The 118,341-nt window shown below is 37.7% G+C and overlaps 6 protein-coding genes, 1 long non-coding RNA gene, 1 other non-coding gene and 2 pseudogenes across 14 annotated transcripts; 6 read left to right on the top strand and 4 right to left on the bottom strand.

Annotated features, from left to right (window-relative positions):
- The first annotated feature begins 14,008 nt into the window (after nt 1-14,008).
- On the top strand, nt 14,009-19,948 carry LOC140873513 (DUF21 domain-containing protein At4g14240-like). The gene is made up of 13 exons (XM_073276676.1): nt 14,009-14,427; nt 14,910-14,986; nt 16,415-16,498; nt 16,629-16,742; nt 16,962-17,045; nt 17,203-17,274; nt 17,557-17,624; nt 18,187-18,274; nt 18,355-18,428; nt 18,773-19,124; nt 19,198-19,244; nt 19,338-19,419; nt 19,581-19,948. The coding sequence occupies exons 1-13, from the start codon at nt 14,178-14,180 to the stop codon at nt 19,653-19,655; spliced, it is 1,467 nt and encodes a 488-aa protein (XP_073132777.1). The 5' UTR covers nt 14,009-14,177; the 3' UTR covers nt 19,656-19,948.
- Nucleotides 19,949-20,577: 629 nt separating this feature from the next.
- On the top strand, nt 20,578-20,970 carry LOC140873517 (uncharacterized). The gene is made up of 2 exons (XR_012148066.1): nt 20,578-20,636; nt 20,740-20,970. It is a non-coding gene; the product is annotated as an uncharacterized lncRNA (long non-coding RNA).
- A 17,249-nt stretch (nt 20,971-38,219) lies between these two features.
- On the bottom strand, nt 38,220-43,558 carry LOC140873537 (uncharacterized; annotated as a pseudogene).
- Nucleotides 43,559-43,616: 58 nt separating this feature from the next.
- Nucleotides 43,617-43,727, top strand: LOC140873553 (small nucleolar RNA R71). Its single transcript, XR_012148072.1, has one exon. It is a non-coding gene; the product is annotated as a small nucleolar RNA R71 (small nucleolar RNA).
- A 20,246-nt stretch (nt 43,728-63,973) lies between these two features.
- LOC140873536 (uncharacterized) lies at nt 63,974-64,942 on the bottom strand. The gene has a single exon (XM_073276704.1). The coding sequence runs from the start codon at nt 64,940-64,942 to the stop codon at nt 63,974-63,976; it is 969 nt and encodes a 322-aa protein (XP_073132805.1).
- Nucleotides 64,943-70,019: 5,077 nt separating this feature from the next.
- LOC140873535 (uncharacterized) lies at nt 70,020-70,597 on the top strand. The gene is made up of 2 exons (XM_073276703.1): nt 70,020-70,366; nt 70,492-70,597. The coding sequence occupies exons 1-2, from the start codon at nt 70,020-70,022 to the stop codon at nt 70,595-70,597; spliced, it is 453 nt and encodes a 150-aa protein (XP_073132804.1).
- A 622-nt stretch (nt 70,598-71,219) lies between these two features.
- LOC140873523 (uncharacterized) lies at nt 71,220-73,987 on the top strand. Its single transcript, XM_073276691.1, has 6 exons — nt 71,220-71,444; nt 71,959-72,195; nt 72,357-72,468; nt 72,549-72,723; nt 72,871-73,111; nt 73,450-73,987. Exons 1-6 carry the CDS (start codon nt 71,270-71,272, stop codon nt 73,752-73,754), a joined length of 1,245 nt encoding a protein of 414 aa, XP_073132792.1. The 5' UTR covers nt 71,220-71,269; the 3' UTR covers nt 73,755-73,987.
- Nucleotides 73,988-74,858: 871 nt separating this feature from the next.
- Nucleotides 74,859-78,686, top strand: LOC140873514 (glutamine synthetase leaf isozyme, chloroplastic). Of its 2 annotated transcripts, none has more exons than XM_073276677.1 (14): nt 74,859-74,949; nt 75,427-75,703; nt 75,827-75,866; nt 75,947-76,050; nt 76,129-76,177; nt 76,302-76,408; nt 76,560-76,647; nt 76,864-76,992; nt 77,091-77,165; nt 77,381-77,434; nt 77,505-77,542; nt 77,639-77,798; nt 78,097-78,157; nt 78,337-78,686. In XM_073276677.1, the coding sequence occupies exons 2-14, from the start codon at nt 75,447-75,449 to the stop codon at nt 78,474-78,476; spliced, it is 1,302 nt and encodes a 433-aa protein (XP_073132778.1). In that variant the 5' UTR covers nt 74,859-74,949; nt 75,427-75,446; the 3' UTR covers nt 78,477-78,686. The 2 variants fall into 2 exon arrangements, with proteins under 2 accessions (XP_073132778.1, XP_073132779.1); XM_073276678.1 differs by lacking the exon at nt 74,859-74,949 and adding an exon at nt 75,023-75,167.
- LOC140873511 (protein FAR1-RELATED SEQUENCE 12-like) lies at nt 77,146-83,443 on the bottom strand. Of its 6 annotated transcripts, none has more exons than XR_012148064.1 (4): nt 83,182-83,443; nt 82,185-82,287; nt 79,206-81,813; nt 77,146-77,228 (listed from the first exon to the last, which is right to left on the bottom strand). XR_012148064.1 is itself a non-coding variant. In XM_073276670.1 (4 exons), exon 4 carries the CDS (start codon nt 81,803-81,805, stop codon nt 79,511-79,513), a length of 2,295 nt encoding a protein of 764 aa, XP_073132771.1. In that variant the 5' UTR covers nt 81,806-81,813; nt 82,185-82,287; nt 82,531-82,844; nt 83,182-83,443; the 3' UTR covers nt 78,809-79,510. The 6 variants fall into 6 exon arrangements, 5 of the variants coding, with proteins under 5 accessions (XP_073132771.1, XP_073132773.1, XP_073132774.1 ...); XM_073276670.1 differs by lacking the exon at nt 77,146-77,228 and adding an exon at nt 82,531-82,844 and having other exon boundaries at nt 78,809-81,813; XM_073276672.1 differs by lacking the exon at nt 77,146-77,228 and adding an exon at nt 82,710-82,844 and having other exon boundaries at nt 78,809-81,813.
- On the bottom strand, nt 82,771-105,782 carry LOC140873534 (uncharacterized; annotated as a pseudogene).
- Between the last annotated feature and the right edge of the window lie 12,559 nt (nt 105,783-118,341).

Genomic DNA, 118,341 nt, shown 5'->3' with positions numbered 1-118,341 from the left:
CCCCTCATCCAATAAAATGTTATTTTCGCCTCGTTAATTGAATTTCCCTTCTCTATCCATGTGGACAAACGTATATGCTTATAAATAAAACATTATCTATGACATTTTTTAAAATGAAACAAAAAACTTTTACGTGCTATCCAAAATACTGCAGTACACTATACATATCTTTTTTTAAAAAAAAAAACCTATCTTTTATTTTCCTTAATTTTTTCCCTTCAACCCCCTCCTTTCTCTAATAATTAATTTGAATACATAAATTAGTACAAGCGACAATCCGCGCGTGCAACATACTATAAAAATATTGTGTGTTATGTGCATATAATATATTATTTATTTTTAAAAGTATTTCATTTTAATATGATTTTGTTTTTCAATTTCATAGTTTTGCGGGTTTGTTTTGCGAGTTTTCAACCACTCAAGACACTAAGAAGATCTACACGACTGCCCAAGTACAAATAGCTCAATGGACCGTTCACATTTTGAAGACAATTTGAAAATGGTCTAGTGAAGATTTCTTCTGATTCAAGATACACAAATTACAAATTATACCACATACTTTATCAGAAAAAGTTAATTGAAAATTAATGCACAACCAACAAAGAATCAAAAAATCAAAAATTTTCCCGAAATACACATTGCTGAAACTGTGCATAGGAGTTATCTGTGACTGTTTCTTTCTACATTTGGAAACATCCAAATCTCACATTTATCAAAGTGTACTCATTATCAAGAAAGAACGACGTCAACGATGCTTTGGAATTTATGAGCTCACAGTAAGAACGTTGAAAGGACCCATGCAAAAGTTACTATAAATAGAGAATGCTTCAAGAGAGATACAAGCATCTGAATCAATCAAGAACTCCTAACTAAAGCTATCTTTATCTTCCCTCTCCCTAAAAAGCTTGCATTCTCATATACTTTGAGCACTCAAGAAAGTCATATTATCTTCTTCTCAAATCAACCCTTGTGTACCAAAAATATATCAGATCCTTAAGGATCAACTAAGGGTTCATCAAGCCTCTCAAACTCTTATGACAGAAAGCTGTTAGAACCTAATGAGAGGGGGGGGGGGGGGAGGGGGAATTTAGGTTCTATTGGCAACTTTAGCAATTTAAAGCGATTATGCAAATACGCAAGCGAAAGACTTGAAACAATCAAAATAAATGCGGTAAATAAATGCGTAAAGTAAATAAAGCGATAAAAAAATAAAATATGTTTATGAAAGTTCGACAATAAACCGTCTACGTCTCCCCTTCTTGGTTAAGGTCAATTAACCAAGGATCCACTAGCACTTCAAATGTCTTGGCCTTGATGGCTTCAAGGAAAGCCGTACAACAACAACATGATCATCGCGCTGATACAACTCAATACACTTGGCCTTAAAGGCTCCAAGTATAGCCTCAACAATCACACAACACACATGGCTTCACACTTAAGTGTTTACAATGATCGCACAACCAACTCACAAATGATTTTTACAAACAACTCTCGATTTTTTAATATATCGTACAAATCTTGATTGAACACTTTGATAGAGAGAAGATTGCTTGCAAAGGAGAGGAGAGTGAATTGGGATGCTTCAAATGGCTTGGAATGACTTATATTTATAGTTGCAAACTCGGGCAAGTTCGTTGCATCTGTACTGGCCTTCGTTGCGTCCGTTCGGCGCACATTCAATTCTTCCGAAACCAGTGCAGAACGTTGTACTATGGTTCGTTGCATCCGTTCGGCGCATTGCAGCTTTGGTCGGACGAAATTTTTCCTTAAATTTTGGATCATGTTTTTGACGAAGAACGTTGCATCTGTTCATGAGATCGTTGCGTCCGTTCTGGATAGTGCAAACTGCGCGACAATCTTCAAAAATTCATATCTCACAATCTAATTTTTGGATCGACCTGAAATTTGGACAGAAACTTTAAAACATCCTAAATTCATTGTGAACGGTGGAGATCGGATTTGGATGACTCGAAAATTCCCATTAATTTTCGCAAGTTTATGATCCATAATTTTGCTTGCTACTTTTACTCAAATCCATTGTTAGAATATTCCGCACATGAATTTAATTTGTTAATAAGGATCTAATCTGCAAGATCTCACTTTAAACGATTATTAATAAAAACCTAGTTTTGTAATTATCAAAACAAGATAAGTTATCGCATTAAAAACATTAATCTCATTTATGAGATTTGTATGCGTTTAAGACGTAACAATCTTCCCCTTTTTGATAATCACAAAACTTGGTTAAATAAGAAAGATAAAGTGCAATAATTTAAGCCAAATTGAAATACATATAAAAAGCTCTCCTTTAATGTAACAATATTTTAAACAACAAATTGTTTATCATAATCAAGTTTTATTCTCCCCCTTTCTATTTGAATAAAATTATTAAATTTAAAGCTAATAAATAAACAACACAATGCAATAATAATTTCATTAACAGAGGAATTTCAAATAAAATTTAATTACAACAAGGATATAAAACTAAGAAGCGTCATCTGAAGGGACTTGATTATAGTAGTTTTCTAGCATAGTGAGTCTATCGTTGACAGCATCAAAGGAGTTTCGCATCTCTGAAGACAAGTTTGCGATAGATGTCTGAATAGACTGAATGACAGAGAAATTGCGATCCAAATTGAGTTCTAGCCGCTGAAGATACTCAAAAAGACGATCGGAAGATGGAGCTGGTGTAGGCGGAGGCTGAGGCATCATAGGTGGAGAAAAAGGTAGATCACAATAATCAAACATAGGTGAAGAAGATGAAGGTGTTGGAAAACGATGTTCAGATCAATTAGAATTGATACCCGGTGCAGCGGAAGTTTAAAATTTTATTTTTATTAATATGGAACGATTCCATATCTGGGTATCAAAACTTTTACGATTAAATTCATACAAGTAAAACAAATAATCACAATTAATTTTTTACCTTAAATCTCAAAACGAGATTATGGACTCCAACAGAATTTAATCTGCTCTTCTTGTAAATCCCGGGAACTGATGGCGTCACGATCAATCACCGGAATAAGGTCCACGAACAGAAAACAGAAACCCTCTGATTGACTGCACTAGAAATCAATCAGAAGTTTATCGTAGAGAATAAACAGATATGATCTGTTAATTCAGAATTTTAATTTTTCACAAAAATCACAATCCGAATTTTCTCAAAAAGGGACAGAGGAATTTTCGAAAATCCTCTTGAAATAATTATGCAGTGTTCGAAAATTTGAAGACTGAATCACTACAATTTTTGAACCCACTACATATATTTATAGATAATTTCTAGACTAGGTTAAGTTATAATTGTGTTAGGACTCTAACTCTTTAAAGCCCACAATCCATAACTTAAGCCCAACAAGCCAAGCCCGTTGTTCTAAAAATTAATATAAAATTCATCGTGACTCCGATTGATAAACTGATTTTACCAATGTGCACAGAAACCATTTCTGCATCTTTTAGAGTCAAGATAATTTTTCTGAATCCGAATTCAGTGATTTCCAAAAATGCCCATCCCTATGTCATTTTAAGAAATCCCAATCCCTTTAGTTAAGAAGTCCAACTTCCCTTTCATTAAATTTAACTCTTTAAATTTAACTATCTCTACGGGGTTTTAGTAATCCATTACTTGCGTAACCCTCAATGGTTCAGGAATACAGCTAGCCGTGGGATCACAACTCCTTGTGACTCGGAACAACAATTTCCGACTTACCCATCGAATCATGTTAAGAGCGCCTAGCAACATCGCCCCATGATTCCCTAGGTATTACTTATAGTGCCTGCAAGAACCAGTAGATTTTGGTTAGCGTACAGTACGGTCCCTTCATCCATATATCCCGATCGAATCAACAACCATTGATATATCGAGAGTCGTTCGAGATTCGATAACTATGCATTACATCTTGGAGATCAAATAGTGACATCGCATGTGTTACTAGGATAACCCATTAACCTAAAACACATCATGTACTCTGGCCAGAGATTCGTCACACTAATATCTCCTCAGATCGCATAGGATATCCACACTCGCAAGTATGTGGTGAATCCTTGACAACAAAGCATCGACTCCTATATGTGTCGTAACTGTACCCAATCCCAACACCTGATGACCCCAATAGAGTTGGTAAACGAGTCAAAGTACAGTACTAGCATATAGAGTCTCAATGATGTTTCAAGTAATAAAGACTAATGGTGTACAACCAAAACCGCGGACTTTATCCACTCGATAAGTGATAACCACTTGAAAAGTTCGAATAGGATAGTTCGATCATTCATCATATGAATATCCATTTGCATGCTTTGAACATCTCTATGTTCCATACCAATGAAACGTGGTACTCGGCATCGCAAATGCTAGTCTCAATCTCGAGCGATCCTTATCCCCTTTTTGCGGACGGCTCAATTGACTAGGAACAGTTTAGAATATACAGTGACTATAAGATGTGTTTCATGATAGCCATCCCCATGTGCTACCACATCGTACATACACTATAGTATATTCAAAGTCTTTATCAAAACAACAATATTATATCATAATATAACAATAGGAAGAAAGATAAAGTCAATACCATTATAAAAGTGTAAATTATATTAAACAAAAGATTGTTTTACATAGAGTCATAAAAGCCCTTAGCCACAAGTTGGCTAACCGGGCACCCACTCTTTCAGAAGGAACCGCGAAAGAGGAAGGAATATCGGTGTCAGTCGTGTGTGTGTGATTCACCAATATTTCTTATCCTCCTTGCTTTCGATACACAAATGCAACAAGTTTGTTTCATAGAATCATCAACTCAGCTCTATAGTTTCAAAACATTCTCCACCAAGTTCAACTTCTACTCACTAAGATCAAAATGACTTTTCAAGTTATATAAAAAAAATTTCATAACATCGCTGAATTTTGCACCCAGTTATATTTTAGCCCCATAAATTACCCGCAAACTTATCTATAACTAAAGATAGAATTTGGATTTCAATCCCCTCGTCTATAACCCGGATGGAGCATCAACCACATTATTTTTTTCCCGCAAACTTAGCCATGGATCGGTGATTAGAATTTCAATCCCTTTCCAAGCCCAGATGGAGTTGTAAAAAAAAATTATGTTCCTTTGGAAACTTTTTAGCTTTCAATAAATGTTTTTATTGCCTAAATCATTTCTAAGCTTGTAGAAGTCTACCTCGGTTTCAAGTATAAATCACCAAAGTTAAGAATTGAATCATCCAATTCACTCACAATATCACAAAGTTTCTCTAATCACTAGGTTCTAGACAATCAAGGCATATTACATATGAATGAGAACTCAAGAGTATAAGTTTCAGTGATAGGTGTCTTCTCAAAATCATCGAAAACTATGTCAAAATGAGTCAAAATTCGGTTAATAAATCGAGCAAAAGAAAGACTGACTTTTTTTGAATTTTTAGCAGTATGGTGCATAACCAGAATGATAAAACGAGGAAGGTTAAAAGGTCGCTGAGCAACAATATGAAAAAGGACATAAAGGTCCAAATATTTGCACTTGGAGTGGTCTCCAGCGCGAGGAATGATTGAGGAAGTGATAAGTTTTTGAATAATTTGAAAATCTGGACAAAGCATTTTGAGAGTTGGTCGATCATCACCAACATGAGGTGGTTGACCGAGAATGACAGAAAGAGCTTCTTCACGACTAAACTCAGGACTATCTTCAGGCCATTTAAACGCAAAGAACTCGCTGGGTCCATTTCTAGAAAGAGAGAACCACGCAGAGAGATCGCCTGAAGAAAAAAAAATATACCGATTTTGAACAATTGTAACAGCATAAATGTCATCGCTTCATAATTCAAGTTCAAAATTGGCGTAGAACTCATGAATGAGGGAGGTATAAATGAAATCTGGATAAGAAGGTTGGAAAAATGATCCCCATTGTTGGAAATCAATAAAGTCCAACACACGAAGATGAGATTTCACTAAATAAGAGCGATCAAGGATACAACCCGGAAGAATCTGCCTATCACGGTAGTCGGCAAGTATAGGTCGAGATATAGCGGGTAGGTTAAGATTGTGGACAAAAGGTTGGGTACGAGCACAAGTGCGTCGCCTCGGATTGACGGGATCGCCTTCACGTCTTGGAGGCATTTTGGAAGAAAATTTCGAACAAAAGAGAGAAAGAAGGTGAATTTTGGTGTGAAAAAAAACTGAATGCGTTCGGCCTCTATATATAGGCACGGGGACGAATGGACGCAATGTTGCACTAACGGACGCAACGTTCAGTCTGGTGGGAATTAAGTGCGGGAATTTTAAACCGAAAATTTTAAAAGTAGGCAGGAAGGGGTGCGAACGGAAGAATCCAACGGACGCAACGTTGGACCTGTTGGCGGTAAAAATTCGCGGTAAATTTTGATGAAAAATTTAAAACTGAGGCGGGAATTGCTCGGAACGGAAGCAACGTTCTATGAACGTACGCAACGTTCGGGCAGAGAACGGATGCAACGTTCTTAGAAACGGATGCACCGTTCGGACAGAATATACAAATTTTGGATTTTTCTTCTTAGTTTTATGAATATTAAGACTACTTAACAAGTAATACACATAAAATGTGAGCTTATAATTTTGAATAAATACAATTAATTTTTATTATCCAACATTAAATTGCTCGAATTTAATATTAAGTTCCCCCTTAATATGACATTAAATTTAATTTATGTCTAAATGCGATTACAATTCAATCATGCCAAGTTCACCACGCAAACAAATAAAAGTGTTTTCATCTAGTGGTTTTGTAAAAATGTTGGCAATTTGATTTTTAGTGTCAGCATATTGAAGTTCAACTTCATTTCGTTCGATGTGGTCACGAATAAAATGATGACGAATGTCAATATGTTTGGTGCACAAATGTTGAATCGGGTTCTTTATAAGACATATGGCGCTATCACAAAAAATAGAGAGTTTTGAAAAAGAGACGCCATAGTCGAGCAACTGATGCTTCATCCAAAGAATTTGCGCACAACAACTACCGGCAGCCATATATTCGGCTTCGGTCGTTGACAATGCAACACAATTTTGCTTCTTTGAAAACCAAGAAACACATATTTTATGACATGACTGTATGCTGCATGCTTATTACATTTCGAGCTATATCTTGGGATATTATAGGGTTTGACTCTGTCATGTTAGTGGATGGACTTCCATCGATTTGGGTCCGGATTATCCAGTGGTATTTCGGTACGGGAGCCACCTCCTGAAGCGATGGAACAGCGTGCTACATACCAGGGCCCGGTCTGTCTTTGTTATCTGTTTCTTGGCCTCTAGTTTCAGTAGGCGGTACACTTGCATTCATGAATTTATATGATACAGTATGCTCATACTCTCGTGCTGAGCATTTTATGCTCACGTCTCATACTTTATGTATCTGGACACCCTATTCCATGGTGCAGGTTTGCGTTTGGATGAGGCGGGTGGATCCAGGAGGGACTAGGCAGTGGATGGTCGGCTGAGTGTTTTGCCTAGGGTTTATTTATTGATGTATTGGGATTATACACTGTTTGATTTGGTTGTATAACTATTTGGGTATTTACAGATTCCTTTCCTTCGGATTGTATAATGTTTATTGCTTCCGCAGTTTATTCTAGTTTACTGTTTTAATTAAGTTAATTGCATGCTTAAGTCTCTGTTTAGTAGGTGATCTCGGTAAGGGTCACTACAAGGACAGTGTGAGAAGTGTGAAGGACACCATCCTACAGATATATGTCGTGTAGCCAGTGGTGCTTGTTTCTGATGTGGCCAGATGGGTCATTTGAAGAAGGATTCCCCGCAGAATGTTGGGGGATCATCATCTGTATTTGGTTCACAAGCATCAGTTCCATAGAGGACAGCAGGACAATCGGTTGGGAGCACCAACAAGGGGCCATGTGTTCCAGGTCAAGTATTTTCCCTAAGCAAAGATCAGGTTCAGAAAGAGAATGAGGAAGTCATTGCAGGTACACTTAATTTGTGCGGAATTCCTGCTTTTGTTCTCATAGATACTGGTGCATCACATTCGTTTGTTTTAGCATGATTTGCTAAGCGTTATAGATTGTATCAGTTGACCCGAGTAAGACTGAAGTTATTTTGAATTGGTCGCGTCCGGCTAGAACTTCGGAGATTCGTAGATTTCTGGGTTTAGCAGGCTACTACCATCGATTCATCAAGAATTTCTCTCAGATCTCTAGACCATTGACACATATAACAAGGAAATATGATTCTTTTGTCTGGTCAAGCGAGTGTGAACAAATTTTTGATGAGTTGAGGAATCGATTGTCTACTACACCTGTTTTTACGTTACCATCTAGATCAGGAGGTTATGTTGTTTATACAGATGCATCTCTTCAAGGGTTAGGCTGTGTTTTGACACAAAATGAGCATGTTATTGCCTATGCTTCTAGACAGCTGAAGACCCAAGAAGGGAACTACCCAGTGCATGATATAGAGCTTGCAGCGATAGTGTTTGCGCTGAAGATCTGGCGTCATTACCTGTATGGCGAGCGATTTGAGATCTTTTTGGATCGCAAGAGTTTGAAATACTCATTCACTCAGGCAGAGTTGAACATGCGACATCGTTGTTGGATAGATTTTCTCAAGGATTATGATTGTGGGATCAAGTACCATCCTGGTACTGCAAATCTAGTGGCAGATGCACTTAGCCGCAAGGTGAGTATTAGTGCTCTCCACACTCATGCTAGAGGTAGTTCGATTCAAGAGTGTTGTTCTTCAGAATTTATGTTTAGACATAATAAAGGACAACAAGGGATCCAAGTGTTTTCAGTGTTAGCTGAGCCATCTCTGTTTGCACGTATTCGAGAATTGCAGTTTTCTGATCCGAAGACGCAGAAGTTAGCAAGACTTTCTCAGGGAGACAACACATATGGTTTTCACTTTAATATAGACGGATTTTTGTGTTTGTCTGGTAGAGTTGTGTTACCTGATGATTCAGCCCTACGAAATGAAGTTCTGTCTTAGGCCCATTGTAGTTGATTCGCCGTGCACCCAGGCAGCGCCAAGATGTATAAGGATCTACATATGAGATTCTGGTGAAAAAATATGAAGCGTAGTGTTTATCAATTTGTCTCTTAATGCCTTGTTTTTCATCAGGTTAAGGAGGAGCATCGACGACCAAGTGGTCTGATGCAGAGCTTGGAGATTCCGGAATGGAATTGGGAGCATGTGACGATTGATTTTGTCACCCACTTGCCAATGACCTCCAGGTAGTGTGATGTGATTTGGGTTGTTATGGATATATTGTCCAAGTCCGATCACTTTATTCTGTATAACCGCGAGTTCACTTTTGATTGCATGACGAGGTTATACATTCAGGAGATTGTGCAATTACATGGCATTCCTTTGAGCATAGTCAGTGATAGAGATCCGAGATTCACCTCACATTTTTGGGGTAGCTTTTAGAGAGCTTTGTGTACTACTCTGAGTTTGAGTACGACTTATAACCCAGAGATAGACGACCAGTCTGAGAGGACTATTCGGACATTGGAGGATATGTTGAGGGCATCAGTGATGGATTTTGGGTTATCCTGGCAGGATCACTTATCTTTGATTGAGTTTTCCTACAACAACAGCTATCATTGTAGCATTGACATGGCACCATTCGAAGCTTTGTATGGTTGTCGTTGTCAAACACCCTTGTTTTGGGATGAAGTAGGGGAAAGACATGTTGAAGGACCCGAGATGATCAAATATATTTTAGATATGGTTGAGTTGATCAGGAAGAGGATCAAGACAGTGCAAGCCAGGCAGGTCAGTTACGCCAACACCAATCGCATACCACTACATTTTGAGACAGGAGAGTATGTTTTCCTACGAGTATCGCCTTTTCGAAAGGTGATGAGGTTCGGTCTGAAGGGCAAGTTAGCGCCTAGATTCATTGGTCCATTCGATATATTGGAGAAAGTTGGAGATTTGGCTTACCATTTGGCATTACCACTATATCTCTCAAGAATTTGCAATGTGTTCCACGTATCGTTACTCCGTTAGTATGTTGCAGATGAGTCGCACATTCTGCATCCAATAGTGGTTCAGCTAGAGCATGACTTATCATACGTGGAGAGACCACTCAGAATTCTCGATAGGAAGGACAAGGTACTTCGGAATAAACACATTCCTCTAGTCATGGTTCAGTGACAGCGTCGACGCGGCTTGGGAATTAGAGAGTCGTATGTGTTCCGAACATCCATAGTTTTTTTGATGTATTGTTTTCATTTGAGCAGTTGAGTTGTATATTGAACTGCGATGTTATTATAATATTAACGATGTTCCATGTTATTGGGGAGAATGTAGTAGCCCGACTACTAATTTAACTAATTCATTGCCTAAAACATGATAAAAAGTTCTTAAATGAGTTAAAGGAGTGGAAAATTGGATTCAGGACATTCGAAAATCATCCGGGAATAGGGGTGGGCGTTTATTCTTGGGTATCGGGAACCCGATCCGACTCGATCAGGTCGGGTAATTTTTAAATTTTTCGGATTCAGGTAGAACCTGAACCCGACAATTTGATTTTCGGGTTGGTTTTGAGTTTCATATTTATTACCCGATTGGGTCGGGTACCCGACAAAATACAAGACCAACACTAATATACAGTATGCCAACACAAGCCTAGATCTCATGTTTCTCATTTAGTTGCTGGAATTTTTAATTTTTCTCCCAAATCTCATCTTCCTCGCTTTGAAATTTCTCGGCTATGGAGTTTAGCACCTATTGTTCCATCTCATGCCATCTTATCTTCCTCCTAACTTGGCTATGAAATTTCTGGGCTTTTGAGTCTGCACCCATTGCTCTATCTCTCACTGCCTCTCCCTTCGTTCTCGCATTCTCCAAACTTCTGCAAATTTAGCAACCCATTTCCAAACCAAAAACTTAATACGAAGAAGGAATAAGATTGAGAGAATTTCAAGAAGCGGTGCTGCAAATGGGCGAGGCTTGTGATGCTATAGACCCACGAAAATTTCCATTTATTTTCTCTTTAGATCTACAATGTTGAATCTTGAAGCTTTATGTTTTTCAATAGATTTTATACAGTGAGGTGCATAAAAGATGGAATTGTGATTCGTGAAGGTTGTAATGGTTTCTTTCCAAATCCAAAGAAACAAAGATTTTGGGTGCCCGAAGTATAATAACCAAATTTTTCGTATACCCGATTGTCGGGTACCCGAAAATTTTGGGTCGGGTTCGAGTAGTCTAAATGACTACCCGAATAGTTGGGTACTCGACCCGACAATACCCGACCCGACGCCTACCCCTCTCCGAGGAAGTTCCAAGTGTTCAGGACTTCAGACAATCCAAACCAAGCCAAGGGATCGGACCATCCGAACAGTTCAGAATCTATGTTAAAGTTCGGAATCTCTGAGTAGATCAGATGATCCTAAGTCAGGATCGGATGATCCGATCATATTCAGATAAGATTCCGGATATGGTTGGACGCATGTTCGGATGAGATTGAATGGAGGAGATCGGATCATCTGATCCGTGTCTATAAATAGAGGCCGAAAGTGCCATTTCCAATTTCCAATTTCCTAACTTACCTCTCTCGTTCTAGCTCGATTTTAGGGCCTTTTAGGCATTCTTCTCGAAGGACAAGGAGCGACGGAGTGCTGCCGGAGTTGCAGCAGAGTTGTGCCCAAGTTTTGGGGCTATCGCCATCAATAGGATATCGACGAACGTAGGTATTATACTAGACTCAGATTAGTTTAAGTGAGTATTTATAGTCTAGTTAAGGCTTTTAGAGGATGAATAATGATACAATGATTGTCTACTTATAGGTTTGGACTGAAGTACTTGTATCACTAGGTTTCTTGCTTTGAGGTATGGACATACTATCCGAGATACTCTGGTTGAGTATGCATGTTCTATGTTTGCATGTTTTATGTGACATTGATTATATGTGCATTTATTATGTCACGGATATTATGCTGCATGCATTGTCACATTGAACCTGTATTTCATTGATACTACCTGTAAAGGGGTCGCTCAGCTCTGTTATATTTTGTGGATGGATACAATAATTTTGGATCCGGATATGTCCACGGTTTATGGTATGGGAGTACCTCCTGATGCGACAGCTCAGTGTACTACATACCATGACGCCTTTAACTGAGCAGTGTTCTGGATAGGTTTTTTGGTACCCTTCACTTGCATTTGCATTCATAGAACATGTATATTCTTACATTCGTACTGGGCATTATTTGCTCACGTCCATGGTTATTTGTCCTGGACATCCCATTCTACGGGACAAGACTTAGGTTGGACGAACCGGGTGGTACCGGTCACTGATTCTGTAGGATGGATTGTGGATATGTTACAAGATGTTGTAATAACCAAAGTCTTCTAGGAAATTTTTTTCTGTGTGGAAGAAGGGGAGACGTAAAAGGATTCACCCTTCGAACTTTCATATATCTTGTGTTCTTTACCTTTCTGTTTATTATTCTATCTTGTTGAATCTGCATATTTTTTCTTAGCCAACAAAATCAAGAAAATAACTTTTTTCCTCTAAATTTATTATAGTAATGTAATCTGACCCAATATGAAAGTCTATTCTCTGATTCATAAGGGTTGATATGATATTAATAGAAATGAATTATTTCGAAATTAACTTTCTTGAATTGCTCATTACCTTCTCAATTGGAAAGAATGGAGATATAGACCTTATTTTATTTTTAATTCAATGGATAAACCTTAACTTTAGAAAGACTATATTACCCTTACTAAAAAGACGACATGTAATTAAAAAAAATAGAGATTTTTGGTTGAGATTTATATGAGTTTTTTCTTTTCATTCGTATTTTCATCAATTTTCCTTCTCAAATAGGTTTTCTAAATTTTCATATCTTTTCCTCACCTTCCTGCATGTTTTCCCATTTCCAACATTCATTATTCTTCCGGTGTTTCAATCTTTGTCCAGAGTTCTTCCATACCAAAGTCTTTCAATTTAGATTGCTAAGATAACAAAGGAAAAGAAAAGAGCATCGATAAGTTTTCAATTTCTAGAGTTCTTCAATTCCGGAGTTCTTCAGTATCGACTGATTTTTTGTTCATATCGACTGAGATTCAGTTCATGTAGACTGTTATTGTCAATTAGTAGATTTTCTATTGATTCAGTAGATATTTTAAACATGTTTACTGATGGTCGGCAGACATGTCTACTGCCTTCAGCAGACATGTCTACTGATATATTTTGAAGCAGTCAACATGTCTACTGGAGGAGATACTGATGTCTACTGCTTTGGTAGACAATTTTTACTGATATCTACTGAAGGAGGTAGATATGTCTATTGGCTTCGGTATACAATTTAAAATATCTACAGAGTTAGTTGACAATTTAAAATTAGTTCCACATAAGTTAGTTTTTCTTGAAAATCAGTCTCAATCTTAAGGGCTTGTTTGGTACAAGTACAAATAATACTTGTATAACTTGTCTTATCTAATCCTTCGTTCTTCTCGTCATACTATTTATTCATCTATTAATTATTTATTTATTTTACATCAATCAAATCATTAATCATTTATTTTATATCAATCAAATCATTGAATTTAAATTACTATATTACCCTTATAAATAATATTATTCATATTTTATTTATTTTTAAAAAGGACAAAATGATAATTTATCATTTTTATATAAAATTCAATCAATCAAATCACACAAACTATAATCTATCAATCAAATACTATATTAACTATCATTTTTTATTTATTTTATATTATATTATATTACTTATCCAAATATTATTTATCATATTTTCGAACCAAACGTTACCTAAAAGTCTATACTACCCATAAGTTGAGATCCTTTTGGCTTAAATAAAATGAAGGGAAGTCCCTTTGGCTGAACTAAAAACAAGACGAGACGTATGTTAGATTGTCCCTTCTCAATTGATGTAATGGAAGTTCAAAAATCTTTTTTGACCACCCTACTTTATTTATTATCATAAAAAAATTCAAATCCAAATATTATAATATAGGCGGTATTATCATTATCATTATATATATAAGTGCCACGACCACCTGTACTGTAGGTGATTTGTTTGTTTAGCTGGAAAAAGGTAATCAGGTCAGGAATGTGGTGGTGGATCTGCTGATTAAGTCAAAAGTAATAATCACATTTCATATACGGCAGTGCACGGCGGAAGGGAAGAGAGGGATTTAGAAGGCGATTGATTGATTGATTATGCACCTGGTGAATGCGGTGGTGTTGGCATCTGTGGCTATCAGGCATGGGGGACTCCAAGATAGCGTCTTTTTGGACGCAGAGATTGAATTCGGAACCGTCTGGTGGTTCGTGTACGCGGGGATCTCATGCGTGCTTGTGCTGTTTGCCGGTATCATGTCCGGATTGACATTGGGTCTCATGTCATTGGGCCTCGTCGACCTCGAGATCCTTCAGAGGAGCGGTACCTCCTCTGAGAAGAAACAGGCTGGTATTTATTTCTTTTCTTTTCTTTTTCTTTTGATGGGCGGAGGCGGATTTGATTGGAATTTGTCGAAAGATTACTTTTTTTTTTTTTTATTCCTATTCCCGTCTCCATATTACCTTTTAGCAATAGTTTGTATTGCAAGCTAATCTTGAACTTGATTTCCATGTGTAATTTTCTAAAAAGTGTGACCTATTCTATTCAGTTGCCCCCGTAGGCTTAAATTGTGGCTCGGGCTGCTCATGTCCATGTGGGTTGGTTGTTTTAGTTGTGGTTTTTTTTTTTCTGGCTCGGCTGAAAAATGAGGATAATTGTCGATCCTGAATCTGGCAGTTCTTTAGAATCTGCTTGAATATGCTTTATATGCATGTATTACAGTTATATGTTGAAATATATCACTTGACTACTGGTCTGTCTTGAAATTTTTGTGCTAGTAGTGGTCTTCTTATTTGTTCCTCTGATTTTGATGATTGGTCTGTAATTTTCAGCTGCAATACTTCCAGTGGTTCAGAAGCAGCACCAGCTTCTTGTGACACTACTTTTATGTAATGCTGCTGCTATGGAGGTACTGATTATGACTTTGTAATTTTTTTTTAATGATGTTTCTTGAATGTGGAATGTTGATTTTGTGCTACGGGCCATACCTATTTTCTTTTCAGCTTTTGAAAAGCAATGGTTCTGCAGGAATTACTGAGTGAAGTGACGTGTTCTACTTCTAACCGAAATTAAGCAGTTTAAGTGGTGCAGTTGTATTGAACGAAAATCTATAGGTTTTCATGTGTTTTTGACCCAATGTTCAAATTCGAACAGATACAGAATATCAAGTAACTTAACAAATCAAGTTGTCAGTTGCCCTAGGAATCCCCAGTGTAATAGAGACCAACTGAGAATGGAATTTTGGAACTAGAATAGCATAAGACAAGCATAATCTTCATAAAATGATACATGGGAACTGAGTGCGAAATTCAGCAAATTATTTGGGCAGCTTGCTGGATTTAATTAATTTTGATATACATGGCTGCAACCCACGCAAGATTGTTTCGATAAGTAAAGCGCTAAACTGAAGTACCTGCTTTGCCTCACAAATGAGTTGTGTGGGCTTCGAACTCTGAGAGGTGTCTTTGCTTTATCTTTGCTTTATTTTTCCCATAGCAGTCCTATCAACTGAGGGATTATACAATCCATTTACTTGTAGAGCACAGTCACCAGAGCAGATGGTATGCATTTGACAGTGAGATTTATATGTTACAAATAGTATTTTAGGCCCCTGATTATAATTTCAAAGCTAGCGGTTTAGTTTCCGAAGGAAGGTGACGGCCTTAACTAGAGCTTGGGCATGTGTTGGTTTCAAATCTTAATGTTCTAGTTTGATTCGGTAATCGCTCGAACTAATTTGCCTCAAAGTTATTCTTTTCAACTTTTAAAAAAATAATGGCACTGCTTGTGGGTTCATCAACTGTGAAACTAATTAAATATGATTATTCAATAGTTAACACAAATATTATAGATTGTATCAGGAAAATAAATAAAAGGAGGGTTTAAATATAATAGATGGAAATCAAGTAATTCGAAATATATAAATTAAGTTATTGATGTAGGCTCGTGATTTTAATGCTGAAGATGAATTGTTGTTCAGGTTACTTCCAGTTTCCTATTTTTCCAGGAATTGGAATAAAACCAAAAGTTTTGATTTTATTTCAATTTTTCAGTGATGGTTCAGATTTCTGTTCACAATTTGAAAAGAACCGGCTTGGGGTTTAATTATACTATGTGGTACAGTTGATAGGGAAAATTTGCATGTAATTTTAAAAAGAATACTGTTATATTGTAACTTTTGTTTGCTTACAATTTTCTTGAGATAGTCCTAGTTCCTAGTTCTGGGGAATTATATTATTTTTTTCTTTTATATATTCATTTCAAGACTTTTGTATGGCTTATCTTACTGAATTATATTGATAAAGTTCTGCTTTCGTACCATTCTTGAATCTTGCAGGCCCTTCCTATATACCTGGATAAGCTTTTCAATCAGTATGTTGCCATTATATTGTCGGTGACTTTTGTTCTATTTTTTGGAGAGGTACATGCATCTACTATATTATTTATTTGGTGTACATTTCAATGGTGCATTCTCTTATGAGCTGAGATCAGCTAATGAATAGTTTCCGGCTTGTATGATGGTGAATTCTCTTGTTATTTGATGTTGCCAGGTTATACCTCAAGCAATTTGCTCTAGGTATGGACTTGCGGTAGGTGCGAATTTTATATATCTTGTGCGTGTTTTGATGATCATTTGCTACCCGATTTCTTACCCAATTGGAAAGGTAAATTTTATTTTACCTAAGCAAAATGTCATTAAGTTTACTCTGGATTTAATTGTTTGGCAATTTTATTTCCATGAATTAAAATAATTGGTGCTACAAAAATGCACGCTAATATATGGATATTCAGATCGCCTCTTGTAATAATCATGCTTGAGCCCTACTCATAAAAGATACCTTATGCTGTCATTTTTATTCATTATATATATATTTTTATCATAGATACTAGATTGTGTACTGGGACATAATGAGGCGTTGTTTAGACGAGCTCAACTGAAGGCTCTTGTTTCTATTCACAGCCGTGAGGTAATAAAATTTCCAAGATATCTTCCATGCCTTTATTTTTCCAAGTGTTAGTACCCATTGAATTAGATATTGGGTTAACTGTTTTTATTCTGATGAAAATCTTCTATGCGCTAAATGTTTTACCTGTTTAGGATAATGTTTGTTCTGTATCTTTTAGGCCGGTAAAGGAGGGGATCTCACACATGACGAGACAACAATTATTAGTGGAGCACTAGATTTAACGGAGAAGGTATGTCTCATGCTGGATATAGTGTGCACTATCGGGACTCATCAAACATTTTCGATCTCTGCTATTAGAATCTTCAATAGCTTCCGCATTTGGTTAACATCAAAAAATTTTATTAACGGTATTTCACCAATGGTATTTTAGTTTCCATCAGTTGTAAATTTTGACCTCATGAGTCAAGATAGCATCTAGTTCATCGTTACTAAACGTTTTGGTTTTCTATAGTTCCTTGAAAGTAATGTTCTTTCCTTTTCTCTCTTTCTTCTTTTAATCATCTTCAAACAGACCGCTGAGGAGGCAATGACACCAATCGAGTCCACATTTTCTTTGGATGTCAACTCGAAGTTGGACTGGTAACATATTAAAGTTCTATAATGTTTGAGTGAGAGTGGCAATTTCTCATTAAGATCTATTTCTCTATAAGCACGAAGGCAATGTATTAAGTGTGTGCTGAGATGGCGAAAATGCTTTAAAAAAGGGCTCTTTATTAAAAATGTGATGAAAGCCCGATGTTAAGAAGCTGGAAAATATGATTTTGACGGTTTTTTTTTTATAAATACACTCAAGTAGACATTATCTTTTACTGATATTTTAGACATAAAAGTTAATTTTGTAAAAAAAAAAAAAAAAGCTCTTAAGAAAGCTTTATTTAATAAATAGTTTATAAGCGAAGTGTTTCTGCATCCTAACTCATCATAAGTGAAACAACTCATCGACTATTTGTCATTGTTTATGATCTTTAGAACAAATACAAAACTCTCTCTTATTTTGTGGCACCTATGTCCATCTCATATACCAGAACACAATTTGAAACATGTTGGTTCCAGCCAGTATGGCAGCGGGCTTATATTTCACTTAAGTTTTATAATTCTTCTTTTATTCTGTATATCATACAAATCATACGTGTTACCTCAGGGAAGCAATGGGTAAGATTCTGGCTCGTGGGCACAGTCGAGTTCCTGTCTACTCTGGGAACCCAAAAAATATAATTGGACTCTTACTGGTAAAACATCTGAAAATTGTACGTGTTCTTATAATTTGTATACATGTACTTGTGACGCTCAGAAGCCTCTTTGTTAACAGGTTAAGAGTCTTCTTACTGTGAGAGCAGAAACAGAGACCCCAGTGAGTGCTGTTTCGATACGGAGAATCCCACGGTACAGTAGAGAACTTTACGGCATGATTGTTATAGGGAAACATATTATATCAAAAGATTCATTGTAATCTTGATATTATTACGTCTTATTCCATGATATATTCTTCATTCCCAAAGTTCCTGCACAAGTTGAATGTAGAAGTTTGAACTGTGATGTTCAACATAAAACACAATAATGCCTTGAATAAATTCTTGCACCATCTTGTATTCAATGCCAGAGACAGAGTTGGCAAGCAAAGATCTATTGGCTGCAACAAGAATACACGTTTCATTTTATTCCTAGCTCGTTTATCTAACTGTTTGTTTACGATGGTTGAAGTATTTATTCACAGTGATTCTTCACAGTGTTCCAGCAGATATGCCGTTATATGACATACTCAATGAGTTCCAAAAAGGTAGCAGTCATATGGCGGCTGTTGTCAAGAGCAAAAACAAAAAACCTCCTTCAATTGTGGAGAAGTCTGAAGAGAATGAACCCACGTATGGGAATTCACATTTAACGACCCCATTACTATCCAATAAAGAAGAGAAGGCGGAAAGTGTAGTGGTTGATATTGAGAAGGTTCCAAGGCCTAGCTCTAAAAGTAACCTTACATATGACATGATTGTTGGTAAATTGCCTCCATCAGACGACTCGGAAGATGGTGAAGTTATTGGTATTATCACCTTGGAAGACGTATTCGAAGAACTCTTGCAGGTAAAGTAATAGCCTGGATACGCTATCCCCCTCTATTTTGTACTTGCACTCATGATTCTATTTGTTGATACAGGAGGAAATTGTTGATGAGACGGATGAATTTGTTGATGTGCACAAAAGGTACTTGAAACTTGGAGGTTCTTGTTGCTATTAATATTATTATTGTGACGATTATGGGTGAAAAATTGATATAATGCCTGCTTCATTTGGCAGGATACGAGTGGCTGCCGCGGCCGCAGCTTCATCAGTTGCACGTGCGCCATCTTTCCGACGGGTATCCGTCCAAAAGGGGCCTGTAAGTAAATAACTGCATAACTCACTGTTTCCTAGTTTTCTCGATATGATTGAAAAAATGGCACTCTTATACACACATTTATTAGCGCGCACACACACACACACTCGATATTTTAAAACTTCTCCATACTCATTCTTTTATCCTTTATTGCACACTCGCAGGGAAGTCAAAATAAGCTAGGACACCCTCTCAAGAAACCAGGGGAAGACGACGAAGTTCCAACAAACAAGAGATGAAACCGGCTACCGCCATCGAAACCGAGACTTTTGTGTAGGTAACATACATTATTAAGAAGCTCAGGCGATGCGACGATGAAAACAAATGTCGAGCGTATGTAGTAGTTCTTACATATGAACCCTAAATTTTGCAATGCAATAAAATAGAACTTGAGGTTGCTAAACATGCGGCGCTGAGTGGTTCTTTATAACTTTTGATATAACGATAAATAAAAATTAATATGATTGGTTTTTATGTATAATTATAACTTTTGATAGAACGATAAATAAAAATTAATATGATTGGTGAGATATATCACTTGCATGATTGTCTTGAGTTTAGGAATAATTGTCAGAGATGTTTGTGAGAGATATGTAAGCTTATTATTGGAAATTATAAATTTTATATTATCGAATTTCAATTTCAAATAATTATTTTTTAATTTTAGTTTTTGTATTTAAGTGGTGTTTTTTTGGGGACTGAAAACTTATAATTTTATTAATTATAATCGTCCATAATATTAATGTGGTGTTAATATGATACTGATATATCTAACTTATATGAAATAAAGGACAGGACAAAGATATAGCTCTAAAAACGAAAGATATGGATATGGATTAAACTCAATAATGATAAAATAACCCATTAAACTCGCAAAACGTCAAATATATTTAAAAAAAATTCTCCTTATTATAATTTACACGGAACACATAATTTGGAAGATATGAGCCGTAAAGTTAGTAACGTTATTATGTTATAATGAGCAACACATAATGGGCACTCATGTGCACCAATTTCATGTGGCAGCCATGTCACGTTTTACTTCAATTCTTGTATTTTTTTTTTAAAAAAAATAAAAATTTAATACACTCCTCGTCAAGACTCCAACACGACACAACCGCTCTGCCTTCAAATTCCTCTCCCTTCAAATTCTTCTCCTCAAATTCTCCTTGAACGTGGCCGCTTGCCCTTGATCGCCGCCCGCCGCTACCGTGGTTCAGGTAATATTTTATATTTAAACAAATTGTATATACTCTCCTCAAAATTTTCCCGTAACTTTAGTTTGGCCAATTCCTGAATTTTTCTCCTTAAACGCCGTGGCAGCCGCTCACCTCTGATCGCCGTCCGCCGCTTTCCTGGTTCAGGCAATAGCCCATGTTATATACAACCGGTCATCCTATTGAAACCATCAATTCTGGTACACTATGGATTTTGGTTAATTTCTTGGAAAATAATAACTTTTCAAATTTAATTAATCTGACAATAATTTGGATTTGTCCTAATATGATCAATTCCAGTTGGTTTATAAAAATATATTGTCTTTGAAACAGAAAAGTGATTTAATGTGTTTGGATGACGGGAATTTGACGGGATTTGGTGAGATTTGGAATTGAAAATACCGATTTAGTGTTTGGCAATTTTGGATTTCAAAACGAGATTGGTATTTGGTGGGATTTCATAAGATTTCAATTAGTTAAGTGAAATCTTGATAAAATTGGTCGGATTTTACGGGATTTGAGTTTATAAAGCAATAAAATTATTTTTAAATAATAAATTCATATACTTTACTTATAAATTTTAAGTTTTTTTTTTATAATTTTTTATAAAATATCATTTATCCAAAATTTATACTATCAAATTCCAAAATATATTTTAAATTTCTGCCAAACACAAAATGGAATTTCAATGTCATGGATTTTAAAATCCAAATCCAATTCCAAATCCAAATCCAATTCCAAATTCCATTTTTTAGACATCCAAATACACTAAGGCATGGAATTGGAAAATGGATAATGTGTGTGCAAATTTATATATAATTTCTTTCATGAGCAAATTTTAATTTTCTCATTGAAATTGTTCAAGTTAAGTATCAAATTTTAGAGTAAATGGTTGTTGGTTATTGATTCGTCGGCAATTATTTGTGTTTATCGAGGTAATTAGATTTTTAGAAAAAGGAAATTAATTCGATACACACTAGCACAAATATTGTTAAAGAAGTTATTAAAAACAACTTATAAGTTTGTTTTATCTTTTATAAGCGTATAAGTTGTTAGATATTGTTTTAAAAATAAACTCTTAAAACTATTCTAAACAATTTAAAATGATAATGCTTTATGAGCTTATAATTGTTAGTTCTTATTTTAAAAGTAAACTTAAAGTTGAACGCAAGCAGATCGCAAATCCAAACAATAATTCCCTGACATTAACTCCATATTAAAATACTGAAAAATTAATATAATGTGTTTGATTAATTAAATTAATTTTAATAATCTCTAATTGGATGAGCTTGTTCGGGAAAATAAACGTACGTCGCTAATTAAAAATATATCATGTAAAAAATAATGTCGTCGTAATAAATTTTATTTGAAATCTTTATTAGTATGTCTTGCTTTCTCGTCAGAGCTATGTTCATATATATTTCGTTCAAATTATCGATGTAAATAACATAAACACAAACAATTAAAACAAATTTTCAACTACGAAAACCAATAATTTTATGGATGGTTCAACTACGAAAAAAAATTATTTTAAAGGGAGATTCAATTAGATTCGTACATATATATAATTAATTAAAACTTATATATATTTGATGATACCACAATTATGTAGCTAACTTGATGCGAAGAATAACACTTCGTATCTATTAATTAAATTAATTATGTATATGCAAAGCCCTTAATAAACTTGAAATCATGAAGTAGGTTACGCTGCGTTTCATTGATGAATTTTAAATGTATTTTTGTTGTTTAGATAAATAGGTCTATAAATTTCAAATCCGTATTAATACCTCATATTAATTGGGATAAATTTCAAATACACTCATTAATATTAATATTGGTGTCATTTGAAATTCAATCTAATATGTATTCCTAATGCATAAAAAAATTAAGACGTTAGTTTAAGATTTGATCTATTGTTTCATTGTAAACAATGAAACTAATTATAGAAGGCCATGAATTTCAAATTCATCAATCCAAGCGCAAAATAAAAATATTTTAACTACATGAGCTAATTACATGAAATATTGTTTCAACTACAAAAAAAAATTATTTTAGAGGGAGATTAATCAATTAGATTCATACATACATAATTAATTAAAACGTATATGTGATGATAGCATAATTGTGTAGCTAGCTTGGTGCGAAGAATATCACAATTGGTATATATTAATTAATTAATTAATTAATTAATTAATTATGGATATGCAATGCAAACCTCAATAATGATGATAATTTTAAATTCATTCTATTTTATATTTCTAATGCATAAAAAAATAAGATGTGGATATGAATTCATTCTATTTTATATTTCTAATGCATAAAAAAAAAATATGTGGATATGGATTCGATCTATTTGTTCATTGTAAACAATGAAACGAATCAAAGATCATGGATTACAAACCCATCGATCCAAGCGCAACTAAATATATTTCAATTACATGAGCTAATTAATTAACATGAAATATAGGTCAACGCACAACAATAAATATATCATCAGTTTGTTATAACATATATATCACGTGTTTGCAAGATATAGCGCACACCTCTATCTACCAAAAGATCATATAACATATATTATACCCATAACGCGCGTGCACATATATAAAAGTATATATCACTAGAGTTTTTGCATAATCATTTATAATATCTCAGATACTACACATGATCATTTTCAAACTTCCAACATAACACGATCTTCATTAACCTAAAGGTTAATATTAATCTCCACATATATTAATTATAGACACAAAATAAAACCTTAGCTTTGAGCTTCAAACCTGTCAGTAGAGGGATCGAACTGATCGATTGCTGCTCGATCAGTTTTAATTCCCTCCATATATATATATGTATGTATATATATAACTCAACGACAATCAAAATGGACTATCGATTTTTCGAAACCCTCGATGTTCAATCAATCATCGAAGTTTACACGTTCAAATTTCAGTTGCACGAGCGTCACCGAGCACCTCCATACGATGTACAGGCGGGTCCTTTGTTCTTGTATGTATCGGAAGCAGTACTTGGGCCATAACCGGAACTTCCGCACTCGAATCGAACTCATGATCATGTGCCAAACGTTCTCTATTTTTTAGATGGAGAACAATAGTGATATATAATATCAAGAAGTTGATATTCAACAGAAGAAATTAGTGTTATTGAACAATAGTTTTTGGTAGCTGAGATATATATATATATGATCAATCTGACAAGTGGTGGTAGGAATATAAAGAGAGGTTATACTAGGGCTAGATTAGATTTTGTGGTGTGTGACAGGTGTCGGGTTCTGATTGGATGACCGTGATGCCAAAATTGTGTGTGGGTGGGGGGGTGGGGCACTCTTAGCAAAAACATGTGAATATGCAGAGTCATCAGTTTGTCTGCCTCCAAAAACTCCGTGGAGAAAGACTAAAGTACACTAACCCTAATTTGCCATGCACACCCCTATACATTTATGTCTTTGTTCGTTTCTCTCTATTTTCATATTGTTTACAATTCCCTGATATTATTTTGATTTTTCTTTCACATGAGAGTGAAATATATATATATATATATATATATATATATATATATATATATATATATGTCGTACGTACAGCCATTCGGGATTAAATATATAGTTATAATTTCGGAATATAATTTGTATTAATTCTTGAGAGATTATTGGTTCTTACATATGAGAAAAATAAATTAAAATAGTTGCGATATTAGAGTGATATCGATAATTAATATGATCTAGGACATCCAACGTATCATTATTCTTCCATGTTTCGAAATCGACACACCTTAGCTGGCCATTTGCTCGATCGAGTCAATGATTAGGTAATGTACGTTTGCAACTTCTAAATATAAGTGATTATGAATTTTTTTCCACAAATTTGTTAAGAAAAAATCCATAATCACTTATCTTTAAAGGTTGCAAATACTACCTTAATACAATTGATCAATTACCAATGAGCCTAACATGAAGGGGATCGATAACGCGCCCTTTAATCCGACCCGATCGATCTCCAAAATCCCTAGTTATGTACGTCGAAAGCGAGACACTTGGAATGTATTTTTAACACATCTCGTGAACATTTTCTACACAATCTTCCATAATAAAAAGTCCTCTAGCTGGAGGCATTTTGCTAGGAATATTAGCATTCATCTCATCTGTTTGCTTCTAATTGTTTTTCAGGCCTACATATATAAGTATTAATTCATTTATATTTATCGAGAAAAATTCCATATAGTTAATGTTAACTAACATCCTACATATGGATTAATGATATCCTATTCTTTTTACTAAGACACCGTTTGGTTTGAGGTATGGTATAAGTAATATATAGATAAGTAGTATAATGTAATAAAAAATAAATAAGAAATGATAGTTAAAATTGTATTGGATTTGATTGATAAATTATGGTTTATTTTATTTGATTGATTAAATTTTATATAAAAATGTTAAATGAATATTTTGTCCTTTTAACAATAAATAAAATAAAAAATATATTATTTATAAGGGGTAATATAGTAATTTGAATTCAATGATTTGATTGATGTGAGATAAATAATTAATGATTTGATTGATGTAAAATAAATAGTTAATATATAGATAAATAATATGATGAGAAGAACGTGGGATGAGATGTGATGAACTATACATATATTAGTAATACCGTGAATAGAACGGTGCCTAAAAGTCAAGAAGTATACACTATTCAAAATAAAAAATAAAAATAAAAAAAATGAAGTGGCCATTAATAATCGATCGAATCCTCCATTTTTCAACCGACCATAATAATTAATAAAAAAAAATGTTTATATATATATATATATATTATTTCTGATGACAACACGTTAATTGGTATGGATGTAAAAGATTGAGGGTTTGGTGTAGGGACAATGTGCACCCTCACACAACACAAACATCACATGCAAAAACCATATCTTCAAATCTTGCATTCATTAAACATCATTGCCAACCGTGTAATCCATCTTATTTGAATCCTTGCTTTACTTTAATATCTAGATTTTTTTTTTCCTCTCCAACATATATAAATAAATAAAGAAGTGGGGGTTCGATCGGGATGCTATATATACATATATATCGAGATATATATACACACATGCACACTTAATAAAAATGTGTACGTGTGACTTATCTATAGAAATGCACTAAATTATTCGTGTACTAACTCGTCAATGTTCATCCTCGAAAAGAACTAGGGATTTAATTAGATATATCGATCGGATACTTCCGTCATGAAAACGATCACTCCTCCGATCCGATCCCCTTAGATATATAATTTGAATGAAAATCAATTAATTATATGCTATATCATGTTTTTATCTTATGAGGTTTTATTAACTCGGTAATTTGAATCAAATAAATGTTTGGTCAATTGGTATTTTTATACATAATAAATCAACTGGGCTCACAATTAATAAATAAATAAAACTCAAAGATATTTTCAAGAAGCCGACGTACCCCGTACGTGCAGTTTTCCTTCTCTCCTTGTTTTAACCTTTGTTTCATTTTTTATTGAAATTAATTTATATAATAAAAACAATATAAAAGAGAGAGAGAGAGAGATCAGCAATGTCGGGAGGTGGAACATGATAGGTAGATACACTCTCTCTATATCTATCTGCATGTGTACTACACTGATAAAGAAATAGCGGGACATTATTTTGTGTTTCATATGGAGGGAAATTTGGTGCAGCCATTTGAAGTAGCTAGTTTTACAACATTTTCTTCATCAATTTAATACTTTTCATCAATCATATACAACTTGCATCACACATGCACATATATATATGGATCATGAAGCTGGGAAGCGATAATTCGCAATTTCAATCGACCTCGAGCCTATTACATCCCTAACCCAAAATTGTTTTCTCAAGGGTCGTACAATGGACTACGGCTGACTGGTTATGATACATGTACAATGAAGATTATACATTATGTTACATATTACATTTGAAATTACAAAATTATCCTAAATTCATATTTGAAATATTTTTTTGAAATAAAATAATAATTCTGAAATTTCAAATCATGTATAACCCCACTCCGTAACCTGTTGGGTTAAGTGTGATGAGTGAGAGTAGTACTGTGATGGGTGACCTCTTGAGAAGCTTTAGTGCGTCAAGTTGCTGAAGTTGCGCTATTTGATCTCGTTGGCTAGGTGAGCTGTAAAAAAAAAGACACAAGATCTTATTAACAGATAATACCGCCTCTGGTAGGGACAGGATCGACAGTCGAGAAATGATAAGACTGATTTCGAAGAAATATGAGACAATACCAACAGTTAGGCACGCCCTCCCCACTCTCATGGGCTCAACAAATCGACACATATGTGTTGTCACAAGTAGAAAAAAAAAATTGCGTCTTAACTAACATCTATAGTTTTTGGCCCAGCTATAGTTTTTGGCCGAGTGATAAAAAAAAATCCTTAGTGAACTGAATAATTAAGTTGAAATAATTAAGTGCATATATATAAATATTATACTAAAGAAATGGAGACTATTTAATTTTGTGCTAATAATTATGTTGAAGCAACGTATAGCAAATTCAAATGATGTCCACGAGGAGCATGCAAAAAGGAGTGGCAGAGAAGGGTTTTCAGAGCATGACATGATCGATGCCTTATCTCTCTAAATCAAAGCAAGAGAATCAAAGATAAGATCTCTAACTACATATTTTCATCAATCTGGCCCTACCTTTTTTTTTCTTTCCGATCCTTTCTACATATATACAATATCTCAAGTGTAATTTCTAGGGGCTTCTAGCTAAGGTGAATATTGAATTGTATAAATAAAAATTATCCTGATACATAATTATATACATCATTTGAGTCATATATATACATCATTTATCTGTTATGTCACTTTAATTTATTTTTTTACGTTATTATGTATCATTCATTATCCCATCTAACCAAGTCTAAGTCCACCTATTTGAATGATTTCCTTCTGATGTACAATTATAGTAAAAACTATAATGATGTAAAAACAAGAACACATGTTGTGATTGACATGACTGGGACAAGAGTAGTATCTACCATTGGAATGTTGTGTGGATTCAAACGAAAAAGATTTGAGGGGCAAAATCCAAAAAAGGTAGGGATCTTAGTTTTATAATATTATATATTATACATATATAAATATATTTGGAAGTACAATAGTGTGTAGAAATTAAAAGAAAATTAGTATTATCTACAACTGGAGATGTGACCAACTGAAACACCTCCATCACAATATTCTCCTTTTTATGCAACAATAATATATATAGGCCCAAAAGGAGAACTTTATATGTATGTTTTAAAATATTAATTAATTAAATTCACTCCATTACAATACAATATTTTCCCTCACAAATTAAATCAATGGTGGTCGTCGGAAATTGTTTTGCATTAATTTCTTTATTTTACAATGTCTAGCTTATATTACATTCTCCCTAATTAACAAGATCTTGCCTTGTTTTCTTTTTCTTTTGTATAAATTTGATATTGCAACAATCACTACACTTGTAAGGACCTTGAAAACCAAAGTTCCAAGAAAATGTCACGCTTTAGTGTAACAAGATCTTGCTTTTTTTATTTGCTTTAATTTTATAATATTAAATGGGACACTCGAGTGCAGGGGATTTATGGCAGGCATATCTGGTGTGGTTTGGTAGATGAGAGACGTGCGAATTAAATATTATTAATGAATGATGAATTAATGCACAAAATTATATTCTAATATTGAATCCGTTAATATATAGTCTAAAATTGATTTAAATATATGAGATTCATAAAAATATATAAACAATACATAACCAAATTAAAATTAGACCATTTGCTATAGTGTGGATACTGTTCTTATACTGATATCTCATCGAGTCATCAACCATTCGGATGATCCCATTATCTTATTGTTTCGAAATTAATAAAATCTTATAAAATAATTCATCGGCATTTAATTAAACATTCGTTCTTATGCATGAATGGTTCCACGAGCTCATGATGCAAGAAATATATAATTTCATAGAGATAAATTAGCTCATGTTACATGTGGAGTAACAACTATAAAATTACTGTTATACCCTCACCAAAGTAACAACTATAATATAACCTTTTTTTATAATATTAATCAAACTAATTACAAAATTGTTGATTATAATCCAAATAATATTTTTTTAATAAATAAATGACTGCATGAACTGTAGAATGTTTTTCTAGTTTTATTGTTATATTGATTAGATTTAGACATGGTTGGTTAGTTTATATCTAATATGGGTATGCCCAAAGCATTTGTGGATAATAAAAAAAATTATTTGTTATCAAAGCATACTGGGTCGGTTAGATCCACTAATACACTATGGGCTTAACCTGATTGGGTTAGACAACACTTTCTGATTCCAGCCCACGACTTTGGCCGTCCCAAAATGCTATTAATTCATCTTTAATTCAAAACAAAATAAAGTTGCATATGCCATTAAATCGGGATGGAAAAATTTTACAGTGGAATCGGATGTTCTAAATCATATGACTAATGAATTAGCACGAAGAAGTTTTCTTTCGGTTAGGCTCGGATTTTTGCGTGCGGGTGTGCCGGGCATATATGGTGTCAAAGTGTAATGAAAAGTGTGAAAAGTCTAACTTCTAATCGGAAATTATGAGTATCGGTTTGACCGTCCGTTATAACGTCCTCGGATTTGGATGTACCTAATCGAAATTTAACAAATGTAATTAAAGAACATGGAAAATAAATTCTTTAAATAATATGATACATGATTATATTATTGGAATATATTGTATATTTATTGTATATTATGTTTCCTATTATCTTGTAATATTTTATTATTTGTAATCTTTATCTTTGTTTAGTCTTTATTGTTGTATATAAACATCCTATGTAATCAATCTTGAGATATATGAAAATATTATTCTCTCATTAGTTTCTACATGGTATCAAGAGTCCACGACCTATGCCAATAAACGCTAACCCTAGCCTCCAGCCGCCGCTATCCTCTCACCGGAAAATCTTTTTTTTTTTTTGATCGACTCTATGGCTGCCACCGACACTGTTTCTTCTCCAATCTCCTTCAATGTTGCTGCCCACGCGCCCTTGAAGCTCACCTCTTCGAACTACCTCTCTTGGTGACTGTAGTTCACGACCCTCCTCACAGGTCATGATCTCTTTGGTTTTATTGATGGTTCTCATCCTTGTCCGGCCAAGACCATCGCCACGGCCGCCACGGCCACCGCCGCCACCACTCACTCTCTCAATCCTGAGTATACCTCCTGGATCCGCCAAGACCAGTTGATCCTGAATATCATCATTGGATCGCTGTCTCATTCATTGATTCCGTTTATTGCAACTTCCACCACCTCTGCTGCCGCCTGGAACACTCTTGCCCTCACCTATGGCAAGCCCTCTCGTGGTCACATCACTCAACTCAAGACGCAACTTTGAAATCCGGTAAAGGGCTCTCATTCCATTACTGAATTTATGCAGTTCATCAAATCCAAAGCTGATGAACTCGCTCTCATGCATGCACCTCTTGATATTGAGGACCTTACCATCAAGGTTCTCCATGGTCTGGATGATGACTACAAGGAACTCGCCAATGTCATCCAGGCACGGGGCACTGAAATCTCGTTTGAGGAGTTACATGAAAAACTCCTCAATCATGAAGCTCATCTTACTGCTCACCGGGATGCTACCATCCCCATTGCAGCCACGGCACTATCCTCCGCCCGCTCTAACGACTCCTACAGCCGTCTGCCGTCTGTCGCCGTCCCGCAACCCACTGCCGTCAGCCGCCATCCTGGCTCCTGGCCCTCTCGGCCGCCGCTGAATCCCAACCAGTCGGCGCCTGGTCAGCATGCGCCGCGCCCGTATCTCGGGCGCTGCCAGCTCTGTAGTCATCAGGGCCACTCTGCCCGACGCTGTATGGATTTTCAGTATCTGCCAGCTTCTGCACCTATGCATGCGCCTCACCCTAGCCCGCCTGCCTCCCATGCTGCTGCCTACACGCTTACCCCATCCTCTCCATCTGACTGGATCCTTGATTCTGGTGCCACTTCACCATGTGACGTCTGATCTTGCCAATCTCTCCATGCATGCTCCCTATGTTGGATCTGATGGTGTTGTTGTTGGTGATGGTGTTGGCCTTCCCATCACTCACACAGGTTGTCTCTTACTGCCCTCTACTTCGTGCTCCCTGAAGTTCGCACATGCCCTTTGTGTTCCCTCCATTAATAAGAAACTTTTATCTGTCTCTCAAATTTGCAAATCTAATGATGTTGTTGTTTTCTCTTCTACTGCCTTTCAGGTGAAGGATCCTCAAACCGGGGTCATTCTTCATCAGGGTCAACTTAAGGGTGGTGTTTACTCCTGGTCTGCATCCACGCCTTCTCCACCACTGGCATTCTCGTCCTCTGTCGTGTCCTTGCCTGTCTGGAATAGTCGTCTTGGTCACCCGTCTGATCGAGTCTTACGTCAGTTAGTTGTGTCTAAGTCATTATCATCTTTTAGTTCTCCGTTGCGTCAATTTAATTGTAATTACTGCCAGTGCAATAAAAGTCATAAATTACCCTTTCATGACTCATCTTGTAACACCCGGTATTTTTAAATACGTAAATCTGCATGCATAATTAGGAAATTTAATTATTTAAATTTTAGATTTATGGGTTAAATAATTATGTGAATTATTTGTGCATGATTTAATTTATTCTTAAGAATTTAACCCATAATTAGTGATTTTTATGATTTTTAGTATTTAATTGTTTTTGATCGCGTAGACGGGACCGTGGACGGACGAGATGACAACTTTCTATCCAAATTATTTTATGAGTTTTTTTAGAGCCCAAAAATATTATTTTGAGTTTTATTTCCTCAATATTTTTAGTATTTAATTTTATATAATTTTAGGAGTCTGTTTTTATTCAAAATAAGCCAAAATAGTGACTTTTAATTATTTTTAAAATTTTCTTAATTATGTATTTCGGGATTTTTAAATTTATTATCAGATTTTAGTTGTTAGTTAGAGTTTTTAAGTTATATATTTTAAATTTAATATCCTTTTTAATATTTTCAATTATCCTAAAACCTATTTTAATTAAAAACTTAAACCTAAATCTATCCCTACCCCCACGTTATTTTCCATCAGCCGCCACCCCACCCCATATTCATCATCTTCTTCGGCTAGCAGCCTCCACGAAGAAAACCATAGCTCGATTTTGAAGCTTTCAAGTCGGTTGTCATCGCCCCGTCGTCCCGAAATCGTTCTACGCACTCCTTTCTCTTCAAACTATGGTGCAAGGCATGATTTTTTCTCTATTTTTTGTGTCATATCAGTTATTATGCGTGTGTGTGTATAGGCATCAAACTTTTCATTGAAATTTTCAGTAAAACAAATCGAATTTCTGGAGGTATGCACATGGTTCTTTGATTTCATTAACATACTCACGTTTTTATGGTTATGGGCGTGCATGGCTGCTGGTCCATGGTTCAGAGGGGGTCTTAGGGTCCCTAGGCTGGGTTTGGTTGGATGGTTAAGGCTGGAACAGGGCTGGAGTCGAGCTACATTAGTTCTGGGTCCAAGGGTGCGCAGGTTCAGGGTTCTGAGGAAGAAGACTTCGTTCTCCTTCTCCAGGCCCCTATTTTGGGTGCGGCCTGAAGGGTTTGAACCATCTAGATGTTGGTTAGGATTGAGAAGTGGTTTCACGGAAAAATATGGCCGAAGTAGGAAGAACGATCGAAAGTCCCGGCGCTGCTCAGGTCTGCGCGCAAGTCTAGGATAGGCCGACTTGCAGAGGTCCGTTCTCCTTCGTTATGCCATCATTTTGGCTGGTTTTTAGCTTTTTGGAAACGTCTTTGAGTGCACTACGTTTGTGAGGTGGTTTCACGGCCAAATGTTTCTGGAGCAGATGGCACGAACGAATCTCGTGGAACTGCTCAAACCGTTGGCCGAGAAAGGGGTAGGGAGAGGAGGTTTTGGGCTAGTTTCGGGTCTGGGCCGGGTCTGAGTGGTCCGGGTCGGGTCAGTAGGGTAGTGGGTCGGGTTAAGTTGGTCCGGGTCCGGGTTGGTGGGCCGGGCTCGAGTCTTTTTAATTTTAAAGTATTTATTGATTTAATTGGTTTTTGGGCCATTTAATTTGAAATAAAATGTTTTGGGTTCCATTTAATTACTTTGGGTTAAATTTAAGTATTTGGGCTTAATTAATTTAATTAAGTGAGCCCACTAATTTTTATGGGCTTTAGGGCCCATGGAAGTTATTGGGCCAATCTTTGGGTTTTAGGGCCCATTGGGCCAAAATAGGTTGTTATTGGGCCAGGAAGGTTTTAATGGGCTTTAATTAATTAATTGGGCTTAGAATAATTTTTATTGGGCTTAAGTATGTTATTGGGCCAGTCTCAGTGTTAATGGGCCAGATTTAAGTAAATGGGCTTGAGTGTTAGGGCCAGCAGTCCAGTACAATCCATGAGAAATTGCATATGTCCTGAATATATATTTAATTATTTTTATGCATTGAAGATTATTTTTATATTTATATGTTAGTATGAAATTAAATTAAATATATATGAAGGACACACATTTTATTTAAGTACATGCATTCATGAAATAATTTTTATGCATGATTTAATGTTTAAGGTTGAGCAAAAGAAAATATTTTATGTTGGAAGTTGAAGTAGTGTGACAATTTAAGGGGGACTCGTCCCCATATGTGAACTATTGAAGGGCAGTTTACTGCCAATTTAAGAGGTGATTCGTCACCGCCACGTACGTTGGTTTTCACGCTGATCAGTATTTGATGTATGATTTAAGGTTACACTATGGATACAACCATGCGATGTTAGAAAATAATTTGCTCAACAATGTTTATGTATTATGTATGATTATGATATTTAAGTTAATTTAAGTTATGTTATGTCGTGATGTTATTTTAAGCATGCTCATTCATGTATATGTTATGTATTAGTATTAAAGTGATTTAAATTATTTTAAATCCTTGTTATGTTAGCATGTTGGGCTTCTAGGCTCACTACACTGGTATGGTGCAGGTGAGTACGTAGAGGACGTTGTACCGAGGACGTATGAGCAGACTGGCAGTGATCCCTGTGACCGTGATAGATGTCTGAGTCACATTGCATGTTTTGAATACTTCAGCATGTTATACATTTTAATTATTTTTCAGTGGTTGTGGTTTGGAATATTTTATTTAAATTTTTTTCAGTGCATGCAAACTTTAATCAATTTATTTAAGCAGTATTTTAATTCAATATTTGACTCAGATATTTATTTTATTAAAGAATGCATTTCATTTGAGTTATTTATTTATTTATTTATTTATTAAATCTTTTTATTCTGTGCATATATGTATGGGCATATATGTACATATTTTATTTAGTAAGTAATAAAAAAAAAATTTCCGCATATTTATTTATTATTTAGAGAGTTAGGGTCGTTTCAGTTGGTATCAGAGCACGGTCCTTGGAGGGGTCATTACTGCTATGCGAGCTCAGAAATCCACGCTACCGGTTTGTAAGTTTTAAGTGTTTATAGTATGATTTATTTTTTTTAGGATTTAAGGTAGCATTACTTTTAAACCACTTAGTTATGCATGACGATTTACGTAAAGAAATATGTGGTGGTGCAGAATGCCTCCCAGACTGATGAACAGACGTGGGGGATCTCTGCTACAACTTAAATTGTAATTCACCCAAGTGTAGGTTGTCTGCAAGTAATATACTCGTGAGTACGAGATCGATCCACGGAGAGGATGTTGTAAGTTTAATTTTAGCAATAAAACTTCAAATACACAAATTATAAAATTGTCAAGGTTTCAAAGGTTCATTGTTGGTTTATTTAAGATTGCTTAATAAAAATAAATAAAAGAAACTATCATAAAAGAACAATGAAATATTTAAACAAGTATATCATATAATATAGTTCCCACTATATTAATATCAACCGATATTTAATACATGGTACCCATAATATATATATAAATGCATAAATATAAATTGACATAAAAGTAAATGTTAGATCAAATCACAATATTTTATTTAGAACATCCGGCAGAGCCACGCTATCGTCTAAATAAAATATATGACTTTATGTTAGATGCGATAAAGTAAATGTTAGTTGCGGAAAAGTAAAAGTTAGATGCGAGAAAGTAAATGTTAGTTGCGGAAAAGTAAATGTTAGTTGCGATAAAGTAAAAGTTAGATGCGAGAAAGTAAATGTTAGTTCAAATCACAATATATTATTTAGAACAACCGACAGTGTCGCGCTATCGTCTAAATAATATATATGACTTTATTATAAATAGATACATATATTTATAGTATATAATTATTGTAGTATTTATTGTATCATATTTGACAACAAATCAAGGTAACCACATTCAAGGTACCAAGCATTTGATGTAAATAGATAACAACAAATCATCCAAAATTATACCTACAAATAAAGATCAATTAGTAAAAATAAAAATAGAAAAGAAAAGAATATACAAAATATAGACAATCTTACTTGACCAACAATGAAACCTTTTCACCTTGACATAAAAAGATTTAGCTTTCCATGAACATGAAACTCAAGAATAAAGATAAAAGAAATTTCATACTTGAACTTGAGAAACTTGCACACTCAAACTTTTATTCTCACACACACAATATTTATTTTACAAATAAAGAATTCTCTACACTCTTACCCACTACAAAGCTTATACAACACATCTATTTATAGGCCAAATGAGAGCAAGAGTCCAAGGCTCATTAAATGTGAAATAGTAAAGTTGGTGGGTGCTTGTCTCCTTGAATGTCAATACCATGACCCAACTTTAATTGGCATGTTTGATGCCTTAGACCACCGATTCAGCCTTTCTTTTCAACATAGAACACGTAGGATATTTTGTGTAGATGTGTTTGGACAACTCATTCACCCCTTTTGGATAACATATGAAATACTTATGATATTTTTACTCCAAGCTGGTCATAGTAAAAGTAAATCTATCTCCATTTTGATGTTTGATTATTTTGATCATCTTAATGAAGTTTTTGGAATTTCTTGTCTTCTACAAAGTTGAAGATGCCTCTTTTGTGATTCTACAGGTTTTGAGATTACTCCATTATGACCTCTGTAGCTTGAGTAATTTTATTTTTACCAAACCTGCGTAAACCGTAAAATACAACATTTTAGTAAAACATTTAAATATAAACACATAACACTAAAATAATACAACTTCATAATTTTAATTAAACTTAAATTTTAAAACACACTTTTTAACATATAAATAATTACAAATTTTAAGTTTCATCACACCCCCAAACCGGCTAATTACTAGTCCCTTAGTAATAAAATATCATAAAATATCATAAAATCACAAGTTAGATTTTTATTCCTTAATATATATATTTAAATTTGCAAACTTTGAAATTTTAAAAACACACTTGTGAGGAGATCATATGTTTATTTATAAATCTCATTATCAACCAATATATCAATATGTAATTGGATGGGCTATACATATATATTTCACACAATATCAAAATATTAAATATATATAATTTCTTTTTTTTACATAAATATTTTCTACAAACTTTGAGAATAATATAATTAAAAGGATAATAGAAATCATTTTCATAACATGTATATCATCAAGAATATTAATGTAAAAGTCTCAACTCCATATTCTCTCGGGTTAAAGTATTTCATATATAGCTGTTTTTCACTCATGGAGTTGGAAGAAATTATACACTCTTTGAAAATGGCTAGTAAAGCAGACAATCAAATAACCTAATATTGAAAATAAGATAGGATGATTTACAAAGAATAAACCCATTTTTTTTTTTTGTTTTTTGTTTTTTTTTTTTTTTTTTTGCTTGGCTGCAAAATTGTTTTTACATAATCAAATACCTCCAATAAACTTTGAAAATGTAACATTTTTTTTTTTTCAAAGTTTATTTATTTTTTTATTTTTTATGAGGTAAATCTATTACATTAATAATTATAGTAGAGATATTAATACTCTACATCTTTACAATCAAACTTCAAACAACTTTGCAGCCAATTTTCATTTTTCTTTTTTTTTTTCTTTTTTTTTTTTTTCAAAATGGGTTTAATCTAGTAATCAACCATTTCTTAATAATCAATAAAAGCTTATAAGTTGTTTTCTCAATTCTTACCCCTCACTCACAAAATTTATGTGAGTAACTATTGCACTTTTACAAATTAATTCCCTCAATTATACATGTTATTATTTATTCAATCAATATCACTTTAATTATATACTCATAAAAGTTTTAGAAAATATGTATTTGAAAACACACAATTATATATTATTTATAACTTATATCCCATCAATTATATATTTTCTATTAAATTGATAAAAAGAAGAATAAATAAACATCTATACAAAAAAACTTCATTTTCTTAGTAGTTTGCAATTTAAATATATACGAAATATTAAAATCTAATCTATTGTGATAAGATGATAAATAAAAACTAATGCGTGTCAGGAGTTTTTGACTCCTTACTCTGCCATTGAAAAAGAAAAATAAATATTATTATAGAAATATATTTTTTTTTAAATTTTAAATTTTTTTTTTTTTTTTTTTTTTTTTTAGAGATAAACCCTCCCCCAAACTTGAATATGACATTGTTTTTAAATTTTTTTTTTTTTTTTAATAAAGAGTACATGATGAAAGAGATATCACCTGGAATTATTGAAGATGAGGAACAAACACAAACCATTTCATGACATGTTGAATCAATGATCCAGTTTTCTTTTCTTACTAGTTGGTTGAGACCAATTGATCTTTGTTATAGCTGAATCAGGTTGATGAACAAAAGCTTGGAGATCATCAATTAATTGGTCTTCATTCGAAGCAGAGATGAGCATCCTTCGTGAATTTTCTGAAATAAAATTTTGTTCCACGGCTACATCGAGAAAAGTCAACAAACCATCATAATAGTTATTAATATTCAACAAGCCAACAGGTTTATTATGGATATTAAGTTGTGCCCAAGAAACAACATGAAAAATTTCTTCTAAAGTACCAAAACCACCAGGTAAGGCAATAAAAGCATCAGAATTTTCTATCATTTTAGTTATTCTCTCGTACATTGATGAAACTTTCAACTCTTCCCCAACCGTAACACCTGTAATATTTCCTTCAGCTAAAGCTGTAGGAATAATACCCAAAACCTGACTACCTCCAAGATGAGCTGCTGTTGAAATAGATCCCATTAACCCAATATTGCCTCCTCCGTAAACCAAGTGAATTTTTCTCTCTGCTAACTTTTTTCCAAGATTAATTGCTGCATCAACAAATATTTCATTCTTTCCAGTATTAGAACCACAAAAGACACAAATATTTTTCAATTTTTGTGAAGAAGATCCTGTCATGTTTTTTTTCTTTTTTTTTAAAAAAAATATAGAGAGGTTGAGTGATTTTATAAGGAAAACAAGGAATAAGACAGAAATAGGAATACAGATGTGAACAAAATGATGAAAATAGTAAAAAAATAATATATAATAATAACATGCATGCGTATAAACAGTGATGTGATTGTGGCTCACAGTGTTCCTTCAATATTTATGAGTCGAGGGTTGGCTTACCATCCAATTTTCTTATAAATTGGCAAATAGGGTCTTTTTTAGTCAGATTCCCAAGACCATCACCATGACGCTGCGCTTGGAATAGTTTCCATAAATGGAGAAGTTGACCTTGTACATCTCCACTAGAATGCGTCTCAAGAGTCAATGAGATATCATCCAATGACTCTTTACTCAGCCCATTCTTAATGAAATCAATTTTATCTTCTCTATTTGTGGAAACATATCCCAAAGATCTGCATTGTCTATTACAAGTCCATCTGGCACAATTATGACAAACATCTAACCTTTTAGCCCTTCTTTTCTTCGCATAGGTACTTTTTCATAGTCCAGACATATTTCGAACAAGTAAGAATTTTGGAACTTCACCACCTAATCGAACCTTGGCTTCAATTATAAGACGAATATCCTCCGGGATTCCTTTTTGCATAAGCATTCTCAATCTTTCACATCTGCCTTCATAAATCATTCTCAGAACTTTTTTAGAAATAGATGGAAAATATTTACCAAGTTTTTTGATAGCTTCATCCATAATATATATTTATATATATATATATATTCAATTATTTTGGGAAATTGAAATAAAACCGACTGAAAGTAGTCACGGAGTACCGTTATCCGCCACTTAACCGGGAAGTGAACTCAATTCTGCAAAAATAAAATAAAAATATAAGTAACAATTAAGTTGGATCATATAAAGGCATAAACTCTTCATTAAGAACTTCATTTTCTATAAACGGTTTAAGTCTTTGCCCATTAACTTTAAATACATTATTATTTTTAGGATTTTCAACATCAACAGCACCATGAGGATAGACAAATTTAACAATAAATGGTCCAGACCATCGCGATCTAAGTTTTCCTGGAAACAAATGCAAGCGAGAATTATAAAGTAAAACTTTTTGTCCGATTTCAAAAGATTTTCTCATAATATTTTTATCATGAAATGCTTTTGTTTTATCTTTATAAATCTTTGCATTTTCATATGCATCATTTCTTAATTCTTCTAGTTCATTTAATTGCAATTTTCTTGATTTAGATGCATCATCTAAATTAGTATTAAACGCTTTAATTGCCCAATAAGCTTTATGTTCAATTTCAACAGGTAAATGACAATGCTTTCCAAAAACTAATCTATATGGTGACATCCCCAATGATGTTTTAAATGCAGTTCTATATGCCCATAATGCATCACTTAATCTTAAAGACCAATCTTTTCGATTTGGATTGACTGTTTTTTCCAAAATTTGTTTTATTTCTTTATTTGCAAGTTCAACCTGACCATTCGTTTGAGGGTGATATGGAGTAGAAACTTTATGTGTAATACCATATTTTCTTAACAACGAAGAAAATGATTTATTTATAAAATGACTTCCCCTATCACTTATTATAGCTCTAGGTATTCCAAATCGATTAAAAATATTTTCTTTCAAAAATTTTATCACAACTTTATGATCATTAGTTCTACATGCAATTGCTTCAATCCATTTTGAAACATAATCGACAGCTACTAAAATATAAGTGAATCCAAAAGATAATGGAAATGGACCCATAAAATCTATTCCCCAACTGTCAAATATTTCAATAATCATGATTGGATTTAAAGGCATCATGTTTCGTTTTGAAATTGAACCCATTTTCTGACAATTTTCACAAGATTTGCAAAATGAATGTGTATCTTTGAATAAAGAAGGCCAATAAAATCCACATTGAAAGATTTTTGCAGCTGTTTTCTTTGACGAAAAATGACCTCCACATGCCTCAGAATGACAAAATTTAATGACACTACTTACCTCATTGTCGGGTATGCATCGTCGAAAAATTTGATCAGGACAATACTTAAACAAATAAGGATCATCCCAATAAAATTTTTTGACCTCTTTCAAGAATTTATTTTTATCTTGTGAACTCCAATGAGAAGGCATTTTATTTGTCACAAGAAAATTTACAATATTAGCAAACCAAGGCATAGTAGTAGCATAAAATAGTTGATCATCCGGAAAATTTTCATTTATTGGTATTTCATTTTGAGATGATTCAGAAATTATTCTTGATAAATGATCGGCTACTACATTTTCTTTTCCTTTTTTATCTTTTATTACAAGATCAAATTCTTGTAACAACAAAATTCATCTTATTAATCTCGGCTTAGCATCTTGTTTATTTGATAAATATTTTATGGCAGAATGATCAGTGTAAACAATAGTAGTAGAACCAATTAAATAGGATCGAAATTTATCTAATGCAAACACTACTGAAAGTAATTCTTTTTCAGTTGTTGAATAATTGATTTGAGCACTATTTAAGGTTCTACTTGCATAATAGATCACATAAGGTTTACCTTCTTTTCTTTGTCCTAACACGGCTCCTACAGCATAATCACTTGCATCACACATTAATTCAAATGGTAAAGACCAATCAGGAGGTTGTAAAATAGGTGATGTAGTTAAAAGATTAATTATCTTTTTAAAAGCAGTTTCACATTCTTGAGTCCATTCAAATTGTGCATCTTTTGTTAAAAGATTTGAAATTGGTTTCGATATTATGCTAAAATTTTTTATAAATCTTCTATAAAATCCCGCATGACCCAAAAATGATCGAATTTCTTTGATCGTGTTTGGTGATGGTAGATTAGCAATAACATCAACCTTAGCTTTATCAACTTCAATTCCTTTTTCAGATATGACATGCCCTAACACAATTCCGGATTTAACCATGTAGTGACATTTTTCCCAATTTAAAACAAGATTTTTTTCTTCACATCTTTTTAAAACTTCTTCCAAATTTTTAAGACAGTTTTCAAATGAGTTTCCAAAAACAGTTATATCATCCATAAAAACTTCCACAAATTCTTCAATCATGTCACTAAAAATACTTAGCATGCATCTTTGAAAAGTAGCCGGGGCATTACATAAACCAAATGGCATTCTTTTAAAAGCAAAAGTTCCGAACGGACAAGTGAAAGTAGTTTTTTCTTGATCTTCTAATGATATTGGTATTTGATAATACCCCGAATACCCATCAAGAAAACAATAATAAGGATTACCTGCCACTTTCTCTAAAATTTGATCTAAAAATGGTAACGGAAAGTGATCTTTTCTAGTTGCATCATTTAATTTTCTATAATCAATGCACATACGCCAACTAGATGGAATCCTAGCTTGTAATAATTTTCCCTTTTCATTTTTTATAACAGTGATGCCTGATTTTTTTGGTACTACTTGTGTTGGACTTACCCATTTACTATCCGAGATTGGATAAATAATTCCGGCATCTAATAGTTTTAAAACTTCATTTTTAACAACTTCTTTCATGTGTGGATTTAATCTTCTTTGTGGTTGTTGATATGTTTTAGCATTTTCTTCCAAGTGAATTCTATGTGTGCAGATTAAAGGATTTATACCTTTTATATCTTGCAAAGTCCATCCAATTGCATTTTTGTGTTTTTTAAGTAGTGTTATTACATCTTCTTCTTGTTTTGGTAAGAGGGTAGAAGATATTACAATAGGATATGTTTGATTTTCACCAAGAAAAGCATATTTTAGTTCTATTGGCAAGAGTTTTAATTCAAGTTTTGGATGATCATTTTCTTTTACTTCTTCAAGTTCATTAATTTCTTCAAATAACTTTGATTTAAAAACATTTTTTGAATCAAAACTTTCCACTAAACAAACTTCAGATTGTTGATTTAAGTTTTCTTGGTGTATATTTTCTTCCACAATTGTTTCTATTGCATTATCATCTTCATCTTCATTAATACTTGGTTGTTTACATAAATTGAACACATTAAGTTCTAAAGTCATATTTCCAAAAGACAATTTCATTATTCCATTTCGACAATTAATTAAAGCATTTGAAGTTGCTAGAAATGGACGTCCCAATATTACTGGAATTTCGTTATGTACTTCTATTGGTTGTGTATCCAAGACAATAAAATCCACAGGATATATGAATTTATCGACTTGAACTAACACATCTTCTACGATACCTCTAGGTATTTTGATTGACCTATCGGCTAGTAAAAGAGTGACAGATGTAGGTTTTAAATCTCCCAACTTAAGCTTTTCATAAACTGAATAAGGAATTAAATTCACACTTGCTCCCAAATCTAACAAAGCTTTTTTAATTTTATTTTTTCCAATAATACATGAAATTGTTGGACAACCGGGATCTTTATATTTCAAGGTAGAATTATTTTGAATAATAGAGCTTACTTGCTCCGTTAAGAATGCTTTCTTCTTTACATGCAATTGTCTTTTCACAGTACATAAATCTTTTAAAAACTTTGCATAAGAAGGCACTTGTTTAATAGCATCTAATAATGGAATATTTATTTTTACTTGTTTAAAAACTTCATAAATATCAGAATCATTTTTTTGTTTTTTATTATTTACTAATGCATGAGGAAAAGGAACATGTTTATTTATTTTATCATCAATTTTCTTATTTTTAGGACTCAAAGCATCATCTTTCTCAAAAGTATCAGGATTTGAATCCTTACTCTTTGAGTTTAATTGATCTTTGTTTTTCATCACTATATGGATCATTAACTATTTTACCACTTCTAAGAGTAATAACAGATTTTACTTGATCAAATTTTTCTTGATTTTGATTTTTAGGATTAGGTTGTGGTTGAGATGGAAATTTTCCTTTTTCATGAATATTAAGTGCAGATGCAAATTTTGCAAGAGTTTCTTTCAAATCATTCATAGATTGAATGTTTTGAATATTGATAGACTCTTGCTTTTGAATGTATGCATGAATTTCATCTTCAAATTTTTTTCTTGGAGGTGGGATATAAGGAGCATAACCTTGATGATTTTGGTTATTTTGAAAAGGTTGTTGTGAAGGTTGTACATTATTATCGTTCCTCCAACTAAAATTGGGATGATTTCTCCAACCAGGATTGTATGTTTGTGAAAAAGGATCTAATGTTGGTTTTTTAAAATTGTTAACATAATTGGCTTGTTCATGGAGACATTCTTTAAATGAAGGCAAAGTAGGACAATTTTTTGTAAGATGATCATGTGTGTCACATATATGACAAACAATTTCTTGAACACTTTTTAATTGATCACTCTTTTTCATTTCTAATGAATCGATTTTTCTTGCTAAAGATGCAAGTTTAGCTTGAACATCTACATCATCTCTAAGATGATAAATACCACCTCCATTTGTTGAATTATTGGTTTTACTTGGTGGTTCAATTGAGCCTATATTATCCCAATTTTGAGCATTTTCTGCTAATGACTCCAAATATTCCATAGCTTCATTTGGGTTTTTATCTTCAAAAGTTCCATTACACATGAATTCTATCATTTGCCTATCTTTAGGTATTAAACCTTCATAAAAGTGAGAAACTATTCTCCATATTTCAAAACCATGATGTGGGCATGTATTAAGTAACTCTTTATATCTATCCCAACATTGATAAAATGTTTCCCCTTGTTTTTGAGAAAAAGTTGTAATTTGTCTTTTAAAAGAGTTTGTTCTATGAGAAGGAAAAAACTTTTTTAGAAATTGTTGTTGCATTTCTTCCCATGATCTTATTGAACTTGATCTCAAATTTTGCAACCATGTTTTAGCTTTATCTTTTAAGGAAAAAGGGAAAAGCTTTAATCGAACAGTATCCATGCTACAATTTTGATCATTATAAGTGTTGCAAACCTCCTCAAATTCTCTTAAATGCAAATATGGATTTTCAGAATCTAAGCCATGAAAATTTGGTAAAAGTTGAATGACTTGTGGCTTAAAATTGAAATTAGATGCATCAGGAGGAAAAACTAAACAAGATGGTGTACTAGTTCTTATTGGATTCATATGGTGCCTAAGTGTTCTTGGTTGTTCATGTTCTTGATGATGATGATTATTATTATTATCATCTTGATTATTAGAATTATCGTCCATGTTTAAAATATTTTCAGTTACTCGAACAAGTCTACCACTTTGTTTACGACTCCAAACAATCATACAATAAAAAACAACATACTATTTACATAATAACAAAATTAAACTTAATTTATACCTCCCCGGCAACGGCGCCAAAAACTTGCTACAACTTAAATTGTAATTCACCCAAGTGTAGGTTGTCTGCAAGTAATATACTCGTGAGTACGAGATCGATCCACGGAGAGGATGTTGTAAGTTTAATTTTAGCAATAAAACTTCAAATACACAAATTATAAAATTGTCAAGGTTTCAAAGGTTCATTGTTGGTTTATTTAAGATTGCTTAATAAAAATAAATAAAAGAAACTATCATAAAAGAACAATGAAATATTTAAACAAGTATATCATATAATATAGTTCCCACTATATTAATATCAACCGATATTTAATACATGGTACCCATAATATATATATAAATGCATAAATATAAATTGACATAAAAGTAAATGTTAGATCAAATCACAATATTTTATTTAGAACATCCGGCAGAACCACGCTATCGTCTAAATAAAATATATGACTTTATGTTAGATGCGATAAAGTAAATGTTAGTTGCGGAAAAGTAAAAGTTAGATGCGAGAAAGTAAATGTTAGTTGCGGAAAAGTAAATGTTAGTTGCGATAAAGTAAAAGTTAGATGCGAGAAAGTAAATGTTAGTTCAAATCACAATATATTATTTAGAACAACCGACAGTGTCGCGCTATCGTCTAAATAATATATATGACTTTATTATAAATAGATACATATATTTATAGTATATAATTATTGTAGTATTTATTGTATCATATTTGACAACAAATCAAGGTAACCACATTCAAGGTACCAAGCATTTGATGTAAATAGATAACAACAAATCATCCAAAATTATACCTACAAATAAAGATCAATTAGTAAAAATAAAAATAGAAAAGAAAAGAATATACAAAATATAGACAATCTTACTTGACCAACAATGAAACCTTTTCACCTTGACATAAAAAGATTTAGCTTTCCATGAACATGAAACTCAAGAATAAAGATAAAAGAAATTTCATACTTGAACTTGAGAAACTTGCACACTCAAACTTTTATTCTCACACACACAATATTTATTTTACAAATGAAGAATTCTCTACACTCTTACCCACTACAAAGCTTATACAACACATCTATTTATAGGCCAAATGAGATCAAGAGTCCAAGGCTCATTAAATGTGAAATAGTAAAGTTGGTGGGTGCTTGTCTCCTTGAATGTCAATACCATGACCCAACTTTAATTGGCATGTTTGATGCCTTAGACCACCGATTCAGCCTTTCTTTTCAACATAGAACACGTAGGATATTTTGTGTAGATGTGTTTGGACAACTCATTCACCCCTTTTGGATAACATATGAAATACTTATGATATTTTTACTCCAAGCTGGTCATAGTAAAAGTAAATCTATCTCCATTTTGATGTTTGATTATTTTGATCATCTTAATGAAGTTTTTGGAATTTCTTGTCTTCTACAAAGTTGAAGATGCCTCTTTTGTGATTCTACAGGTTTTGAGATTACTCCATTATGACCTCTGTAGCTTGAGTAATTTTATTTTTACCAAACCTGCGTAAACCGTAAAATACAACATTTTAGTAAAACATTTAAATATAAACACATAACACTAAAATAATACAACTTCATAATTTTAATTAAACTTAAATTTTCAAACACACTTTTTAACATATAAATAATTACAAATTTTAAGTTTCATCAATCTCCACCTACACCTACACCTCCACCTTCACCTCCACCTCCGCAGAACCCACTAGCAGCATTGGAGCAGACCAATGCGACTTTGATGGCGGGGATTACTGCTCTGCTAGAGCAGCAGGCTTCACGTCCTAGGATGTCTCATGAAGAGGACGTAGCTGAGAGGTTCCAGAAGAAGGGACCCAAGGAGTTCACTGGTACCACCGATCCTTTGGTGGCTGAGGGGTGGATTCGCTCTTTGGAGTCCATCTTTGCGTATATGGGGATCACAGATGTCGACAGGGTGAACTGTGCGACGTACATGATGAGGGGAGATGCAGCTTTGTGGTGGGAGGGTGCTGCCAGGGGGGTTCACCTTCCTACACTGACGTGGGCAGAGTTCAGGCGTATCTTCTATGCCAAGTATTTCACGGAGGATGTGCGCAGTCGCATGATCCGGGAGTTTATGAGTCTCCGACAGGGGGACAGATCTGTGGTTGAGTATGTGAGACAGTTCGAGAGGGGCTGTCACTTTGTGCCTCTGATTTCAGACAGTCCACAAGAGAAAATGAGGCAGTTTGTGGAGGGTCTGAAGGCGGATATCAGGCATGACGTTCGCATGGCGGACGTCCCTACTTATGAGACTGCAGTCAGTAGAGCCTTGCGTTCCGAGGAGGGTAGGAGAGAGATCCATAGGGAGCAGCAAGGGAAGAGACAGAGTCAGTCAGGATATCAGCGACCATCTTCGCAGCCTCATGCGAAAAAGCAGTTTACCGGGCCGGCTAAGGGCCCGAATCCGCAGCAGAGGCCGCAGCAGCAGAGGCCACAGCAGCAGAGGGGCGGGGCCCCTAATGCCATAGGTTTTCCTACTTGCTCGAAGTGTCAGAAGATGCATTCGGGACCTTGTCTATTGGGAGCCGGAGTTTGTTACCACTGCAGAGAGCCAGAGCATCAGATAGCTAACTGCCCGAGGAAGAAGAACACTGCTGGTAGAGTGTTCGTCATGCAGGCCAAGGAGGTAGATCCAGACACCTCCTTGATCACCGGTATATCTTATCCCTAATATTTTTATAATTCTTTCTTTGGTTAAGAATTTTGTTTTCTGTGAAATTGTTGTTATTTGAGTTATCTATCTGCATGTTAGAATAAAAAGCATGTTTCTACTTGTGATTAGAATTAAGGGTTATTGGTGACTCGTTGGGGAAAAGTTTAGTAGTGGTATGAAATTGTTGGGAATTTTCTGCATGCAGGGAGAATTCTAGTTGGAGGCAACTCCACGTTTGCGTTGCTAGATTCAGGGGCTACGCATTTGTTTATCTCCCTGGAGTTTATCAGGCGGATAGGCATCACACCTGAGATTATTGACAGTGGGTATGATGTTACTATGCCGTCAGGGCAGATTATTTCTACCTCGAAGGTTATTCGAGGACTGGAGTTGGAGCTTCAGGGACACTCCATTCGAGCAGATGTGGTGGTTTTTCCATTGAGTGGTTTTAATTTGATTTTGGGTATGGACTGGTTGACAGTCAATGGAGCTTCGATTGATTTTCGTCGGAGGTCAGTGTCAGTGAAACCGTCAGGGGGCGACCCGTTTACTTTCCATGCATCTCAGAGCAGTGATTTTCCTCTGGTGATATCTCTTATTCAGGCGAGGAAGTTGTTGAGACGGGGTTGCCAGGGGTTTCTAGCGAGTATTGTCACGACCTCAGAACCATCTAGCAGATCATTATCAGAGATAGAGGTGGTTCGTGACTTTCCGGATGTCTTTCCGGAGGATGTTGCAGGAATTCCACCAGTGAGAGATGTGGAGTTCAGCATCGACTTGGTGCCAGACACCGTGCCTATCTCTAAGGCACCGTACAGACTTGCTCCTACCGAGATGAAAGAGTTGAAGGAGCAGATTCAGGAGCTATTAGAGAAAGGCTTTGTTCGTCCTAGCTTTTCTCCATGGGGGGCTCCGGTGTTATTTGTGAAAAAGAAGGATGACAGTATGAGATTGTGCATCGATTACCGAGAGCTCAACAGGGTCATAGTGAAGAACAAGTATCCACTGCCGAGGATAGAGGATTTATTTGATCAGTTGCAGGGAGCTTCAGTGTTCTCCAAGATCGACCTGCGATCTGGTTATCATCAGCTGTGGGTTAGAGAGGCAGATGTGTCCAAGACTGCTTTTCGGACACGGTATGGGCATTACGAGTTCCTAGTGATGCCATTTGGGATGACCAATGCTCCAGCGGTTTTCATGGATCTCATGAACTGAGTTTTTCAGCTGTATCTAGATCAGTTCATCATAGTCTTCATTGATGATATCTTGATCTACTCTAGGAGCATTGAGGAGCATAGACAGCATCTACAGACAGCCTTGCAGACCTTGAGGGAGCATCGGTTGTATGCCAAGTTCAGCAAGTGCGAGTTTTGGCTCGAGCAGGTGGCATTTCTTGGCCACATTATTTCGAGAGATGGGATTGCAGTTGATCAGTCGAAGGTTGAGGCGGTGCAGAATTGGGGTATTCCGAAGAATGCTTCAGAGATTCGCAGTTTCTTGGGTTTGGCAGGATATTATAGGAAGTTCATCAAGGGTTTTTCCTCTATTTCAGTACCCTTGACTTTCTTAACCAAGAAGAATGCGAAGTTTATCTGGAGTTCAGACTGTCAGAGGAGCTTCGATCAGCTGAAGGAAGCACTCACTACTGCACCGGTGTTAGCAGTGACAGTACCACACGAGGAGTTAGTGGTGTACACCGACGCGTCTAAGCTGGGTTTAGGCGCAGTACTTATGCAGTGTGGCAAGGTTATTGCGTATGCGTCGAGGCAGCTGAAGGTTCATGAGCAGAATTACCCGACGCATGACTTGGAGTTAGCAGCAGTGGTTTTCGCTTTGAAAATCTGGAGGCACTATCTGTATGGCGAGAAGTGCAAGATTTTCACTGATCACAAGAGCCTCAAGTACTTCTTCAACCAGAAGGAGTTGAACATGAGGCAACGGAGATGGTTGGAGTTGGTGAAGGATTATGACTGTGACATTAGCTACCATCCGGGTAAAGCTAATGTAGTAGCGGATGCTTTGAGTCGGAAGTCGTCAGTGGTATCATGTTTGACCGTACAGTTACCACTACAGAGCGAGATTCAGAGATTTGACTTGGAGTGTTATCCGAGTGGACATGCACCGAGCTTGTCAGTATTGACGGTGCAGCCAGTTCTGCGAGATCGGATCAGGGATGGACAGTCTACTGATGAGGAGTTGCAGCGATGGAGACAGAGAGATGAGGCTAGGGGTAATCTCTTGTATACAGTTGTGGATGACATTGTTCAGTACCGTGGTAGGATGTGGATACCGATCGTCGATCAGTTGAGAGTTGAGATTTTAGCAGAGGCTCACACATCTCCGTACTCCATTCACCCCGGAAGTACGAAGATGTATAGAGATTTGCAGCTATTATATTGGTGGCCCGGGATGAAGAGAGACATCGGGAGAGTGGTGTCAGAGTGCTTGACTTGTCAGCAAGTCAAGGCAGAGCATCAGCGTCCAGCAGGACTTCTTAGACCTCTTCCTATTCCGGAATGGAAATGGGAGAATATTACGATGGACTTTGTGGTTGGCTTACCGAGGAGTGCCAGAGGTTGCACAGCGATTTGGGTGATTGTGGATAGACTCACCAAGTCAGCTCATTTCTTGCCGGTGAGGACTACTTACTCATTGACACAGTATGCAGAGCTTTACATCAAGAAGATTGTTAGGTTGCATGGCATACAGTGTCGATTGTGTCAGACAGAGATCCGAGATTCACATCCGCATTTTGGAAGAGTCTGCACACAGCTATGGGGACTAGACTTTTGTTCAGCACAGCATTCCATCCCCAGACAGATGGTCAGTCTGAGAGAGTGATTCAGGTTCTCGAGGATCTTCTGAGAGCTTGTGTCATCGATTTTCAGGGCTCGTGAGAGACTAGACTGCCATTAGTGGAGTTTACCTATAACAATAGTTTTCAGTCGTCTATAGGTATGGCTCCTTATGCAGCATTGTATGGGAGGAGATGCAGATCCCCTGTGCATTGGGATGAGGTTGGTGAGAGGATTTTACTTGGTCCTGAGATTGTGCAGCAGACAGCTGACATGGTGACTCAGATTCGGGATCGGATGAGGACTGCTCAGAGTCGTCAGAAGAGTTATGCAGATACTCGACGACGAGATTTGGAGTTCGCTGTAGGTGATCACGTATTCCTGAAGGTGTCACCTATGAAGGGAGTAGTGCGATTTGGCCGGAGAGGTAAGCTTAATCCGAGGTATATAGGGCCATTCGAGATCTTGGAGAGAGTTGGCACGTTGGCCTACCGTTTAGCTCTACCACCAGGGCTAGCGGCAGTGCATAACGTTTTCCATGTATCCATGCTTCGGAGATATGTCTCCAACCCATCGCATGTATTGGATTTTGAGCCTCTTCAGTTGACACCGGAGTTAGCATTTGAGGAGAGGCCTATACGGATCTTGGCTAGGGAGGAGCAGAGGCTTAGGACGCGGGTTATACCGATGGTCAGAGTCCAGTGGCTAAATCACTAAGAGGAGGAAGCTACTTGGGAGACCGTGGCAGACATGAGGACTCGCTACCCGGAGTTGTTCGGGTAAGTACTTTAATTTCGAGGACGAAATTCAATTTAAGGGGGTGGGGGGGGGGGGGGGGGGGGGGGGGGGGGGGGGGGGGGGGGGGGAGAATTGTAACACCCAGTATTTTTAAATACGTAAATCTGCATGCATAATTAGGGAATTTAATTATTTAAATTTTAGATTTATGGGTTAAATAATTATGTGAATTATTTGTGCATGATTTAATTTATTCTTAAGCATTTAACCCATAATTAGTGATTTTTATGATTTTTAGCATTTAATTGTTTTTGATCGCGTAGACGGGACCGTGGACGGACGAGATGACAACTTTCTATCCAAATTATTTTATGAGTTTTTTTAGAGCCCAAAAATATTATTTTGAGTTTTATTTCCTCAATATTTTTAGTATTTAATTTTATATAATTTTAGGAGTCTGTTTTTATTCAAAATAAGCCAAAATAGTGACTTTTAATTATTTTTAAAATTTTCTTAATTATGTATTTCGGGATTTTTAAATTTATTATCAGATTTTAGTTGTTAGTTAGAGTTTTTAAGTTATATATTTTAAATTTAATATCCTTTTTAATATTTTTAATTATCCTAAAACCTATTTTAATTAAAAACTTAAACCTAAATCTATCCCTACCCCCACGTTATTTTCCATCAGCCGCCACCCCACCCCATATTCATCATCTTCTTCGGCTAGCAGCCTCCACGAAGAACACCATAGCTCGATATTGAAGCTTCCAAGTCGGTTGTCATCGCCCCATCGTCCCGGAATCGTTCTACGCACTCCTTTCTCTTCAAACTACGGTGCAAGGCATGATTCTTTCTCTATTTTTTGTGCCATATCAGTTATTATGCGTGTGTGTGTGTAGGCATCAAACTTTTCATTGAAATTTTCAGTAAAACAAATCGGATTTCTGGAGGTATGCACATGGTTCTTTGATTTCATTAACATACTCACGTTTTTATGGTTATGGGCGTGCATGGCTGCTGGTCCATGGTTCATAGGGGGTCTTAGGGTCCCTAGGCTGGGTTTGGTTGGATGGTTAAGGCTGGAACAGGGCTGGAGTCGAGCTGCATCAGTTCTGGGTCCAAGGGTGCGCAGGTTCAGGGTTCTGAGGAAGAAGACTTCGTTCTCCTTCTCCAGGCCCCTATTTTTGGTGAGGCCTGAAGTTTTTGAACCCTCTAGATGTTCTTTAGGATTGAGAAGTGGTTTCACGGAAAAATATGGCCGGAGTAGGAAGAACGATCGAAAGTCCCGGCGCTGGTCAGGTCTGCTCGCAAGTCTAGGATAGGCCGACTTGCAGAGGTCCGTTCTCCTTCGTTATGCCATCATTTTGGCTGGTTTTTAGCTTTTTGGAAACGTCTTTGAGTGCACTACGTTCGTGAGGTGGTTTCACGGCCAAATGTTTCTGGAGCAGATGGCACGAACGAATCTCGTGGAACTGCTCAAACTGTTGGCCGAGAAAGGGGTAGGGAGAGGAGGTTTTGGGCTAGTTTCGGGTCTGGGACGGGTCTGAGTGGTCCGGGTCGGGTCATTAGGGTAGTGGGTCGGGTTAGGTTGGTCCGGGTCCGGGTTGGTGGGCCGGGCTCGAGTCTTTTTAATTTTAAAGTATTTATTGATTTAATTGGTTTTTGGGCCATTTAATTTGAAATAAAATGTTTTGGGTTCCATTTAATTACTTTGGGTTAAATTTAAGTATTTGGGCTTAATTAATTTAATTAAGTGAGCCCACTAATTTTTATGGGCTTTAGGGCTCATGGAAGTTATTGGGCCAATCTTTGGGCTTTAGGGCCCATTGGGCCAAAATAGGTTGTTATTGGGCCGGGAAGGTTTTAATGGGCTTTAATTAATTAATTGGGCTTAGAATAATTTTTATTGGGCTTAAGTATGTTATTGGGCCAATCTCAGTGTTAATGGGCCAGATTTAAGTAAATGGGCTTGAGTGTTAGGGCCAGCAGTCCAGTACAATCCATGAGAAATTGCATATGTCCTGAATATATATTTAATTATTTTTATGCATTGAAGATTATTTTTATATTTATATGTTAGTATGAAATTAAATTAAATATATATGAAGGACACACATTTTATTTAAGTACATGCATTCATGAAATAATTTTTATGCATGATTTAATGTTTAAGGTTGAGCAAAAGAAAATATTTTATGTTGGAAGTTGAAGTAGTGTGACAATTTAAGGGGGACTCGTCCCCATATGTGAACTGTTGAAGGGCAGTTTACTGCCAATTTAAGAGGTGATTCGTCACCGTCACGTACGTTGGTTTTCACGCTGATCAGTATTTGATGTATGATTTAAGGTTACACTATGGATACAACCATGCGATGTTAGAAAATAATTTGCTCAACAATGTTTATGTATTATGTATGATTATGATATTTAAGTTAATTTAAGTTATGTTATGTCATGATGTTATTTTAAGCATGCTCATTCATGTATATGTTATGTATTAGTATTAAAGTGATTTAAATTATTTTAAATCCTTGTTATGTTAGCATGTTGGGCTTCTAGGCTCACTACACTGGTATGGTGCAGGTGAGTACGTAGAGGACGTAGTACCCACCGGAGGCGAGGACGTATGAGCAGACTGGCAGTGATCCCCGTGATCGTGATAGATGTCTGAGTCACATTGCATGTTTTGAATACTTCAGCATGTTATACATTTTAATTATTTTTCAGTGGTTGTGGTTTGGAATATTTTATTTAAATATTTTTCAGTGCATGCAAACTTTAATCAATTTATTTAAGCAGTATTTTAATTCAATATTTGACTCAGATATTTATTTTATTAAAGAATGCATTTTATTTGAGTTATTTATTTATTTATTTATTTATTAAATCTTTTTATTCTGTGCATATATGTATGGGCATATATGTACATATTTTATTTAGTAAGTAATAAAAAAAAATTTCCGCATATTTATTTATTATTTAGAGAGTTAGGGTCGTTTCACATCTCTTTCTTCGCAATTTCCACTTGATTTAATTTTTTCTGATGTTTGGACTTCGCGAGTTATTTCCTGCGATATTTATAAATACTATGTTATATTTGTTGACCATTACAGTAAATATATATGACTTTATCCCATAGAACGAAAATTGGATGTTCTTTTTGTATTTTGATGTTTTATATCTCTCGTTGAAAAACGGTTTAATCGTCCTATTATCACCTTATACACTGACAATGGTGGTAAATTCCTGGCCCTCAAAGAATTTCTTGGTTTGCACGGTATTTCTCACCTAACCACACCCCCTCACACTCCTGAGCATAATGGCTACTCCGAACGTAGTCATCTTCATGTTGTCAAAACAGGTCTTGACCTCCTTCACCATGCGTCGGTACCTACTCGTTTCTGGCCGTATCCTTTGCCACTGCAGTTTATCTCATTAATCGGCTACCAAAACACCGCCTTTCCTACAAATCCTCTTTTGAATGCCTTTTCGCTGCTTCTCCTAATCTCTCCAAGCTTCGTATATTTTGGTGTCTGTGCTATCCTTGGCTTCGCCCCTATGCCCCACATAAGCTCTCCCACTGCTCTTCTCCCTGTGTCTTCCTAGGTTACTCCCTTATCCAGAGTGCCTATCTATGTCTTGAGCCTTCCTCTGGCAGAATCTTTGTCTCGCGTCATGTTGTTTTTGTTGAGTCTGAGTAACCTTTTGCTAGTGGTGATGCTGGTGCTGGTGCTGGTGCTGGTTCTCCTTCTGCAGTGCTGCCTGGTAGTGTCCCTGTGGAGGATTCCCCGTCTGACGATTCTTCACCTCCCTGTCCTCCTGTGCCGTATCTCGTTCCACCCACCTGCTCCATCCAGTCTCCACCCATCGCCAAACCCCGCCCCACTACCCCCCCTCGGCCTCTTGAGCCACCTCCCGAACAAGCCACATCCACCCCACCCATACCCTCGACCTCTCATCCTATGGTTACCCGCTCCAGAAATAATATATTCAAGCCCAATCCTCGCTTTGACCTCACTGCTGTCACTGACACCACTCCATCTGAGCCATCCTTGCACACTATAGCTCCCAAGGATCCCCGTTGGCGTGCCGCAATGTCTGAGGAGTTTGATGCTCTTCTTCGCAATGACACTTTGTGTAGTAACCCAGATTCCATTTTAAGATAATAATATGATTAAGGGTTAGTAATTAACCAATTCCGGGGCTAAATCGAACTTCATAACTAAGAATTGGGCTTCCATTGTAATGGTCCGCGTGCGTCCCTTCACAGCTTAGTGGGCCGACAACCATATTCTAACTCATGGTCTTCTCCCCACCTGGCTAGGAGAGTTTTTGCCCTCCCCAGGGATCGAACCATGCACCTCCAGGCTTAAGTACAAAGTCTTTTGATCCCTGGTACCATTAAGCTAGTCTGGTACCAAGGATCCTTAATGTGAGGACCTTGATTCCAATCATCTAAAAAAAATCTTTACCAAAATCTTTACCTTTTTGGTCCGGACTCTCTGTTGTTTATTAACGATTTTTTTGATTAGATGATTGGAATCAAGGTCCTCACATTAAGTGGTATCAGAGCATCAGCTGCTGCATACAATCTCTCCAGATAGAAAGGATATCCAATAAAAAATTCTTCAGTACCTCTAATCACCTTCTCTTCCTCATACTCAGCCTGTACGGCGAAACCAGTACTATAGCTTCCGGATCAGGAAGATTACGGAAATCTCCTCATAAGAAATAAAGATGCCAGATCTTCTAATCAATAAGATTGCTGCGTGCTCAAAATCCATAATCAGACATTGAGTCTCGAGCGTCTTCAGCTATTTCGATGCTCATGATATAAGTGACTTTTCTGAACAAGAATATATACCTCAAATCTCAATAAGAAGAAGTGCAAGGCACCGTAAGGTCATCAATACAGAAGGAATAAAAGAATAATGAAGCGCTGATCAATCTCTCCTTCAATCAATAAGAAATGGTCTCATAAGATTAAGTCCAGCCAGAAGACATATTCTGCTAAGTAATCGGCTTTACAATCGATAAGAATCAAGCGAAGAGTCTGCGATAGAACTTGCTAATCCAAGAATCTTCAAATTCTAGGTAAGGACGTTGCTTTAGATCAATTCATATCGGCTCCGGTCTTGAGGTGATCAACAGGACTTCCACCTCCCGATAATATGGTCGAGGAAGGACAACTCGATCCAGTCAGAATTCAGACGCCGATAGAGAAAGTATAACACTGCTCGGCTTGCAATTCCGCAAACAACTCTCAAGAATCTGAAAGATCAGTACAACTCTTCGAACGATAAGAATTTCATCGACAAGAATAGTCATGAATCCAACTAAGTATCTCTGAAAATCAAAGCAGCTGCTCACTTTCTTCTAATCAGTTTACACAACCAATAGTATTCTCAGTATTCCTTAGAGTAGGCGGGTTAAAACAACTGCAATCCCAACAATAATGCTCCCAACGGTGTTGGATAGATCTCCATCTGATCAGTCGCATTAACACTCTATCCTGTCTAGATTCTATGCAGTTCGATTCCTATTCAATATACATCAAGAACATAAATTTCATACTCAAGAGAGTTAGGACACAAATTACTTCATACAGTCATGACATGCTATATATACAGGCATATAAAACATGCAATCACATAATCCATGAAAACACATAATACATGTGATGATGTCGAAATTTTCCTTCGGGTTCGGTCTGGTAGAGCGAATCTCCAAATCCTCCACAAAGCGGGTCGGGTCGGGCACGATAGAGCTCTGCAAAGACAAAATCTAAAATTAGGGGGCGCCGAAGGTGTTTTCAGCGTGACCCCTCCGATGCCTAAGTCAGTGCTCGCAAGTGAAAAGAGCTTGACTAAAAGTAATAACAAGAGAATATTCGTGCGTGAGTGTGTGAACAAGAAGTGAATAGAAGAGATGAATGTGTAAAGCCATAGGAAATACCTGTATTTATAGGGGCTTGGAGGGGTAGGTTACCTTGTCAAGGTAGAATATGTGTTAAAGTAGGACTCTAATTGATGAGTCTGAAATCATATCAAATCTTGGATTCATAAGATATTTGTCTTTATCTGTTGCAGATCTTCATGTATCCGAGAAGACTAGAAGGTTCTAGATACCGAGCCCGTCTTGGGCCCGGGTCGGGCTCCACCCATACCGGTTAGGGCTCAAGCCCATGAATTTATGATCACGAGCCCATTCCCTAACAGAGCCATCCCAGACTGGGCTTTTAATAAAATAAGACTAGATGGGCCTCACTATATACTTCCAAAAATATGGATTATTGGGCTCGGGTCGGGTTAGACCCGTATATTTTTTAGGGGCATCAATAGTACCTCCCCCAACTGGTCTAAAGAAGTATGAATTTTAGACCACATAGTCCTCTGACCGGACCCCGAGCCCCATATATTATGCTTGTAATGTAATATACCACAAAGTGTTTTCTGTGAGCAGTCCGAATCTCGATCCTTGTCATGTGTTTTCTCTGATTGGTTCGGATCTCGATCCTCGTCATGTTCTTTCTCTGAACGGTGAGGATCTCGTGACTGTACGATTCCCGAGAGATTCCCTGAGTGACGTGGCACGCCCTGAACCGCTGATCCAAGCTATCATCGGTCGGTTCAGGTCCATTCAATCCTCCTATAAATAGGACGGTAAAAAACTTCATTTTTTTTACTTTTACAGCCTGGGCGTTACTCTGTCAAAATTTCGAGAGCTCTCCCGACCCGAGCTGATATTCCCGTGTCTTTTCCGATCAGTCAGTTATCAAGCTTCTCATTTATAATTCCCGACCAACCATATTTTTCCGTAAGTTTTTCTATTAAATATTAAGTTAAGATGTCCTCCCCTGATGACTCCAATGTTAGGGAATTAACCCTTTTTATAGATGTTCCTTCCTCTCCTCATCTCGAATCCCCTGAACCCTCTGATCAGGCAGAATTGGATGCCGACCCGAGCACTTCTGAGACTCGGGAGGCTAAGATGAGGAGACTTCATCGGCTTAGGAATGACGAAGCCCAATTAAAATAAGATGGGAAGCATTGGTTCGAATTACTTGCTTCCCATCTTAGTCCGGACATGGGTCCAACAATTAGAGATAGGTCGGGCATGCCCGAAGCCTACAAATTGATAATCCCGGGACGCCATGACCGGGCTCATAAACCCCCCAAGGGTTTCCTAAGTTTTAGCCTAGACCAAGTGAAGATGGGTCCTAGATTTCCAATCCCGCACATCATTTTGGCCCAGTGCCAATTTTTTTGTATATGTCCGAGCCAGTTGACCCCTAACTCTATTAGCTCTATTTTATCCTTAGGACTTGTTTTGTTTTTTCCGGGTTCCCTTAGATGTGGGGAATTTTACCAAATTCCTTGAGATCAAGAAAACAGCCCCGGATCGATTTTATATTTCTATCCGGCCCGAGTACAAATTTTTGAAGGGAAAACCAAGCTCTCTTAAAGGTTGGAACAATAGATTTTTCTTTGTTCGTCCTGAGCCCGAGCAGCATTGGAAGTGTCGATCTAACTGGGCAATGAATTTTACTTCTCCTGACTTTCCTATTCCACCCAGCCATAATTTCACTAATTTTCTTGCCACCCTCTCTGAAAAAACCTTCAATATCGAGAGCCTAATCAAGGAAGACCTGCTTTGCAAATATGGCTTTTGAAGGAAAGGGATAGAGGTTCAGGGTGATTTAGGTAGGGGTACATAACCTTTTCAATCATTTTCTTCTCTATTCTCCCGTGCACTCGTGTTAACCTTTTCTTCTTCTACAGACGAAAGAATAATCGAAGCTGGGTGACGGCGGACTTCCGAGCTGCAGCCAAGAGATTGAAACGGAAGAAGCCCGAGGCGTCTGCGGAATCCGCCACTGAATCCAAGAAGTCTGCCAAGAAATTTTGGGGAGATGAAGCCCCGAGCAAGCAAGAGCCCACTCTCCAAACCAGCACCGTCGTTCATGGAAAGGGGAAGGAGAAAGTTTTCATCGATCTCGGGTCCCTTCCCGAGCATATGGAGCGGGGTGATCCTGACCATCCGTACAGCCCGGGAGTTTCTTTCTTTGCCCATCCAGACCAGACCAGGAGTTTGAATATTCTTCAACATATGGTCTCTACTGAAGACCTAGATATAGTCCGGGCGGTCCAGGACAAGGAGGCTGAGGAATCCTTGGCCTTGTCTTTCATGCAGGTAATTCCTTGTAATTTTCATTTAGCATTTTTTTTTCTTATTCTCCTACCCTTGAATAATACTTTGAATTTTCATTTGTAGACCATGGTCTGGGCGGAAAAGGTCACTGCTCGATCATACAAGGCCCGATCTGACCACTCTCTGAACCAAGATGCTCTAATAAAGCGGATAACCGTATTGACCAAGCAGATCAGTGACCTTAAAGACGCTCATGGTCAGGAAATACATGACATGAGGTCGGACATCGAGACTGCTCAGGACGGGTGGGATGAGGCTAAGAAGCGTATCACCGAGCTCGAGGATGTTCTGGCTGCCAAGGATCAAGAGTTTGAGATCGGATGGTCTGAAAAGAAAAAGGATTTTATCAACTCCTCTGAGTTTTCCGACCTATGTGCTGAGAAGAATGTGGCTTTCTTCGAGGACGGCTTTAAGGGGTGTCTAGCTCAGGTCAGAGATGAGGGATATTCTGAGGCTGAACATCCTTTCTCCTCCCTTGACTCTGCCAAGGCCTTGGATGACTTGCCTGACGAGGAGGAGAGATCTGAGCGGGAGGAAGCTGAGCAAGAGGAGAAAGAGCCTGAGAAAAAGGGAAGATGCCGCTCCTTAGTGTTTTTTATTTTCCATATTTGAAGAACAATGCATCCAACCTTTTATTCGGACCCTGCGTGGTCTTCCTTTTGGTTTTTAACTTGTTCCGTATCATGAATGGATGTCCCGCATATGACTTGTGTTAATATTTTGGCAAAGATTGCTTTATGAGTTTAACAAAATTTTGTCAAGTACTGGATTGATTCCCGAACTAGAATCTTAACAAAATTTTAACAAGTATAAGATTGATTCCCGAGCTGGAATCTTAACAAAATTTTGCTAAGTAAAAGAATAATATCCGAGCTGGAATCTTAACAAAATTTTGACAAGTATAAGATTGATTCCTGAGCTGGAATCTTAATCAATTTTGCTAAGTGAAATTGATTCCCGAGCTGGAATCTTAACAAAATTTTGACAAGTATAAGATTGATTCCCGAGCTGGAATCTTAACAAAATTTTGCTAAGTAAAAGAATGATGTCCGAGCTGGAACTTTTATGATACTTACCCAATTAATGTGAGTTTTAATCTGATCACAAAATAAGTGGTGAGCACCGAATAATCGGGCTATAATTTTGATTTTGACCACGAATAGCGTGGTAAGTGCCCAGCTGTTCGGGTCGGATTAGACTCATATTTTTTTAGGGGAATCAATAGTACCTCCCCCTACTGGTCTAAAAGAAGTATGAAATTTAGACCATGTGGTCTGGTCGGATCCCGAGCCCATGTAAGAACTCTTGTATTAACCAAGTACAAGTAACATTTTCCAACCGAATGGGCTTTTGATGGAGGCCACGAGTGGCGTGGTAGGTGCCGAGCTGGTTGGGCTTTGAATTTGACCACGAAGTGCGTGGTAGGTGTCGAGCTTGGTCGAGATTTTGAGATAACCACAAGTGGCGTGGTAAGTGCCGAACTGGTAGGGCTTTGTTTTTTATCACGTATGGCGTGATGTGTGCCGAATTGATCGGGTTTTGTTTTTTGATCACGTATGACGTGATGTGTGCCGAACGAATCGGGCTTTGCTTTTGATCACGTATGGCGTGATGTGTGCCGAACTGTTCGGGCTTTGCTTTTGATCACGTATGGCGTGATGTGTGCCGAACTGGTCGGGCTTTGCTTTTGATCACGTATGGCGTGATGTGTCGAATTGGTCGGGCTTTGCTTTTGATCACATATGGCGTGATGTGTGCCGAATTGGTCGGGCTTTATTTTTGATCACGTATGGCGTGATGTGTGCCGAACTGGTCGGACTTTGCTTTTGATCACGTATGGCGTGATGTGTGTCGAACTGGTCGGGCTTTGTTTTTGATCACGTATGGCGTGATGTTTGACAAATATATGTAATTTTTTCATTAATAATCTCACAAAACATGTAAAAGAAATAAAAAGGAAATAAACTACTACTATTAACAAAAAACTCAAAAATAATGAAATAACTCACAACCCTTTACTCCCATGGGGTCGGGTGAGGCAGCAGGTCGGACCGGGCCTCTAAGAGTAATATTTCTTCAAGTGTTGAGCGTTCCACGGCCGTTTTCCTTATTTTTCTTGTGCATCTTCCAGATAGTAGGCAGCTACTCCTGCCTTCCCCACCACCTTGAAAGGTCCTTCATATTTTGCGTCCAGTTTTCCTCTCTCTCCATGGTGTTGGATTTTCCTCATAACCAGGTCTCCCACTTGAAAGGCTCGGGGGTAAACCTTTTTATTATAGGCTCGGGTCATTCTCTTGCGATAGGCTGCTAACCGAACTGTCGCTCTAGCTCGATTTTCTTCAACCAGGTCCAAATCCATGGCCCTTAATTTATTGTTGTCAGGACCGTAGGCTATTATTCGAGCACTTTCCTGTCCAATCTCGGCAGGAAGGACTGCCTCAGTCCCGTACACCATATTGTACGGTGTCTCATCCGTCCCGGACCTTGTTGTAGTTCGGTAAGACCATAAGACAGATGGAAGTTCATCCACCCATTTTCCCTTAGCTGAATCTAACCGGGTCTTGAGTGTTTGAACGATAGTTCTGTTAGTAACCTCCACATGTCTATTCCCTTGGGGGTAGGCAACATATATAAAAATTTGTTCAATTTTCATCTGTTTACACCAAGCTTGGACCTTAGAGCCGCAAAACTACCTTCCATTGTCCGATATAAGCCTGCGCGGTATCCCGAACCGGCAAACAATATTTTTCCATAAAAAATTCAAGACTTATTTTTCTGTGATTTTGGCCAGGGGCTCGGCCTCGACCCATTTTGAAAAATAATCAACTACCACCAACAAAAATTTCCTTTGACCCGTACTTATTGGGAATGGCCCAACAATATCCATCTCCCACTGATCGAAAGGACAGGAGGCTACCACCGCCTTCATAAATTCCGCGGGCCTCCACTGTAAATTAGCATGCCTTTGGCAATTGTAGCGTGAGTTGACCAAGACGGATGCATCCTTCTTCATTGTGGGCCAGAAAAAGCCGGCCAGGAGGGCTTTCCGAGCCAAGGCTATACTACCCAGGTGATTTCCACAACAACCTTCATGTATCTCTCGTAGGACATAATTAGCCTCGTCCGGGCCAAGACACTTGAGAAGAGGTTGGGAGAATGACCTTTTGAAGAGTATCTTGTCAACCATCGCAAAACGTAAGGCTCTTTTTTTAATTTCCCGAGCCTTCTTATTATCACTCGGGAGCTCGTTCTTGGTTAGGTATTTGTGTATGTCATACCTCCAATCTCCTTCCAGTACGTCCGCTATTATGTCATCAAGACTTTCAAGTTGGGATATCATCTTTTTACCCTTCAGTCCGGGCTCAAATGGTTCTCCCACGGAACTTGCAAGACGGGCCAATTGGTCAGCCTTTGTATTTTCAGTCCTCGGGATCAACTCCATAATAAGTTTAGTAAAATCTTCTTTGGCTTTGTCTAATTCTTGAGCATATTTTATCATTTTTTTCATTCTTAGTTTCAAACCTCCCTTTACTCTGTTGCATGGCCAGTTGCGAATCGGAATAAAGGGTAGCTCGGGATATACCAAGTTTTTGAGCAGCCTTTAGCCCGAGCAAGAGTGCTTCATATTCTGCTTCATTATTAGATGCTCAGAAATCTAACCTTATTGAGATGTTGGTTTCCTCGCCCCAGGGTGATACCCATCTACAAATATCTTCCAATGGTCTTCTTGTTCTAACTGAACAGTCTCTGCTAAGAAATCGGCTAGGGCTTGAGACTTGATAGCAGTTTGGAGTTCAAATTTTATGTCATACTCACTTAACTCTGTAATCCACTTGATCAATCTTCCCGATTAATCTGGGTTTGCTGCAATTTTTCCCAAGGCGCTGTTGGTAAGAACAGTGATCTGATGAGATAGGAAGTAGGGCCTTAGTTTTCGGGTTGTAATGACGAGGGCCAAAGCTAACTTTTCCTGTGTCATGTAATTAAGTTCTGCTCCCTTTAAGACATGGCTGACAAAGTAGACGGGTAAATGATTCATTCCCTCTTTCCTTACTAAGACTGAGCTGGCAGCCCGGGGCGTGGCAGCTAGGTACACAAAGAGCCCTTCGCCCTGAAATGGTTTATTCAATACCGGTAGTTCTCTTAAATATGATTTCAATTCCTGAAAAGATTTTTTGCTCTGTTCATCCCATTCAAAGTTTTTGGTTTTTCTGAGTGCTTTGAAGAAAAGAAAACTTTTGTCCGCCGATCTCGAGATGAACCGAGCCAGTGCAGCAATCCTTCCTAACAGCCTTTGCACTTTGTGAATATTTTTATGTGATGCCATAGAGATAATGGCCTGGACTTTCTCCGGATTAGCTTCAATTCCTCTCCTTGTGACCATGTAGCCAAGGAATTTCCCGGTCTGAACCCCGAATGTACATTTGCTCGGGTTTAACATTAGTCGATAATCGCGAAGTGTCTGGAATGTCTGGGTCAGGTCGGAAATGAATTGCACGGCTGTTCAGGTCTTGACCAGGATATCATCCACGTACACCTCAATATTCTTGCCTATCTGTTGTTTGAACACCTTGTCCATTAAACTTTGATAAGTGGCCCCAGCATTTTTGAGTCCGAAGGGCATAACCACATAGCAATAAGTTCCTGTGGAGGTGACAAAACTCACTTTATTCTGATCTTCATTGGCTAAGGGAATTTGATGATATCCCTGATAGGCGTCCAGGAAGCATAACAACTCATGCCCCGATGTAGAATCCACCAGCTAATCTATTCGAGGCAAGGGGTAGCAATCCTTTGGACATGCTTTTTTCAGATCACGAAAGTCCACGCACATGCGCCACTTGCCCGAAGACTTGGGTACCAGTACTACATTTGATAACCAGGTCGGGAAGTATACCTCTTGAATGTGTCCGGCTTTCAAGAGTTCCTCGACTTGTCCTTGAATCACAGTGTCTTTTTCGGGCCCAAAGTGTCATTTTTTCTGAATAATTGGACGATATTCCTGGATAACGTTCAATTTATGCTCCATTACCTCTCTTCGCACCCCTAAGAGATTGGATACAGTCCATGCAAAGAAATCTTTGTTCTCGTTCAAAAAATTTATCAGTTTTTCTTTGAGGGAGGCTTCTATCGTCCTTGCCACCCTGACTGACCCAGTCGGAGGGCAAATCAAAATTTCTTTGCATTATTCTTCTGCAGTCATAGGGGTATTTTCTTCTAACAAGTTTACTTGCTCCGGGCCTCTAGGCCCGGGTCGGTCATCATGGCCAACCTTGACTGCTTTTTGTTATATCCGTACTTCTTCTACATAGCACTTGCGAGAAATCTTCTGATCTCCCTGAACCTCGCCAATTTCATTACCCACAGGAAATTTGAGCTTTTGATATAATGCTGATGCTACGGCCATGAAGATAGTCATGGCCGGTCTTCCCAAGATAGCATTGTACGCAGAGGGTGCATCCACGATAATAAAACTGCCAATCCGTGTTTTGCTTGTACGGTCCTTTCCCAAAGTGAGCGGTAAATTGATCAGTCCAGTAGGTCGGATGGCATGACCTGTAAACCCGAACAACGATGTCACCACTGGTTCTACCTTATACTCTCCTAAATCCATCTGATTTATGGTCTCTTGAAATAGTACATTGACCGAGCTTTCGGAATCCACAAAAATCCAGGCCACATCGTAATTAGTGACCAGAGCTCGAATAACCAGTGCATCATTATGAGTAGTATCTGACAAGCCCTTAAGATCATCCGGACCAAAAGAAAGGGTCGGGCCTGTTCTAACCATATGGTCGGCTATCTCCATGTTGCTCAATTTTCTACTGCTCGTTTTCCTTGCTCTATTGGAATCTCCATCTGTTAGTCCTCCGGAGATCATGTTAATGACTCCTCTCGCGGGTGGGGGTGGCCCCTGATTGTTACCCGGTTGATTTGGATTCGCGCGCTGAAAGTTGCCCCGTGGTGGCTCGGGTCCTTGTCTGGGTCCTAGGTGTTCGGAACCATCCCGACCCCTCTTATTCGATTGATATCCTCCGTTCTGCTTTTCTATGATGTCTTTTATCCTCGGATTTTGTTGAATTATTCTCTCAATTTCTTGTTCCAATTGTCGACAGCCATTGGTATTATGCCCGTACTCATTATGAAAGTCACAGTACTTGTCTGACTTTGGCCTGCGAGGCCCCTGCTTGCTCCACGGGGGCCTTTGTAAAAGTTGTTTTTCTTCGCATATTTGGAAGGCTTGAGTCTTGCTCATCCTTAGGGGGGTGAAAGAGGTGAATTGCCCAAGCAGCTCAGGTCAAGGAACTGGTCCCGCTCTCCGAGGCGTGTTAGGAGTTCTAACATTCTTTGGACTCAAGGGCTTGTCCGTCCACCCATTCGACCGGGAAACTTGTATCTCTTCTAAATTCACATATTTTTCCGCCCGAGCAAGCAGCTCGTCGTAAGTAGATGGTGGTTTTTTGATCAAAGATTTAAGAAAATCCCCCGTAGCAAGTCCTTGGGTGAAAGAGCTGATGAGCAGATCAGTAGTAGCAGTAGGTACTTCCAGGGCCAAAGCGCTGAACCGTCGAATATATGTGCGCAAATCTTCTTGACCTTGCTGTTTGATAGCAAAAAGACTAAGAGTAGTTGTAGGGTGTTTTTTGCTACTAGCAAAGTGGTGTAGAAAGACCTTGCTAAAATCTTTGAATTCCTTTATATCCCCCGGTCGTAGTAGGTTAAACCATTGCTGCGCTGGCCCAATCAGGGTATTGAGGAAAACTCGGCACTTGATCGGGTCAGAATATTTGTGCAGCAGTGCGGCATTCTCGAAACGGGACAAGTGCTCTTCTAGGTCTCCTTTTCCATCATATTCTCCCACATGTGGGAATTTAAAATTTTTGGGGAGTTCGGACTCCAGTATTTCGGCAGAGAATGGAATATTCCGAACTGGCATGGCTAGATATCTGGATTGTTTTTTCTTCAAAAGCTCCATCTCTTCTTTCAATTTCTTTATCTCCTCTAATTGTGCGTTCTGATCTGGTGGTGGGGGAGGGAGATTGGCCGCCCTTGAAGCCATTGCCTTTTCAACAGCGGCCGCAACCAGTTGCTCCATCTCTGTATCTACTCTATTCGTGCCAACCATCTTAAATCTGTTTCTTCAAATTCCCACAGACGGCACAAATTGATGATGTCGAAATTTTCCTTCGGGTTCGGTCTGGTAGAGCGAATCTCCAAATCCTCCACAAAGCGGGTCGGGTCGGGCACGACAATGCTCTGCACAGACAGAAGCTAAAATTAGGGGGCGCCGAAGGTGTTTTTGGCGTGACCCCTCCGATGCCTAAGTCAGTGCTCTCAAGTGAAAAGAGCTTGACTAAAAGTAAGAACAAGAGAATATGCGTGCGTGAGTGTGTGAACAAGAAGTGAATAGAAGAGATGAATGTATAAAGCCATAGGAAATACCTGTATTTATAGGGGCTTGGAGGGGTAGGTTACCTTGTCAAGGTAGAATATGTGTTAAAGTAGGGCTCTAATTAATGAGTTTGAAATCATATCAAATCTTGGATTCATAAGATATTTGTCTTTATCTATTGCAGATCTTCATGTATCCGAGAAGACTAGAAGGTTCTAGATACCGAGCCCATCTTGGGCCCGGGTCGGGCTCCACCCGTACCGGTTAGGGCTCAAGCCCATGAATTTATGATCACGAGCCCATTCCTTAACAGAGCCATCCCAGACTGGGCTTTTCATAAAATAAGACTAGATGGGCCTCACTATATACTTCCAAAAATATGGATTATTGGGCTCGGGTCGGGTTAGACCCGTATATTTTTTAGGGGCATCAACATGCATACTCAATTTGGATATCTCGAATAATACTTCCGTACCTCTCTTAAGGCAGATTCTAGAAGCTCCCCTCTAGGTCCAAGCCTACCATACACCACTACAATACATAATCTAGCATGCCAAACATCAACTAACAGGCTCTAAAAGCCTTAATTAAACTATAGCCTACTCCCTATTTACCATAGGGAACCAAAGTCATACCTTCGTCCGTCGTCAGCCCGCTAATGGAGAATGCCCCACAACTTGGGCATAACCCTGCTGCAAATCCGCAGCTTCAAGCACAGCTCTGCTACTATATCAGACACTGTCTGAATATACTAAAATATATACTTTTTACTCCAACTCTAAAATAAGAGTACCCAAAAGGCATTAAAATAGAGCCATATGGGTGAAGAAGAGGATTCTGAACTGCTGAAAATGAGCAAATCTAGCCCCTATTTATAGACGGAGAACGGACGACCGTTCTGGAGATCAGACGCAACGTTCTGCACCGTTCAGCCACGTGTCATGATCTCGTCAACACCTATCCAACCAGCAGAACGGACGCAATGTTATCGAGATCGGACGTAACGTTCTGCACCGTCCAGCCACGTGTCATGATCTCGTTGACACCTATCCAGCCAGTAGAACAGACACAATGTTCTCGAGATCGGATGCAACGTTTTGGTTTGGATGCAACGTTCTGGTTCGGTCCTTCCGAACTCGTTTGGCTGCTTCTGGACTGTCTGAGACCCTGGGGACCCTTCCTACCATTTTGGATGTTTCTGATATGATTTTCCACTTATTTTCACCAAATAATGTCTCCTTAAACACGTTTTGCCACTTTTAAAATTATATGTCATTTCTTAACATGTTTAAAATCACTTGATCTTGTAAAATGGAACCGGGCTATTACAAGCTAGATACAGACTCAATTCAAGATTTAAATCCTTGAATTTTCTCGTCACAATCTACGCCACAGTTCTCTCTATCTGAATTCTCCCTTCTCTTCTCTCTCAAACTCTTTTCTGAAGATTGAGGAATTTGATTTTCTGTTATGTTTATGGCTGGCTTCCATCTGCTTATATAGAGAAAATACACCGACTTTCTTCTTGGGCTTTTAGGTCAACGAGTTGTTCCGGCCCATTCATTAAGTCAATCATGGCCCAACTCCAATAAGCTATCCGAAGCTTGATGCAATAGATCTGCCCTCACGTTTGATCTGCTTTGATCTACTTCTTTGCACTAAGCTCCAAACTCCATGAGCAATCGATCTGCTAGCTTAACTCATCTGCCCGTCGACTTCGACTTGATCCCAGTGCTTGATCTGACTATGAACTCATCTGATCACTGAGCTCATCTGACCACTGTACTTCGATCTGATCCCTTATCTCTTCTTTTCCAATCGAGTTGATAGAAGCACACTTCAACACAAATACTACATGAGCATGAATACAAGTGTGCGGGTACCAAGAATCGAGGTCAAGAATATCTGATCAATAACAAATATAGGCCCTGGGTATGTAGCACTCTTCTTCGTCGCACCAGGAGGTGGCTCCCATACCCGATAGTGGAATAACGGTGACCTGACACGAGTCCACGTGTCCAACCATCCACTAACAAGATAGGGTCAACACCCTACTACATGATATCTCAAGGATATAAGCTCAAGATGCTCATGCATGAAGCATAATAACATGTCATAATATATATATATAGACAAAATCATGCCATATAATCAATGCAACACATAATACATTCATACTCAGCCTGGATATCTCGAACAGTACTTCTGTACCTTACTAAGACAGTCCTAGAAGCATCCATCTAGGTTCCAAGCCTATCACCAGCACTACAATGCACAATACCCATGCATTATAAACTTGCTCTAAAAGCCTTAACTAAGCTATTGCATAGTCCCTAATATTAATAATATATCGGAAATACCTCCGTCCGTCGTCAGTCCGCTGAAGTCGATTGCCCCATAACTTGGGCAAAACTCTGCTATGACTTCTGAACGCCTCGCCAAGGCCCCGCTACTCGACAAATATGGCTAGAAATCCCCAAAATACACAAGAAACGAGATTGAAGAAGCTGGAATGAGCAATGAAATGAGGCTTTCGACTCCATATTTATAGGCCACGATCGGAACCTCCAATCTCTACGATCGGAGCTTCCGATATGCTCCAATAACCATGTAACATGCATCTTTGACAAGTGTTCCTGCCAACAGATCGGAAATTCCGAACTCAGATCAGAGCTTCCGATCTCCACCGATGACATCATATTCTAACCTCACTATTTTGATACTTGGCTGGGAACGATCGGAGCTTCCGATCCCTTCTTCTTCCAAACGCAACATAGCTTCCGAACTCAATGCAGTTCAGAGCCTCCGAACTATGGTTCGGTGTTTCCGATCTGTCCTTTAACTCCGGACCCTCTGGGCTATTTTCGAGCGTTTTGGATCCATTTTTCAACTCTATTAATCCAATAGAAATTTTATTAATCATGTTTTATCCTTTTAAATCACTTAATCTTATAAAATGGAACTGGGCTACTACACACACAACATCACTATCTTAACCTATTTAAGAGGGAAACCCTATGCTAATCATCATAGATTTCAAGACATGCCATTCAACTCGATCATATGCTTTCGACGTATCTATCTTAAGAGATGCTACCCCCTTCTTGCCTATACATTTGCATTTAAGATAATGGCTGATTTTGAAAGCAATAATAACATTATCTGTAATACTCCTCCCATAAATAAAGGCACTCTGCTGCTCCGAAATAATAGATTTAATCACTTTCTTCAATCTATAGACATCACTTTTGAAACGATTTTATAATCACATTGCATAGGGAAATAGGGCGAAGATCAGAAATAATTTCAGGCCGCTTCTTTTTTGGGATCAATACAATAGAAGTGTCATTCAAGTTCTCTAGGAAATAGCAACGATTTAAGAAATCCAAACAAGCAGAGGTAACATGAGTACCTATAATATCCCAGAAGTTTTGGTAGAAACTAGGGTTCATCCCATCTGGCCTTGGCGATTTATCCAGATGCATTGAATATAAAGCTGTCTTAACTTCATGCTCAACAAAATGCTGCGAAAGGATCTGAACCTGATCATGTCTAGACGTTTAGAACATAGGGGTATGAGGTTTTGAGTACCTTCTCCCTTTGATTCGAACAAGTTCTGGAAATAATAAATGATGAGTTCATTCATGCCATCGCCCCAAGAACACCGTTTGATTGGAAGTTTATGTGGAAGCTAAAAGTGCCGGCTAAAGTGAAGAATTTTCTATGGAAACTTTTCTCCTCTTGTCTGCCAACGAAAAAAGCTCTCTTAACTCGGAGGATGAATGTGATTGAGTGGTGTTCATTGTGTCGTCATGAACCAGAAGATGAATTTCATGCATTAGTTGCTTGTCCTCTTGCTCAAAATTTTTGAAGTCTCACTTCTATTGGGAGTAATCTGCCAATCACTCATTCTATCTTAGAGTGGTGGAATAGTATGGTAATGCGTCTCAAGCAATCAGATATTGAATTTGCTTGTATCGTTCTTTGGTTTATTTGGCAGAATAGAAATGATGTAGTTTGGAATGGTAGAAGTCAACTTGCAACTTCTATTTTCCAGTCAGCAATCCAGCTTCTTTATCAGTGGAAGGCAGCTTCGATGTCTGCTGCTCCTCTTCAGCAAACTCCTCAGTTTGTTCACAGTACTATTTGGAAACCACCACCAGCAAATTACTTGAAGTGTAATACAGATGTTGTGGTGTTCGAAGGAGAAGAGTATATTGGTTTTGATTGCATCCTAAGAAATTCTCATGGACTGGTGATTGATGCTATTTATGGTACTTTGAGGAGGTAATTTTCTCCAACTACTGCTAAAGCTATTTGTATTAGAGATGCCCTTAGCTGGATGAAGACCAAAGGATTTTCGCATGTTGTTGTGGAATCAGAATCCTTTCTAAGGATGTTTCTTATTGTAGTTTTTCTTTTGCGTATGGATCAGCGAATCAGGTGGTTCATGCCTTGGTTAGAAAAGCTGTTTCTTTGACTGATCGGCCAAATGGGTCACTCCGTCTCCTTCTTTGATTTCCAATGTAATTTTTCCGGACTTGGTTTAATATTATCAAGTGTTAGTTTAAAAAAAAAATTCATGCTAACAAATACCAAACAAAACAAAAGAGCTACAAAATCAAAGAGAACAAACATAACCGTACATTATTTTATATGGCTAATTTCATACATTACTCATATGAAATCACGAGATTGTTGAAAAACCCTATAACTGTTAGTTTCTCGTATTTTCAAATTTTTAGCACAAACACCCCTTAAAACGCGTACAAACATGGAGTGAATACTTAAAATTTGAAAACATAAGAATGTATGCATTCAAGATTTAAAAACACATGGAGTTAATATATCATTCGTTTTTCATAAGGAATTTTTAGCAATATCGAAATTTCAGAAAGGTGATATGCAATTAACCCTATTTTAAATTCTAAAAGTGTCAAAATTTAGTTTACAATTTTTGAGCTAAGCAATCGATCCAACCTCAATTTTTTACACACATTCTATTTCCAATGAATAATTAATATAGTTATTGGTTTCCAGCTTTATTTTTGTAAAATTTAAAACAATTTTTATTTGATTATTATATTATTTATATTTATATTTAATAAATAAAAATATAAAGGAGCCAGAAAGTTGAAGGGCAAGATCCCACGTGTGTGTAGCTAGTTTCTTGCATACATCGGAAGAGAGATGTCGTGCCTCGCGTCGTGCTGTGCGTCGATGACTTGCGGCCTCTGTTCATCGGTGGCGTCCAGTATCACCAAGCGCTCTGCAAGAATCGCATACTGTGGACTCTTCGGCTTCTCTTTGATCGTGTCTTGGGTTCTTAGAGAAGTAGCTGCACCTTTGCTTAAAAAATGCTCCTGTGAGTATGTTGTGATCGAAATTGAGGGGGGAAAGTTTTGTTCTTTGGGGGGATTTCGAGCTAGGGTGATCAGTGTTCTTGTATCGTGCTTGTTTTTGGGTTTACTTTAGTTTTCTTGGCATTTTTGCAAGTGGGTGTTCCTTGTGTGTGTTGAAAAAAATGATTGAATGATGACAGTTTTATGTTCTTTTTTGAAGATGTGTGAATAAATTAATTTATTTATTCAGTGTCTTGTTTATGTGTACATGAGATTGTTGGAATTCATGTATGATGTATCAGTAATCGAGTTCAAATTTCCATGGCATTGAATCGAATTTTATGCTTACTTTGTAATGGAGAAAGTAGCTGTTATTGCGATTTGCATCAAATGTTTGTGCATGGTCCTGATTTTCTTCTTTAAAGTATCCAACTTTTGTTTCTTGATCAGTACATACATGCATGAGTTGCCTGGTTTGAGATCATCATTCACGCATTCAGACTGAGACGCTGGTATGATCTTTGGTGTACCTTGTAGGGATAAACACTTCAGACAACCTCTCAAACGAATGGTTTCAAATGCAAGCTGTTCTTCGTGTCAGCTTGGGGAATTTCTTGTTTTTTGGAATACTAGCCCTCATAATGATCGGAGTGAAGGATCAAAACGACAAACGTGATTCATTGCATCATGGTGGATGGATTGCGAAGATGCTGGTTTGGACTTTGTTGGTTATCCTCATGTTTTTCCTCCCGAATGCCATCATATCGATATATGGTTAGCCTCTATCTCTTTTTTGCAATATGTTGCATATTTCATTTGTGGAAGTTTAGCTAATATATTTATAATATTTTCTTACAATTCTTATCAAGATTGCTAGTACTTATCTGATGGTGACATTTTGTTGACTGTCGAGAGAAAACTTTTGGTTTGTGTAGGATTTATTTCGAAGTTTGGTGCCGGGGCCTTCTTATTGGTTCAAGTCATAATATTATTAGATGCCACACATTCATGGAACGATTCATGGGTAGCCAAAGATGAGCAAATATGGTAGTCCAAATAAAAATCATATCCTCTTTTTAATCCTGGGTTTTTTGGTCTGCTGATAACCATGTCCTTGTTGTTTTCAGGTATGTTGCCTTACTTGCAGTATCAATAGCATGCTATCTTGCTGCATTTACGTTTTCGGGAATTCTATTCATTTGGTTTAACCCTTCCGGACATGACTGTGGCCTTAATATCTTTTTCCTCTCGATGACCATCATTCTTGCTTTTATCTTCGCTGTTGTCGCGTTACATCCCAAGGTAAATGTTTCGTTTCTGTATGTTATGACGTTAATTCAACTTAAATTTCGAGAATTTTTCGATATAAATAACACAAACCTGTTGCACGACCTGGTGGAAAACAGTAGTTTGTTATTTTTCAATTGGTAAGAACTTTGATTTCGACAGGTTAGCGGCAGCCTCTTGCCTGCTTCGGTGATATCCGTTTATTGCGCGTACCTTTGTTATACTGGGCTCTCTAGTGAACCTATAGAATATGTATGCAATGGTCTCCACAACAAGTCAAAAGCTGTAACTTTGAGTACCCTTATTCTGGGTATGCTTACTACAGTTCTCTCAGTTTTATATTCTGCTCTCCGAGCTGGATCTTCGACAACCTTTTTGTCTCCACCAAGTTCACCCAGAGCAGGTATTTAAACCTGCTGAAAATCTTAATAATTTTTAATGCTCATGGTATGTGTTTTTTTCTTTTTTCTTTTTTTTTTTTAACTTTACCCATTGGCTCACTTTTAATTATCATTCATGATCCTATAATCACATGACTGCAAATGTCATATTTACCTCTTTAATAATGTCTCATTTGCAAATATTATATTTCTTTATTTCAAATTTATTCTTTAAAGTGATACTCTCTTACCATGTTCAAATCTTTCCTCAATTATTACTTTGGGGCGAAAATGTATATTTTTAATTTTTTACATATACATTTTTTTAATAAAATTTATGTGTTGGAACATTGTGTGACAGATGACAAGAAACCTCTCCTAGGCTCGGACGAACTTGAATCCGGGAAAGGATCCGGTAAAGGGAAGGACTCAGAAGCACGACCAGTTACTTACTCTTACACATTCTTTCATCTGATATTTGCTCTAGCTAGCATGTACTCAGCCATGCTTCTTTCTGGTTGGACGAGCAGTTCAGAAAATGCTGACCTCATAGACATCGGTTGGACTTCAGTTTGGGTTCGTATCTGTACCGAGTGGGTCACGGCTGGATTGTATATGTGGTCTCTTGTGGCTCCATTGCTGTTCCCTGATCGTGAATTCTACTAAATCTTTGCTATTATGTATAGATGTTAGTATCAGTATGCGTGGACTTGCAATGTGGTGTGCCAAGTTTCTAAACAGTGATGTGCTGCTTTGTTTTTTGTATATGCAAATGTTCATTACATGTTAAAATTTCTGGCGTGGCTTCTCCTTTTGACTTTTGGTGTGTCTTGTACTCTCAGTCTGTACATGTATATATAAACACGATAATTATGCACACAAATTGCCTTTTTTTTTTTTTTTTCCGTCTTTAGGTCTTTTCCTTTTTTTTCAATGACGTGAGAACCCATTATTTTCGGAGTCACGAACGGTTTCCCCTGCCACAATTGAACTTTGTTATTTAGTTTTGATGTGGTTTTGCTACTTTATGGAATGATCGAAGAACAATTGAATGGGATGTAGGTGAAGTAAGAGGTTTAAAGAAATTCTCGACTCGGTGCTTATGGAAAATGCGGAACAAAATTAAAGGATGAAAAACACAAGTGAAACTAGACATGATCCCTAAATCAACTGAGTTTTGTTTTTTAGGCTAAGTTATTTCCGAAATGTTTAACACGGTTCGGCTGCCACGGAAAAATTGAAAAATTGTAATTTTGGTTGAGTGTGATTGCTGATTTGTGATTTTGGTTCATCGGGCGTCAAATTTCAATCAGTCATTAAATTTTTTTTTCAATTTCAGTCACTAAATTTTTTGTTTGGTAATTTTGGTTCTTTGACATGACATTGATGTGGTGTTGAGTTGCCATGATGCTCACGTGTACAGTGTTATTTCAACAGTATTTTCAACGAAAAATGGGTAAACTTGTCCGAAATTGAGAGATGTGTACGTGAGTAAAACACCATTTGGACAAAATTGCAATTTTGCCATTGGAGGAAGCTTGAATTTGCATTGGAATCGGCGATATATATATGTATGAGTTATCCTATTGCGCATGTGAGACATAGAAAGCCTTATCTAAAATGTTGGTTTATTACATTGCTAAGTTGGTTGGTGACGGAATAGGGACAGTAACCAAGAATATTTTCCTCCACACACCCAACCCTATCAACTCATCGAAAGCCAACCACTATTTTCCCATTTAAATACACCACCTTGGGTTCTTAATTTTAAACAATATATATAAAAACTCTCTATCAATATATATATATACTAGTATATTTTATTTTATTTTATTAATCTCTCTCTCTCTCTGGATTTTAGGTATGTGTTTTTCATGCAAATTTCATTTATTCTTTTGATCATCAGGAGCCTTCTTTAACAGATGGAATCAAATGTTATCCATGCATTAAGCATGAATCTTACACTGTGCATGCATGTCGACTCGACTCTTATATGAAGATTTTAATCCATTTTTGCGGGATTTTTACACACTACTGGAAACTTTGGACAGTGGTTGGCAATCTGGGACTCAAACTTCTGTAAGAAACAGAGTTAATTTAACTAAGTAAACCCACATGGCCACGTACTCCTGCATAATTTAGCTGAAATCATATTTTCTGAGGTCTATTTCATTCATACCGTCTGCGAAAACTAATGGTTATTTATTTTCTCGAGTTTTCTGTAAATCAAAGGTCTCACATGGCATCTACATGCAATTTATCAGAGAATTTGCAATCTATATACAGCACATGAATGCTATAAAAACTTCCTAAGTTGTTCTGATTTGAAATTTCTCAGTTAAACAATTAAGGTGTGGAATGGCGCAAATCTTGGCTCCTTCAGCGCAATGGCAGATGAGATTTGGGAAGAACTCGGCAGATTCAAGCCTGTTGAATGCAAAGATGGTGAGCTCATTTGTTCTGAAGCAAAACAAGACAGTGGCAGTTAAAACTTCGACCAAATTTAAGGTCTTTGCCACCTTGTCGGAAAATGGCAGCACCATCAACCGTCTCAAACAGCTCCTAAACTTGGACGTAACGCCGTACACTGATAAGATCATTGCTGAATATATTTGGTACGGTTTCTGCATGCCAAAATTCGGCACAATAGATTTCAGTAGCTACTACTTTGTGCTGAACCGATTAGCTCGCATTCTCGGGTCGACTGACATTATCTTATATTTTGCTGGTTTTTACAGGATTGGAGGATCTGGAATTGACGTGCGTAGTAAATCAAGGGTAAAGAAAACAGTGATATACTTCTTGATTTATGCAGAACTTTACTTGCGGTTAACCATTCTTCCATGTTAATTTCTCAGACAATATCAAAGCCAGTCGAGCACCCTTCCGAGCTACCAAAATGGAACTATGATGGATCAAGCACAGGGCAGGCCCCTGGAGAAGATAGTGAAGTCATCCTATAGTAAATATCATCCAGTAAAAGCTAAACTATTACAGAAACAGTCTCATGAAAACCTGACACAATCATTTTTCAATGCAGCCCTCAAGCAATCTTTAAGGATCCATTCCGTGGTGGCAATAACATCTTGGTGAGTCCATCAATTTGGCCGTCATTGGATTCACTTTGCTGCTCCGCTTCCTAGTTTCTTGAAGTGTGTTGCTACGTGGATCTAAGGTTTGTTTGTCGTACATGTACGTCGTGGAATGAAACAGGTCATCTGTGATACATATACACCGGCGGGTGAGCCTATTCCTACAAACAAGCGCCACAAAGCTGCACAGATATTCAGTGATCCTAAGGTGGTTGCCGAAATTCCATGGTAATTTCTTGCGACACTTGACAATCTTATGGACTTTTATCCAAAAATAAAATGCAGCAGACATTCCTCCGATGGATAAGTACAAGCTGAGCAAAAAAAAAAACTCGATAGCTTGTTATCGAAACACTAATATTTGGCTGTCTGCAATTAGGTATGGCATTGAGCAAGAGTACACTTTACTCCAAAACAATGTAAAATGGCCATTGGGCTGGCCGGTCGGAGGTTACCCTGGCCCTCAGGTACTGTCATCTTTCCAGAATGATACTCTCCACATAGTACCTGAAAAGATTTTAGGTGACATATAAGCAGGCTTCGCCCCATCATGAACTTGGCTCCTTATATGGACACTTTCTTTGGTTCAAAGCAACAGCCTGTGATTATAAATCAAGGATTCAGTTAAAAAATGCTACATTAGAATTTAGAGACGCTTACTGATCCTAATGTTTTGTGTCCAGGGACCTTACTACTGTGGAGCAGGGGCAGACAAGTCATTTGGTCGCGACATATCCGATGCTCATTACAAGGCTTGCTTGTATGCAGGAATAAATATCAGTGGCACCAACGGAGAGGTCATGCCTGGACAGGTATCTTTCCCCAGCTTCGTGTTTCAGAACCGGACATAAAATGTATGTTCAGTCCTCCGGTTACAGGATTGGTCCTTGATTGATGATGCATCTTGCAGTGGGAATTTCAAGTGGGTCCCAGCGTTGGAATTGAAGCCGGAGATCACATCTGGTGCGCGAGATACCTTCTGGAGGTAAACCATTCTTGTTTCTTGATGGAGTCGAATGGAGATTTTCCTTTTTTCTCCATGGATGAACTTTAACAAAGTGAATGCCAGAGACACCAGGGGAAGTGCGAGAAAGCATGACAATCCCCGTATTAGTGATTTATGTAAATATGATATTTAACCAAATATACAACACGAACAAATGTGTTACTCTAATACTTTTGGATCTGTCATCTATCCAGAGAATAACAGAACAAGCAGGAGTCGTTCTCTCGGTCGATCCAAAACCAATAGAGGTACCGTTTATATGTTTTCTTCCTGGGAAAAGCAAGAAAATCTAAAGTAGTTTCTTGATGGAACATTCAGGGTGATTGGAATGGTGCAGGATGCCACACCAATTACAGGTATTCGTTGATTTTATTAAACTTAAACAGTTCTTCAACATGCTGACGTTCTTTGGTTTGGCTACGAGTATCGAACAATCTGTTGAAATTTTTCAGCACAAAAAGTATGAGGGAAGAAGGAGGCTTCGATGTAATCAAGAAAGCGATTTTGAACTTGTCGCTTCGCCACAAAGATCATATAAGTGCTTATGGAGAAGGAAACGAGAGAAGGTTAACAGGCAAGCATGAAACAGCCAGTATCAACACATTTTCTTGGGTACGTGTACTAGAATTACATACCGTATGGTGCTATACCGTTGCATATGAGTCGAACCCAAGATTTAAACATTGTGAAACCAAATGCTAAGTTCCATCTTGAATTCATACAAGATGGAACAAATTATCCTGGGTATGTATGCTTCAAATTACATATGATACACTGGATACCTATAGTGCCATGCCTACACCATTGCAAATGATTCCGATCCATGATTTAAGCATCGCGAAACCAAATGTTTTACCAGCAAAATTTCCATCTTGAATTCGTACATATCTTGCTTTATAATTATATGCAGGGTGTTGCCAACCGTGGATGCTCAATCCGTGTGGGGCGTGACACTGAGAAGAATGGAAAAGGTACTAAAAGACACCCTACATTTACCTCAGCTAAAGCAAATTGATACAGAATTCATTTAGCAACAAAGTTAGGCCTAAGTTTTTTTCAGGTTAAAGATAAACCCATGGTAACATCTACCAGTCCTAAGGTTCAGAAAAATATAAACTGATATCAAATGTAAACTATTATTTTCTGATAGGTTATCTGGAAGATAGACGCCCAGCTTCTAACATGGACCCATACACTGTGACTGCACTGCTTGCTGAAACTACAATCTTGTGGGAGCCAACTCTTGAAGCTGAAGCTCTTGCTGCTCAAAAGCTCTCATTGAAAGTCTAAGCCATCGGATATTCAAGCAAAATGGAATGGAGTTAAACAGGGTTTATGGGATCAAGGTGCAAAATTGTGTTCCGCTGTTGACTGATACCTTATGTAAGATGTTTGTAAATAGGGGATTAAAATGAGGATCATGTTAATGTGCGAAAAGTTCCTTAAACTTGTATTGTTGGGATTGGTTTACAGGAATATCTTGATCTTCAACTTCATTCTTATTCGGTTACATAATCTATTGAGAGTAAGAAACATCGCCTTTACTGTTTTTCACCATTCCCTGCTAATCGCACTGTAACAGTAAGCATTCTTAGGGTTAATTATATTGGCGTCTCATGAAGCTTAATCTAATTACATAAGCACTCTTGAGGTTAGAATGAAACAGGCACCCTGTCACAAGGTGGTTAATACTACTTTTTAGGTCTATTGTAACTCCAGTTACATAAGCACTATTGAGGTTAGAATGAAACAGACACCCTGTCACAGGGTGGTTAACACTACTTTTTAGGTTTATTGCAACTCCACAAACATCGTTGTGAGGGAGTATAGTGATTATTCGAGCTTTAATGAGTGCTTATGTTACGCAACACCACTCAGATTGCTTGATGTAATTTACACATAAAAATACCACGGGAAAGGTCGCAAACGATGAAAGGAAACAGTGATAAATAAAATACCGTAAGATGGGATGCAAAAAAAAATTGGACTATATACAGATTAACATGACATGTTTCTTACCTTTTTTTAAGAAACATGTTTCTTGCCTTTGCATCCAAAAATGAGAAGGAAAACAGCACATGAGGTTGACACGATACATTCTGTACTGATAATATATTCAAGATTGATGATATATGAGATAGAAATCAAGCCAGCCGATTTGTTTATAAAGAAGAGAGAGAAAAGGTTACAATCAGTGATATCACGGTGACATGGCTGAAATTGTGCAAAACAAGAACAGGACGGTAGAGTTAACCGCATTTAAAGAGCAGATGAATATTTTCTTAGAATGACAAGACCACTCTAACCTGCTTTGGAGATTTTAGCTAATTTTGCCAACGGAAATTCCTTCTACCCTCCTGCATGATCTCAAAAGCAAGTTTGTATCTTTCTAAAGATGCAACTCCAGCTTCGATATAATTCCGAGCCTCTTCTCTTAAACTCCACAGCATCAAAGGTTTAAGATCTTGCAGGCCACCTCCTGAATCAGCATCTCTTAGTATACCATACTTTGCATTTTTACTCCATCGATGCAAGATATAGCGAGATGGAAGCTCCTTTATATTCATTATTTGGAACACCTTCAGAGCATGCCTACAAAGAACACCTTCAAATTCAAACATTCTACAGCTACAACTGATATTCAGATTCGATGAATTAAAGGCGATGGTGTTCCTCTCATCACCATTTCCACACTTTTGCACGAGATATCTATTAATGGATCCTTCAACATTTATCTTTATTCCAACATAACTGTAGCATTCCAGAAGCTCCTTCTGAAAAACTTTGAACATTGTGACTGTGTAAAGGCTTCTACATTGCTCTTCTATTGGGTCTTTGGTGTGCAAAACTGCTTGCAAATTATATGAGTTGAAATCTTCCTTTCTTTCCTCTTCACGGCAATTTTCCAGAGCTTTCTCGTACCTCACAACAAATTCATTCAGAGGTGTTTCTGCTGTCAAAAGTGTGCCGAAATACAATTTTAATCTTCCATCCACTGGGATTCCAGCAAAGAACGTTCCCTTTATGTACAAGGGAACCCAACTTTTACGCATTCTATACATCTCTTTAAGCCATGCATTCTCTCTCAGATTATATTTATTCATAATCATGTTCCAAGCAGAATCAAATTCACTGGCCGTCTGACTTTGGAAAATGCAAGTTTCATATTCATATTTGAACTCGGAATTCATGGAGAGTAATGCACCCAAATTCTCCTGCTCTTTAGCGAGAATTTGCGAGGCAGAGAATCGATGATGTGTCCCAGGTAAAACTTGCGCAATTGCACGTTGAATGTTTGTCTCCTGATCGGCTATTATCGACAATGGGCGACGTCCCAACATTGCTGTAAGCCAAGCCTTAAAGATCCAAGTAAACGACTCCTCGGATTCATCTGCAATCAAAGCACAACCAAGAAGAACCGGCTGGCGATGATGGTTGACACCAACAAATGAAGCAAATGGCACCAAATAATTACTTCTCCTATATATTGTATCAAATACAATTGCATCTCCAAACTGCGCACAGGAAAACCTAGATCGTGCATCAGCCCAGAAAATATTCATACCTTTTCCATCACGGATTTCCACAGAGTAAAAGAACCCTGTATCTTCAGATTGCCGAGATTGAAAGTATTCAAGAAGCATATTATACCAATCAGTTCCAATTTTGCTTTCATGAACTCGTTTGACAAGGCTGAGGCCCCCATTAGTTTCAACCAGATCCAAGTTTTCCAAAACACTGCTTCCTCCCTCTCTATATTCCTTTGATGCCAGAGTCACTGATCCACTAGGAGCTGTCGGACTGCCGAATTCATGATTGTGTTCTTTCTGAAGACGATCAACCACCCACCTTCCTGATTCTTGTCTTTGAATTCTCATATATGCTCCACAGCCAACCCTTGAAGGATGCTGACGCCCTTCCTTTGAGCACACAAATCTTCGAGATGTGATTGATCCATCATGTTTAGAGCGGAATAATTGGCCGATCCTTACTTTGAACCCAGCAGTAGCAGCAAAAGTGTTGTAGAATTTGTACGCTTCATTGGCAGAAATGAATTCAAGACCTTTGTAAGGTTCACAAGAGGACCCTACATATTCATCCATGCCTTCATTTTTTTGCCTTTTTACATCAACATCAGATAGATCATCATTATCATATGATCTAATTCCTGTCCTACTAGCTCCACCTGCTGATGATCGTGGAGTTGGAAAACTCTTCCTCTGTACCTGTGGTGGACAACGTTCTCCAGAGACTTCAAATTCATGATTGTGTTCCTTCTTTATATTAGCTAAGACCCATTTCCCAGAATCTACCTTCTGCACTCTTATAAAAGCCGGACAACCAGTTCTTGAGTTCGTCTGAAAACCCTCCTTCGAACACACAAATTTCCTGGAAATGATAGCACCATCAACTCTGGACCTATAAAGCTGCCCGGTCCTGATTTTGAACCCCTCTTGACTGGCATAGATATTGTAAAATTCTTGTGCCTCTTCAGCCGAATCAAACTCCAACCCCACATAAGGTTCCATCTTAGATTCTCCATCATTCCGATGCCCATTAACTAAAGGTGGTGGCTTTGTCCTGACAGTCATGATATTTCCCAGCAACTCCAAATTCATATCAATATCTGCAAATGTCAACAAATAATATTATAAAAGCAACATATGCTATGTGCATACATATTCAAGCTTGTCTCACACTAGATTGCTTTTGAAAAATGAGTTCAATCACAGAGAAAACACGCACAGATGAAAACATAAACATTATCTCAAAAGGTTAAACAAACCTTAGCAAAGCACATAAATGCAGGAACCATGACGGTGTTAAGTAAGAAATAAGGACTAAATAAAAAAATCCTAAAGCAACAAAACCTTAGTAAAGTTCAACATCATGATTTTGAACAGAATATTAGTCTAGACACAAATTGACAAAATTATTAGATGCTGATGCATTAAAAAACCTAATTCCAGAGAGGTCATAGGGTTTAGTGACACATACCAAATTACATCTGATTTGAAATCCTCAGAAACTGAAATCTGTTATAGAGTGTGCAAGATTGTATATCAGCCGAAACTGGCCATCAGGTTTTCAGGACGAATATCTGCTCAGCACACAATAATGACAATATTATCAACTTACAAGTGTAACAGGGAATAAGCTGAAACTAACATCAAAATAGTTAGTAAAATTGAACTTTAGAAAGTAGGGTTGCTGATTTGGATGCTAGGAGGTTAACTGAAATGTACAAGTGCAACAGGGAATAAACTGAAACGACCATCGAATATAGTTGGTGAAATCGAACATTAGTAACTAGGGTGGCTGATTTGGGTGCCAGGAGGTTAACTGAAATTGTGGATGGAGTAAAGTCGCCCGAACACTCTATGATGCTTTTTATGTGATACAATTTAAAACTGGAGTTCATTCCGTGTCACCCACCACTAAAATAAAGTCCCGTTCACCATCCATCTCGCAGAAGTAACGATTGTTATCAATAATACAAAATAGGTTCATAAATTAACATACAAAATGGAAAAAAGGCAACAGATTCATAAACCCCGTGAATTAGATCCCATCACAGAATAAACTACACAATGAATTCATGCACTAAGTAGATTCCAAAGCCACCATTTGCATTTCTCCTCTCCTCCCAGTCAAACCCTATCAGGAAAATATCAATAATAACCATCACAGCCATAGACTCAGCAATCGGCAGACATTCAAAAGGAATCAACCGCATTCCTAAATACTAACCAACCACTTGAGTACATACAAAAAGGGAAGAAATGCACAGAGAACCGTAACGATCAAAAGTTTGGAAATGAATGAAGAACACCAAAAACAAGGAATAAGCTATCAAAGTCCACAATTTAGGCACAAATAGTCGCGTACCTACCAGAAAGGAGTTGAAAATCCAAAGTTTTCAGTTCCCAAGTAAAAAAAATCAAGAAAATATGAAGCAAAACGGATCAAAACCAAGAAGCAAATAGGGATTTACCTAACGCATGCAGAAGGGGCAGAATCAAACTCCCAAACAAAGGTTTCGACCCACATAAATCACTATCACAAAAACTTTCAGCAAGCCACTGAACCACTCGCCCGCTTAGCAACTCCAAATAAAACGATTGCTAAAACCGAAGATTTTACGCTAAAAATATGATTAATCAAAGGAAAAAATAAGCAAAATAATCAACAATTTATTAATTTTCAAATGGGGAAAGATGTGGGGCTCTGCCGCGATCAGGAAGAGCTATGGTTTATCAATTTTATTATATTAATTAATTAATTAACAAAACTAAAATCATTAACTTGCAATCTGCCTATATCCTCTTTTAGTTGAGCAGATGCTACCCGCAGTACACTCGCAGGATAGTGTCCTGCGTGTGACATGACAATTCATGATTGGTTAAAATTAGTGGGTAATGTGAGACCCACTAATTTTGACCAATCATGGGGTTACACATCACCCCGCAGGGTAATGCCTTGCGCGCGGCATGTATTAAACTCCTCTTTTGTTGCCCTTTACGTTCTCTTGTTAAAAATGATATTAATTGATTTATCTCCGTCCCACTCATTTCGATTATATTTCATTTTTTATCCATCCCAATTAGATAGTCTAATTTTTATATTTAATTTATATTTCCTACTCTTTTAGCAATTTATCGTTGTTAAATTAAGGGTTAGTCTATGCTACACCGGGAGTGTTTCTCCCCCTATTTCAATATCATTAGATCACGTATGACCCATATATTTTTATGGAAATTGACATATGTCTTGATGATCCAATGGTTGATATTTGACCACATCATGAGGAAAAAAGTACTTCAAATATAACATAGAATAATCCGTTAAATTAATATCATTAACTATTTATGCAATTATTTTATTATATTAAAATATTAATTAAATCAGGACAAAATGAGAAATTAATTAAAAAAATTCGCTTTTCCAAAATTTTTTGTGATTTTTTTATGAAAACGTTACATTTTTTGTAATTTTTTATTTTACAATTAATTTTTTTTATTTTCGTTAAATTAAAACAGACTGTAATTAAAAATTTAAAATGGAAAAAAGTAGAGCTCCATTTGAACAATTACTTCAAAAATATTTTATGAAAGTTTTTTTAAAATATTTTAAATATTGTTTTAAAAATTAATTAATATGTGTTTGGACAATTATTTTGAAAAAAAAATGTTTTTATAGTTGAAAATATGTTTGGACAACTATTTTAGAAAAAAACACAACAATTTTAAAGTAAAAAAATAATTAAGAATGCATTTGGACAATTATTTTATTAAAAAAAATTCATATGAATTTTTTCTTTTTTTATTTTATTTTTTTCTTTATGTTTGTGATTCATTTTTTTATTTTATTTTATTCCAGTTAGTGAATTATTAAATGTATAAAATTTAAAAACATATAAATTTTTATTTAATGTTGAAAACAAAAAGACATATTGTTGAATATTCTATTTCTTATTTCTAGGATTCTCAATATTGTATTATTGGTATATAATCATGTTAAAGTAGGAGTAGATTCTTTTCTTTAATTTAGCTTTACTTTAGTCATATAAATTAGGTTGTACTATCTATTCTTTAATCAAGTGAGAAAATATTTTTCTCTACAATACTTTCTATATTATTCTACATGGTATCAGAAGTTTCAGGCAAACCCTAGCCTTGTTCTCGGTCGGCAGTATGGCTTCTTTCAATGACGATACACAGCCCAAACTGCCGTCGCCCACCCATACTGCGTCGCCTCTTCCCGACGCCATTTCTTTCTCCAACATCACGTGCCATAAACTCACCAGCCAGAACTGCCTCCAATGGTCTCAGTCCGTCAAGATGTTTATATGCGGCAAGGGAAAGGAGGATTATCTCTCGTGTGCCTCGAAGTGTCCCGCTTCCGGTGAGGCCAAATTCAAAATTTGGAATGCCAAGAACAACATTATCATATCTTGGCTCATTTATTCGATGACCCCTAAGATTGGTGAGAATTTTGTTGGAGAACGGTGATCAGATCAATCATAATTGATACCCGGTGCAGCGAAAGTTTAAAATTTTTATATGGAACGATTCCATAATGGGTATCAAAGCTTTACGATTAAATTGTGTGTGTAAAAATTAAATAACAATTATAAATTTTTACCTCCAATCTCGAATCGAGATTATGGACACCAACAGATTGCTCTGCTCTTGTTGTATATCCCTGGAACTGATGGACGAACTGTTCTTCAATCAGGTCCACGAACAGAGATTTAATCCCTCTGATAGATTGCACTAGAAAATCTATCAAAAGTTTCTACGAAGAGAATTAACGAATTTGATCCGTTAAACCAGACTGTAATTCAAAATTCACAGGCTGGATTTTTCCCGAGCAGAGGGGAGAGGGGCGGCCACTTTTAGAGAGAAAACTAGGGTTTTTCGAAAATTGTGACCTGTGTTGTGTAATTTCTGTACTGCAATAACTTATTTATAATGTGGGCTGCTAACAGCTTAGGGCCCATTAGTCATAAGTTCAAGTCTGACAAGCAAAACCCGCATGTTCAGAAATTAATATAAAATTCATCGTGACTCAGATTGATAAACCAATTTTACCAATGTTCACAGAAACCATTTCTGCACCTTTTAAAGTCAAGATACATTTTTCTGAATCCGAATTCAGTGATTTCCAAAAATGCCCATCCCTATGTCATTTTAGGAAATCTTACTCCTCTACTCTTAAATAAGAAGTCCCACTTCTTTGTTCATTAAATTTAACTCTTTAAATTTAACTATCTCAACGGGGATTAAAAAATCCATTACTCTGTGTGACCCTCAATGGTTCAGGGATACAGCTAGCCGTGGGCTCACAACTCCTTGTGACTCGGAACAACAATTTCCGACTTGCCCATCGAATCATGGTAAGAGCGCCTAGCAACATCGCCCCATGATTCCCTAGGTATCACTGATAGTGCCTACAAGAACCAATAGATTTTGGTTAGCGTACAATACGGTCCCTTCATCCATATATCCCGATCGAATCAACAACCATTGGTAAATCGAGAGTCGTTCGAGATTCGATAACTATGCAATACATCTTGAAGATCAAATAGTGACATCGCATGTGCTACTAAGAAACCATTTCTTAAAACACATCTTGTACTCTGGCCAGAGATTCGTCACACTAATATCTCCTCAGATCGCATAGGATATCCACACTCGCAAGTATGTGGTGAATCCTTGACAACAAAGCATCGACTCCTATATGTGTTGTAACTGTACCCAATCCCGACACCTGATGACCCCAATAGAGTCGGTAAACGAGTCAAAGCACAGTACTAGTAGTATATAGAGTCTCAATGATGTTTCAAGTAGTAAGGACTAATGGTGTACAACTAAAACCGCGGACTTTATCCACTCGATAAGTGATAACCACTTGGAAAGTCCGGATAGGGTAGTTCGATCATTCATCGTATGAATATCCATTTGCATGCTTCGAACATCTCTATGTTCCATACCAATGAAACGTGGTACTCGGCATCGCAAATGCTAGTCTCAATCTCGAGTGATCCTTATCCTTATTAACGGACGGCTCAATCGACTAGGAACAGTTTAGAATATACAGTGACTATAAGATGTGTTTCATGATAGCCATCCCCATGTGCTACCACATCTTACATACACTATAGTATATTCAAGGTCTTTATCAAAACAACAATAGAATATCACAATATAACAATATGAAGAAAGATAAAGTCATTGCCATTAATAAAAGTGTAAATTATATTAAACAAAAGATTGTTTATACAAAGAGTCATCAAAGCCCTTAGCCACAAGTTGGCTCACCGGGCACCCACTCTTTCAATCTCCCACTTGCCCTAAAGCCAACTAGTCATACTACGTAGACCCATTGCTTCGCGATGTTTGTCAAATAATGGTCCTGGCAAGGGCTTAGTAAGTGGATCAGCGATATTGTCTGCAGAGGCCACTCTTTCGACAGTGATGTCTCCTCTTTCCACAATCTCCCGGATGATGTGGTATTTCCTCAGTACGTGTTTGGATCTTTGATGAGACCTTGGTTCCTTTGCCTGAGCAACGGCACCCGTGTTGTCACAGTACACCGGGACTGGACCAACAACTTCCGGAATAACGCCCAACTCTTGGACGAAATTCCTCATCCAAACGGCCTCTTTAGCAGCAGCTGATGCTGCAATGTATTCTGCCTCAGTGGTGGAATCCGCTGTGGTGTCCTGCTTGGAACTCTTCCAAGAGACAGCACCGCCATTGAGCATGAACACAAATCCAGAGGTTGACTTCGAGTCATCCACGTCACTTTGGAAGCTAGAGTCGGTATAGCCTTCCAATTTTAGTTCTATTCCTCCATATACCATGAACATATTCTTAGTCCTTCGTAAGTACTTAAGAATGTCCTTCAAGGCTTTCCAATGCATTTGACCGGGATTAGCTTGATATCTGCTCGTGACACTCAGAGCAAATGCTACATCCGGTCTGGTAGATATCATCCCATACATGATACTACCAATGGCTGACACATATGGTACATGTGTCATTTTCTCTATCTCTTCATCAGTCTTGGGACACATAGACCTGGATAGAGAAACTCCATGACACATAGGTAGATGTCCTCTCTTGGACCCATCCATTGAAAACCGTTTCAATATGGTGTCGATGTAGGTTGCTTGAGTGAGTCCTATCATTCTCTTAGATCTATCTCTATAGATCTGTATCCCTAGAATATAGGATGCCTCACCCAAATCCTTCATCGAGAATCTACCTGATAACTATATCTTTGTTGACTGCAACATCCCTACGTCATTCCCAATGAGTAGGATGTCATCAACATAAAGTACTAAGAATGTCACAGCATCCTTAACTACTTTCTTGTACACGCATGGTTCCTCCGGGTTCTTGATGAAACCAAAATCCTTTATTGTTTCATCAAATTTCTGGATGCTTGTTTTAGACCATAGATTGATCTCTGAAGCTTGCATACCTTATGCTCGCTTCCCATGGATGTGTATCCCTCAGGCTGCGTCATATAGATCTCTTCCTTAATGTTTCCATTAAGAAATGCAGTCTTCACATCCATTTGCCATATCTCATAGTCATACCAAACAGCTATGGCAATAAGGATTCTTATGGACTTGAACATTGCAACTGGCGAAAAGGTTTCATCATAGTCAACTCCTTGTCTTTGAGTATAACCTTTCGCCACCAATCATGCCTTGTAGGTCAATACCTTACCATCAGGCCCAAGCTTTCTCTTGTAGATCTATTTACACCCTATTGGAACAATTCCATCGGGAGGATCTACTAAAGACCAAACTTGGTTTGTATGCATCGAATCTATTTCCGACTGCATAGCTTCAAGCCATAAATTTGAATCCGCATCAGAAATTGCTTCCTTGAAGTTTCTTGGATCACATCCAATGTCGGGTTCATCTTGATCCCCTTCAAGAAGAAGACCATATCGAATAGGAGGTCTAGAAGTCCTCTCGGATCTTCTAGGTATAGGCGTGTCCATCAATGGTTCCTGAGGTGTAGGATCATTATTTTGTATTTCGGGTTCTTCTCGAATTTCTTCGAGTTCCATCATCTCGCCTTTCTTATCCAATAAGAACTCCTTCTCCAAGAAGGTGGCATTCCTTGAAACAAACACCTTTGTTTCAGCAGGATGATAGAAATAATATCCGATTGAATTCTTCGGATACCCTACAAAATAACATAAGGTGGATCGACTATCCAACTTATCTCCCACTGTCTGCTTCACGTAAGCAGGACATCCCCAAATCCTCAAGTACGAATACTTAGGAGCTTTGCCATTCCATAACTCGTATGGTGTTTTGTCCACTGCTTTAGTGTGGACGTTGTTCAATAACAATACCGCCGTTTCAAGCGCATAGCCCCAAAACGAAGGTGGAAGCTCAGTGAAGCTCATCATGGATCGAACCATGTCCAACAAAGTTCGATTACGACGCTCCGATACACCATTCAGCTGTGGTGTCATAGGAGGAGTCCACTGAGAGAGAATCCCATTCTCTTTCAGATAGTCCAAAAACTCGGTACTTAAGTATTCTCCACCTCGATCCAATCGAAGTGCTTTAATACTTTTACCTAGCTTGTTTTCTACTTCAGCCTTGAATTCTTTGAACTTTTCAAATGCTTCAGACTTATATTTCATTAAATATAAATACCCATACCTTGAATAATCATTAGTAAAGGTAATGAAGTAGGTGTGGCCAAATTTAGTACCAATTCTAAATGGACCACAAACGTCTGTATGGATCAAATCCAACAGATTTTGACTACGCTCAGGTTTCCCCTTAAAAGGAGATTTAGTCATTTTTCCTTTAAGGCAGGACTCACAAGTAGGTAGAGAGTTAATATCAGACATATCAAATATGCCCTCTCCCACTAGCTTGTTCATCCTCCTTGAGAAAATATGACCTAGCCTAGCATGCCAAAGGTTTGCTGGGTTTTGACTATCGATTTTCCTTTTGTTTGTTGTTACCGGTTTATCAACATAATTTATTGGAACGTCTTTTAATTTTAAGTTATATAGATCGTTTTCAAGTTGTCCATTTCCAATCAAACATTCATTCTTGTAAATATTGCAAATCCCATTCACAAAATTGCAAGAATAACCATCTCTATCAAGCATAGAAACAGAAATAATGTTTTTAATCAAATCTGGAACAAATAAAACATCTCTCAAAAGTAACTTAAAATCGTTCTGCAAAATTAAATAAACATCTCCCACAGCTTTAGCTTCAACTCTGGAACCATTTTCGAGCCTCAGCTGGGTCTCACCCATTCTAAGCCTGCGACTTCTTGTCATCACCTGCAAATCATTGCAAATGTGAGATCCACATCCGGTATCCAATACCCAAGAAGTATTAAGTGAAACATTTATTTCAATATAGAACATACCCTTCGCAGTTCGCAACTGCTCTAGATATTCCTTGCAGTTACGTTTCCAATGACCGGGCTTCTTGCAGTAATGGCAAACATCCTTGGACTTTTCCATGTTTGAAGCCTTTGTCTTGTACTTCTTCTCGGGTTCGGTTTTCTTGGGTGGGGCAGAACGTTTCTTACCCTTTGTACTTGGCCCCTTCTTAGCAGAAGAAGAGGAGCCCACCAAGAAAGCCGGTTTATCCTTCTTTAAAGTGGATTCATATGTTACAAGCATATTGACCATCTCTTCAAGGGAGGCCTCTATCTTATTCATATTGAAATTCACCACAAATCCGTCAAACGAAGAAGGAAGAGATAGAAGTAATAAGTCAACGTTGAGTTCATGCTCCAACACCAAATCAAGCGTTACCAACTTCTGTATGAGCCAAATCACTCGTACCCCATGATCACGGACCGAAGTCCCTTCACGCATGCGACACGTCATTAGCTCTTTTACAGTAGCGAACCTTTCAGCTCTCGATTGAGCCCAAAAAAGTTCCTTTAGTTGTACGTGAATGTCAGCAGCATTCATGGTATTCTCAAATCGCCTCTGGAGTTCATCAGACATCGAGGCTTGCATATAGCATTTGGCCTTGATATCATGGTCCCACCATTTATCAAGTTTGGCCAACTCTTTCGGACTTATGTCAGCTGGTGCTTCCTTCGGAGGAGATTTTTCTAACACGTAGAGCATCTTCTCCGAGGTCAAGACAATCTTCAACTTACGGAACCATTCCGTATAGTTTGCGCCAGTCAGTTTATTTTGTTCGAGGATAGAGAATAGTGGATTACGCGAATTCATCTTTATGAAATACTGAAAAGAAACAGACAATTATCAGTGATTGTTTAATTAATTTACTAAGACATAAAATAGGCGAAATTTATTTTATGAATCTCACTCCCACTATTTTAACGATTTCACTACCCTCTAGTGAAAACGGGAAACTGTTTTCCTTAGTGGGAACATGGAGTCCAATTGACAAACTATGGTCCCGAATAATATCAGCCAACCATAATTTTCAAAAGGTATAGCCCAATTGCTTCCAAAGCAACCTCCACGTTTTTACCTCATGTCCAATAAGGGCCCAATAATATGACGCCGTTTATTGTGACATGTCAAGATGACCCATCAATATTAAGTTGTGATGGACGGTCGCCATGTGGATCCCCCAATAATATGAGCCGATCCCATGGGAGTTCCACCCAACTTACAACATGTGTCGATCCAATGTACAGCTTTTCGACGAACGGGCCCCACCAATAATATGAGCCGGACCTTATCCGCGGGTAGCATCTCATACATTGATCGTTGATGGAAGGTAGGAACATTTAAACAATTTTAAATTTTCTTTATTTATCTTGATATCAATTTTAAATCATATTTAAAATGAGGGATTTTAATTTTGAAAATTTGTCTCATCATTTATAAAATTTGTATGCTTGCGGGATTCATACAATTTTGTCTAAAACATGCATACAACTATAATATCGTATATTATATAGGATGATCGATTCCATTTCTAATCGACCCGTGGTTGCCAATCACGAGTCTAAGTCCAATCCTAGGTAATATGCAGGTATGCAATGCAATCCTATTACATTGAGCTTTCAATTTACATTTCTTCAGTCTTTATTGTCTGCTGGGCCCACCACCGTCTTCAAATCTTCATCTCCCACTAAGTCTAATGTATTTACAATAAATAACCATGATAAGTAGGGGATACATTTCAAGGGGTGGGAACGGGCCATAAACCAGGCCCACTTTTATTACATATGACAATTCATATTGGGCCATAAACCAGGCCCATTAATAAATCCAACAACAATAAAAACAAATGTAAATTCCTAACATACACCTACAAAATTGGTCATGGCAATCGATCATCCTTATCCAATAATATTTAATTCAAAATTAATTTATTAGATAACATGCAATGGAAATTTAAATTAAAAGTATAAAATCATATTCCATATATAAAATCTTATTTTACATACAAAATCATATTTTATCTTTTTATCAAATAAAATCATATTTTACATATAAAATCCAATTTTATACATAAAATCATATTTTACTCAATATTTCCATAAGATCATATCTTATCATCAATTGTACCAAAAATAATTAATTTCATAAAATCTGATTTAACGGATAAAATCTATAAATTTTCCAAAAATTCAAATTTATCCAAAAATCAATTTTAAAATTTTCGAACTCGAACAATTCGATCCGATGCCTCGTGGACCAATCAAAAACAATTTTCGATCGGACCAAAAATAGAATTTTAACATATTAAAATTTTAATTTTAAAATTAAAAATTAATTTTCGCGGGCTGCTCGGGACGCTCCCGGGCTGCCCGCGCCCCAAAAGGGCTCGGGCCGGGCAGCCCGGCTGCCCCTAGGGCAACGACGATCGCTGCCCTGGGCAGCGATCACGTCGCTGCGCTGGGCAGCGACTCTCGCTGCCCCCCGGGCAGCGATCAAATCGTTGCCCGTGTTTTTGCCCGAAAAATTTTTAATTAAAAAAAAAATTTATTTTGTTTCAAAAAACCGAGGCTAAAATTTTTTTTGTACAATCGATTAATTTAATCGCTTGATCTGAGCAACCTGGCTCTGATACCACTGTTGGAGAATGGTGATCAGATCAATCAGAATTGATACCCGATGCAGCGGAAGTTTAAAATTTTTATATGGAACGATTCCATAATGGGTATCAAAGCTTTACGATTAAATTGTGTGTGTAAAAATTAAATAACAATTATAAATTTTTACCTCCAATCTCGAATCGAGATTATGGACACCAACAGATTGCTCTGCTCTTGTTGTATATCCCTGGAACTGATGGACGAACTGTTCTTCAATAAGGTCCACGAACAGAGATTTAATCCCTCTGATAGATTGCACTAGAAAATCTATCAGAAGTTTCTACGAAGAGAATTAACGAATTTGATCCGTTAAACCAGACTGTAATTCAAAATTCACAGGCTGGATTTTTCCCGAGCAGAGGGGAGGGGGGCGGCCACTTTTAGAGAGAAAACTAGGGTTTTTCGAAAATTGTGACCTGTGTTGTGTAATTTCTGTACTGCAATAACTTATTTATAATGTGGGCTGCTAACATCTTAGGGCCCATTAGTCATAAGTTCAAGTCTGACAAGCAAAGCCCGCATGTTCAGAAATTAATATAAAATTCATCGTGACTCAGATTGATAAACCAATTTTACCAATGTTCACAGAAACCATTTCTGCACCTTTTAAAGTCAAGATACATTTTTCTGAATCCGAATTCAGTAATTTCCAAAAATGCCCATCCCTATGTCATTTTAGGAAATCTTACTCCTCTACTCTTAAATAAGAAGTCCCACTTCTTTGTTCATTAAATTTAACTCTTTAAATTTAACTATCTCAACGGGGATTAAAAAATCCATTACTCTGTGTGACCCTCAATGGTTCAGGGATACAGCTAGCCGTGGGCTCACAACTCCTTGTGACTTGGAACAACAATTTCCGACTTGCCCATCGAATCATGGTAAGAGCGCCTAGCAACATCGCCCCATGATTCCCTAGGTATCACTGATAGTGCCTACAAGAACCAATAGATTTTGGTTAGCGTACAGTACGGTCCCTTCATCCATATATCCCGATCGAATCAACAACCATTGGTAAATCGAGAGTCGTTCGAGATTCGATAACTATGCAATACATCTTGAAGATCAAATAGTGACATCGCATGTGCTACTAAGAAACCATTTCTTAAAACACATCTTGTACTCTGGCCAGAGATTCGTCACACTAATATCTCCTCAGATCGCATAGGATATCCACACTCGCAAGTATGTGGTGAATCCTTGACAACAAAGCATCGACTCCTATATGTGTTGTAACTGTACCCAATCCCGACACCTGATGACCCCAATAGAGTCGGTAAACGAGTCAAAGCACAGTACTAGTATATAGAGTCTCAATGATGTTTCAAGTAGTAAGGACTAATGGTGTACAACTAAAACCGCGGACTTTATCCACTCGATAAGTGATAACCACTTGGAAAGTCCGGATAGGGTAGTTCGATCATTCATCGTATGAATATCCATTTGCATGCTTCGAACATCTCTATGTTCCATACCAATGAAACGTGGTACTCGGCATCGCAAATGCTAGTCTCAATCTCGAGCGATCCTTATCCTTATTAACGGACGGCTCAATCGACTAGGAACAGTTTAGAATATACAGTGACTATAAGATGTGTTTCATGATAGCCATCCCCATGTGCTACCACATCTTACATACACTATAGTATATTCAAGGTCTTTATCAAAACAACAATAGTATATCACAATATAACAATATGAAGAAAGATAAAGTCATTGCCATTAATAAAAGTGTAAATTATATTAAACAAAAGATTGTTTATACAAAGAGTCATCAATGCCCTTAGTCACAAGTTGGCTCACCGGGCACCCACTCTTTCAAATTTTTTACTGAAACGACCCTCTAACATCTAATATTTAATAGATATTAAAATAATATGGAATTTTCAAAAAACATTTGGCATGGCCTTTTATAATCATTTACAAACCACTTGTCTCAACCAACACACAAAAGACTGAACTAAACGAGGCAAAAGACTAAACAAGGAAGCGAAAAATTAAAATGAAAATAGTTCAAGGTTTGCGATTACCAAAATTTAACTAACAAATGTTTAACATGCAAATAAATCTGATCTAGAAATTCTTAAATTTACATATAACCAATATACAAAATAAAAGTCATCAAAACTATCTGTTTAAATAACACTACGGAAGACTAGCATAGGTCGGATGGATGCGCCAAGCCCACATCGCATTCCACTCAAGAGTCATGCCTCTCGATCTCAACGAAAGTCTAACCTGCACCAAGCAAAGTAGTGAGCCTAAAAGCGCAACAAGTATAAAGCATGGAGTAATGAAGGATACATAATACATGCACACGTTCTTAAAATATCTGTACTCAAAATACTTTGAAACTTTCCTCAGAAAAATGCTTGAAATTAAAAGTAGCTAAGACTTGGAACTTTAAAGAAATCGCATACAATGAACTCACTAAACTTTAACTCAAACTCACACAGGAAACTTTAACTTTACTCACGCCTTTAAACATAAACTTTCATAAACTTTAACTTTGAACTTTCCTCTGTAACTTTCATAAATTTTAACTTTAAACTTTAACTTTTAACTTTTCTCTGTGAATTTAGATACTCATTTGTGATCCTCTTTTGATTTGATCAATCAATGGCTACACTACTATGTCGGCAAGGAAGCCAAGATTTTTTTCGACCCCACATTACCCCTCTATGGTAAGGAAACCAAGATTTTTCCCGGCCCCTCCTTACACGTCTGGTTGGTAAGGAAACCAAGATTTCTCCCGGCCCCTCATTATACATTTGGGTGGTAATGAAACCAAGATTTCTCCTGGCCCCTCCTTACACGTCTGGTTGGTAAGAAAACCAAGATTTCTCTCGGTCCCTCCTTACACGTCTAAACGTTACAATAAACTTTCCTCATTCAAACTTTACTTTAACTCAATCTCAAACTTTTCTTAAATCGAAATCGCAAAGGCGATTTTACTCAACTTGTTTAAAACTTTACTCCACTCAAAGAATGGGAGCAACCCACTCGAATATACAACTTTAGGGGATGAAAACGTGCTTTAAAAAAGAGAAAGAATGATGATCAAGTGGCTGCCCCTAGGATGAACTATCCAACATGACTCCCTTTTCCACAAACACGGCTTACCTCGAGTGATCCAAATGAAAAACTCATAACTCAACCTAACCTTAACCGAATTAACTTCCGCTTGAACCGACACTCTCTACACACTCTAAAATAACCCAAAGACCAGATTCCAACCTCCAAAATAAACCCGAGCTGCCCCTTCACTCTGAGTTCCCGGACAGCCCCTAAACTCTCCTGAAATCTGCACTAACCACCTTAACTTAAATCGCCCTTATCCTATCCAAAACTTAACCGAATTGAGTCCAAATTGAACTGAAACGACCAAAACATCCTACACTTGAATTATGAAAAAGCCAATACCCTCTCTAGACCTCTTAACCTAACCCACCAGAACCAAACCCTTGAGGCCAATACAAGAGACAACAAAAATCTGCACAAAACCGAGATTAACATAACTCCTTACGAACCCTTGATCGACTGGACTTCCCAACTTCCAGCCTAAAAACCAACTATATTAACTCCCCTTAGACCATAACAAAACCTTGAGCCAAGCTTTCACACCCAAACCTAGCTCAAGTCCCATTCTAGGCCGACTAACCTCCACCGGATCACTCCCAACACACAACCACAACTTTAGTCCACTACCCCTGAACCTTCAGCCCTTCATACCTTCCTAAACCTCAACCAAAACACCATTTTAACTCCCTTTCAACTAGCCTGGGCAGCTTCTTACACCATTCAATCAAATTTTCAGAAAACGAGCCAAAACGTCACAAGCTAGCAAGATGAATTTTTTGAAATGCATTACGTCACTTCAAGGATTGACTAATACACATAGCATGGCTCATAATAACTCCAAAACACAAGCATAATTTGAAATTAAAGCATGCACTTCTGAAAATTGCCCAAAAATTTGAAATTATGCAAGACCCACCAAGTTTTAACTCCCAAATCATCTCATAACTCATTTTAACAAAAAAAATGCATCACATTTTCGAATCCAAGGCCAAACCCTACTGAATTTGTAACGCCCCGATTTTATCTTAAATGATTTTATTTGAGTTAATCGGAGATTTCAGAGTTCAAGAGCCAACTTGATTTTGATCAGGGTCTATTTTGCAAATTTTGGAAATTTTAGAGACTAAAACGCAATTTTGGAGTTTAATATATTATTTACACTTGGATTGCTTTTGACTTAGTCTCATTATCCTTTTCTCCTTCCCTTCCATCGATTTCTTCCATTAATGCTTGGGGAAACGCCTTTTCAAGCTCCCAGATTTCAGTCCGAACTCGATTCGTCCGATGGAATTTATTTCTGAAGGCAGATTAGCGATCACGGCAACGAGAGCTCCGTTATACCGTAAGTATTTCTCCGATTAGACACGTTTTGTTTTTATGATGTTGTTAGAATCGATTGAGTTTTGAGTATGTTGTTCTTGGTAGAGTTCTGATCGTTTATTCTCAGTCGATTTTGAATTTGAGCGTCGTTCGGAATTGTTATGATTTTTGGAAGCCTTTGTTCGAAAATTTGGGTTTGAGATTTGTTGGGTTTGAGCTTTTGTTGTGATCTTAGCGTTGCTATGAGTTGATATCATTGTTGTACTGCTGTTTGTATTTCCGGTTTGATCATTTATAGCCATTATGCCGCCGGTTTGAGTTTGGAGGATTTTGAACTGTGTTTGAGTTGTAGAACTTTGGGCATTGGGTTTGTTCGTTGTTGTTGATCATATTTTGTCTCCGTACAGATTTTTTTGGAGTTTTCGAGACAGAGTAGCAGCAATCGATTGTCTAAGAGTTGGACGAAGAATCGGTAAAGAGATTACCTTGAGCCGTTGTTGTTAGGTTGTATAGTTCTGATATAACCTTTTTATTGTAGGTTATCCAAAGTTGGAACTACTTGTATTAAAAGGTAAAAACAGTCATCGTTTGCGGGATAGTATACTCGAGACAACTTGGTTCTTGAGTTTTCCCTTAAAATCACATATTGCATCGGTATTTTTTTTAGTATGTGGAACTTGTATTTGGTTATTATTTGAGTTTTGTTATATGGCTTATGTGTTATGTTTTCTTATGCATTCATCTTGAGCCAAAATCTTTGTTTCAGCGGGCAGAACAGCCCTTTTTAATTAGACGTTTGGGGGCTATGTTGTGAGTGGCCTAGGTTGTAGAAGTTCACCTAGTGTCAGCATAATCCTCATAGTCGCACCAAAGTCTAGGGGATTGAGATACGTGGCATCACCTCGATTGAAAGAGTCGGTGAGTCGTTGCGTGATCTCATCCTCGGGATCCCAAAAGTAGAGCAGCACTCCCTTGTTATCAGAATTGATATCATGATTTTAACGACATGCATATCATTAGCTTGATTTGATTACGTTGTCTTGAAAGCATGTTGTTGAGATATTACATGTATTATTTGTTATGCTGCTTTTACTGGGAATATCATTCTCACCGGTTTATCCGATTGTTGCTTTGTTTTGTATGTGTACTTGGAAACAGGTGGGGCATTATCAAGTCAGAAAATACATGGTTAGCTTTGGAATCAAGGGATAGAAGTAAGACTCGGTTTAGAAGTTGTGTCGGCATGTCTACCTAGTTATGTTGGAACATGTTTAGTTATCAAACTTCATTGTTATGTTGTTTTGATTATGCGGGTTTTCTGGTTGAATGTTGTTGTTGCATGTCCTATACTTTGAGCAGTTGTTAAACTCTAGAACTTCTTATACTAGTTGAAGGAATTGAGTTTGTAATGCATGTTTATGTTTTGAAGTATTGAATGGCTTTTGAATGGAGTTGGTTAGCCTTGTTCTGTTCTGATAACTCGTGGGATCGAGCGCGCCCCAAAAATATGTTGAGGCAGAGAATTTGTAAAAATGGTGCGCTCGATCCCACGAGTTCGTAGGATCGAGCGCAACACTTGAGTTCTCCGGCAGTACTTGAGGCATGATTGGTGCGCTCGATCCCACGAGTTCGTAGGATCGAGCGTAGCCCTTTTTTTTTAAAAAACTTTTTGGCTTTTAAGCTTGGATCTTTCTTTCAATTAATTGTTGTATAATCCGAGTTTAGTTGTTTAGAACCGAGATCTCACATTAAGTGGTATCAAAGCGTAATTTCTTGGTTGAACTAGAGTGAGCGGGGTAGATCGAGTCTGTGTGTATTGGCTTCTTGCATGTGATTGAGTTATTTAACTGTTTATTTAATTCCATGCGAGCATGCTTTATTAATTGAGAATTAATTGAATTACATCCTTATGTGATTTAATTTATAAAGCATGATCTACTTGAGATATGATTGTTTTTGTTATCGACTGGTATCCGGTTTTCTAAGCGGTTGAAAAGGGCACCGAATTGTAGCGATTGAGATATCTTGTGTCCTAACTTTTTATTATCAGATGGGTCCTCGTCGAGTTATAAACAGAAACCCACCGCCAGTTATTCCTATGACTGAGCAAGCTAGTACTAAAGCTGACCAGTTGGATGCTACAGCGACCCCGATGGAAACCTTGCTGAAGAGGTTTCAGTCGTTTAATCCGCCCTTGTTGTTGGGTACAGAAAATCCGGTTGATTTTGAAAATTGGTTGGACGACATTGATAAGTTGTGCGATTCCCTTGATTACTCTGACGACCGCCGAACCAGATTAGTCATTCATCAGCTTTGTGGTGTTGCTAAGAACTGGTGGATCATGACAAAGAGATCCATGGAAAACCGAGGTACAGTTGTTAATTGGTCTCTTTTCAAAACTGAGTTTTATAAGCGGTTTTTCCCTGTTTCATACCGAAAGGACAAGGGAGCCGAGTTTGCCAATCTGAGGCAAGGGAATCTGAACATAGAGGAGTACGTAGCCAAGTTTGACAGCTTGTTGCGTTTTACACCGCGCATTGCCGATAGTGAAGAAGCCAAAGCCGATCAGTTCATCAATGGCTTGAATCCAAATATCTTCACGTTGGTAAACACTGCTAGGCCTGATAACTTTGCGGATGCCATGAATCACGCAAAGGGAGCTGAAGCGGGTTTATGGAGACAGAGACGGAATCAGATGGTACCTCAGCAGCAGAGATAGTCTCAGAACCAACCGTCTCAGTATCAGAACCAGCAGTAGAGGTATGAAGGTGGAAGCAGTGGGAGAAACAGAAAGGATCAGTACAAAGCAAGAGGGAAACAGTTCAAGAGGGAGGGGAATAGTTCTTCTAGTTCCAGTGGTTCCAAGCAATTCGGTTCAGGACAGAGTTCTGGATCTTCATCTTTGTTCTGCAACAAGTGTGGAGGTAGACACTCATCGGATCAGTGTGTAGGAGTCTTTGGGAACTGCAACACCTGTCAGCAACCGGGACACTTTTCCAAGGTGTGCCCTCAGCGTAGTAGAGATCGAGCTCAGAGTGGGAGTTCATCTAGACCTATAGCTCAGCCTGAGAGACAGTCTTCTGTGGTTCACTCCTTCCAGCCTCAGCAGCAGAACAGACAGGGAAGTAACTCTAGTGCAAACCAGCCTCCGAGACAGCTGGCACGAGTCTTTGCTTTGACAGAGGATCAGGATTAGGCAGCACCAGACGATGTTATAGCAGGTAACTGTTCGATTTTTGGTTATTCTGATCATGTTTTGATAGATACAGGTGCTTCCCATTCCTTTATCTCTGAGAAATTTGTGTTATTGCATGCTTTTCCTACTGAGTTGTTGCCTACTGTAGTAGCTGTTACTTCACCTTTGGGTGGAGGAATTGTTTCTGTCAGATTAGTCAGGAACTGTGAACTCTGTTTTGAGGGCAATTTGTTAGAGTTCGACTGTATTGTACTTGGCCTGTCAGATTTTGACTGTATCGTTGGTATAGATGCTTTAACCAAGTACATGGCAACTATCGATTGTTTTCAAAAGGTTGTCAGATTCAGACCTGAAATGGCAGACGAGTGGAAATTCTTTGGTAAGGGTTCTCGATCTAGAATTCCTTTGATTTCAGTATTATCTATGACTCGTTTGTTACAGAGTGAATGATATGAATCTTATGTATGAAAGGCAACACGATTTCAACAAATCGCACCTCAATTCGATAACAAAAGAATTCAATAATGTTGTCCCGACTTTGAAACAAGTAACAGATTTTGGAATCTCCACCTCTAGTTGAACCTGTAACTAGCAATAGAGAATTCACGATAGAAAACAATCAAAGATTCAATTAGACCTTCAAAGGAACCTGTCTTTGACAACCCAATTGAAAATCGATTGACAAACGCCACAAAGCTATGAAACTTTGATAAGTTTGATTTTGGGTAAAGCAAAAGCTTTGATAAAATTCTAAAGAGAATTTTTTGTATTGAATAATCAATAATCTGAAAATATTAATTTCCTTCAAATAATGAATGTTGTAGTATTTATATTACAACCCAAAATATTAAAAGATAACGCAAAATAAATCAAAAAGATATCAAAGATATCTCCTAAAGTTTCCTATTAGGAATAAAAGACCTAAAATAAACAAAACAATACCAAAATATTAAAAATCCCGAACACACAAACAAACACCTTCGGTGTGTGTAAAAACTTCGGGGCGGGCGCGCTAGGACTAGGCGCGGGCGCGCCTTTGTTGCGTAGGACACGGCGCAGGCGCGCCTATGGTTCACAAGAACATCGTCAATTTAGTTTCCGTAAGCGCGGGCGCGCGATCAGGAGGCGCGGGCGCGCTTCTTCTCCGAAAAATAATGGCGCGGGCGCGCGAGTCTGGGGCGCGGGCGCGCCTTGGCTTCGAGCAGGGTCTTCAATTTCTTCACTTTCTTGACCTCTTTTGACCTCAATAAGATTATAACTTCCTCCAAATTGAATATCAAGAAATCCAACGCCCTCTTGTGTCTTCAACAACAAAGATTGAAGTGCTTCCTTAAACTTCTGAGCTCGGCCTCTCGTAACCGGTCCTCGTGGTATCTCCAACGGATCCTTAGTCACTTGATCAGCATGCGAGCCATCCATGATCGCATCATCCTTCCCTTCTTGAAAAGGATTTGTCCTCAAATCTTGATCATCACCTACATCAAATGGAGATAAATCAGAAACATTAAAAGTAGCACTGACATTATACTCACCTGGCAAATCCAATTTGTAAGCATTGTCGTTGATGCGCTCCAACACTTGAAACGGTCCATCGCCTCTAGGTAGAAGCTTTGAGCGCCGTTTTTCAGGAAACCGCTCTTTCCTCAAATACAACCACACCCAATCTCCTGGTTCAAACACAACTCTCTTCTTTTCCTTATTTGCTTGCTTTGTGTACTGCAAATTCTTTTTCTCAATGTTCGCTTTCACTTTTTCATGCAAATTTCTCACAAATTCCGCCTTTTTCTTACCATCCATGTTAACCCTTTCATTCATAGGCAAACACATCAAATCCAACGGGGTTAAAGGATTAAAGCCATACATAATTTCAAATGGTGAAAAATTTGTAGTAGAATGCACACTACGATTATATGCAAACTCAACAAATGACAAACATTCTTCCCAACTCTTCAAATTTTTTTTAATTATAGCACGCAACAAAGTTACTAACGTTCTATTAACAACTTCAGTTTGACCATCCGTTTGAGGATGACATGTAGTCGAAAATAGTAGTTTAGTACCAAGTTTGCACCATAATGTTTTTCAAAAGTACCTCAAGAAACGAGTATCTCGATCAGACACAATACTCCTAGGCATGCCATGCAATCTAACAACTTCATTAAAGAATAATTCAGCAACATGAGAAGCATCATTAGATTTATGACAAGAAATAAAATGGGCCATCTTAGAAAATCTATCAACCACAACAAAAATTGAATCCCTCCCCTTCTTAGACCTCGGTAGTCCTAAAACAAAATCCATAGAAATATCTACCCACGGTTCACTAGGAACGGGAAGTGGAGTATACAAACCATGTGGTTGTTGTCTAAACTTTGCTTTCCTACATGTCACACATCTTTCGCAAATTTTCTCAACATCATGCTTCATATGTGGCCAATAAAAATGTTCATGCAAAGTTTTATAAGTTTTAGCCACTCCAAAATGCCCCATTAAACCACCCCCATGTGATTTCTTAACAAGTAATTCACGAATAGATGACTTAGGAATACATAACTTATACTCCTTAAACAAATACCCATCATGCATGAAGAATTTATCCTTTGGACCATGCAAACATGACGCATATATCTCACCAAAATCAAGATCACTAGTATATAACTCTTTCACATACTCAAATCCTAAGAATTTAGAATCTAGAGTAGATAAAAGTACATACCTTCGTGATAGAGCATCCGCTACCACATTTTCCTTCCCTTGCTTGTATTTGATAACGTAGGGAAAAGTTTCCACAAACGCCGCCCACTTAGCATGCCTCTTGTTTAGCTTGTGTTGTCCTTTGAGATGCTTCAATGATTCATGATCCGTATGAATCACAAATTCCTTTGGTCTCAAATAGTGTTGTCATGTCTCAAGTACCCTTACCAACGCATAAAACTCCTTGTCGTAGGTAGGATAATTCAAGGACGCCCCACTAAGCTTCTCACTGAAGTAATCAATCAGTCGCCCACCTTGCATCAAGACACCTCCAATTCCTACACCTGACGCATCACATTCAATTTCAAAAGTGTTAGTAAAATCAGGTAAAACAAGTAAAGGAGCATTAATTAATTTATGCTTGATAATATTAAAAGACTTCTCTTGCTCCTCGCCCCAATGGAATGGAACGTTCTTCTTGATCACTGCAGTCATAGTTGCCGCCAAAGTACTGAAATCTTTCACAAATCTCCGATAGAAACTTGAAAGAATGAAAACTTCGAACTTGACCAATAGAAGTAGGCGTTGGCCAATCTCGAATGGCACTTACCTTGTCCTCATCAACTCTGACACCTTGGGAACTCACAACAAAACCAAGAAACACAAGTTCTTTTGTACAAAACACACACTTCTTCAAGTTAGCATACGATTGTTCAGCTTTTAGTGTGATTAGCACAATTCTCAAATGTTCGACATGATCATCTAAATTTTTGCTATATACCAAGATATCATCAAAATATACCACAACAAATTTTCCAATATAAGAACGCAACACATGATTCATCAATCTCATAAAAGTGTTAGGTGCATTAGTTAGTCCAAAGGGCATAACCAACCACTCATACAAGCCGTATTTGGTTTTAAAAGCAGTTTTCCACTCATCACCTTCTCTCATCCTAATTTGATGGTAACCACTTTTTAAATCAATTTTACTAAAGACGCTAGAACCATGCAACTCATCCAACATATCATCTAGTCTAGGAATAGGATGCCTATACTTGATGGTAATGTTATTAATGGCCCTACAATCCACACACATTCTCCATGAACCGTCTTTCTTAGGAACTAACAAAACAAGCACAGCACACGGTGACATGGACTCACGCACAAAACCTTTATCTAAAAGTTCACTTACCTGTCTTTGCATCTCTTTTGTTTCCTCCGGGTTGCTCCTATACGCTGGACAGTTTGGCAACGCACTTCCGGGCACAAAATCAATTTGATGTTCAATCCCCCTCAAAGGTGGTAATCCTTGAGGCAAGTCCTCCGGAAATAAATCTTCAAATTCCTGCAAAAGAGAAACAACATTGCTCGGAAGATTTTCGGCTATATCACTTGTGTTAAGGAGAAACTCCTTATAGAAAATCAACACAAGTGGAGTATGCTCATGTAAACTCGCAACTCACTCTTTTGGGCCATAAATATTTTTTTATCGGCCTCTTTCCTCTCAATTTTTTTTTCATCTTTTTTTCTCTCAATATTTTTTCTTAAGTCCATCTCACTTTTTTGTTCACTCTTTTTTTCGGCCTCTTCTTTCTTTTTCTTTTTCAAATGGTCCTCCAACACTTGCTTTGGAGTCATCAGTAACAATACAATAGGCTCCTTTTTCAAGGTAAAAGAATAACGATTTTTAAAACCGTCATGTATCACCTTTCTATCAAATTGCCACGGCCTACCCAACAAAATATGACAAGCTTGCATAGGCACCACATCACACAACACTTCATCTACATATTTACCAATGGAAAACGGTACTACCACCTGCTTATGCACTCTCACCTCCGAGCTATCATTAAACCACTGCAATTTATAAGGTTGAGGATGCTTTATAACAGACAAACTCAACTTTTCCACCAGCTCATAACTCGCTACATTAGTGCAACTCCCACTATCAATAATAACACTACATACTTTGTTATTCACAAAGCATCTAGTATGGAATAAATTCTCCCTTTGAGTTTCTTCCTCCTCCTTTTGTTGTACATTCAACACTCTCCTGGTCACTAGCAATTCTCCAACCACCGCATCATATCCCTCTTCATCAGGATCCTCCAACGCAGGCATACTATCATATTTCTCATCCTCACTCTCCGACTCAATCTCACCACCAGCATTCATAATCATAATTTTTTTATTAGGACACTGACTGGCAATATGACCAAGTCCTTGACATCTAAAACATTTAATATCCCTAGAACGAGTATTAGTAGTTTCAGGTGTACCTTTACCCACTTGTTTTAGTGCCTCCAATTTGGTGTCAAATTTTGGCTTGGACACAGACTTGTTGTCCTCCCGTTTTGCAACGCTTGGACGCCAAGGAGTTGACGAGCCTCCACCGGTAGGAAGTCGACCAGCTCATCTCCTCTTGAGCTGCTGCTCCACCTTCATGGCTGTCTGCACCATCTCATTCAAATCAAAATAGTGGCGAAGCTCCACTTGATCTTGGATTTCTCTATTCAAACCGCACAAAAATCTGGCCATTGTAGCTTCATTATCCTCCTCAATGTTGGCCCGGATCATTGTGGTTTCCAAATCCTTGTAGTAATCCTCCACGCTTCTTGGACCTTGCTTCAGAGTTTGTAATCGCCTGTACATGTCACGATAATAATAGTTAGGCACAAACCGCTTCTTCATGACACGCTTCATCTCCTCCCACGTCTCAATAGGCGGCTCTCCACACCTTCTTCTAGTGGTCACTAATTGATCCCACCAGATTAACGCATAGTCTACAAACTCAACCACTGCCAACCTCACTTTCTTAAGGTCAGAATAGTGATGGCAATCAAACACAAACTCCACACGCTTCTCCCATTCCAAATACGCCTCCGGGTCAGACTTCCCATGAAACGCTGGAATTTTCATCTTAATACTACTAATATTTCCATCCTCCTTACTGTACTCCGTATGTTTTCCTCGTACCGCTTCTCGCCTATGTCTAACCTCATGTACTCTTCTCCCTCCATCCCAATTCTCATCAAAACTCTCCTCATCTCCTTCAAAATTATTTCCCTTCCTATCTTTATTTTTTTTTCCACTACCATTACTCTCATCCAATCTACTCATCCGCTCATGAAGAGGTTCCAACTCCGACCTCATCACCCTAGTAAATTGACCCATCAACGCATCCATTTGAACCTTGGAAATTCCTTGGTTCACACTTTCACTAGCATCTTTATTAGGATTCATGGTACCTGCAAGAAAAAGGTTAGTAGTAAAATTCCTCACACAAGTTCTCATAGCTCACTCCAAACGAATCACTCCAACACTCTTTTTCTTTCCACTCAATTTATGTAGGCTTTTGCTTTGTGTAAAAGTGAATCAAACTCTCAAGTTCACAACTTTTAGACGCTTGAAGATCGACTCTCGAAGATTGACAAAAACAAGAAGAAGAAATTTAGGGATACTCGAATTTTGACTTGCATCCAAGGATGAACAAGAACGAAAATTGTCCACAAGTTATCTTGCTTCTTCTATTATTATTTTTTTTGAAGCTTTTTTTCGGTCTCTATTTTTTTTTTATTTTTTTTTTGAATATTTTTTTTTTCGAGATAACTTGAAGAAGGACGAAGAACGCGAAGAACACGAAGAACAGATAGTCACAAAGATGTGAAAACTTACTTGTTTCAAACCTCGCTTTGATACCAAATGATATGAATCTTATGTATGAAAGGCAACACGATTTCAACGAATCGCACCTCAATTCGATAACAAAAGAATTCAATAATGTTGTCCCGACTTTGAAACAAGTAACAGATTTTGGAATCTCCACCTCTAGTTGGACCTGTAACTAGCAACAGAGAATTCACGATAGAATACAATCAAAGATTCAATTAGACCTTTAAAGGAACCTGTCTTTGACAACCCAATTGAAAATCGATTGACAAACGCCACAAAGCTATGAAACTTTGATAAGTTTGATTTTGGGTAAAGCAAAAGCTTTGATAAAATTCTAAAGAGATTTTTTTGTATTGAATAATCAATAATCTGAAAATATTAATTTCCTTCAAATAATGAATGTTGTAGTATTTATATTACAACCCAAAATATTGAAAGATAACGCAAAATAAATCAAAAAGATATCAAAGATATCTCCTAAAGTTTTCTAGTAGGAATAAAAGACCTAAAATAAACAAAACAATACCAAAATATTAAAAATCCCGAACACACACACAAACACCTTCGGTGTGTGTAATAACTTCGGGGCGGGCGCGCTAGGGCTAGGCGCGAGCGCGCCTTTGTTGCGCAGGACACGGCGCGGGCACGCGCTCAGGCAGCGCGGGTGCGCCTATGGTTCACAAGAACATCGTCAATTTAGTTTCCGTAAGCGCGGGCGCGCGATCAGGAGGCGCGGGCGCGCTTCTTCTCCGAAAAATAATGGCGCGGGCGCGCGAGTCTGGGGCGCGGGCGCGCCTTGGCTTCGAGCAGGGTCTTCAATTTCTTCACTTTCTTGACCTCTTTTGACCTCAATAAGATTATAACTTCCTCCAAATTGAATATCAAGAAATCCAACTCCCTCTTGTGTCTTCAACAACAAAGATTGAAGTGCTTCCTTAAACTTCTGAGCTTGGCCTCTCGTAACCGGTCCTCGTGGTATCTCCAACGGATCTTTAAGTCACTTGATCAGCATGCGAGCCATCCATGATCGCATCAGTGGTGTAGAGGGATTTTTTGTGTATGCAGTTGATGTACTGAAATATAGCCCTGAATTGGTTGATATACCAGTAGTTAGAGATTTTGCTGATGTGTTTCCGGAAGATGTTCCTGGATTGCCGCCTATTCAAAAGATCGAATTCAACATCGATTTAGTGTCAGGTACTCAACCGATTTCCAAAGCTCCGTATCGTATGGCACCAATTGAATTGAGAGAGATGAAAGAACAACTTGATAATTTGATTTCCAAGGGATACATCAGACCTAGTGTATCGCCTTGGGGTGCTCCTGTTCTGTTTGTTCGGAAGAAGGATGGTTCTATGCGACTCTGTATAGACTACCGTCAACTGAATCAGGCTACAGTAAAGAACATGTATCCTTTACCCCAAATAGATGACCTTTTGATCATCTGCAGGGTTCTTCTGTCTATTCAAAGATTGATTTGAGGTCAGGTTATCACCAGCTGAGAGTACGAGAGGAAGACGTGTCTAAAACCGCATTTAGAACGAGGTATGGTCATTTTGAGTTTATAGTCATGCCGTTCGGTTCGACTAACGCTCCAGTGGTTTTTATGGGTTTGATGAACCGTATCTTTCAGCGCTATTTAGAAGAGTTTGTCATTATCTTCATCGATGATATTCTTATTTATTCGAAGAACCATACTGACCATGCAGAGCATTTGAGAACTGTATTGCTGATTTTGCGGGTGGAGCAGTTGTTTGCTAAGCTGTCTAAGTGTGAATTCTGGTTGGATCGAGTTGTCTTTCTCGGTCATATTATTTCAAAAGATGGGATTTCTGTCGATCCCAGCAAAATTGAAGCGGTTATGAATTGGCCTAGACCGACATCAGTACCTGAGATCCGAAGCTTTATGGTTTAGCTGGTTATTATCGCCGATTCATCGAGGGATTCTCATCAATTGCCAAGACGATTACCCAGCTGACTCAGAAGAATGCGCCTTTCATCTGGACTGTAGATTGTGAGGCTAGCTTTGTTGATCTGAAGAGGAGACTGACCAGTGCTCCGATTCTTTCTATTCTGAACGGTACCGGAGGTTTCACAGTCTATTGTGATGCTTCTAACCGAGGTTTGGGTTGTGTTCTTATGCAGCACAAGCATGTGATAGCGTACGCATCGAGGCAGTTGAAATCACATGAGACTCGTTATCCGGTTCATGATCTTGAACTTGCTGCGATTGTGTTTGCTCTGAAGATCTGGCGTCACTATCTTTATGGTGAGTCTTTCGAGATCTTTTCTGATCATAAGAGTCTTAAGTACTTGTTTTCACAGGTAGAGCTGAATATGAGATAGAGAATATGGTTAGATCTGTTGAAGGATTTTGACTGCGAAATCAAGTATTATCTCGGAAAGTCGAATGCAGTTGCAGATGCCTTGAGCCGAAAGCTTTGTTCTTTATCTCTTTCTACTATCGGTGTTTCTCAGTTGATCGATGATTGTTGCACTTCTGGTCTAGAGTTAAAAACAGATAGGAGGATTATCAGAGTATTTGCTATTCAAGCCGAGCCGGAGTTGTTTATTGCGATCAAAGAAGCACAGAGGTCTGATCCCAGCATTCAGGTTTCAGTAGAGAAAGTTAGATCTGGGCATCAGTCTGAATTCCAGGTTAGAGATGACGTTGTGTTTGTGAATAACCGTATTGTTGTGCCTGATATTTTGGAGTTGAGACATCGTATTCTTCGAGAGGCTCATTGCACTCGGTTCAGTATTCATCCTGGAGGTCGTAAGATGTATAACTATCTGAAGAACCAGTTCTGGTGGAAGAGAATGAAGAGCGCTGTTGCGAGGTTTGTATCTCGGTGTTTGAACTGTCAGCAAGTGAAAGCAGATCGGAAGTGACCGGGTGGTCTGTTGCACAGTCTATCTGTTCCTGAATGGAAAAAATGGGATCACATTTCTATGGATTTCATCACGAAGCTACCGCGATCTGTTCGAGGATGCGATGCTATTTGGGTGGTGATCGACCGATTGAAGAAGTCTGCTTGTTTCATTCCATACAGAATGACGTATCGTCACGATCTGATGGCTGAGTTGTATGTTAGCAATGTTTTGAGACTTCATGGTGTGCCGAAGTCAATCTTTTCAGACCGAGACCCTTGATTCACTTCGCACTTTTGGCATAGTCTGAAGGAGGGACTTGGTACTCGATTGAATCTGAGTACAGCTTATCATCCTCAGACCGATGGACAGTCAGAGCGGACTATCCAGACATTAGAGGATATGCTACGAGTGGTAGTGCTAGACTTTGGCACTAGTTGGCAAGATTTTTTTGCCTCTTGTTGAGTTTTCTTACAACAACAGCTTTCAAGCAAGTATCGGTATGGTGCATTTTGAGGCTTTCTACGGTAAGAAGTGTCGATCTCCGTTGTTTTGGGATGATTTGTCCAAGTCACCTGATTTGGGACCGGATATGCTTAGAGACATGACAGAGCAAGTTAAGATCATTCAGTTGAGAATGAAGTCAGCTCAGGATAGACAGGCAAAGTATGCGAATGTCAGACGTAGACCTCTGAGTTTCGAGCAGGGAGACTGCGTTTTCCTTAAGATTTGTCCTTTCAAAGGTACTGTCAGATTTGGTAAGAGAGGGAAGTTATCTCCAAGATTCATCGGGCCGTACGAGATTCTCGAGAAGTTAGGCGATCTTGCCTATAGACTTGCACTTTCTCCATCTTTATCTGTTATTCACGACGTTTTTCACGTCTCTATGCTGTGGAAGTATCATACAGATCCTTCTCATATTTTTCAGCCTGACGAAGCCGAGTTAGATGAGACTCTGAGTTATTTTGAGAGACCGATTTAGATACTTGATCGGAAGGAGAAACAGGTCAGAACCAAGTTGATTCCTTTGGTAAAAGTGCAGGGGAGCCGTCACAGTGTCGAGGAAGCGACTTGGGAGATAAAATCTGACATGAGACAGCGTTTTCCTGACTTATTCGGATGACGTGAGTTCTTCTTACAGTCTTCTGTTCTTTATTCTATCTTATGTGATTGAGTCTGTTTTCGAGGACGAAATCTCTTCTTAGAGGGGGAGAATTGTAACGCCCCAATTTTATCTTAAATGAGTTTATTTGAGTTAATCGGAGATTTCAGAGTTCAAGAGCCGACTTGATTTTGATCAGGGTCTATTTTGCAAATTTTGGAAATTTCACGGACTAAAACACAATTTTGGAGTTTAATATATTGTCTACACTTGTATTGCTTTTGACTTAGTCTCATTATCCTCTTCTCCTTCCCTTCCATCGGTTTCTTTCATTAAAGCTTGGGGAAACGCCTTTTCAAGCTCCCAGATTTTAGTCCGAGCTCGATCCGTCCGTTGGAATTTATTTCCGAAGGCAGATTATCGATCATGGCAATGAGAGCTCCGTTATACCGTAAGTATTTATCCGATCAGACACGTTTTGTTTTTAGGATGTTGTTAGAATTGATTGAGTTTTGAGTATGTTGTTCTTGGCAGAGTTCTGATCGTTTATTCTCAGTCGATTTTGAATTTGAGCGTCGTTCGGAATTGTTATGATTTTTGGAAGCCTTTGTTCAAAATTTTGGGTTTGAGATTTGTTGGGTTTGAGATTTTGTTGTGATCTTAGTATTGTTATGAGTTGATATCATTTTTGTACTGCTGTTTTTATTTCCGGTTTGATCATTTATAACCGTTATGCCGCCGGTTTGAGTTTGGAGGATTTTGAACCGTGTTTGAGTTGTAGAACTTTGGACATTGGGTTTGTTCGTTGTTGTTGATCATATTTTGTCTCCATACAGTTTCGTTTGGAGTTTTCGAGACAGAGTAGCAGCAGTCGGTTGTCTAAGAGTTGGACGAAGAATCGGTAAAGAGATTACCTTGAGCCGTTGTTGTTGTTAGATTTTATAGTTCTGATATAACCTTTTTATTGTAGCTTATCCAGAGTTGGAATTACTTGTATTAAAAGGTAAAAGTAGTCATCGTTTGCGGGATAGCATACTCGAGACAGCTTGGTTCTTGAGTTTTCCCTTAAAATCACATATTGCATCAATACTTGTTCTAGTATGTGGAACTTGTATTTGGTTATTATTTGAGTTTTGTTATATGGCTTATGTGTTATGTTTTCTTATGCATTCATCTTGAGCCAAAACCTTTGTTTCAGCGGGCAGAACAACCCTTTTTAATTAGACGCTTGGGGGCTATGTTGTGAGTGGCCTGGGTTGTAGAAGTTCACCTAGTGGCAGCATACTCCTCATAGTCACACCAAAGTCTAGGGGATTGGGATACGTGGCACCACCTTGATTGGGAGAGTCGGTGAGTCGTTGCGTGATCTCATCCCCGGGATCCCAAAAGTAGAGCATCACTCCCTTGTTATCATAATTGATATCCTGATTTTAACGACATGCATATCATTAGCTTGATTTGATTACGTTGTCTTGAAAGCATGTTGTTGAGATATTACATGTATTACTTGTTATGTTGCTTTTATTGGGAATATCATTCTCACCGGTTTATTTGGCTGTTGCTTTGTTTTGTATGTGTACTTGGCAACAGGTGGGGCAGGATCAAGTCAGAAAAGGCATGGTTAGCTTCGGGATCAAGGGATAGAAGTGAGACTCGGTTTAGAAGTTGTGTCAGCATGTCTACCTTGTTATGTTGGAACATGTTTAGATATCGAACTTCATTGTTATGTTGTTTTGATTATGCGGGCTTTCTGGTTGAATGTTGTTGTTGCATGTCCTATAATTTGAGCAGTTGTTAAACTCTAGAACTTCTTATACTAGTTGAAGGAATTGAGTTTGTAATGCATGTTTATGTTTTGAAGTATTGAATGACTTTTGAATGGAGTTGGTTAGCCTTGTTCTGTTCTGATATTTTTTTCTGGCCAGAGGGCGCGCTCGATCCCACGAGTTCATAAAATCGAGCGCGGCCCAAAAATATGTTGAGGCAGAGAATTTGTAAAAATGGTGCGCTCGATCCCACGAGTTCATAGGATCGAGTGTAACACTTGAGTTCTCCGGCAGTACTTGAGGCATGATTGGTGCGCTCGATCCCACGAGTTCGTAGGATCGAGTGTAGCCCTTTTAAAAAAAAAACTTTTTGGCTTTTAAGCTTGGATCTTTCTTTTAGTTAATTGTTGTATAATCCGAGTTTAGTTGTTTAGAACCAAGGTCTCACAGAATTTTTCTGAGATTTTCGAAATAACAGCTCCAAACATCACATAACTCAAGGCAAATGAAAGAAAAACAAAGACACACATAATATCTTTGCTTGGGGCCAAAATGATAGCCTATACTTGCCTCAAATCCTCAAAGAGCAAGAAAAAGAGATGGAATGGGGCTGGAATTTGAACCAACACAGCAGCTACACCTTCCTTGGGACGTGATCCGGCCGGTGGGGTGCTGGTATGGTGGCGACGGCGGCCGGAAAAGATTAGGGAAAGGGGGCCAACAGGTTTGGGGGAAATGGGAGAGAAGGAGGCGTGCCTAGGGTGAAAAGGGGGCTAGGATTTAATCGTTTGTTTTATTTTAGTGTTGGGACAAATAAGTGTGTATATGTATATGTGTGTGTATGTATAAGTATGTGTCTGTATGAGTCAAAGTCTTAAAGTGTTATTTTACTTATAAAATTGCTATTTTACTTATTACAACTCTTGCACTACACACACTAAGTCCCTAAAAAATCCCTATGTTTGAAAATTCAAGAATTGAACTAAATAATTTAAATTTCACTTGCCGGGTTTTAAAATGCTAACATTTTGAAAAATTCTAAAATAAACTCAAAAATGCCTTAAAAGCGATTTTGATCACCCGAAAAATCTTTAAAAAATAAAAACTTGATTTATTCTCTTCAATTCCTCACAAATCTCATATATTTCAAAACTAATGGTTTTACCGCCAAAATCCACCATCACCTCATGTCGGGACCGGAAGTCACAGAACTCAAGCAACTCAAGATTATTAAATTAAATATTTGAGCAACAAAAACTTTAAAGGAATTTAAAGCAATTAAATCCAGAAATTAAAATTATAAATATTTAAACGAAGTTAGGCATACAATCCAAATTATGGAATTTTAGACGCTACATGTGACGCCCGGGACTGAGGAGGCAAGGAGTGATCGCTGGTGCCAAGAGGTTGCACGGACAATGAGCGGCTTCTAGTAGGCTTCTAAGAGGAGGGAGACATGAATGAACCGATCCTGCCGAAATGAGAGGGATTCTGAGACTGTGTAGGTATGGAACTACATAGTTGAGGAGAGTTTAAAAGATTTCATATGTACTACTCATATCAAGAAGGTGCATCTTCTTTTAGGGAGCTCATCACATAATAACTCCAAAGTTAAGTGTGCATCACTTGAGAAAATTATAGGATGGGTGACCCCCTGGGAAGTTTCTCAGGGTGCGTGTGAGTGAGGACATAAGCACGCTGGAAAGACCCGTCTTGATACAGTGGATCGTTACAAATGGTATCAGAGACGACCTCTCTTAGTACGCTATGGTTCGGGGACAAAGCAAGTGGAAGCTGGTGGGCTTGTGACGCCCGGGGCTGAGGAGGCAAGGAGTGATCGTCGGTGCCAAGAGGTTGCACGGACAATGAGCGGCTCCAGATAGATTTCTAGGCGGAGGGAGACATGAATGAACCGATCCTGCCGGAATGAGAGGGATTCTGAGACTGTGTAGGTATGGGACTACATAGTTGAGGAGAGTTTAAAAGATTTCATATGTACTACTCATATCAAGAAGGTGCATCTTCTTTTTGGGAGCTTATCACATAATAACTCCAAAGTTAAGTGTGCTTGACTTGGGGAAATTATAGGATGGGTGAAAGTTTCTCAGGGTGCGTGTGAGTGAGGACATAAGCACGCTGGAAAGACCCGTCGGGATACAGTGGGTCGTTACACTACAATTCCTCAAAACTCAAGAATTCTTTTAAATCAATACTTAAACATTTTTATGTCACAACGATATAATATGTGAGACCCCGGGGCTCGTCAACCAAAATACCATAATTAAATAAGACATCTAAAATAATAAGCAGCAACAACCAACAAGAGAATTTTTTTTTAAAAGACTGATCCTCGCTCGATCGGTCGAATTGCACCGATCGAGCGAGCAACATTTCCCCAACCTATTGTTTTATCAAAACAGAGCCTCGCTCGATCGGTTGAACTGCACCGATCGAGCGAGCAAGCTCTGCTCGAAATTCTGCAGATTCCCTTGTGCTGGTTCAGATTGTTTTGCTGCTACTTTTTGTCAAAAATATGATCTCAATGGTTCTAACATGAATATGTAAAGATTCAACCACCACCATACATGATAAACTTCCTCCCAAACATGATCCAACATTCAACAACACATAATCTATACAACTCTAGACTACGCAAAGCTATACAATACAAAGTTGGATAACATTCAAAATCGACATGGTTTAAAATTAAGTTTACAACAATAAGCTGCAACGCAACCCGGAATACCATTTCTAAACTTCTCCCAAAGATCATGGCCTCCTACAACTTGGCTCTAAATCACCTGTTGCAATGCACACACAAAAACAAAGCAACAACCGGAAAAATTGATAAGTCTAAAGACTTAGTATGAAAGACGGAAACATAACAAATATTCACATATCGCCATACCATTGCACTTTAAGTTATGACAACACCTCATAAAATGCAATCTAAATTAAAGGCTATAAGAAATAAGGCTCAAAGGCGACAAAAAATCAGACTCAAAGGCGATACCGGTTTAGATGCTAGAACACATCACTCACCATCAATGCTAAAACTCCTCATTGATGTTATAAACCCGGCTTTAGGTATCAATGCTCGAATCTCATCACTGATACACGATATCGATGCTTAATACTCATCAACGATATCAAGGCAAGGCTAGAAGGTCCTTTAGGCTCAACGAGATGACACAATACACAATCACCCCCTAACATAGCCTAACAAACATGTCATCACTCAAGAACTCAAGTAAAGCAATCAAGGCACATAACTCAAATAAGGCATAGTAACATACATAAACACATATAATAGAAACTAATGTGTGATGTAAGGGATCGAGATATCAAACACATCTCGATGCTCATTCCCCGCTTGGCTCGTTGTCGAATCATACCTTTCAATCTCGATACCTAAGCAGCTCCAATCCTTAAGCTAAAATACACAACGCTTGTATCAATTCACTAGCTAGGATGGTAGCAATCTCAAGGCTAGAAACTCAACCTTGATCCACTTCTTTGACGACCCAAATTCTTCGATTCGAATTTGATATGTGTTAGGATTTATAGAGATTCACAACTCCGAGAACACGACTCCTCTCAAAAACAATTCGCACCAATAAAACCACAAGATAATATCCAAAAGATCTCTTGATCAAATCCAGCAAATAACTCGAATTAACCAGCAACACACTATCTCAATGCAAGAATTTAAACGACACCGGAATTACGTGGTTTGGATATTAATAATCCTACATCCACGGGAGACTCTCCTTTATCATATAGCCCAACAATCCAAATAAAAGTATCATCACAATGCCATCAGAATACAAGAATGAAAGCTTGAATACAAGAATGAGAATTAAGAACTAAGAACAAGTTACAGAGTATTTGAATTCCCTCTGGTTAATGCCTTGTTCTTCCCTTCTCTATGTCGATCCTTTCTTCTTCCATTTTTTGATGTCTTCGTGATTCTTTTGGTGAAAATTTGATAATGACTCTGAAGATTGGATTCACATATAACTGTAACAATGATCCCCTTTTAAGTTTGTTGCATAGTCTGTTAACCCCAACGGATAGAAGTCACCGACTCTCTTTGACTGTTATTTGGACTTGGGCTTGACAGAATTATTGGCCATGTAATTTGTTTAAGTCCAAAGCCCAAACTAACATGAAATAGGCTAAGTCCAAAGATCCAGCCATTGAGTTCTTAAGCCCAATATATCAGACATTACTTCACAATTCTACACCTTGTATGTTATGCTGGGCAGTCTCCTTATTATCCTTTTGATCATGTTGAGTCTAAGTCTGTTACCCCAATAGAGTTAAGACATAACTTGAACTTAGACTGAGGTAATGACTTTGTAAATGCATCAGCGGGATTCTCTTCGGATCTTATCTTCTCAAACTTCACTTCCCCATTAACAATGATGTCTCTCACAAAATGAAGTTTAACATCAATGTGTTTCGATCTTTCATGAAACACTTGATGCTTGGACAAGTGTATCGCACTCTGATTATCACAATGAACTTCAACCATTTCTTGCTTCAAAACAAGTTCAGATATCAACCCCTTCAACCAAAGTGCTTCCTTGATCCCCTTGGTTATTTCCATATATTCTGCTTTTGTAGTTGAGAGGGAAACAACAGGTTTTAGCATTGACTTCCAGCTAATGGCTGTCCCATATGCTGTAAACACAAGTCCAACAAGAGATTTTCTTGTATCAAGATTTCCAGCATAATCCGAATCAACAAATCCCTCCAAAAGTTTAGTATCACTTTCTCTTTTCTGAAACAGCAATCCTATGTTCACTGATCCTTTCAGATATCTTAGTGTCCACTTTAGAGCATCCCAATGAGGCCTTCCAGGGTTTGCCATGAATCTTGACACAACACTTATGGCATGAGCTAAATTGGGTCTACTACAAACCATTGCATACATTATGCTTCCAACTCCACTAGCATAAGGTATAGTTGCCATTGCTTTCTTTTCATCTAAGTCCTCTGGAGATTGACTTGATGATAGCTTCAGTTGATGACCAAGAGGAGTAGTTACTGGTTTAGACTCATGCATATTGAACTTTTGCAGTACCTTGTTTAGATATGAACTTTGGTTTAGAAACAAGGTATTTTTCTGCATGTTTCTCTGTATTTCCATACCCAATATTTTCCTTGATTCTCCAAGATTCTTCATGTCAAATTCATTTCTAAGCTCATTCTTTAATCCTTCAATGTCAGCTTTATTCTTACTTTCTATGAGCATATCATCCACATATAAGAGCAAGTAAGTATATGTGAGATTTTCTCCTTCCTTGAAATACACACAACTGTCATAACAGCTCCTTTTGAAGTTTATCTTCTTCATGAAATCATCAAACTTCAAGTACCATTGCCTGGGACTTTGCTTTAAACCATAAAGTGATACCTGATTCTTAATACCACTGTCCAAGTATCCTTCGGGTGGTTCCATTAAGATAGACTCTTCTAAGTCACCATGGAGGAAAGCTTTCTTTACATCAAGTTGTTCAAGCTCAAGATCCATTTGTGTGACCATAGCCAATATAAGTCTTATTGAACTATGCTTAACAACTGGTGAGAAAATCTCATTGTAGTCAATCCCCTCAAGCTATGAATAGCCTTTTGCTACCAGCCTTGCTTTATACTTGAGTTTGTTTTCTGCTGTAGCATCTTCTTTTACTTTATATATCCATTCGCAGCCTAGAACTCTTTTCCCTTTTGGCCGTTCCACTAGTTTTCAGGTATTATTTTTGCGTAAAGAGTCAAGTTCCTCTTTCATGGCTGCCTGCCAATACCTTTTGTGCTTACTGATTATAGCTTCTTTGAATGAGGAGGG

The sequence above is a fragment of the Henckelia pumila genome, unplaced genomic scaffold (assembly GCF_033568475.1).
Source record: "Henckelia pumila isolate YLH828 unplaced genomic scaffold, ASM3356847v2 CTG_627:::fragment_1, whole genome shotgun sequence".
Taxonomy (NCBI): Eukaryota; Viridiplantae; Streptophyta; class Magnoliopsida; order Lamiales; family Gesneriaceae; genus Henckelia; species Henckelia pumila.
This window is presented reverse-complemented; position numbering and strand designations above follow the sequence as displayed.

Bases quoted from the DNA above. Each gene is read 5' to 3' on its own strand.
- LOC140873536 (XM_073276704.1), bottom strand. From the start codon at position 64,942: ATGAGCAAGACTCAAGCCTTCCAAATATGCGAAGAAAAACAACTTTTA.
- LOC140873514 (XM_073276677.1), top strand. From the start codon at position 75,447: ATGGCGCAAATCTTGGCTCCTTCAGCGCAATGGCAGATGAGATTTGGG. The intron at 76,648-76,863 runs GTACTGTCATCT...TTTTGTGTCCAG, and splicing joins GAGGTTACCCTGGCCCTCAG to GGACCTTACTACTGTGGAGC. The intron at 77,543-77,638 runs GTATTCGTTGAT...GAAATTTTTCAG, and splicing joins GGATGCCACACCAATTACAG to CACAAAAAGTATGAGGGAAG.
- LOC140873513 (XM_073276676.1), top strand. From the start codon at position 14,178: ATGCACCTGGTGAATGCGGTGGTGTTGGCATCTGTGGCTATCAGGCAT. The intron at 16,743-16,961 runs GTAAATTTTATT...TTTTTATCATAG, and splicing joins TTTCTTACCCAATTGGAAAG to ATACTAGATTGTGTACTGGG. The intron at 17,275-17,556 runs GTATGTCTCATG...ATCTTCAAACAG, and splicing joins CACTAGATTTAACGGAGAAG to ACCGCTGAGGAGGCAATGAC.
- LOC140873535 (XM_073276703.1), top strand. From the start codon at position 70,020: ATGCGTCTCAAGCAATCAGATATTGAATTTGCTTGTATCGTTCTTTGG. The intron at 70,367-70,491 runs GTAATTTTCTCC...TTCTTATTGTAG, and splicing joins ATTTATGGTACTTTGAGGAG to TTTTTCTTTTGCGTATGGAT.
- LOC140873523 (XM_073276691.1), top strand. From the start codon at position 71,270: ATGTCGTGCCTCGCGTCGTGCTGTGCGTCGATGACTTGCGGCCTCTGT. The intron at 72,196-72,356 runs GTTAGCCTCTAT...TGGTTTGTGTAG, and splicing joins TGCCATCATATCGATATATG to GATTTATTTCGAAGTTTGGT. The intron at 72,469-72,548 runs GTAGTCCAAATA...TGTTGTTTTCAG, and splicing joins GCCAAAGATGAGCAAATATG to GTATGTTGCCTTACTTGCAG.
- LOC140873511 (XM_073276670.1), bottom strand. From the start codon at position 81,805: ATGAATTTGGAGTTGCTGGGAAATATCATGACTGTCAGGACAAAGCCA.